The sequence below is a fragment of the Micromys minutus genome, assembly GCF_963924665.1.
Source record: "Micromys minutus genome assembly, chromosome: 13".
Lineage (NCBI taxonomy): Eukaryota > Metazoa > Chordata > Mammalia > Rodentia > Muridae > Micromys > Micromys minutus.
This window is the reverse complement of record NC_137982.1, coordinates 42,565,879-42,710,057: the sequence shown is the minus strand read 5'-3', so window position 1 is coordinate 42,710,057 and position 144,179 is coordinate 42,565,879. Positions and strand designations below refer to the sequence as shown.

General features: G+C 40.6%; 2 protein-coding genes across 3 annotated transcripts; one reads left to right on the top strand and one right to left on the bottom strand.

Annotated features, from left to right (window-relative positions):
- Positions 1–41,447: 41,447 nt before the first annotated feature.
- On the top strand, positions 41,448–120,164 carry ABCB11 (ATP binding cassette subfamily B member 11; the record flags this gene model as incomplete). 2 transcript variants are annotated; one of them, XM_080928015.1, is made up of 27 exons in its annotated part: positions 41,448–41,523; positions 42,819–42,840; positions 45,573–45,624; positions 46,558–46,796; positions 62,201–62,288; positions 63,403–63,536; positions 66,300–66,471; positions 69,527–69,651; positions 73,366–73,540; positions 77,807–77,920; positions 80,319–80,429; positions 81,649–81,774; positions 82,588–82,791; positions 85,294–85,464; positions 85,872–86,046; positions 87,986–88,055; positions 92,658–92,757; positions 97,102–97,263; positions 100,513–100,617; positions 100,709–100,870; positions 104,179–104,382; positions 105,948–106,189; positions 108,378–108,534; positions 112,972–113,169; positions 115,854–116,060; positions 117,469–117,615; positions 119,964–120,164. In XM_080928015.1, the coding sequence occupies 27 exons, from the start codon at positions 41,448–41,450 to the stop codon at positions 120,162–120,164; spliced, it is 3,939 nt and encodes a 1,312-aa protein (XP_080784141.1). The 2 variants fall into 2 exon arrangements, with proteins under 2 accessions (XP_080784141.1, XP_080784140.1); XM_080928014.1 differs by having other exon boundaries at positions 85,872–86,073.
- A 9,959-nt stretch (positions 120,165–130,123) lies between these two features.
- Positions 130,124–137,466, bottom strand: G6PC2 (glucose-6-phosphatase catalytic subunit 2; the record flags this gene model as incomplete). The annotated part of the gene is given in 7 exon segments (XM_080927187.1): positions 130,124–130,635; positions 131,256–131,371; positions 134,387–134,490; positions 136,504–136,520; positions 136,523–136,611; positions 137,132–137,226; positions 137,228–137,466. Coding segments are annotated over 7 exon segments (1,056 nt in total). The 5' UTR covers positions 137,351–137,466.
- Between the last annotated feature and the right edge of the window lie 6,713 nt (positions 137,467–144,179).

The window sequence follows — 144,179 nt, the reverse complement described above, 5'->3', positions numbered from 1 at the left end:
AGAGGAAAGAAAGGGGAAGAGGAGGGGTAGGGATGGGAGAGCACAGCTGCAAGAGGCCTAGAGAGGCAAGAGAGAGAGAAGGGGGCAGGCAACCCCTGTTATAGTGTCAGGTCACTGGGGCTATTGCCAGGTAACTGAGGGGTGGAGTTTTCAGAATCCCAACACACACGGGAGGAGAGAATTGGCTCCTGAAAGTTGTCCTCTGACCACATGTGTGTTGTGGTGTGTATGTATGTTGTGTATTTGGGAACACAAAGGCACACACACATACACACACACACACAGGAGAGAAAGAAAGAAAGAAAGAAAGAAAGAAAAGAAAAGAAAGAGAGAGAGAAAGAGAGAGGGAGAGAGGGAGAAAGGAACAAAGAGAGGGAGGGAGGAGGGGAGAAAGGAAGGAAGGGAAGGAGGGAGGAAGAAGCCCTACCTCCTTTGTTTTTCACAATTGAAAGAATGTAACCTTTAAAAATACTACTTTGTTCGGAATTCTCCCTACATCAGACTTCTAGTCATCAGAGATGACCTGTGTGTGTGTGTGTGTGTGTGTGTGTGTGTGAGTGTATCACCAAAGTGACATTGATTTTACTTCCATTTCTTCTTTTAAAAGGTTACAGTGGGGAATTTATTCACATCTAATTTTATGTAGTTGGTTTGGTTGTAGCTATGCTGGGGTGAACTTAGACAGCACATTAATGCCCAGCTCTTCCCTTCCTTCTAAATCTGTACATGCCTAAGAGTGTCCCCAACCCTTCTCTTCCCAAACACGATGAGGCCACCCTGGTCCCCAGCTGTCCTAGCTAACATCTATGGACTTCTTGTACCTGAGCTGATCTGAAAGAATCTCTGGTCCAACCGCAGAGAATCTGAAGGCCCTGTGGAGAAAAACATGTACCCCTGCCCCACACCCACAGCAGGCGTGGGGTCCCAGGAGTGAGTATGCCTGCTACTGCTCACCTAAGGTCAGCCCGAAGAGCATGTGATCCTTCTCCTTCCTGGTGGGATCAGGCTCTCTCTGTGACAGCCACTCTCTGATCCCTGACAAGCTCTAAATGGCTTTATGACTTCCAGTATGTAAGATCAGACCTTGTACTTCCTTCCTCCTCTTCCTGTTCTCTTATTTTCCTCTACAAAAGAAATCTGTCTTTTGCCCCGCCCCACTTTATAAACCAACACTACCTTTGTTTATGAGAAACCTGAGTAGCAAAGCTGGACCCAGACTGGGAACTTCATTGCTCATTTGTTTTTTCTCCTCACTCTCCCACTTGTAAGATAAAGCCAGGTTTGATCTTTTGTTCCCCTTGTAAAGCAGGACAGACAGACCAATGGAGAAGGACTGAGTCACTGCAGCGTTCAGCAAAATTTTTGAAGGATGATTTTTCATATTGGAGGAGCACGCATTCTTTCAGCAACACACAAGAGGTCCTGGCTTGAACAGTGGGGAGGGGAGGGGCAGCCATTGCTGTTTAGGGGAAAGGAGGGTTATAGCAGACATTAGACTCACCAGGAAGAGGAGAGTTTCCTGGCAACAGAGAAGCTTGGGAGAAACACGACCAGAGGCATAATTAGAGAAATGGGGATCTTAAGAGGGAAGAGGAGGGAACTCCCTCAGTGTGACCACTGCAATAGGAAAGTGTGCCCAGAAGCATCTATAACACCCACTGACCTGAAGAAGATCCTAAGAGGAGCCCATCCTATCCTGGGTGGGAAGGAATAGTTTCCTATTAGAGACCACGGGCCTTACTGAGTTCCCCTTGGTTTCTTTGTCCAATTACCGGTCTGCCCAGCTATGCTTCTCATCCAACCCGGCACGAAAATGCACAAGGTTCCCTGCTTTCCTAGAGCTCTATTTTTCTAAAGGTTTCCATACGTTAACCTTGTATGGAAACAGGACATCAGTCACAATCCTAGCCATGTGTGAGGGAAGATCATTCATTCCTGGAATACCAATGTTGTAGTCAAACCAAGAAATAGGCGACATTGTTCAGACGTCCTGTTGATGCACTGTAGATAAGGAGGGGAAGGCCTACAGTGAAGGAGAGCTGGTCTGGAAGAAGTTGATTCAAAGCAAGCCTGAGCTATACTGTGAATTCAAGGCTTGCCTGGACTATGTCATAAGCTCCCCCCCCCCCCCCCCCCGTCTCTCTCGCGCACACACACACACACATCCCTCTAAAACTGACTTCAACAACAAATGGTTATAGTATACTCATCACACAGGCTTGCTTGGCTAAATGCCACAATTGAATGTTTGGATGGTTTCTAACTGAGTGAAAGATCTCATACACAACCAGTTGTTTCTAAAGGTTGTCCCACTTGAGCATGTTGATAGGGTTGAGGTATATGTTACATTGTTGACAACTGTGCAAGCCTGGATATGCGCACTCTGGGTGGACTCTTCCCACACGGACTCTGGGTTTGGCTGTGTGGTCTGTTCTGGACAGTGAGACATTAGCACAGCCCTAGAGCTCATTAGTCTTCCCCTGGAGAATGCTATCAGCACAGTCCAGTGCTGGTGACCTGTGGCATAGTTAGTAACCAGCTCCAGTAGTAGCTTGGAGCATTGCAGAACATCCGGAGCCTAGGTACATGTCATACAACCACAGGCAACCTGTGTCACACCAGGGACAGTCCCATGGAAACTATCTCAATTTTAACCCACAGAATTGTACTGTGTCAGGGCTCAGGATACACTATCCCCCAATACAGGACATTGGCACACTGAGTGTTTTAATATGAAGGGAACTCAGGATATTACCGGTGTAAGAAGGTCTCAGTCTGATCCTCCCCTGCCTTTCCCCTCATGAAACTGACCGGAGTAAGAATTCTTTGACCTAATTTCTAGGTCTCAAGATCCTTATTCCGAAGGATGTCCAGCCCTATGTCCAAAGGTCAAGAAGAGTGTGAACAAACAATCTTACCACACAGTCCCTCAGTTCATACCTTCATATTTTCTGTCCACACGTCCATATGATAGTTCATAAAAATAGTTTCCCCAATGGGTCTTTGGGTCTTCCGTTCTGAAGGTTCCTGGGTAGTGTATTTTTCTTGAGATAATCTGTCTTTTGCTGCAAGGGTTTCAGCCAGGCACCCTGTGATGGGTGGGGAAAAGATGTCACCTTTTCTCCCACACACCAACAAATTTGACGACAGTACTGGCAGGACACCAAATATGGGCGTGGCGGTTATATAGTGAGCCAGGGAATACAAGCATGAAAAGCTAATGTGGTCACTATAGAGGTGTTCAAAATTCCAAGATGACCCATGCCATGAGCAGGGCCGGGCGAGGTGAAGGCTGTGGAGTGTGGTTTATTAACCCCTTTCTCACCACAGCCCTTTAACCTGCACTTTAAAGGCAGAGTTAGAGTTCCTTTGGCAGCAAAATCCTGTCTTACCCACAGCAAGCAACTGGTTATATTTTAAAGGGTAATATTCCCTATCTTTGTGATCTGAAATGGTTGCCATGAACTAACAGGTGTGTTCTGCTTTAATTGACACTCCCTCTCTTATACACACACACACACACACACACACACACACACACACACACACACAGAGAGAGAGAGAGAGAGAGAGAGAGAGAGAGAGAGAGAGAGAGAGAGAGAGAGAGAGAGAGATTGCCACCTGACTCAGTTTTACAGCTTTTAGCGTTTATTCCCTCCCACCCTTCCTTTACGGCTCCACTTCCTGTCACTTACGTGGACCACCCTCATCATACTCACATTGCTTTGGGGTCATTGCCCTCCCGCACTTGGAATGCACGGATAATTGACTCTTCCTGCCTATTTCATTTTATTTTTTAAATGCCAACTCAGTGCATTGTGGCATCCGTGACATCTTCTGTGAAGCCAGCTGTTAATACAGGCAATCATTTGCTTTCCTCTTGGTGCTGTGAGTGTCTGTGTTTGTGGTGTGTGTGCATGTGTGTGTGCATGTGTGTGTGTGTGTGTGTATGCATGTGTGTACATGCATGTGTGTGTGCTTCACATACATGTGGAAGCCAGAAGTTCAAGTGGTCTTGCTTAACCACTCTCCCCCTTATTTTTGAGAATGGGCCTTTCACTGAACCTGGCTGGAGTTTCTAAATTGCACTGCCCTGGCTGACCAGCAAGCCCCAGGGAGCCTCCTGTGTCCCTCCTTAGTGTTGGCTTTTTATGTGGGTACGGGTGATCAGTGAGAAAATGCAACTCTTACCTCTAGAGAGTTAAGAGATAGTTTAATCCTGAGTCAAATATCACAGTAGGAACACAGTTGTAACAGGGCAACTGGTCTCAGCTGAAGCCATCTTTGGTTTTTACCCACTGCCCTGAAAAATCAAGTGGGAAAGCACCCAACTCCTAGGTCGAAATGCCCCAGTCAGCAGCATGTTCTTGGTTCTTGTTAAATGGCTTCCTTGCTTTCCCCTGCAACAGCCAACTAGGATGTCATTTTTCCTGTGTTCCTTGTCTTTAAAAACTCTCTGTAATATGTCTTAGGAGCTGCTCTGTAAAAAGTGGTTCTCTCCAGGCAGGCTCCGAGTGGCTCATACAGACTCTCATGTCTAACTTGGGTCTTTACCCCAGAACATTGACTTAGGCTACTCCATGTTCCAGTGTGGTAACAGTTTGATGAGGTTTTTATAGTAACAGAATAAAGAAAGCTACAGACACTTTTCAACTGCGTTAGTAGAAACTTTAGGCAGGCGTGTTAAAATGGGAACATGGTGCTCTGGCTCTCAGGTGTTGCCTGACAACTCTGTCTCCTGGTTGATGGAAGCCAGTGGTCTGTTATGTTAATACAACTTAAAAAAGCTTTGCCCATGAGTCACAAGATCAGACAAAGAGGTGGGCAAGGAATGGCAATTGAGGGGGATAAGTCCAAGACAAATGATAGTCTCTGGGCCTGCAACATTACAAACTCCACAATCATTGCCGATCTAACCAGTTAATTAACCCTGAAGAAGGTTTAGCTGAAGCTTTTTTTCCACGAACTCTGGTCCATACTTCTTCCTGTTGGCCAAACACCAGCAAGTTCTGTGCACCCAAGGACCGCCCATTATTCATTAAACACCACTAACCTCCCACATTGCTGGGAGATGCTTCTGAGGATCCAGTGTGGCTGAAGTTGGGTAGGAGGCAAGTGAACACTCTTCAGAAGACAGGAATACCTGGTAAAGCCATTAAGGTACAGCTAAAATCTATTAGACTTTATGATCTGGATCAGATTTTTTTTTTTAGTATATAATCCTCTGTATTTGACATATGTTAATAGCAATATACCAAAAATGAAAATATCAAGAATATCAGCCTAATGGAATGAAGGTGACAGATGAATAAAACACAGATTTTAAACAACCAGAACACACACAGTAGAATATGACCATTGATTATATGTCTCTCCTTGTAGTTACAGCTATTTGCATCTTATGGATGATCTTATCAATAACAAATCTCTTATCTTTAAATTTTTCTCTTTTGTCTATCTTGATCTCATAGCTATAACCTCATGTGGAGCAGCTAGCTCCAAATCTTAAGATCAACTGGTATTTAATACCTTAATTTTGATGTTTTTTTTACCTGTGGTTACTGACTTGATCTACTGTATTATATTGATATTATCCAAGATTTAGTTTGAAAGCTGGTGCAGTGAACACCTTTAATCCTAATGATTGGGAGGCCGAAATAGGAGGTTCTCTGTAAAGCTGAGGCCACTCTAGTCTACACAGTGAATTAAAGTCTAGCCAGAATTATAAATAACAATCTTGTCTCAGGGGCTGGAGAGATGGCTCAGCAATTAAGAGCACTGACTGCTCTTCCAGAGGTCCTGAGTTCAATTCCCAGCAACCACATGGTTGTTCACAATCTTGTCTCAAAAAAAAAAAAAAAAAAAAAAAAAAAAAAAAAAAGTTTGGAAACCTCAATGGAGAGCCATGTTACAGAAGAAATCAGATAGTATAGTTAGCATTCCTTTAAGTTTTAAAGATTATCTTTTTAAAATCAAATAATAATACTGATAGAAACAAACAAGTGAGATCTGTTAAAAATCAGAATCTTATAGGTCTTGATGGCAGAATTAAATCTTTTTTTTAATGGTTGGAAATGGAAATGGACTCAGGAAAGAGTCACTGCAGTCTTGCCCATTTCTTTTTATTAGCAAAATACAAATATTGTTTAATGAACTGTTCTTTAATGCTGGAAGAAATGTATCATAGGGAATCTTAATACTCATTTAATCAAGAGATATCAGCACTAAAGGTATTATGAAACATCATGAATGTTGTTATTAGAGACTGATGTCTTTTGTATAATCTGGTTAGGAAGAATTAACACTAATCTTTTTGTATCTCCAGCTCCAATATATAGTATTAAAGTTAGGTTGTTTATTAAAGAAAGGGAATTATAGTGCTTACTTTTATATCTTAACATTTTAGAATTAATAGAAACATAGTAATCTAATTGATAGACCCAGTTACTATATATATAGAGAGAGATATATTTTTTCCTAATTAAAATATTTTTTGGCTCTAAGAACCTGAATTTAAAATATAGGTATCCCTTAAATGGAATTTCTTTTTGGAAAATTTAAAATAAACTTTTGTCACTTTGAAAATTAGATTTAAAAAAACTCAAATTATTCTGAATAATGAGAAAAGTGTGTGTGTGTGTGTGTGTGTGTGTGTGTGTGTGTGTTTTACAAAGACAGGAAAAGGACTTGAATCTTTTAAACATGAAAACTAAGTATAAATAAGGCTTGGGACAAATAATCACAATAAAAGCACCATTAGTGAAAGGAAATAATATTCTCATTTGTAACCATTAAAATCAAGATTGGCAGCATTTTCTCACTTAGGAATATACAGTGAGATAATAAATACAACAAGCCATTAAAGCATCTAATTATACAAGGATGTAAGAAGCAGAGGTGGTTGTCGGGCTCAGGGTCGTCAGTGAGGATGAGGATGAGGATGAGGACCTTCCAGCGGTTTGAGGTCCATGTGGGTACGTTCTCAGATGAAGCTGTCACATGACCGATGAGAGGAAAATGTATCTCCCCGAGGTTTACAATACGGCTCTCGGTCAGGAGGACCAGACACACTCTTTTTCCTTCAGTTGGAACTGAGTCTCTGATCTTTTGGCCACTTATTTGCTGAGCTCATCTGGTTTTCTTTATCCTTTAAGAAAGACTGTTGAATTCTGAATATTTAATTATCTTATTTAAAAGTCCCTTTTTTTATTTTAAAAAGCCATTTCATATACATTATTGAAAATAGAGCAATAAGTAAGAAAAAGAATTATTCTGCAGACTATGACACATTTATTTCGGCATAAACAACACATGAAAAGGTGATCATATACATATATTGTAAGGGTCCATGATTCTCTGAAAAATGACACCCAGGACTCAAATAAATGCAAGAGTGTTTTATTCTGCAGAAGTTTGGCATGCTGGGGTCTTCCAATACCAAGATAGAGCGACAACCAAGTGAGCTCACAGGCCTAATTTAAAGCACATAAAGGGATTCTGGGGTAGGTGACCTTTATCTTACTGTCTCTAGGGACATCCCATTACCAGAGCAACAGAGAAACTGTTGCTGACCCATTGCCCTTGCTTCAGGCCTGGTGGCTGGGCAGCTTCTTGTGGCAGCTGCCTGAAGCCTGGGGTTTTTCCTAGTAACTGACTTGCCCAGTTCTTGCCTAGTCTCCTGGACTGACAGTTTTGAAGCCTGTCATGGAGTCAGCCTGTCTCAATATGACACAATGACATCAAATGTCAATACACTTAAAAGAAAAGGTAGAATGTGTATGTCCCCCTCTCTGTAAAGGTGTAAAAATGACTTAGTGTAAGCCATCAAAGGGTGAAATTTGTCCTGTAAGCAGAAGAGGATATCATCTTTTTATGAGATAAGTAGCTGACCGGGAGATGTTTTTACCGTTAAAAATGTTCTCAGTTTTACTTTCTGCTTGTCTGTTTCTTTGTTTATTCTTTTCATTTGCAGTGAGGCTAAGATATATTCCTGTGCTTGCTTTTGTATTTGAAAGATAAAGGGAAGAAAGAAAAGTATGTTTTTTTGAGTCAAGGATTCTCTCGTAGCCCAGTGTCAGTCTGGAGTATAGTCCCTTCCCAGACTGGCTTGTTTTTTATCTTGGATTAGGCAACACAGGCCTGTCTCAGGGCAGCCAGTCACCTATCAGTTCGTCATCCCAGTTAATCAGGCGTCTATTTCTTCCTGTAGGTATCCCCTAGAGGTCCTTTGATCAGAGATGCTTCTTTCTGGTATAAAAGCCTAATGGCACCGATACACTCAAATATCTGTTGGTGTTGCTGTTTTAAAGAAAACCTCTCATGAAGTGAGAACACACAGCCTTCGGAGATCCATAGACTCTCCTTGTCTAAGCTATCAGCCTTGCAGAAGCCAGAGGAGACAGGTCAGGCAGCTGTATGAAGACTGAGGGTTAAGAGAAAGCGTAGAGACAGTTGTCTGTGTGTCTGGAGCGCTTCATTGCATCTCTTCCAGCTGCCTCTTTACAGGCCAGAGACTGGCTTAGGACATTTGGAGAAATCAATGTTTACGACATCCTCTGGAAAAGCCATGTGCTGTCTAGGGGATTTCTACTTTTGATGCCAATGGTACTTATGCAGAGACTTAATGGGTTTCTGGCCAGAAAAAAACATAAGCAAAGGAATCCAGGGTACCATACGAAACATACTCAGCAATGTAGACTAGGGAAGAGAACCTCACTGTAGAAACTCCAACATGGGCCTGCAGAAATATTAGCGGGAGGACAGGGTGCTGCATGTGACCACCCTTAGCAGACTGATGAGTGTTTCTAAGATTTTAGGGACTTTGACCCAGGCCTAACTGGGATTCATGGCTTTAACACGGAAAGAAGTTTTTGGACTAGTTAGAAAAATATATTTTAATGTAACCTTAAAACATGAGAGTTTTTTTTAAAGGTCTCAAGAGAAGATATAAGGCATATCCAAGTAAGAATAGAGCTTTTTAAATGGAGAACTGAGGAGTACGTTGAGTCGTTTGGACATATGCCAAGTAGGGATAGAGCTGGGCCACACGGTAGACTTAGTTTTAGTTTTTGGAGGATTCTCCAAACTGTTTTCCATAGTGGCTGGACCAGTTTGCAATCCCACCTTTCCCCCACATCCCCTCTAGCATTTGTTGGGTTGCTGGACTGATTTTTTGCTATTCTGATTGAGATCTTGAAGTTGTCTTGCTTTGCATTTCCCTAATCGCTAGGAGCGACATGTCTTTGAGTGTTTTGAGGTTTCTTTCGCTCGGTTGATTTTGTTTTGCTTTGCTTCTGCCAGTTTCCTTTTTATGAGAATTCTCTTTAGATCCAAAACCCATGTTTTGAAACCCATGGGTTTTGCTTGTTTGTAAGTTTTGTTCTTTATGTACCCTCACTATTAGTCCTTTGTCAGATGTACAGCTAGCAAAGACTCTTTCCCGTTCTGTATAACCTTCCTCTTCACTCAACCAATTGTTTCTTCAGCAGCACAGAAGTAAAAGTTTTATGAAGTCCCACTCATCAATTATTGGTCTTAATTCTTAGGCAAATGGAGTTCAAGTCAGAAAGTCATACATCTGAATCATGAAGAGTATTGCTGTTTTCTTCTAGAAGTTTCAGCTTTTCAGGGTTAGGTCTTTGGTTTATTTGTGAGGTATTAGATACAGAGTTATTTTCATCCCTCTGTGTGGGGACAGCCAGGTTCCCCAGCTCTATTTTTGAAGATACTTTCTTCTCCCCAGCTTATGTTTTTGGAATTTGTGTCAAATATTAAGTGGCTGTCACTACACGTACTCATGTTTGGGTCTTTTTGACCCAATTTTGATCCAATTGTCTGCATGACTTTTTTTTTTTTTGTGCCAATACCATGTTTATTTATAACTACAGCTCTGTAACATCTGTCCACTCATTTTGCAGAAAATTGTTTTGGCTATCTGGGGTCTTTTGCGGTTCCATGTGAATGTTAGGGCAGTGTCTTTTGTGCTTCCTCATTTCTGTGAAGAATGAGGTTGGGGGGGGTTCATTGGAATTGCATTGAATCTGTAAATGGCCTTTGGTGAGATGTTTGTTTTCATATGTTTGCCAATTTATAAGCATGGGCTGTCTTTCTAATTTCTAAATGGGTGGGACTAGGAAAGACCATACCAAGTGAGATGAACAAGGTCCAGAGAGACTAATGTTGAATCTTATCTCTCATCTGAGGTTGATAGCTCCAAGGTTTTGATGTGAGTGTATAATCTGGATAACTTCAGAAACTGAGAAAGCCAAAGGGAACCATTGTGGGGTGCAATAGAAAGGGGACTATCCAGGTACAGGTGATCTGAAAGGGGAAATGGGAAAAATAAGCTAGGGGTGGCTTTAACTAGGCAGGGAGACAGAGATAAATACAGAGAAGGAACCATGTTATTAACTACCTAAAAATTATATATATATATATATATATATATATATATATATATATATATATACACACATATATATATATACACACATATATAATTATATATATAGTACTCTCTATATAATACTTTATGTATATATAATTATATAGAGTAATATATAATTCTCTCTCTCTATATATGTGTGTGTGTGTATGTATGTATATATACATATATTACTCTCTCTATATATAAATTTTCTCACCTGAGCTGACAATGCTATCCCAAGAGCTATCCAGTATCTTACAAAAACCCCAACACCAGGCATAAAAATCCCTCTTTTGAAATGTTGGTCAATGTTGCCCAAGACACTCCTAAAACATCATGGACAATTGCTATTGCCCTCTGTTGACCCCTCGGCCCCAGGAGGTATATGCTGAAGACACTGTGCACTTTGAACACAGGACCCAGAGGATTTGAGTTGGATATGACCTGAAAGTTTCCTTCCTGATGACTGGCTTTCATGGTGCCAGAAGGTACTATTTAGGCTTCCAAAAGAGAGAAGCAATTTCTACCAATTCATGATGCTTTTGAATTGCAACAATGGCCAGAGTGTCAGGATACCCCTGAGGGTAAAATAGTGGCATATGTACATTGGCAGCAAGCAATAGCTCTCTAACTGGACTTACAGGAGGGACTCATGTTTTATACTGGAAGCCTAGACAACTACCTGGGGCAGGAGATGTCATAAATCTTGGAGGAGAACCTACAACCACCACTTTACAAAATCAGCAAAATCCTACCACATTTTAAATATTTATCCTTTGTACTGGCTGGCTTTGAGTGTCAACTTGACTCAAGCTGGAGTTATCACAGAGAAAGGAGCCTCAGTTGAAGAAATGCCTCCATGAGATCGGCTGTAAGGCATTTTCTCAACTAGTGATCAAGGGGGGAGGGCCCAGCCCATTGTGGGTGGCACCATCCCTGGGCTGGTAGACCTGGGTTCTATAAGAAAGCAGGCTGAGCAAGCCAGGGGAAGCAAGCCAGTAAATAACAACTCTCCATGGCCTCTGCATCAGCTCCTGTTTTCTGACCTGCTTGAGTTCCAGTCCTGACTTCCTCTGATGATAAACAGTGATATGGAAGTGTAAGCTGAATAAACCTTTCCTGCTCCACTTGCTTCTTGGTCATGATGTTTGTGCAGGAATAGAAACCCTGACTAAGACATCCTTATTTCTACAGATAAGTGTAGTTCTCAGCCCTCATTGAGTAAACTCTTTGCAACAGATTGAGACCATTACAGGAAACTGCAACTGATCAGAATGCAGAACTTCAGATCAAGGTCCTGACTGATCCACCTATAACACAGCCCCTGCACTTAATGCTCTGGTACCATTGCAAAAAGAGGGACTGGGAAGACTACAAGAGCCAGGAGAACTGGAAATTGGGGTGGGAGTGTGTCTCCTAGAAACACCAGAGAAGCTACACCTATGAAGTCTCACCAACATGGCTATGTAAACGTGAGCTGAACAAGGATAGCACCAATAAACATGTGGAAGGGGGAAAGGCTCACAAGTCCTCAAAGTTAGATAAAGAACTACAGGCAAACAAGGAATTCTGGGAACAGGAGACATTATCTTCCCTGGGGAAGACCACAGCAGGTCATTTCCCTATACCAAACAGGTCCTGAAATCAGACATACAAGCACCATTATCTGGACAGAGCAAAGTCTATGTACATATTTGTGAATGCACATAGTGAGTAGGTTATATTTAAATATTTATGACACACACACACACATATAATATGCTTGCACACACACATATAACACATGTGTAGTCACAACAATGAAAAGAAGAGGCCATGACTTTGAGTGAAAGCACAGTGGTATATGAGAAGGGTTTAAGGGAAAGAAGAACATGGGGAAATGTTGTAATAGTAATTCAGTCTGTAAAAACGAAGTATGGGAAGAGGAATTGGAGATTGCGATGAGATTCGATGGCATTTCTCTGTGGCAAGAAACAGCGACCAGTGGTGCGTGTCCATGAAGAGCAACTGAAGTTCCTTATTCTCTTTCTTTCTTCCTAGCCCGTACAGAGCACATGCAGAGGAAAGTGAGGTTCAGCCAACCCTGGGATTTGGGAACCGGAAATGGGGAAGAGAGAAACATGGATATTTTACAGAGACGCTCTCCACAAAGGTAGCTGAAGGGAACTTCCTAGCTTGTAGGGGAACAAGGAGCCTCCACCTGTACCAGAGCATTAGAGTTGGGTGAGAGGAGACAAAGGAAGATAGTTCAGGCATAACCTCAGATGCTGGAACTCTGGTCTGACCATAGCTGGGAATCTGGCTGGGAAGGAGAGTTACTCTCACCGGGCAGGGAGCATTCCTGTTATCGCCCAGTCTGGTCTCCAAGGCACCAGGACCCTGAAACAAGGAAGAGGGAATGAGGGGGGAGGGAAGGTGCTCTTCCCACGCTATAGAGGAGGAAGACTGGAGGGACCGCAAAGTCTTGCCAGTTCCAGGAGTTGTAGGAAAAGGCCAAGGTGGCTTTGGGAAGAAGCCAGGAGGAAGGCAGTGGTTAGCAGGGTCAGATTCTGCAGAGGAAGTCTCCTAGAGGAAGAGACTTTTTTTTTTTTTTTTTTTTTTTTTGGATCAATGCAGCTTCCATGTAGTAACAGGATTTGGAATTCAGCATGAGATTGGCAGGAAAAGATGTGATCTCATTGACTTTAATAATTAATAATGATAATCTGATATGTGCCTCTTTAAAGAGATTGTTTCCTGCCAAGTGCACTAGTAGGAAAACAAGAGGGGCTGCCAGACCACATTTTCTTGGATCACTCAAATAACCTATTTCTCTCCTTCCCAGCTTGCACAACTCAAACGTCCCAGCAGTTAGAGCGAATGCAAGTCAGACATGCTCTTCACTGTTAGGGTTCAAACCTGGGACAAAGGGCTGAGGTCCTAATTAATGTATCAGAATAGACACTGGCCACCAGGTTCTCCCTGAAGTCCCTCAGTCCCCACAGGTTGCTGGACATTCCTAGCTGGCAAATCCCTCCCCAACCCTTGACTTTCCAGTCCATGTGGCTGGGCTGCTCCTCCCTATATAACCCAACCATTTTGGTTACCCAAGCGAACCTTTTGTACCTTTATCCTGGTTCCCCTCTCTGCCCTTTCCCTTCTCTCCCTGTCCCAATCCCCACATGACCTCAGGGTCATGAGCACTCTGGACTCTCCCAGCTGTGTCTGCCACTACCTATGTTCTCAAACATGTTTATTACAAACTTTCTTCTTCACCATACCTAGGAGCAGTCATGTCCTTCCTTCCTTCCTTCCTTCCTTCCTTCCTTCCTTCCTTTCTTTCTTTCTTTCTTTCTTTCTTTCTCTTTCTCTCTTTCTTTCCATTTATCCAACCACATAAATCAAACTTATAAGGTGAGTCGCAAGGTCTTCACAATCACCTCTTCTGAATCAAATCAGCAGAAACAAATGATCCATACATGGCTTAGGAGAATCAAACCAGCGGCTTGATTTGATTAGGGAGGCCGAGTCCCGTGGGAGAGTTTTGAGTACCAGATGAATGAACATGAGGACAGAACCCTTCCAAGGTATGGTTGGGGTTTTCATTGTAAATACCAGGGAAAGCACAGCCAACAGCACTTGCAAGAGTCCAGAGCAGGGAGAGAAAGCAGTAGACTGAACTGGGACCATGAGAGGGGAGAGAGAGAGAGAGAGAGAGAGAGAGAGAGAGAGAGAGAGAGAGAGAGAGAGAGAGAGAAGAAGAAGAAGAAGAAGAAGAAGAAGAAGAAGAAGAAGAAGAAGAAGAAGAAGAAGAAGAAGGAGGAGGAGGAGGAAGAGGAGGAGGAGGAGAATGAGGAGAGGAGAGGAGTGGAGAGGAGAGGAGAGGAGAGGAGGGGAGAGGAGTGGAGAGGAGAGGAGAGGAGAGGAGAGGAGGGGAGAGGAGAGGAGAGGAGAGGAGAGAGGCAAGAGAATGAAGACAAAACTGAGAACCAGGAGAGCAGAGGGCAGAGAGCTAAGAGAGCACTTGACCAAAATGGCTTGTGTAGGAAATCAGAAGCCAGAGGAAAGGAAGCAAAGCCCAGGGGCTGGAGATAATGAGTGTAGAGACAGGGCAAGATGAATTAAGAGCCAGGATACTGACCAGGGACTTGCTGAGAGAGCCCAGAAGCCAGCATGTGATTTGGTGTGCTAATAGGCACCGCAGTTTGTCCTGCGGGTTTCTTTCGGATTCCAGCTTGTTTGTGGATGGTAAGAGGAGACTTAATTGCTTCTTGGTTGAACGTTGGGTGTTGTCTGGGTCCAATGGAGGCTGATAATCAGGTCAAAGTGAGGAAGGAAGAGAGGAGTGCAGGCCGAAGGACTGGCTGCCCAGGTTCTGAGGGACCCCCTGGGCTGGTGAAATGCAGGCTGTTTTAGAGCAGCTTGGGATGCAGGGGCTCAGGCTGATCAGAAATCCCATCAGAAGCTCTTAGGACGTGGCCAGTGTGCAGCAGTTTTCAGTCTGCCGTTGTTGGGACAGATACAGACTAGGGACAGATGATAAAGCAAAGAGTTTAAGGGAAATTCTTTATCTTGGGTGTACACTTAAAACTTCTAGGCCTATGGTCCTGGGAGACAAAGGAAGGAGAGGAGTCCCAAAACCAGGGGAAAAGGGAAGGGATAGGGTGTAGAGGGGACAGCTTAGGCAGAGTTCATTTGACCTGTGACAGATGGATCCAAGTCTCACGACTCCCTGAAGCTTACATGAACATTTTTTTAAGTTTACAAAAAGGGATGAAAGTTTTAGACATAATAACATGGGCACTGTGTGTAGTTTGTGTTGAAATGCCCATCGGACATGTCTACAACCAGATTACAGGCATGTCTGAGTCACAGCAAAGTTATGGTTTGGAGTATAAACTGTGGGAACTCTGTCCTTCGTCTAGAGGACTGAATGGTTTTGATTGGCTAGAGAAACAATGACCAGCACTTTTAAAGTCTATACTTGTAAGACAACCAAAGGAAATGTTAACATTGGAGTTTGTAATTACAACCAGAGCAATCAGACTTACCAGGGCTAGACTGATAGCTTATCAGAACTCTGCTGATGATTATTAAAACTCTGAACTTTAGATGTCTTAATATTGTTTTATGTTAAAACAAAAGTAGAGTGAGTGAAAGACATCAGAAATATTTTTCTTTTCTTTTTTTCCCCAAACATCCTAAATTTCTTTCTTAGACCCTCAAAACCTACAGAACCTTCAAACCTTTCCTTTTCATCCAATCATTTACAATACAACAGTGGTTGATTTTTGAGAGCCGACATAGCAAAGCAAGTTCCTTTAAATAAACAAAGAGTTAAAGGTTACATTGAAACTTGCTTTGTGAGTTTAGCTCTTTCCCTGTGAATTCTGTCCCCAAGGTAAACTCCTTCTGCCTTTCTCAGCCAGAGACTTAGCAACAGACTATTATTATTATTATTATTATTATTATTATTATTATTATTATTATTATTTATTATCATCATCATCATCATTATTATTACATGAAATGAACTGATCAGGCAGTGCCAGCCCAGTGGAAAAAAGCTGGGTGCCCACCAGTGCCAAACTGGTAAAGCTACAGTTAGCCATCCACACCATTAGAGATCTGAGAAGACAAGTTAGAACAGGAAGTCTAACCCAAATGACCTCTGTATCCATTAAAACCGACAAAGACTTACCCGTAACTTGGATAGTTATCCTAGGCTCCCTGGGCAATCTCAGTGGTTTTATTGGAAGCTGTTTGTCAGACTTTGGCTGCCACACAGGACAGGACAGGATTAAGTCCTCAGCTGCTTCTACAGAGAGCAGCATAAATTATGGCTGCCTGATCTAGAAAGTCTGAGAGATCTTCCTGGAGGAGGAACTTGGAAAAACTGACCTAGCAGTTTAGCCATAGTAGAGTAGCACAGTCAACCAGAGTGTCTACAGTGTGGGTAGAGACCTGGTCACAAGCAAGACCGGGACAGTACTTGACCCATGGTTAGCAATACAATACAGATGAAGTCACCTGTGTCCTATTGTCTTCTTTGGGGACCTCAGGGTTGCTGTTAGGAGCTGGCATTTCTGTCTATCAGGGTAAGCTTTTTTCATTACATCTTAAATGCTGTCTATATTCAGCAGATCTTTGAGAAGTTTGATTTGTAGCTCGGTATGGTGTGGATGAAGGGGTATGATAACAGGCCCATGATAAGGCACCTCCCACCCTGAGGTATCAGTCATATGAGGGGTCTAGAATGAAGTGTATTTGGGGGCATGGGAAGAGGGGTTGAGAAGGGAATAGGAGAGGGGAAGGCCCACTGGAAACAGGGGAGAGGGGGAGAGGACAGAGAGGGAGAAAGAAGATAGATAAAGAGAAAAGGGTAAGAAAGAAAGGGGTCAGAGAGAGCTCAAGAGGCCAAACAAGTCTTTTTATAGCAAGCCAGGCTCAGACCTAGGTTGCTAGGTAACTGTTGGGCAGAGCCTGTAAGGAATGCTTACAAGCTAATATTATCTATTAGGTATACCTGGTTTTAAACAAACTTTATTGTTCTAGTATATTTGCTTTAGTTTAACCTTGAAAACATATACAGGAAGCTAAATAAAGTTTGTCCCTATAAATGAATCAATTATATTTGTACTTGGCATATTCTACAAGCATCACTCTGAGCACATTAAAGAAAGTTATTACTTATGGCTATCCATAATGTGCATGTCTTGATTATCTTTAGCTGTTTACAATGATCGAGTAACTTTTATAAGATTAGCACTTTACAGCTTTATCCTTATTAAGCTTGAGCCTTAAAATTTTGGGTTGAAAAATTCTTTTATTGTCAAAATAAAACTTTGAACCATAAATAAAATCCCTGGGGAGACTGGAAACTTACTTTTTGATCCTTTCATTGTGTACAATTTCAGAATATTACAATTCCTTTATGTGGCTCAGCTTATGCAGATATCTAATCTTAACAAAGTTAGCAAAGACAAAGAGGTTAGACATAGGTCTTCATGTCAGTTACCACTAACCTGAGTGGACCTTAGAATTTTGTAAACCTTATTACCAAATATAACTTACTCACCAAACATATAGTATTCCTTATTTAATACCATCATACAAAAACTCATTCTAACTTAAAATATCTTGGAGACCTGCTTAGTCTAGAAGGAGACACAATGCTAAGCAGAAGACTCAGTAGGACTAAGAAGTTTTATTGTTGGATTAATTGGGTTATACCATGTAGTTATTTTAACCAGGATGATGGTGAAGTAACAAGTATGTGCCTTTTTTTTTAACCTTGATAAAGATGGCTGCCAGCCACATAGTTGTTTCCATCCTGATGAAGTTATCAGCCAGACAGAGGTGAGCTGATAGTTGCTACTTAGAAACATCTATTTTCCTAAACTAGAGTTCAATGACATATATAATATACTATAGCAAATTAAGATTACATATGTACAGATTTTTTAAAATACCAGCCTTGTGTCACAAGTTTTAAACTAACTTTTTTGTTACAGATTTTGCAGAATCTTAACCATACCCAATAAATGTAGAAATCCCGAGATAAAGTGTTTACATGATAGTTTAAAGAGTTTTTTCGTCTGTTTGTCTTAGAGAACTAAAAAGATAAACTATGTTCAAGAGTAGAAAGAGATTAGAGATAAGAGACCTTTTGAAGTGTAAGGCAGAGAAGTTTAGACATAAGAGATTTGGAGATCATTGGTTCTGAAGTGGCAGAGGTCGATATGAAAGGATTGAAAAATCCAGTGGCCACTGATTGAGCTGTACTGAGGGAGAACAAGCTTTTTGCCAGAGAGTGAGGCTCTAAGAAAACCTGAGTCCAAGCAGGAAAAGGGAAAGAATCCTATAGGATCCAGAGGGTATAAGGAAGCTAGAAGACTAGGAGGGCATAAGGAATCAGGTTGAGAACTCCTGTCCTAGGTAGAGATGACCCAGAAGGGAACAAAGAAGAGAAAGAGTAGGGAGGAAGGGAGGCATCCTTAGTTCCCCCCCAGAAGAAGGTTGGCTTAGAATCAAAGGAAGCAGAAAAGGGTAGTGTCCTGGTGATAAGAACTTCAATCCTGAGCATCCTCTAGTGGACAGAGAGACTTGCCAGAGAGAAATGTCCCAAGTCACAGAGGAAGGGCATCCTTTCCCACATTATAGGAACCCAGTAGGGCAAGTGGAATGTCTTGACACACAGATGTAGCTTTTGTAATAATAGTAGACAAAGCAGGCAGTCTCAGGGTAACACATAGTAAATGAAAAGAGACAAGTGGTTATGGCAGGTAGAGGAGAAAACAGATTAAGATGTGGACTGGAAGAAGCTTTTGGGAAAAGAGAAGGCTCAAATAGAGGAAGAAGGTGTCGTGGTTTGAATATACTTGGCCCAGGGAGTGACACTACTAGGAGGTGTGGCCTTGTTGGGATAGGTGTGGCTTTGTTGGAGTGGGTGTGGCTTTGTTGGAGTGGGTGTGGCCTTACTAGAGGAAGTGTTTCACTTTGGGTGTGGACTTTGAGACCCTCTTCCTGGCTGCCTAGGTGAGCCAGCCTTCTCCTAGCAGTCTTCAGATCAACAGAACTCTCAACTGTTTCACACTATAATAATAATGGACTTAACTTCAGAACCAGTAAGCCAGCCTCAGTTAAATGTTGTCCTTTATAAGAGTTGCCTTGGTCACGGTGTCTCTTTACAGCAAGGGAAGCCATAACTAAGACAAAGGGGTAAATGTCTTAGTAGAGAGATGCCCCATGGGGGCACAGCAGGCTCCAGGAGCCAGAGAGGACACTTACTGAGTAGGAGAGGAAAGATGGATGGTTTGAGCAGATGTAAGGAAGAGTTGGCTGAAGAGGTAGACTCGAATTTGGAGTCAAATATGGTGAGTGGCAGAGGTCAGCAGAAAGAAATGATCCATACATTTGATTCCCTAGGAGAATCAAATCAACAACTTGATCCCATTAGAGAGGCCAAGTTCTTTGGGAGGGAATTCATATATGTTCCTCCTGAGTTCTGAGCACCAGATGATTGGTTATTTCTGTGATGCCTTATTTATTTAGTATTGTTTCTTCTTGGGACTTTAAGCTTCATTTATTTATTATTGGCTCTCCTTTGAACTGTAAACTTCACAAGACCATAGCTACTTTTTTATAGTCTCTGTCTGCAATACCTATCTAAATGTCAGGCTTTTCTTTAGTGACCGATGGTCTTTGGCTAAAAAATATGTATTACAGTGAATAAATGTAAGGAAGTCAGTTTCCTAGAAGACATTTCCTAGTATGTTTATTGCAACAGGCATTTTCTGTTCTATTGTGTGGATGTGTCATGAAAGAATCTCTTCATTGGCCTGCTTTGTCCTTCTTTCCCTTCCTTGCTTTCTTGTGCCATTTTCCCAAAATCTCTATGATATAATCATGTGTGTGTGTGTGTGTGTGTGTGTGTCTCACACATGTATGTGTGTTCTGTATGACACTTTTCTTGAAGAGACATGAGAAAGTCTACTCACCCCAGATATGAAGCTAACTATAGGCCAAAGCAAGGGTGTAATCTAGTGGTACAATGAGATTTGTTGGGGTTCCTTGCAGAAGTACTCATGAAAGGTTACTTAAGGAGCAGAAATGACTCAAAGATGGCTGCATCATCTGTTGCGGGGGTTTTGGCAGCTCCACTTTTAAGCAACTCCTGGAGTCCCTGGTGCGCACCCACCCATCTTGAATCCTCAGATGAAAGACAGACAGACAGACAGACAGACAGACAGACAGACACACACACACACACACACACATTAGCTCATTTTTAAACTGTCTTACTGGCTTTGTGGCTGGGATCGTCTAAGCATTCTATTGCTAGTGTGCCCTTACCTTTATTCCTAGATCCTCACCTCTAAAACTGCCCTCACTTTAGTTGCCTGGTTACCTTCTGTGAAGCCGGTGGCCTTGCTGCCCATGGCACTTTTGGGCTGCCCTTCCATGACCACTTTCCTTTTCTTGCCTACATTTTAGAAGATCCTTCCTCCAGTATCTCCATTCTCTTGCTCCTGGCTTCCTAGCTTGTGGGAACCTGCAAGTCCCACCTCTTTCTTTCAGCCCAACCATTGGCCACTGGCATCTTTATTGATAGATCAAAAACCAATTGGGGACAAGGACCTTCCGCATCAGTAAACACAGAGTCCCGGTTAAATCAAAAACTACCTTAGCACGTAAAAGCTGGAAATAAGCGTGCTGGAATTCTGGAGTTCAATGTGTCACTTTCAGGCAGCTTGACAGGTTGGAGACTGTCAGTTCCAGGAAGCTCAGCTGGTCTCTGCCTCGTAGGTAGCTGTGTTTGTTGTGTGTATCTCACAGAAGGTTGTTGTTTTTAACTACGTTTATTTTTTTCTACTTGAGATTGGAAGGGTCTAGTGGATATGGTCAGTTTCAAGGACTTTCTGAAGCTTTTGAGTTGTTTACTTCTTGAAATTAGCAAACTTCCCTGTAGGATGGAGTGTTTTAACTTCCTTAGGCATATCTCCGTGTCTTAATGAGCTTCCCTTCAAGGTGGAAAGCTTTATCTCTGAGGGAGTCAATGTGTGAGGGATGGGAGTTTATGGATTTACCTGAACTTATCCGAAGTACCAAAATTACCGGGAGTCAGTATGAGAGGACTCGTGTAGTCCTGCAGGGACTTGATGTGCCAGGGTGGGGTGATATGGGGGAGGGGCTCCCCTCCTCAGAGAAGGGGAGGAGGAAGGAGCTGTTTTCGGGAGAAGGGACTGATATTGGGATGTAAAGTGAATAAATAAACAAATCAATGAAAATAGAGTACCAAATGTAACTTCTGAAGCTCTCTGAGAATGTAAGCATTATCACCTAACATATATGCAATAGCAAAATAAAGAGATTTCCTAGTGATCATGGCTTAAGTAACAAAGGCAATTACTTCATATGACATGGAACATGGACATGTTTGGTTCAGGGTTGGCTTAGTGGTTTAATCTTATCATCAGCTTCCGGTTGTTTCCACCCTTCCACCCTTGCCATCCTCACCACGTGATCTTTATCATCAGTGTCACCTCATAGTCACCAGGTGACTATTTTAGTCCCATAAATACAAAATAATTTCTCCTGCTAAAATTCCTGAGGGACATTGCAGGGTAAAAGGTCCAAGCCCACTTCTGAGTTTGAGAACCTGTTAAGACCCACCACTCCCTGAGCTTGGCTTGAAATCCCACCACTACCTCTCCACTGGAAATGTCCACCTTTAAAAACTCTGCCACCCAATAAATCCTATATAAAACCCACCTTCTGCCTGAGCAGAGGCAGCCACCCTCTTGTGTCTTTCCCAATAAATCTCTTGTGTGATGTTTGTTATGTGGTGTGACTGTGTGGTATTCCTTAGCTCCTGACTGCCAGAATAGCCTTCCCCTCAGAGCTGCAACACTTACAGATACCAGAAAATATCGTTTGCATTGCACAAAATTGGGTCATATGTTTGACTCAGTCCCGTCAAAAGCCGAAGAAGGGTATAATAACCATGTCTGGTTTAGCTGCTCTGGAGATTTGTCCAAGAGGAGCCAGCTTTCCCTTAATGTGTGTTTTGCCTTAAACTTATATAAACTTGAGAGATTTTTAGTAGAAAGACGTTGATAACATCAAATAGTGGCTTTCAGACAATTAAAGGAATGGTAAAGGCCTCTAAGGAGCAGTTTGGCTTTGTGGACAGGTTATGAATTTCATATACAACAAATCTGGACTTAAATCAAATTTACATGCGCTTTGCTCTCTTTGAGTCTTAGTTTTTTCATGAACTGCAAAGGTGAGTCATTAGCTTGAAGGGATTAAATAAAGTAATATGAACACAGCACTAGCTTAGAGACTAGAAGGCGGAGGTTAGGTTATAGATCCTATCACGGGGGAACATTGTTCTTTGCCACAGAAATAGAAAATACAGTTCCTTGAGGTCTGTATTTTCTGCACTGAGAAAACATTAATGCATTACGAGTTTGCTTCTGCTTGACAAATGTGCCTATTTCTATATCCACATGAAATAGTTATGAGGAACAAGGAGGGGGAAGACTAGGAGGAGAGGAGAAAGGGGGAGGGGAGGAGGGTGATTGTTTTTAGTACATTCCTTAAGTAAATTTCTGTAGTGAATTCCCCAGAGTGGAGGAAGTGGTCCTTCCATAGCCGGTCAGGAGTCTTGTGAGGCCATGTGGACTCTGATGCGGGATCAGAGAGGGTGTCTGACTGCTCTAGGTGCTCCTCATCAGTTCTTTCCGAGTAGATACGAGTTGGGTTTGGCTTCAGATCCTTTATTTTCTTCCTATCTTAGTCTGACGATTGATGCTTAAGACAGGGGCTCCAGAGTCAGCTCCTTCTTCGGTTTGGTTTGCTTTTGGTTTCAGGGTCTTGAATTGAAGCTCCTCGTGCTTCTGCTGCTTCTGGAAGGCCGGGACTATGGAGGTGAGCCACCACACCTGTTGGTGAGCCTCGGTTAATGACCTTTAGTCATTATTTCAACTACTAGTCTTCAATGATGTGGCTACAACGGTCAGTAGAAAAGGTAGATTAGTGAGTTGGGTCTTGGTAGATCACTGCTTGTTATCAGATTCTTCCCCCCCCCCCCCAAATTAACAAAAACTGAAGAGAATTGTTTCCATCACACCAGACTGTAGGCAAACCTGTGGAGTTTTGTTTTGTTTTTGTTTTTGTTTTTGTTTTTTTTTGTTTTTTTGGATTAATGACTGGTGTGCTGGTGTGGATGGACAATGCTCACCGTGAGCAGTGCCAGCCAAGGGCTAGTGGAAAACAAGCTGGGCAAACCATTAGGAAGGAAACAGTAAGCAACACCCCTCCATGGCCTCTGCCTTAGCTCCTGCCTCCAGATTCCTTCCCTGTCTGAGTTTCTGCCCTGATTTCCCACAGTGATGAATTGTGATCTGAGAATTAAAAGATAAAACACCAGCCCTCCCCATTTCTCCCATGTTGCCTGTGGCCATGGTCTTTACCAGAGCCATAGGAAGAAAACTGACACAGGAGCCCGACAAAGGCTCCAACTAGCACCCTATCTCCCACTGGCACCATAAGCACCATCAGGTCTGCTGGACCACAGGGTCCAGGTGGTCCCAAATTCTTCACAGCTGCCTGAACTTGTTGAAAAGCCTCCTCCTATTCCCAGTCCCACTCAAAGCTAGGGCTTTATTAAATTTCTTGATTTATGGCCAGAACAACACACCCAAGTGAGGAATGTACAGCCTCCAGAATCCAAACATGCCAACTGAACGTTGTACTTTTTTCTTGGTGGTGGGAGGGGCAGGTACCTCCTTCATTTTAGAAGGAGTATCTCTGCATGCCCTATTCCACTGCACTCCCCAAAATTTCACTGAAGTAGAAGGCTCTTGAATTTTGCTCACATTTATTTCCCATCCTCTGATGGGCATATGTGCTATCAATAAATCCAAAGTGTTTGTAAACAAACTGCCTGTTCGTTTAGTGTAATCAGCATGATGTCATCACTATAGTGAGCCAGTGTGATACTTGGTGGAAGAGACAGAGGATCGAGGCCCCTTCAAACTACATTAGAAAACAGAACTGGAGAGTTCATAGGTCCTGGAAGTACACTGTAAATGTATACTGCTGGCCTTTCCAACTGAAAACAATGATTTCCAGAACCTTATGGACAGGGCCTGAGAGAAAGGCATGTGCTAGGCCTACAGCCACATTTCCTGTTAATCTGCTCAAGTAAGGACACCACATCTGCTACAGCAGCTGTAACTGGAGTCATTACTTGATTAAGTTGGTGATAGTCAACTGCCTTTCTCCACAATCCACTTGTCTTCTGCACAGGCCAATTAGGGGAGTTTTAAAGGGAGATGCAGTGGGAACCCCATCTTTCAAGTCTTTGCTGTGACACTAATTTCCGAAGGAATTTAATGTTACTTTTGGTTGGAGGAAATGAAGACTAGGTAGCCGAGGACCAGGAACTTTTCAGGGTTGAGCATTAGGAATGCAGAGATGTTCAGCCTCATGGACTGAACAGCTAACCAAATATTTGGCCTCTCCATTATGGGCCAGACCTTGTTGATCTACCTGGACCATATCCTTAAGCCAGTCTAACAACCCCCTTTCTTTTATTATGTATATTTGTTCTATAAGTTCAGTTCTTCAAAGGAACCCTGACTAGTGTCCTGCCAAGCAGTCTTTCATCAGCCAAGGGTCCTAGTTTCTCAAGATGTCACTCTGGATTATTAAAGAAGGGGCTGAGGCTCTGAGCAGCTGTTTAGAATGGACTAACATAAATAACATACCAGTCTTATTTTCACTTTTGAAAGAAAAAATAGTGATTTTGTTTGTTTGTGTTTTACCAACATCTATGTGGTTAGAAAGTTTAAAGCAAGCTATATAGGGTGTTCAGGAGTCAGCTGAGTTGCTTTTCAAGGACGTGTTTGACTAATTTTGCAAAACTCTTCTATGTTGTTCAAAGTGTGAGCCACCTTGCTCTAAGCTAGGGATTAATAGACACTACCCACCCACTTGGCACAGATCTCTGTGACCTGTGCTTCCCTGTAAGCAAGCACAGGGTCATTTCCAAGGCTAATGAGTCACTTCAAGAAGGAGGTGTTCTAGCTAAAACCGAGACTGGAGAGCTGCATCCGCTAAAGCATCAGGCAGGCTAGTCCCCCTCCAAGGACAAAAGATTCCTTGTGACAGCAGTAATAACTCAACACCATGGGTACACAGACTTACTGATGACTTCTCTTACTCTGCAGCAGGCTTCTCCCGAATTCCTCATTTATTTCATTGTTCCTCTGTCTTGTAAAAGTCCTGATGTGACCTCCCATTTTCTGTGATGGTGCTCCTGGGGAAGAGAAAGAAAAACAAGACCTATGACAGTCAAGTGTTTTTTGTCTGTTGTTTGACAGGGTTTCACAGCATGGTTCAGGTTAGCCTCAAGCATCTAGTTTATAATTTATATTTATAATACATTCCCTCCCCAGTCTTCTCAGTACTGGGATCATGGGCATCTGCTACCGTGTCTGTCACCACATTTGCCAGGAGATTGGCTGATGAATCAAGTCTATATTTTTGTGCTTCTTTTCTTCATTAGAGAGGGAAATAAAAATAGAAGTTATGGCCAAGAGCTGTGTGCTACAGATGACAAGAAGCTGAAGAAGCTGGTGCATTTTGCCTACTTTTTTTTTTTATTTCACTGATTTTAATGATTAGTTTTTACTTATTTAAAAAGGTTTGAACACTTATTTTAGTGCTTTTTGCATGTAGGTATTTGCCTGCAGATATGTCTGTTCATCATGTGCATGCTCATTAATTTTTAGTAATGATTCAAAAGCTGCTGTATTCACGATGACATTTTCATTACCTCTCTGAGCTCTCCTCGGTTTTGCCACAGAGCTGGGCTTCGTTCTCCCCCATGTCACAAATGTGTATGTACGTATATAATTAAACCTAGATGTCAAATGAGAAAAACGTGACATTTTGTCTCCCCCTACTGCCCTCTCTTTTAGATTCTCCTCTTCCCCCTTTTATTTCCATGTCAGGGTGTGTGTGTGTGTGTGTGTGTGTGTGTGTGTGTGTGTGTGTTTTCACAGTCTGTCATGTTTTATTCATATGATCATACCCAGTTCTACCCATTTTTCTTCAAATGCCATAATTAAATTCTTTATGGTTGAGTAAAATATCACACACATACACACACACACCCATACCTGTATCTATCACACTGTATTTATCTATTCATCAGTTGTTGGGCATCTAGACCGGTTCCTTAGCATGACTATTATGAACAGTTCAGCAATAAGCTGGAATACTCTGGTAGGTGTCTCTGTAATATATTGATTAGATTCAAGTATATCTCAGAGTGTATGATTGGATGATGTGTTTGTTACACTTTTAGTTTCGTGCAAAACCTCCATATTGATTTCTAGAGCATTGTGGTTTCTGTTCCCGCCAGAAGTGTGTAAGGGTCCTTCCTTCTCCACACCCCAACGACATTTGCTGCTATTGGCTTTATTCGTCAGTAGATGTTCTGACCGGGGTGAGATAGAATCTCAGTACAACTTTATCTCACATTTTCTTCATAGCTAAGGATGTCATAGAGTAGCTTCTCAAATACACATTGGCTATTTTTATTTCTTCTTTGAGAGCCGTTTAATGTGTTTGCCCATCTACTGACTTGGTGATTGCTGTTTAGAGATGCTAGCAAAGATTTCCTCCCATTCTGTAGCCTGTCTCTTCCCCCAGCTGCCTGGTTCCTTTATTGTCCTGCCTTTCAATTCCAGGCAATCCCATTCATCACCTCTTAGAAAAAAAAATTTTTTTTTGCACTAAGTCCTAGACTGAATTACATACTGAAGTATCTTTTCCATCTTTTCCCATTTTCTTCTAGCTGTATCAGAGACTCAAATTACACTGAGGTCACTCATAACTGATGCACTTTAAGTTGATCTTTGTTCAGGACAAGACACAATGTTCTGCCGTCACTCTCTCAGGTGAGGACCAACCTGTGCTATGCTGTTTGTTTCCTTGACATGGTATTTTCTTTTTAATTTTTGCCAACAATTCGGTGGCTATAGTTGTGAGGATCCTCTGTTCTAGTCCGTCGGAGTGTCTGTGTTTTGTGCCAGCATCATCGTGGTCTTGTTACTATCACATATGGTGTAATTTAAAACCAAACCCCTTAACACCTCTAACATAGCTCCCTGTTCTTAGCATGACTGTGGCTATTCGAGGTCTTTTGTGCTTCCATAGGCATTTTTAAATTTTAGTTTAAAAAGTCTTCATTAATTCTTTGAATTAATTCGATGTACCTTGACCATACTCACTTGCCATTCATCCTCTTGAATTCCTCCAAGACCTATCTCATTCTCCATCCCCAGCCCCAACAAATTCATGTCTTTGTTTTTCTGAAAAGCGAAGCCTTCACATCCAATTTATGCTGCTTAAATACTCCTGTGTGTGGAGGCTAGCCCATGGAGCATGGCTGAATTACAAAAGTCAACACTAAACAAACAAACAAACAAACAAACAAACCCTAAAAAACAAAACAAAACCAACCAAACAACAACAAACACCACCACCACAACAAACTTGATTTTTCCAGAAGCCATCGACTGACCATGGCTCCTCAGTTAGGTGTATGAGCTCTGCAATCCTTTTCCCTTTGTGTGAGAGCATTGATTGGTTGACCTTGTACATGTCCTGTGCAGCTACTGTGAGCCCTGAATTTTCAGAAGATACTACTTATCTCTGGCCCTTCTAAACCTCTGGTTCTTACAATTCTTCCATGCCTACACTCACAAAGCTCTCTAAACCTTAAAGGAGATTGTCCCATTGGTAGCTAAGTACTCCACAGTATTTATCTTCTGCACTTGGACCAGTTCTGAGTTTCTGTGTTAGCCACCATACACTAAGAAACTTTTCTGACAAGTCCTGGGAGCTACTCTATTCTCTAAACAGCGTCATGTGGCTTGCTTATTTCTAAGGCTCCAAGCTCACCTTCGAGGTCTGTCACTCAGGTAGATTTTCCCATGCTCCTGACAGGGCTCAGTTCACACACACTGGAGTAACTAATGTCCTAGTTGCCGTGCCTCCCACATGAAAAGACAAGTGAGAAACAAACAGTCCCAAGAACTTTAAGCAAATTTGTCTATGTGCTTTCAAAACCTGCTGAGTTTGAATCCTCCTGCGGCAGAGCTGACGCTGCCAAGACCAAGTAAGATTTCTTAGTCTGTACAGCAGTGAACAACATAGCACTGAGCAGGCTCCAGAGGGCCATCTACCCACCCTCTTCAGGCTTGGGGTTACCAAACTCTAGATTTTCAATTCTTTTATTTTTTTCTATTAGCCACCAAGGGTGGGGTTGTTGCTCTTTGCACACTCATGACGTAACTAAGCCTTCTGCTGTCTTTACTTTTAGACATGTTGATTACCAGCCTTCACTATTTGTTTTGGTTCCTTTCCAAAGTGGCTGTCTCTTCTTACCTTGGAGTTAGAGCTGGTCTCCCTGATTATTCCTAGTTACCAGGCTCTCAAACTTTCTTAGTTGTAAGCAGTAAGTTCTCTCTCGCAGAGCACCTAGCCCATAGACCCATGTGTCATGAAGACTGACAAGAGTGACCTCCTCTCCATTCACTGGCCTATCTGACCAGAGGGGTGACTGACTCATCAAAATCTGCCAATAGACTTGACAAAACATCGTTACCAAGAAGCAAGGTGGGGAGGAAAGGGTTTATTCAGTTTACACTTCCACATTGCTGTTCATCACCAGAGGAAGTCAGGACTGGAACCCAAGCAGGTCAGGAAGCAGGAGCTGATGCAGAGGCCATGGAGGGATGTTTCTTACTGGCTTGCTTCCCCTGAGTTGCTCAGCTTCTTTTCTTATAGAACCCAAGACTACCAGCTTAGGGATGACACCACCCACCATGGGCCTTCCTATCCTTGATCACTAATTGAGAAAATGCCTTACAGCTGGATCTCAAGGAGGCATTTCATCAGGGGAGGCTCTGTGATAACTCCATTGACACAGAATACCAGCCAGTAGAGCAAGAATCGTTACCTTAGCTAAACTGAGAAGCAAGCAAGTGCTAGAACCTAATTATGAAGCCAGTTCCTTTTGCTTTTCTCTGTCATGAATGACACCCTATCACAGCACAGCCAATATGCTGTGTTAGATGATTGATGTTGAGTTTTTATAATTTATATTGATCTTTGGGGTGATAACAGGCAAAATTGTTGATGGTGCAAGACTTGCCCACAAAACCATTCCAGTTGTTCTGTGCCATGGGGCTCTCATACCATCCCAGACTGAAACTCCTTTCCTTCACTCTGAAAGCTATTCTTGGCCTGTCTTCATCTCCTTAGGTAAGCATGCACACCACTGTATTGCAACATTCAGTCTTTTTGCTGAGTAGCCATCTGCTGGTGTGGTGAGTATGCTTTAAGAACCATGGCCTTGCAAGCTCAACCTTTTTCCTGGTCCTCTATCTGGCTTGGAAGAAATGAAGATATTCTAAAGAGATGCTATGTCTCTCTCAATGTGACCATCAGACTACTGTAGTGCACGCCCCCTTCCATTGGAATTTTCCCAGGAATCTCACTCTGGGAGAAGAAAGAGATACCAGCCAGAGCAAGAACTAGTCTCGAGATTTCACAGGAGTCTAACAACCTGTGAGACCACCTTTCAGGAACAAACCTGAAGCCTAGTCAGTGGTGGGCAGGACTACACCTTGACTTATACTGCTAAGATATGCATTTGTTTGGTGTTCTGTTTAAACTTTAATCCCATTCCAGGAGCCCCAAACTGGCTGTACACTGAATTTCTGTATTCTTTTCCCCAGTGTGGAACACTGAATAAATCACCCCTTTCTGCTTTCTATTATTAACGTGGCTATTTTTATTGGCTTATAGAAGACAGCTGGTCAGTCAGTAACAATCCTACCTCCCCTTTGCAGGGAGAAATATAACAACTAAATAGTATTTTGAATCATATCACCATATTACTTTTTATAAAACAATATAACTGAAATTAATGAAGAAAAATAGTAAAAACACTTTTTTGTAAAGAAATATGTGGAGATTAATAGTAAAAAGGTATAAGGAAAGTCATGGACAGCTCTAAGCTTATTATCCCCTTTGAGCTTTTGTTAATGGGAATGCGCTGCAGCTGGTAGGCAGAACTTGAGGCTTTTGACAGATCAGACCAGAGTTCAAGGGTCATCTATGTGCACAGAGTTCTGAGCAGAAGGCAATTGCATGTTATCAATTCCCCTTGAAACTTTGGGGCTGGGTCCAGATCACCGAGGGCCTGCAACCTCGGGACATCACAAGGGTCACTTCAAACAGAGGAGAGACGATAAGAAGTTGTTTTGTCTCTTTAGGTTTTCTAAGTCACTTTTTAAAACCAAGAGCTTAAAAGAAGAAGAGTCAGCCCCCTTGCTAGGCCCTCTACTGTGAGGCCTTATTCTAAAGCAAATCACCATTTCCTACAGCGTGTTGACACCCTCAGAAGGTCCCAGTGCACTCCGGGTTTGGGTTCCTGCTTGGAGTATGTTCGACCTTTCCTCTCATGTCACTGAACTGTGTTGGATCTGGACTTTAGGCCATTGACCTATAAGCAAATAGATAGTGTTCTGGAAAAAGCCTGATTTCTGTTCAGTGTGTTATTACGATGAAAACTGAACTTGGAAAGGGGTGTACAACCCTGACTTTCCACAGTGGGGCCTCGCGCTTCTCCTGGCTTCCTCAGAGTCACATCTGTAGGTAAGTGGACTTGCATTTGCCTGTAGCATTTTAAGTCTCTGCTTTCCAGATCTGTTTTATTTGGAAATCTCAGTTTATGGAAGTTGTGTTTCAGATTTACCAAAAGCCTACCATTGTCAAACAGCCAAGCTACGGAGCTTGGGTAAGGCTCATGAAGAGGAACGGCGGATTTCTCAGTATTATGTACCGTGAGGGGGCCCTGGTGACCTTCTTACAGCAGCGCCTTTTTAAACTTGGCATTATAAAAGCATGATCCTGTTTGAACTGATAATCACAAAATCCCAAGCCTTATCGGAGACTTTGAAATGTTAGTTATTTTTTATTTTACTTGCAACCCTTCATTAGCTTCCATTGTTCTGGGGATAAAGCCCCAAATCCCAAAGGTTAAAAATCACAAGGAACTAAGGGATGGGCAGCTGCTCCAGAGATGGCCCTGTAACTCCTCAGAAGCAGTGACATTCACCATACCTTGCTCCTGGTCTGTCTCTAGGGTCTGGGCCTTCTAGGCGTTCTTCCTTCTTCCCTCCTTCCCGTCTACTTTGGGTCTCACAAATCCATGGTGAAAATGCTCATTCCTGAGCTTTCCCAAGCCAGTGATTGAGGTCATCACATCTGCCTCTTTTCATGAGTCTGTCACCTGTCTTCTGTCCACTCTGAAAGGTCCACTAGGGTAAATTTGGTTCCAAGGTTGGTGCATTAGACACTGTTTTAGTTGAAAAGGTCATTCTGAGACGTTTCTCACTGTTCCGAACTGACTCCGTGGTGTTGGGATGGGAGGACGCATCAGCGGAAGGATCTTCTGTAAAGAGCCGGGGAACACATGCAGCAGGAACATTCAGTTAGTGTCAGATATGCTCAGGGATGCGAGCGAAGACAAGGAAATAACGAGTGTGTGTAATAACTATAGTCAAATAAAAATCGTGATTCAGAGAGAGGGAGAGAGAGAGAGGGAGAGAGTGAGTGAGCGAGAAGTGTGGGCTGGTTGCTCTTATTGCAGTAGAATTCTTTATTCTAAAACCTGCTTCTGAGAGTCTGTTTCTCCTTCCTTCCTTCCTTCCTTCCTTCCTTCCTTCCTTCCTTCCTTCCTTCCATCCTTCCTTCCTTCCTCCTTTCCTCCCTTCTTCCCTTCCTCCCTTTCCATCTGCAATACCAGACTCAGTTGTTACTGTGGACCAGGCCCTTAGAGAAATTCAGCCCATTCATCTGCTCTTCTAGTTTGCTATTTCCACCAAGCCACCGAGCACCTTGGCCACCATGAGGGGCACACAAGACACTGGTGAACATTGACTTTCTGTGGGTCTAGGATCTTTGTCCTGCACCCACATGGTTCTCAGGACCTTGTGTCTGTCCCTTTTATCTGGAGTGTCTGGTAGGCCCCACATCCATTTGCTGGATGCTATCACATCCCACGTTCTCACGATCATACAGATGCTCAGCAGAGGTCTTCCAGGAGCTGATGCTAAGGCTCTCAAATAGGAAAACTGATGCTGAGGTTACCAGTTATGATCATGGGACTGACCTCCAGTGTTTGTTCTGAGGTGATAAGATTTCATCTTTTATCAAAGGGAAACGTCACCCTAGTTGAACAGAAGCATATATATTAGACAGGTTAAATATCACATGTCACGGAACAGAGAAGGGCACTGGGGTTTTTGTGGCCAAATAAGTCTTCTTGAGATGTTCCTACTTACATAGCCAAGTCAGCTAACCACTACACAGAAATCTTAATTTCCTGCTTTAAACGAATAGATTTTTCTGATGTTTCAGGAAATTGATTTTTTTTTCTTGAAAATTCTTGATCTTTTCCTGAGAGATTTGGGAGAAATAAAAATAATTCAATATATGAAAATTCGGAGGAAAAGCAAATACTATTAAATCTTGTTTTCAGCTCTGAATTCTGTGCTATTGGTTTAAAATTTTATTCCTGTAAGTTATTAAGAAATCTTGATTACAACTTTTGGCAATGGATTAAAAGAGTTTAAGTTAATTAAACATTATAAGGTATTAGCTGAAAAGGTAGGATTCAGTAGCATTATGACTGCTTCAGTTGATAAGAAAACAGAGTGAAATAAACAAACCTCTGACAGTCTCAGAGGCCTGCTAAACCAACCTGTTTGTCATTTAGAATCAGATTTCTACCACATTGCTAGGGTTTCAGAGACTAGCAGGACCACTGCCAACCTTTCCCAGAATTGTTCCTAAGTCAGCTGATGGGTGAAGACATGGTCTAATACAGATTGATTGCATTCTATACTGTAATTGTATGAGGCAAGCCATTGAACATCCAATCCTAAGATGTTTTTCCTTTCCTTTTTTTTTTTTTTAATTTGAAAAGTTTTTTTTTTTTTTTTTTTAAGAATTTTTCTAGGGATGCTTACAAACAAGACCTTATTTATTTTCTACTAATTTTCAGTTTTCAGTGCACTTTCCCCACATTTAGTGCTAAAAATTCTTCAGTTGTCTTTGTGACTTAAAGTCATTAAAATTTTCAGCCCCAGCTGATCGACCCAGAGATCATGGCAGTACCATCCGAGTCTCACAGAAATACTGTTGAATACCTTTGGCCCGGAAGACATGTGTCTTGAGAAATATGTCAAGACAAGAATAGCACGATGTCATTCAGACCAACGATGAGAAAGGAATAGAAACCATCCTCTGACAGTCAGTAGCTGGCCTTCTACCTTAGTTACAATGATGCTGTCCTAGTAGATGTAAGCAATCTCACAGCACTAACCTCAGACCTACTCTGAAAGCATGCATAGTTAAATGAAACAACATGGAACAGTAAACAAGTTTTGCTGCAAAATGGAGAGTGTCTAGAGCAAACTCTCCCTTCCTTATGCCCTTCTTCAGCTGCCCTAATGGAAGCCCCAGTCCCATAGCAGGACCCCCCCTAACACTCTCTTACTGAGACACTTCCTCTGTGACTCAATTTATTGACTTAGAGTTACACTTATGGTGGTGTTTGATGAAGGACATTGATCATCTTGTAAACATAGAGATCCAGGCTTGGACTAAAGCTTTGTCTTTGAGGAACGTTTCACTTTCATAATAAAAGAAAGATCACGGAAATGAATTATAAGGATGTCCAGAAGACACAAACTGTAGAAAACCTCACGTAAAAGGCTAGAACGAGAGAATGGATCCAGGCTTGTGTGTTGACTGCAGAGGACCCTGAAAGGCGGAGTTTGGGAGGGAAGAAAGGAGGGAGGGTGGGAGGGAGGAGATCAGGTATGGAAAGGAACCCATGTTCTCTTCCCTTGTGGACTTTACCAGTGTCAGGACACCGAGGTGAAGATGGATTAACCAGGAGGCAGAGATATGTTTTTAAAATTTGATTGGCTTGGTGGTAAACACCTATAATCCCAGCCGTCAGGGAGACAAGTTAAAGACCAACCTGGGTTTACATAGTGAATTCTAGGCCAGAGAGAGCTACCAGTAAGACCCTGTGTGAACTCTCACCGTGGCCTCCGTCCAAAAAGTAAACATGCTAATACATGTTTACTACATGATTCTAGGCTCCATCAGTTACTAGCCTGTGCTCTTGAGCATGTGGCTTAACGTCTTCATGCCTTAGAGTCAGCGTCTGGAAAATGCTGGAAGATGTAGTTTCCATCTCAGGAGACAAGGATCTATTCTATTTTTTTTTTTTTCTTGGCGCTTGTTTGTTTTGGTTTTGCTTTTCCTGGCAGGGGTTTCTCTGAACTCACACAGCTCCACCTGCCTTGGCCTTGGAAATGCTGGAATTAAAAACTAGCAGCCAACTCCCCACCTTCCACACCCACTGAGACCTGAATTTTGAGACTTTTGTTGTTGTTGTTGTTGTTGTTGTTGTTTTTAACCCTTGCCTCCAGCCACTGAGAATGTGTTCGGTCCCCTTCTTCTACCATTCAGGTTCTGGGGATCACTCTAGGATTGTCGGGCTTGGTGTCAAAGGTCTTTAGCCTCTGAGCCTTCTCGCCAGTCCCTCTTCAAGGGTTTAAAGTCAAGACAGTTATTTGTGAAGAACGCTGTTTACACTCTTTACAAAGAGCTCAGGGAATCTTGGAAAATGTGGGGGGAAGGATTGAGGAAGCCAGGGCACCATTAGAAGAAACAGAGGGCCAACTAACCTGGACCCATGGGGGCTCACAGATACTGAACCACTAACCAAAGAGCACGTTGGTCCTACGCCCTACACATGTGTAGTGAATGTGCAGCTTGATCTTCAGGTGGGCCCCTCAACAATTGGAGGAGAGCTGTTTCTGGCTCTGGACTCTGTTGCCTGCCTGTGGACCTCATTCCGTTCCCCTAGCTGGACTGCCTTGTCTGGCCTCAGTGGGAGAAAATGCTCTAACCCTGATGAAACTTGATGTGCTAGGGTAGGTTGGTACCCAGGAGTGGGGGATGAGGGAAGAGGGGTGGGATGGTGGGTCTGGGAGGAGAGGAGGGAGGGAGGGATGTAAAATGAATAAATTAGTTAATGAGAAAAAGAACACTACCGGTATATACTAAATGCCACTTCAGTTTTAATTATTTTTTTAAGTTATTAGGAAAAATAACAGAATCGGATATCCTCCAACCCACTAACCATTAGCATATGTAGTCTTTCTCATTATTTCTAATTTGATCTCCAAAGCTATTCAGAGTATATTTTTATTAGCTGTACCGAAGAGAACTCTCCCTCCGTTCTCTCAGCTCTCTGTGCTATTGGAGTTTAGTCTCTGCCTGTATTTGGGCCAGTGGTTTGGGTCCCGATCATGACCCAATTTGTTGTTGTTACATTTGTAAAACTTCATTTTTTAAAAATAACTTTATTGGTGTTCTAAAACCAGGAATGGATGTTAATTGTATCAAATACTTTTTCTGAATCTATTCAACTTTGTCTTCCCAAATAACCAGTCTGTGGTCCAAAGCAGCCTTGTTTCCCTGTACTTTGTAAGTTACTGAATTATATTTAGTGTATATCTTAGGCCTTTAAAATCAATTTTTGAGTCTGTTTTTCTTCCTTATAACATTCTCTCTCGGATGGCAAGATTAAAGTTGCCTTGTGAAATGAGCTGCGTAACTATCCTAGCTTACTATTTAACAAAACAACTGATACTGTTCACCTCAGCAGTCCATGTGCTTAAAACGAGGGCGGAGCAGACAGGTTAGAACGGCCCATGAGCAAGAAGGCGCCGCACACTCCATGCTTTTGGTGACTTCATTCTTGGTTTCTTGTAATTTTGTTTCATATAATGCACAAGTTAACTAAAACAGAAAGGTTCCTTTAAAAATCTGTAAGTCAAAAGCTAATTCATATGTAATATTGGAACCACTCAGTCTTTGAAGTTTTGGTAAAGCTTGTCTGTGCTACTAATGTAAGCCTATTTTGGGGTGGGAGAAGGCAGGGATTAGAGGGTTTTTTGGAATATTGAATAAACATTCAATTTGTTAATTAATAATTGTTAAAATAATTGTTAAAATAATTGTTAAAATCATTAATAATTATTAATTTTACATTAAAAATTTGTTCTTAACATAATGTGATAATTCACTTGTTTTCTAGAAAATTATTTTTGTCCTGCCTTTCAAACTTGTTATCCTAAGGTCACTCATAGTGTTTGATTAGGACTTAAAATTTTTCCCATCTGGTCTCCTGCCTATTTATTTGTGGTTTGTATATATTCTCTGGAGATGCTTTGTGGGATTCTGTCTGGTCTTTGGTTATCTGAAAAGAACAGATTTTTTAAAGTTGCTTTGTCCTCTCTATATTTTGTCTTTTTAAAGAAAATCTTAATTTTGAAATCCTTTTTTTCCTCTTTGTTCTGCTGAGGCTTGAACGCAGGCCTGTGCGTGCTAAGCACGGGGTGGCATCCTCAGCTCCATAATCTTTTTTTGAAAGCATCTTAAGAAGAGGGCGTTCACCCTCTAATCATGTAAAACATAAACTGCATTTGTGCTTACAGCTAGATTTTTGATGTGTTTTTAGCTTTTCTTGACCCCACAGCTTTCCTGACTTTAGTATCAAGTTTCAAGTGATCCTTAATTTGCATCCTGAGCTTGTCTCTAGCATGTGTGTGTTTTAAAGTTATGACACAACTTCACTGAATATAAATGTGTATATTTTTACAAGTGCTCAATCTTTTATTTCTTACTTGGTTGTGTCAATATCCAATATATAGTAAAAAATATATATATACGCAAATATGCTTATCAGGGGAAGGGCAGATTTTGATCAAACTATATTATGTGCAGAATTTTAAATAAAAATGAAGCTACGCTTACATAGAGAAATTTTGTTTTGTTGTTAATATCCACATTAATTTTTCAGTTGCCCCTTTAATTGTTTGAGTTTTCTACATTTATGTAATGAATTTCAATGATCTTTGGTTCCATCTATTCCCCTCCCCCACCTCCCTGCCTCTCCTACTGGAGTTCTCAATTTTCCTGTCTACTTGGTACATGTTCCTTTTCTAGGTGGCCCCTCTGAGTTGCTGGCCAAGCAGTGGTGGGAGGGGCCTTCCCAGAGCAAGAACAACGTGTCAGTGGCTAAATGACTGAAGACAATGGCATCCCATCTCTCAACAGCTGTTAACTGCTTATAGTATCTCAGGGAGGAATGAGGCCTCATGGCTCCCTCCCTTAACCATGATGAAATTTGAGGAAGGACAGCCTTGTGGGGGTCTGTTGCAGATTATGAGTGTAGCAGCTTCATCAAGCCCAGAAGATAGCTGTTGGTTTCATTTCTGGCCATTTTGTCATCCTCTGGCTCTTACAGTCTTTCTGCTCCCTCCTCTGGGATGTTCCCTGGGCTTGGAGGAGGTGACATAGCTTTCCAATTTAGGGACAAACACTAATTCTCCACACATTCTTGGACTTTTGGCCAGTTATGGGCTTCTGTGTTAAACACTGCCCAGAGGCTTCTCTGATGAAGACTGGGTGTAGCATTTATCTATGGGATAATTGGGTATTTAGAAGAGAGTTTGAAAACATGACAATTTAGTTAAATCAATAATACAAGTTCTCCACTATGGCTTAGGGCCTCATTAGCCATGGACTCTTGACTAGGTCCAAAGGACCAAGCATGCATTCTCTCCTGTGAACTAGGCCTCACATTCAACCAGAGAGAAGTTAGAGGGCCACATAATCATCTTGACAGTGTTGTACTAGAAGATACATCATGTCTCACAGATCATTACTGTAGCTTGCAGGGTCCACAGCTATGTAAGACTGTTGGTAACTTTCTCCTCCAGAAACTTACATAAGTACATTCTAGTAAGTCTGAAAACTAGGTAGTATGGAGGAAGCTGTTACCTCACTTGACCTTGATTTACCTATCTGTCTTGTGAAATAGCCAATTTTTATAAATATGTCAAATGTAACTTACCAAAACTCCTTATTATGATAGTTTATTGTTAACTTCACAGGATATAGAATTACCCATGAGGTAAACCTATCAGTGAGGAAGGAATCACCTAGATTCAGTATTCTCTGCCTGTGCTTGTGAAGAGTTCTTTGATTAGGTTAGTTGAAATGGGAAGACCCATTCTCAATGAGGGTGATACCATCTGATGGTTTTGGGTCTCAAGCTACACAAAGTGGAGAAAGCTAGCTGACCATCAGCACAGTAGTTTCTCTACTGTGGAATTTCTCCTCTTAATTTTCTGTGTGAATGTTTATAGCCAGTTGGAGGTATAAACTACATAGCATAGAGTTCATCTGAATGCAGTGTACAACACTTATGTTTTTAGTATATTGATAGATGATACAACCTTCCCTGTAATTCAATATCCCCAGTAGAACCTTGTCTTCATTACTAGCTATTCTTTCTTGGTCTCCCTTCTACAACTGCTCCAAGCTTAGACCATCACTTACTGTCTCTATGGGTTGGTCACACTGAACATTTCATATACACAAATGGATACAGGTAATAATTGGGGGTAGGGGTTGCCACTGTCTTCATTCACTGAGTATAATATGTAGGCTTATCCTTGGCAGTTTGAATCAGATGTTCATTTATACAATCCATAATTACTAAAACATTTGGGCATAGATACTTATGGGAATGAGTTTAACATACTTCATCTACACACTGAACATCTTATCTTATTGCCTTAGTTAGGATTTTCATTGCTGTGAAGAGACACCATGACCAAGACAACTCTTATAAAGGCTAACATTTAATTGGGGCTGGATTACAATCTCAGAGGGTTAGTCCATTATCACCACAGTGGGAAGCATGGCAGTGTCCAGTAGGAGCCATCTACGGGGGCCACATCTATTCAAACCACCACACATAGTTTTAATTTTTGCCTCTTTGAAATAAACAGGTCATTCTGAGACTGAATTGAGACTTAATGGACTATAACTGAGGTACTTTATTAGTTCTTATGTTCATGCTTGGTTCTTTTTCATAACCCTTTCTAGAAACTTTTCATCTGAGGCCCACTCTGTGATAGTTTGTGAATGAATCCTCCCTTGCTTCTCAGTGTCAGGATGGGGACAAAATGACTTTTTTGGCCCAGGTTAAAAGCTATTTTTTTCCTTAGCACTTTGAAGATATTCATCTGCTGCTTTCCAGTATCAGTTGTTGATAAAAATATATGTCTGTCATCACTGATTTCATGGTTTTGAGACAGGTTGTAGTTGTTCTTGATGCCCCATGCTTTCGATATAAATTGTCTATTGACTAATTTTTGTTTGTGCTGATCAACTCTTGGAATGGCTAATAGCTGTTGTTACTGTAGCAAAATACCTATCACAAACAACTTAAAAAGAGGAAGGGTTAATTTCTGTCTCATGGTTTCGGCTAACTCTATTCCTTGAGGCCCTAGGCAAAGCTGAATATCATGGTGGTGGGCGTGAGTGAAGGATGAGACTTCTTTCTCATCCTGCCATGGGTAAGAAACAAAGAAAGGACACGAAGGAGCCAGGACAAGCTCTCGGTGATTCACATAGTTCCCTCTTCCAATAGTATATTCCAATTTTGGATTAGGAAATAGATTACTCCATTTATGAAGACAAAATTCTCACTATCTAATTATTTCCTCAAAGCTCCATCACTGAACACTCCTTTGCATGGGGACCAGGTCTTCAGGGCATGCATGACATAAGCTAGAATCTAGCGTTAATTATGTCACTGCTTTTAGAAAATTGCTAGCAATGATCTAGTTACTTTATAGGTCATTTCCATCCTCTGTGATCCCTAATAGGTGAAGCTGGGGGATGCTTACAAGTTCATCTTTAACTTTTTTATATGCATAGTATGCAGATGTACTCATATATACACACAGCATGAATATATGCATCTATAATGCATATCACTGTCTCCTTATATAACCTTCATAGATCTGCATTTAATCATGAGCTCTATTCCTCGGGCAATGATTGGCACTACTTGTTCAGGAGCCTCCCAGCAGTGCCAGAGATCTGTAATACCCAGTGGCTCCACCTAGAGAGGAGCTCTTTAGTCTACTGTCTGGTGTAGGAAACTTCTGGTCCTATGGAGAGCTAAACTCTCATAGCCCCGTTCTGTATCTAGAACCTATGGTGAAATCCAAACTGGTGTGTTCTCTTCTCTTCCACTCATGGTTCATTTGATTTTGATTGTTTATTTTTATTGTCTTGAGCCTGCATGGTTTTTTAAAAACACTGCTCATCATTGTTATGCATTTGAAGCAGGAAAAACTCATAAAGAGAACTGTGATTAAAACTAACCCTAACTTCCCACTTTATTCAACACCTTTTCTGTTTCCTCCGTTCCCACTAGACTCACCTCCCCACCCCATCCCCACTCCGGGGGCTCTACTTACAAAAGACCACTGGCACTACCTGAAAGGACTTGGGTGTTCTTGTTGTGCCAACTACACTTATGAATACCACCAATTGTTTTGTTCCTTAAGTAATATAATGACGATTTGTTGAAAACAAATCAATTTATAAACAATCATTATCTATCCACCAACGAAAGAAAACCATCTTTCTTTTAATTGGATGGGCTTTTGATGAAATGTTTCCTCTTGTTGCTTCTTAGCTAGCTGCACACTTTACTGCACCTCTGTTGACGTCATCTGTGATGTCATGAGGATGGTGGCCATCTACATTACGACCCACAGACTGCACAGTACGCAGGTTCTCAATCTTTCCAGAAAGTTCTCTGGATAAACTCATTCAAAGTGACATTACCGCTGTGCTTGATGTTCTTGGTGACTTCTTGAGGGCTTTGGTGGTCAAGCAGAGGCAGAGGACACCTCCTAAATCTGAGCCTGTCTGTTCCAGATTGTCAGCATCATGCTAATCCTCAGATCCTTCCCAGTCACTGGTTGCTTTGGTAATGCCATGACCAACTTTTTTTTTTTTTCCTGGTGACAGACCTAGGGAAGCAATATTGGTGGCCAAAGCCGATGTGGCAGGTGCCCTGCTTCACATACACAATTTCTATATCCTTAGGGTCAAACTTGGGCAGCATGGTGTAGGCTGCTGGTATCTGATGAACCTGGGTTTGGAAGCCTGGAGAAAGATGTACTGTAGCTTCCTCTGAGCCAAAGGCTGAAAAGCAAGTAAACTGTTTTTGGTTGACATAACAACTAATGAAACTTTGACTCTAATCAATTCTCAGTTTCTTTCCTAATATTTAATCTCCTTCATTGAGATGTTATTCAATAAAAAGATCTGGGAGTTTTTTTGTTTGTTTGTTTGAGGCTGATTACAGAAGCCCGCTTCTTGAGCCAAGTCACTTGCTTATTTTGCTACTTTTGTTAAAGAGAAAATATGTAATAATTGTAGCAACTGTTTTATTTCATAGGGTTGTCGAGTGCAGATTGCAGACGCCATGTCTGACTCCGTAATTCTTCGTAGTGTGAAGAAATTTGGAGAAGAGAATCATGCATTCGAATCAGATGGTGCACGTAAGCAAGTTTCCTTGAACCCCATGTAAAGAAAAGTAAAGATAAAAGTGAGACAAACCCAGCATGGTTTCAAAGAGCAGAAGAAAATTGGCTACAACATGTGGAGCTAGTATTGAGCACATGCCTGACATACAACCAGAGGGCTTTCTGTAGAATTCATGTCACATCTGGAGGCTACCTCTGTGTTAAAATGCACAACATGAGCGAGCGCTAAAATCTCCCACGAGCACCTCCTTCCCAGTAGAGTAGGGTTGCTCAGCACTGATCATTGTAGTAACTTTAGCCCTGTATCATTAGTGGTCACCGTGGCAACAGTAATTGTTGATGGTTTCTGCTCCTCAAACAGGCCCTACGAACACTCTCCAGGCTAGAATGAGATGTGGTAGGAGGGGTCTTGACACATTAGACCCTGACATGTTGTAAGCACAGATTCTAAGCTGTCATTCATTCATTCATTCGCGAATTGAAGCAATTGATGCAATCACACTTCTAATCCAGTTTTCCGATTCTCAAGCCCTGTATCCACACCTAATGTCTCTTTAGTCTTTCTGCAACTGTACTAAACGTCATCAGAACCAGAAAATAGTGGCCATAGTAACAAATATTCCTTAGTGTTCTTTTTGCCCTGTGGCTTCCTTATGTCCCTGTAGACACTCACTTCCATTTCCTACTGACATTTGCTCTAAGTGTGCTGACAAAAATAACGCGAAGCTCTGTCTCATGGATTCTGACAGCGATGAAGTATTAAAGACATAATACAGGTCAATGTGTGATCTGTTAAATAGATAAATTTTGATAAATAGAAGATGTTTCTAAAGAACCAAGCAATAAATGAATTTTCACTTTAATAGATAATTTTAAATAACCATATCTTCTTCAGCGAATTTAGAAACAGTGATATCCATCAAGCAGTGGTTCACGTCTGTAAGTCTAGTCCTTGGGAAACTGAAGCAGAACAATGGCCACGAGGCGGAGGCTGCTCTGCACGATGGAGTTCTCAAACCGCTTACATTACAGAGAGACCCTGTCTCAAAAAGGGAAAGACTACCTTTTGAAATTCAGAAAATAAAAATGTTTTATGATCTGGGGGGAACATTCAAATATATAGTTACAGCAGTGGTAGGTGGGGTGGGAAGGAGGCCTGATAAAGAGATAGAAAGGGGTGGTCATTATTTTATAATATTTCATGAGAAAAAGTACTTCCTAGACATGCTTTTGGTTGACTGATGCTTATGATTGTGTTGCCTTCTGACACGATTATTAACCTCTTTATACGTTGTTTTTCATCCTGACAGATAACAATGATAAGAAATCAAGGTGAGTGACGATTTCAATAGTACAGAATCTTCACTAGAACGACTTCAAAATATTCCTATAAATATAGAGCACATGGAGTAGAGGATTTTTACTGACTGTGTAGAGAAAGTATAGGATATGTTTTCTTTCTTCCTGAGACAGGGTTTTTTTCTGTGTGACTCTGGCTGTCCTGGAACTCACTCTGTAGAGGAGGCTGGTTGCAAACTCAGAAATCTGCCTGCTTCTGCCTCCCTGGTGCTAGGATTTAAGGCATGGGCCACCACTGCCAGGCCGCTTTCTTCTTCTCTTTAAAGCCTTGTGGAGCAGCCCTTCCTGGTTATGCCTGGTTTCCTCCCGTGCATCCCAGTCCACCACAGAGCTTCTAGCCCAAACAAGCAGGAAAGAGTTAGACAATAGCATGGTTTCATGAGTTCCAAGGGGTGCTTCCAACTCCACACCCTCTGCTCCCTCCTCCCAACACCCCCTCCAACTCTCCTCATTCCCCTACTCCAGACCCCCTCCCCACACACCCTGGTGACTAATAAAACCTAAAGTTGAATTCTTTGAGCTTTCTCTTCAGCACTCAAGTTTGAGTTCACATGTAAGGAAGTGTTGAGACAGGATTAGATGGGGGCTGCATTAGAACAGAGGCACCATCTGAGTTCCTGACATGGAAGATGGATAGTGGTCAGTTAATTTCAGAAGTTTGAAGTAGGGCTGGAGAGATGACTCAGCAGCCAAGAGCACTGACTGCTCTTCCAGAGGTCCTGAGTTCAAATCCCAGCAACCACATTCATGGTAGCTCACAACCATCTGTAATGGGATCTCATGCCCTCTTCCGGTGTGTCTGAAGACAGCTATAGTGTACTTACATATAATAAATAAATGCATCTTAAAAAAAAGTTTGCTGTATTTCATGACAGAAGCCTGCACTAGGTAGATTAGCACTGTGTTAGAAGAAATCAGGTGACCCTGGTCTTCCAAGAGTCCCTTTGGGAGTACAGAAAAGAAACATCTAGTATGGCTCCCTCACTAAGAGGAAGGCATTTTATTTTTTCTTTAAAATACATAAAATATCATAATGTACTTTGCTCAACCTTAAGTCTCTCTTGCTCTCAAAAAAGAAAAAAAAAACCCTCACAAAAAGAAAAAGAAACAACCCAACAAGACCAAGAAATGTCAAAACAAAATTAAAGGAATCAAAAGCCCAGAATGAGCAAATGATCATAGAATTAATTTTGTGTCTGTCAGCCAGTCCTAGGCATGGGACCTGCTCTACAGTGTGATTGATAAGCCCAGTGACACTCTATTGGAGAAAATGGTTTGTCCCTTTGCTGGGGGGGCATCCATTGCAATAGTTCTTGGTTAAGGCCCAGAGCCTGTGTCCACTTCCTCCTCTCAGTGCTGGGATCCTGTCTGGCTTGAAGCTGTGCAGGTCTCGGGTATGCTGCCACAGTCTCTGTGAGTTCCCATCTGCATCTCTCCTGATGTGCTCCCTGGGCTCTTCCCTCCCCTCTGGCTCTTACAATCCCTCTGTATAATAAATCCCTGAGCCCTGAGGGGAGGGCTTTGATGAGTGCTCCAAAGCCAGTTGTGGGTCTGTGTTAATCCCCATATCCTGCAAGAGGAAGAAGCTTCTCTGGTGAGAGCTGTGTGATGCTCTGCTCTATGGGGGAAGCAATATGTCATTAGGAGTCACTTTAATGCCATGTTCCTTTAGCAGAATAATAGTAGCACATCCCCTCTTGGTTCATGAGGAGAGTATATTAATGGGGAGTAGAATAAACATCATGAATTTAGAAAACATATTACATGGTAGCTACTGAGAATGTAGAACCCTTTCTTTTTCTAAGAAAAAGAGCGAGTTGGAGATTAAGATGTAAGAAGGAATGTGTGTGGCAGGGCAGATGTTATTGAAATCTTAGCTGTCTTACATAGAGAAGGTCCTACCAAGGAGACTTGAGAGACTTGGAGTGTGAATCTGAAGTTGGAGTAACTGTCCACATGAGGGTCTAAGAAAGAAAATTTTGAGAGGAAGAACATTTGGCAAAGACAAATGGATGGGTGACTGTTTTCATGAGAACTAGAATATATATATATTCTATATAGATACTATATATGTTCTATATATATTCTCTGTATCTATATGTGTATATAAAGAACATATATAAATATATATATATAGTATATCTAGGACATACATAATATGTATATATATACTATAGGATAGTATGTATATAGAATATATATATATATATATATATATATATATACACACACACATACACACACAAATATTATATATTGTGTCTCCTTTTGAGTTCAGTTAATCTTGCCTATATACACATGGCCTAAGGCTAACTATTGGATTATGGGCAATCTGCTAAAAGTCTAAATACTACTGCTAAGTAGTAGATCAGAATCTTGCTCCTGAAGAAAACAGAGCCCAGCCCCGCTTTCAGCTGCTATTGATTTGCTTGTAGCTCTTCCACTACATGTGCGACCTTGTGAACCTTCCCCTTCCCTTGCTGTAATGTTGACTAATATGGTCTTATGCAGGTCTTGTCCAGGCACACACAGCTATCAAGAGTTCATGGGTGCAAAATACATTAAAACACTAGGTTTGGCCAGAATTTCCCAGACAGAGGGGGAAATTTATACTTCTTAAAGAATAATTCAGAAAAGCCCCATGGAGGGAGACTTTCTCACCAGTTTTGGAAACATGACCTTTAAGTGCCTTTTCTTCTCATCAGGTTACAAGATAAGAAGAAGGAGAAAGACACTCGAGTTGGCTTCTTTGAATTGGTAATACTCTGTGCTGATTTACTTGGTTGATTTTGCAACTGTGAATTATTCACACAGTGGAGGAAGAGCCAACTCCTTCGTCATACTGGCAGGACTTAACTCTAGTGATCAGCCATGCAGTCATGAGCTTTTCTGGGCATGCTGAATAGTGATTAGAAACTCAATGCTCAGTAAACACACTGTCCAATATCAGCGTAGCCACTTGGAATAGAATCCATGGACTCACAATTATAATTTTAATAAGGAAAACCTTCACAATAACTCCCAGAACAATAGATCATATATAGCCATTGTTATGAGAAGTCTTTAGAAATTCCATAGCTTATGTGTCTACCACAAATTTGTATAGGATAAAGGCATTTCTTCTTTCTTTTTCTTTTCCTTCCTTCCTTTTTTCTTTTTTCTTTTCTTTTCTTTTTTTTTTTTTTAGAACAGTGTTTCTCTGTGTAACTATCCCGCATCTTGCTCTGTAGACCAGGCTGGCCTCCAACTCAGAGATCTTCCTGCCTCTTCCTCCAGAGGGCTGGCATTAAAGGGGTGTGACATTACCCACCACTTAGGGTAGAACATTTCTAAGTAGAAACCTGTCCATTGTCCATGGGTTCTCAGAGCTGAATGGCAACTTCCTGCACAGTTGTTCACCCAGTATGTCTACCTGGTGATGGCATCTGTGATGGTGACTGAGGAGAACAGACTCAAAGATTTGGATGTAGTGTAAGGATCCGATGTTTTAGACAATTGGTAGATAGTACTTCTACATAATTAGTGTGAAGACGACTGCTCAGAGATGACCCCCACAAGCGCCTGGTGTTGAGTGCTATTTATCAGAATTGGAGTCAAATAGCCCTCCTGCCCAGTCCTCCCACCCCCACCCCTACCCCTTTATGCACTTTTCACATGTAGATAATCTCTGAACCTTTTTTTTTTTTCAAGTTTCGATTTTCTTCATCAAAAGACATCTGGCTGATGTTTATGGGAAGTGTGTGCGCATTGCTACATGGAATGGCTCAGCCAGGCGTTCTTATTATTTTTGGTATAATGACAGATATTTTTATCGAATATGACATTGAAAGACAAGAACTCATGGTTCCAGGAAAAGCATGTGTGAATAACACCATTGTATGGACCAACAGCTCCTTCAACCAGAACACTACAAATGGAACACTCTGTGGGTAAGCTATGTTTCTTTTTGGTATATCTTAAATTATAATTCAAAATCATCCAAAGACAACACCAAGTGAGCTGGAATGGCATTTAATACAAAAGAGCAGGAAAACAAACTTACTCATAGTGATAGAAATTCATTCACTTTGTAGTTATCTCCATCCCTCCAGTTTCAAAACAGCAACAGACATTGCTAATCAAATACCCACACCAACGATTTGCCACTTGGTTCACTGTGAGTCTGAACGTGACACTATCCATACTTACTGCCACTAAGAAGATAACTGAATTTCACTTGCATCTCCTAGACAAGAACTCCTTTCCTTTCACCCCTCCCCACTTTTTGTCCTTTGTCCTTGTCCTCTCTCCATGTGTATCATGAACATGCTACATTAGAGAAATAGAAATCAGTAGTTATAGCCAATATTTGAGCTTTCATCAAGAGTGCTGTGGCTGTGACTAGAAGGTAGTGCTGAAGAGCTAGCCAGAACAGGCTCATGATGGAATTCAGACAAGCCCAGTCACTGTGTCACTGTTGTTTCTGTGATATGCCCAACCGTCACTTGGTAATCACTCGGTCGGTAGTACATGTGGGCTGACTCACTGCTGTGGCATGGACTTTGCACCTACCTTGTGTGCTTCAGATGCACGTATCATTGGCACGTATGACCCCATATGCTCAGGTTCATGAGTCAAAGGCTGAGCATATCCTGACTAGAGAGACACCTGGGATGGTTTTCTCAAATACATTTTTAAATTTTCATATTAACCACTGAAAAATGTTGACAGGGTTAGTTTAGACCAAGTCTTTCTAAATCATTAAAATTCTTTCATGCTATCATTTACTTCGAGGATTTTTCATTGCTTTAATCAAAAAAATTTTGAGTGTTAGTTAAGTGACAAGAACCCGTAGAAGCATCAAGAAAGGACTCACTGTCCCGTGAGTCATATCCTGATCTGTGTAGAACTTCGGGCTAGTCAGCCAGGCTGTCTTCATTCATTCAATGATCATTCATAAAATATTAGTTACAGACTAGTGAGTGCTGAATGATGAAAAAGCAAAAACAACTCACTGTAATACATAGAAGTATCCTTTAAAATTAATAAGTAGGGGCTGGAGTGATTATTTAATGGGTTCAATTTTCACAAATATGAGGACCTGAGTTCAGATCCCTGGCTCCCACATAAAAATCAAGAATGACAGAACCTACACCTGTAACTCCAGAGCTGAGGGAAAAGGCCCGAAAGGGACAACAAAGTCCCCAAAGCTTGGCGGCTAGTCAGCCTGGTCGATCAGTGAGCTATAGGAGAGCAGTGAGAAACCTCATCTCAAAAATAAGGTGAAAATGTATGTGTGCATCCCTTACACACGTGCATATATTTGAACATATATACTTATACATAATGCACATAAACATTTTTTAAAAGTAAATTTAAAAATTATCAAGCCAGATTATTGGAAATACAATTGCTGGCGTCTGCAATTTGTATGTTTCTTGAAGCTTGCAAAGATATTTTCTTCTGAGAAACTCAGCAGTTCCTATAACGGGACTGACTTCAGTGAGTTCTTTAAAGGTCTTCATTTCTGTGGGAGGACAGAAATGAGAGACTTTTCTGAGAGCAGTATCACCACAGCCACTGGTAACACTGGGCCATTAAAGTCACACAGATACAAGTTAGAGAGGTGATGTTGGGAGACATTACAGCATCTTAGCCACCTGTAGACCTTTGTCAGATGAATTGAAGAATGAATCTAGCTTTGGTGTCTACATCACCTTGATAAGCAAAGAGTCCCCTGTAGCTGCTCCCACTCATTGGCTCATTCTTATGGGGCCTTACACCTGGAATTGGATAAGTGTTGTAAACTGGAGCTTTCAGAAGAACAATGGCCTCAGCTGAAATCACATGACACAAGTATTTATTTGACACGGTGATCATTTGGTAAAGTACATTAAGTAGATAAAGCATTCAAAATGGTCATTTGTCTTCCTCATTTAAAATATGAGTAAGCTGAAATGGATTAGGGCAGACCTTTCTTAGATTATCCCTTTACCAGGAACATGTTGACAAGGTAGATAATTTCATTATGCGTTGTAGCCACCGCTGGGAGTACTACTCCTTTATCTTTTGTGGGGTGAGATCACTGGGAATGTGGAGTTGGGTGGATCCCAGGATAAGGGAGAGAACATTTTCTCATGTGTCAGTGTCTAAAAAATGCCTCCTAAATTACCCAACACTTTCAAGATCCTTTCTTGGAAAAGCTTATTGTTAGGGATGATAGATGGGTTAATCTGTAAGATAATAACTTTAGAGATGTATATGTGCATGCCTTGGCAGGAGATGTTTGTGTACTTTTACTACATTGTATTTCACATGTGTCTTAAAGTGTTTGGGTGGGATGTTGAAGCTAAACTCTTAGAAATCGCTCTTAGTTCTCTAAGGCAGTTTATTTAATTTTCTGCAATTTCTAGCATATTCTTTTGGCCACATAGGCTCTGGTTCAGTTTGGAAAGCTCCACACACACCAACACACAAACACACAAACACAAGCACACACAAACACAAACACACAAAAACACACACACAAACACACAAACACAAACACAAAAACACACACACAAACACAAACAAACATACAAACATACACATAAACACACACATGAACACACACACACACACACACACACACACACACACACAAGATTATGAATATTGGGTAATACAAACCCAATAAAAATACCTTGTGGTCCTGTGAGAGCTGACCATACCACCACTGGAGAACTGTTTTCTCACCTGTTCCCCATGTGAACACACTGGGATAGAAGTCTCTAGCTGATTTCAGAAATCTGTGTCCTACCTGTTGCTCCCTAACTTCCCATCTGTTGCCTCAGCAACAGTGATTGATTTTCTGTGACTGAGAGATCAAATAAATGGAGTCATGCAACATGTGACCCTTTAAGGCATACTTTTTAATACAGTACAATGTTCTTGAGGTTCTTCTGTGTTGTAGCACTAATCAGTATTTTATTTTTATTTGTGAATACCTTGCTACGTGAATATAATATTTTATTTCCTCATATTCATCCATTGGTGAAAATTTTAAATTTTCCTGCTTTTTTTTTTTTTTTTTGCTATTGTAAATAATACTGCTTTGGATATTTGCGTATAGTTTTCTGTGTAGATGTATGACTTTGTGTAGTTCCATAGCTAAAAACAGTTTCCAGGTCATTCACATGTAATCCTGGAGGAACTGTCAGACTATTATCAAAGTGTCTGTAGAATTGTGTTGTCCCTCATGGTGTATGAGGTTATAATCTTCTACATCTTCACTGATAACTGTGTTCTAATCCCTGTAACCTATGAATATTACCTTATATGGGAAAAGAGTCTAAGCAGGTGGTATGAATAAATTAAGGCTCTAAGATGGACTTTGTGACACATGTCTATAATCTCAGCACTCGGGAGGCTGAGGTTGGAAGACTACTGTGAGTTCAAGACCACTTGATCTTCCTTAGAGTATCAGGTCAACTGGGATTCCATCTTGAACCTCCCCCTACACTACAAACACACAAACACACACACATACACATATACAAAAAAGATTCAGTATTTGCAGGTGGAAGAGATGATGCAGGAGCATGCGGGTGCACTGTAAATGCAATCATTGTTTTCAATAAAGGTAGAATGAGACCGGACCACAGGGAGGAGAGGCAGGTAGGAAAGCTGGGATCATCTAGTCCAGGCACCTTCCAGTAGCCAGAAGAGGCAAGTGAGAGTCTGCTCCAGAGCCTCTGGACACTGTGGCTTAATACAGCTTTCTCTAGACGACAAATGTAGGCCGGGCAAAGCTTTCAGACCTCTGGCCTGGAGCGGGAGTCAAATCGCCAAGTTTGTGGGACTGTTATAGAAGCGGTAGGAAACTCATACAGAGCCATCCTAGTGAGAATGAGTAGGACCTAATCCTGACACATTTCCCTAGTGGCTGATGACACTGGGGATCTTCCTATGTGCTCTTAGGCCATTTGCTTATGTTCTTTAGAAATGGTGTCTGTTAAGTTGTCCTTCACCAAACTGGATTAGGTCTTTTTATTACTGTGTTATAAGAGTGCATTTTTTTTTTTTTTTTTAAGTTCTAAGTCCTTTACCAAATGTGAGATTTCCAGGAAATTTTACCATTCTTTAGGTCATCTTTTCAGTCTGTTGATGTAGATGGTGGCTCTTTAAGCCCTAAAGCTTTAGTTTTGGTGGCCCCTACTTTATTTCTCTTCTTGTTTCATTTCTTTTGGTTTTGGCATCATATATAAGAAACTGCCCAGGGTCATTAAAATGCAAATCTGGGTGGCTGGAGAGATGGCTCATCCATTAAGAGCACAGACTGCTCTTCCCCTGAATTCAGTTCCCAGCAACCACATGGTGGCTCACAACCATCTGTAATGGAATCTGATGCCCTCTGCTGGTGTGTCTGAAGGCAGCAACAGTGTGCTCACATACATTAAATGAATAAACAAATCTTTTAAAAAAAATGCAAGCCTGTGGTTTTTGTTTTAAGACTTTTATAGTTCCATTTATATATTTATGTCTGTTGTTCACTTCAAACAAATTTTTCTCTATGATAGGAGAAAGGACTTTGATTTGATTCCTTTTTTGATATAGTTAATCACTTAATATCATTTGTTAGTAAGACTATGTCAACTTAAATATTTTTCACATTGCATCATTGCATAGTATCAGAATGTATGTCAAAATCAATTTATACTAAACACCAGGGTTTATTTCTGGGCTCTTGATTTCTTTTCCCCAGTGCCCATGTGTTCGAGGCTCTTCCCCACTTTCTCTTCTATTAGTTTGAGTGTACCTGGTTTTATGTGGAGGTCCTTGGTCCACTTGGACTTGAGCTTTGTACAGGTTGATAAGAATGGATCAATTTGCATTCTTCTACATGCTGACCTATAATTTTCATAATACACATTTTCTATGATTGTTAAACTGTTTGCTAGGTATTCCATTCTTTTTGGTGCTATTGTAGCCCAACTTATTTTCTGAATCCCTTGGTCAGATTTTCACTGCTGTTATATAGATTTACAATGTAGTACATGTGCTGATCTCGGCTTATGCAACCCAGTTGTCCTATTTATTCGTGCCAGTAGATTTCTAGTGGATCCTCTAGAACTTTCTACATAAGATCATGTCATCAGATAAATAGAAACAAGAGTATTTCATTTCTAATTAAATGTTTTCTTTTCTTAGTTTTAACTTTTTTCTGTCTGATTGCTCTGAGCCCGTCTTCCCATACAGCTTTGAACAGGAGCCGTGAGACTATGTGCCTTGTCTTTTTCTGGAAGTGTTTTCCCACTGAGAATGGTTTTTCAAGCCCCTTTTATTTTAATTGGGAGTGGGGAGGTTGTATACTGGCTGGCTTTGTGTCAACTTGACACAGGCTGGAGTTATCACAGGGAAAGGAGCCTCAGTTGAGGAAATGCCTCCATGAGATCCAGCTGTAAGGCATTTTCTCAACTAGTGATCAAGGGGGAGGGCCCAGCCCATTTCGGGTGGTGCCATCCCTGGGCTGGTAGACCTGGGTTCTATAAGAAAGCAGGCTGAGCAAGCCAGGGGAAGCAAGCCAGTAAGTGACATCCCTCCATGGCCTCTGCATCAGCTCCTGCTTCCTGACCTGCTTGAGTTCCAGTCCTGACTTCCTTTGGTGACAAACAACAATGTGGAAGTGTGAGCTGAATAAACCCTTTCCTCCCCAACTTGCTTCTTGGTCATGATATTTTGTGCAGGAATAGAAACCTTGACTAAGACAGGTTGACTTTCATTCCTGGTTTTTAATCATTAATTGGTATTGAGTTTTGCCAAAAACTTCTGTATTATGAAGATCATGTGGGGTTTGTTTTGTGCATTATAGTATTCATATGGACTATAAGACTGATTGATTTTCATATGTTAAATCACCAGGAATATATTGCACTTAGTAATGATGTATGGTCCTGTTCATATGTTTTACAAATTAATTTGCCAATGTTATATTTTCTTTTTTCTTAATAATTCCATTTGCTTACATCTTGAGTAACATTCCACTTCCCAGTTACCCCCTCCACTAACCCCTTATTCTATGATATCCCACTTCCTGATTACCCCCAACCAACCCATGCACATCTACCCTCCCCTCTCCCCTTTTCCTATATAAAAGTGCTCCCCCCACACTTTCCTACCCCATTTCTCTGGCATCGCCCCCCCTACATTGGGGCATCAAACCTCCCTGGGACCACAGGCCTCTCCTCCTGCTGCTATCAGGCAAGACCATCCTCTGCTACATATGTATCTGGGGCACTCCTTGGTTGTAGTCTAGACTCTGGGAGAACTGGGTGGTCAGGCCAGCCTATGTTGTTCTTCCAATGGGGTTGCAATCTCCCTCCTCTCCTCCAGTCCTTCTGCCAGCTCCCCCACAGGGTTCCTTGGGCACAGTCTGATAGTTTGCTCCAAGCATCTACAACTACCTACATTGGTCAGTTGCTGGCCTGACCTTCGTCAGAAACTCTGCTACACTAGGTTGCTGCCAGCAAACCCCTCTTGACTATGACAACAGTGTTGGGTTAGTTGTCTGCAGACATAATGGATCCCCAGGTGGGGCAGTCCCTGGTTTGCCCTTCCTTCAGTCTCTGTTCCATTTTTTTTTTTTTTTTTTTTTTTTTTTTTGTCCCTGTTCTTTCTTTGGACAGGAACATTTCTGGGTTAAAAATTTTGAGATGGGTAGGTGGCTCCATTCCCTGACCTGGAGCCATGCCTATCTACTGGAGATGCTCTCAACAGATTCTTATCTTCCCTTCAATGCATATTGTGGCTAAAGTCATCCCCGTTGGGTCCTGGGAGCCTTAAGTCTTCCTGGTGTCTGGGACCCACCAGTGGCTACCACCAGTTTCTCATCCTTACTCCAGCTACATATTGTTGTTCAATTTTCTAACCCTCTGTACCTGTCTCATACCTCCTCCAGTTCCTGATACTGTCACATTTATTTCCTTCTTCTCCTTTCTCCTTCCAGTCTCCCTCCACCTCCCACAATTGTCCTGTTCGCCCCTAAATACAGGAATGAGGCATCCACAACCCTGTCTTCCTTCCTTCTACCATCTTTATGGCCTATAGGTTGTATTATGGGCATTGTGAGCTTTTGGGCTAATATCTACTTATTAGCAAGTACATACATTGTGTGTTCTTTTGTGATTGGGTTACCTCACTCAGGATGATATTTTCTAGATCATTCCATTTGCCTAAAATTTTTTATAAAGTCATTTTGTAAAGTAACTTTTTAAAATCTCTGCTAGTATTTCATTGTGTAAATGTACCACATTTTCTGTGTCCATTCTTCTGTTGAGTACATCTAGGTTGTTTGTAGCTTCTGGCTATTATAAATAAAGCTGCTAAGAACATGGTGGAGCCTGTGTCCTTGTTATATGTTGGAGCAACTTTTGGGTATATGCCTAGGAATGGTATAGTTGGGTCTTCAGGTAGAACTATTTCTAATTTTCTCAGGAACCACCAGATTGACTTCCAAAGTGGCTTGTAGTCCCACCAGCAAAGGAATGTTCCTTTTCCTCCCTATCTTTGCCAGCATCTGCTGTCACCTGCGTTTTTTTTATCTTAGCAATTCTGAAAGGTGTGAGGTGGAATCTAAGGGTTGTTTTGAATTGCATTTCCCTTATGACTAGGGATGTTGAAGATTTCTTTAGGTGCTTCTCACCTATTCAAGATTCCCCAGTTGAGAATTCTCTATTTATCTCTGTACTCCACTTTTTAATAGGGTTATTTGTTTCTCTGGAATCTACCTTCTTAAGTTCTTTGTATATTTTGGATATTAACCTTCTATTGTATGTAGGATTGGTAAAGATCGTTTTCCAATCTATTAGTTGCCTTTTTGTCCTATTGACAGTGTCCTTTACCTTACAGAAGCTTTGCAATTTTATGAGGTCCCATTTGTCGATTCTTGATCTTAGAGCATAAGCCATTGGTGTTCTGATCAGAAAAATTTCCCCTGTGCCCAAGTGTTTGAGGCTCTTCCCCACTTTCTGTTAGACTCAGCATATCTGGTTTTATGTGAAGGTCCTTAATCCACTTGGACTTGAGCTTTGTACAAGGAGATAATGGATATTTGCATTCTTCTGCATGCTGACTGCCAGTTGAACCAGCACCACTTGTTGAAAATGCTGTTTTTTTCCACTGGAAGGTTTTAGCTTCTTTGTCAAAGATGAAATGGCCATAGGTGTGTGGGTTCATTTCTGGGTCTTCAATTCTATTCCATTGATCTACCTGCCTATCTCTGTATGAATACTACGTCGTCTTTTTCACTATTGTTCTATAGTATAGCTTGAGGTCAGGGATGGTGATTCCCCCAGAAGTTCTTTTATTGTCAAGAATAGTTTTCACTATTCTGTGTTTTTTATTTTTTTTCCAAATGAATGGGAGAATTGCTCTTTCTAATTCTATGAAGAATTGAGTTGGAATTTTGATGGGGATTACATTGAATCTGTCCATAGCTTTTCTTCAGGGATTTGAAGTTCTTGTCATACAGATCTTTCACTTGCTTGGCTAACATCACACCAAAGTATTTTATATTACCTGTGACTATTGTGAAGGGTGTTGTTTCCCTAATTTCTTTTTCAGCCCATTTATCCTTTGAGTATAGGAAGGCTACTGATTTTTTTAAAGGTAATTTTATATCCAGCCACTTTGCTGAAGTTGTTTATCAGCTCTCTATTAGAATTTTTGGGGCTGATTATATATACTAAGATATCATCTGCAAATAGTGATATCTTGACTCTTCTCTCCCAATTTGTATCCCTTTGATCTCTTTTTGTTGTCTAATTACTCTGACTAGAACTTTTAGTACTATATTGAATAGGAAGGGAATGAATGGGCAGCCTTGTGTTGTCCCTGATATTAATGGTATTACTCTGAGTTTCTCTTCATTTAGTTTGATGCTGGCTATTGGTTTGCTGTATATTACTTTCATTATATTTAGGTATGCACCTTGAATTGCTGATTTCTCCAATACTCTTAACATGAATGGGTGTTGTATTTTGTCAACGGCTTTTCAGCATCTAATGAGATGATCATGTGCTTTGATTTTGTTTATATAGTGGATTACATTGATGAATTTCTGTATAATGAACAATCTCAACATTCTTGGGATGAAGCCTACTTGATCATGGTGGATGACCATTTCCATCCTTGTATTCAGTTTGTGAGAATTTTATTGAGTATTTTGCGTCGATATTCATAAGAGAAATTGGCTGTAGTTCTTTTTTTGATGGGTCTTTTTGTGGTTTAGGTATCAGTGTAACTGTGGATTCATAGAAAGAATTGGGTAGTATTCCTTCTGTTTGTATTTTATGGAATAGTTTGAGGAATATTAGGTCTTCTTTGAAGGCCTGATAGAATTTTGCACTAAAATTATCTTTTTTTTTTTTTTTTTTTTTTTTGGTTGGGAGACTTTTAATGACTGTTTCTATTTCTCTAGGGGTTATGTGACTGTTTAGATGTCCTATCTGATCCTGATTTAACTTTAGTACCTGGTATCTGTCTAGAAAATCATACATTTCATCCAGGCCATTCCAGTTTTGTTTAGTTTAGACTTTTGCAGTAGTAGCTAATTTTTTTTTTAATTTCCTCAGTTTCTATTGTTATGTCTCTCTTTTCATTCCTGATTTTGTTAATTTGGATACTGTTTCTGTACTCTCTGCTCAGTCTGGCTAAGGGTTTATCTGTCTTGTTGATTTTCTCAAAGAACCAGCTCCTAGTTTTGTTGATTCTGCGTATAATTTCTGTGTAAATTTTGTTTCTACTTGGTTGATTTCAGCCATGCGTTTGATTATTTCCTGCCTTTTACTCCTCATTGGTATATTAGCTTCTTCTTGTTCTAGTGCTTTCAGATGAGTTGTTAAGCTGCTGGTGTATGGTCTCTCAATTTCTTTAAGGAAGCACTCAGTGCTATGAGTTTTCCTCTTAGCATTGCTTTCATTGTGTCCCATAAGTTTGGGTATGATATGCCTTCATTTTCATTAAATTCTAAAGAGTCTTTAATTTCTTTCCTGACCAAGTTATCATTGAGTAAATAGTTATTCAGCTTCCATGTGTATGTGGTCTTTCTGTTGTTTTTCTTGCTATTGAAGACCAGCCTTAGTCTGTGGTGGCTCAATAGATTTCATGGGATTAATTCGATATTCTTGTATTTGTTGAGGTTTGTTTTGTGTCTGAGTATTTGGTCGATTTTTGAGAAGGTGCCATGAGGTAATGAGAAAAAAGTATATTCTTTTGTTTTAGGGTTAAATGTTCTACATATATATATATATCTGTTAAAACCATTTGGTTCATAACTTCTTTTAGTTTCACCATGTCTTTGTTTAGTTTCTGTTTAGTTTCCATGATCTGTCCATTGGTAGGAGTGGGATATTAAAATCCCCTACTATTATTGTGTGAGCTTCAATGTGTGCTTTGAACTTTAGTATTTTTTTTTTTTTTTTACACAAATGTGAGTACCCTTGCATTTGGGGCATAGATGTTCAGGATTAAGAGTTCATCTTGGTGGATTTTTTCTTGATGAGTATATAGTATTCTTCCCCATCTTTTTTGATAACTTTTAGTTGAAAGTCAATTTTGTTGGAATGGCTACTCCATTTGTTTCTCGGAATCATTTGCTTGGGACAGTTCTTCACATTCTTTTACTTTGAGGCAGTGTCTGTCTTTGACTCAGAGGTGTGTACCTGTTGCTGGATCCTGCTTGCGTATCCAGTCTGTTAGCCTGTGTCTTTTTATTAGAGAATTGAGTCCATTAATGTTGAGAGATATTAAGAAACAATGATTGTTGCTTTATGTTATTGTTGTTGTTAGAGGTGGAATTATGTTTGTGTAGCTATTGTTTTGTGGTTTGTTGTGAGAAGATTAATTTCTTGCTTTTTCTTGGGTGAAGTTTCCCTCTTTGTGTTGGACTTTTCCTTCTATTATCCTCTGTAGAGCTGGATTTGTGGAAAGATATTGTTTAAAAGAAATGGTTTTTGTCTTGGAATAGCTTTTCCCCCATCTACTCTAATTATGAGTTTTGCTGGGTATAGTAGCCTGGGCTGGCATTTGTGTTCTCTTAGGGTCTATATGACATCTGCTCAGGATCTTCTAGCTTTTAGAGTCTCTGTTGAGAAGTCTGGTGTAATTCTGATAGGTCTGACCATTTTCACTTACTGCTTTTAGTATTTTTTTTTTGGTTGTTCTGTGCATTTGGTGTTTGATTCTTATGTGTTGGGAAGAATTTTTTTTTCTGGTCCCATCTGTTTGGTTTTGTTAGGCTTTTTATATGTTCATGGGCATCTCTTTCTCTAGGTTAGGGAACTTTTCTTCTATTATTTTGTTGAAGATATTTACTGGCCCTTTAAGTTGGGGAGCCTCACTCTCTTCTATATTATCCTTAGGTTTGGTCTTCTCATTTTGTCCTAGATTTCCTGAATGTTTTGGGTTAGAAGCTTTTTGCATTTTCTTTGACTGTTGTATCAATGTTATCTATGGTATCTTCTGCACCCGAGATTCTATTTTTTATCTTGTATTCTGTTGGTGATGCTTACATCTGTTGCTCCTATTCTCTTTCCTAGCTTTTTCATCTCCAGGGCTGTCTCCCTTGAGTTTTCTTTAATGATTATATTTCCATATTTAGATCCTGGATGGTTTTGTTCAATTGCTGTATTTATTTAAGGGAATTATTTATATCCTTCTCAGGGTTCTTTATCATCTCATGAAATGAGACTTGAGATCTGAATCTTGCTTTATAGGTGTTAGGTAGCCAGAACTTGCTGTAGTGGGAGAACTGAGTTCTGACAGCGTCATGTAAAATTATTTAGGTTCTTGTACTTGCCTCTCACTATCTGGTTATCTCTGGTGTTATCTGACCTCCCTGTCTCTGACTGGAGCCTGTCCTTCCTGCTATCCTGTGATCCTGTGATGTATCAGAATACCTGGGGTAGGGGTTGAGTTGCAACTCAGGTGTGGGCTGTGTGTATGTGTATGTGTGTGCATGTCTGTGTATATGTACATGTCAGTATTTGTGGACTTGTAAGAATCTCACGTGTATATATATATATATATATATATATATATATATATATATATATATATATATATATATATATATATATAATACAGTCTGGGCATACTATCCTTGCAGTCTCAATTATTCTTCTTAAATCCCTACCATCTCTTTCCCCAACTGCTCGTATGTCCTGGTCCTATTTTATGTGTTTCTGTTTGTTTGCTTGTTTGTTTTTGCTTTGGGACCCACTGAGTTTAACCGGGGCCCTTTGTATGAGCACAGGTGTGAAGGTGTGTGCTGGGGCACAGAGAACTCACTAGTTATTTCATTTGGCTTTGGACCTTTCATTAAACCCAGAGCTTACAAATTCTTTTGCAATGGCTGCACAAAGGTCCCAAAGGTTCCTTCTGCCTGTGCCTTCCCAGTGCTGGGGTTATAGGTGCATGGTACTGTGGGTGGCTTTTACGTGAATGTTGGGGATCAAAGTCAGGTCCTATGCTGACGTTCAAGAGGTTAATCAACTCAGCATTCCCCAGTCTTCTAGCTGTTGAGTTTTGTGACTGTATCCACTAGACATGTCAGCATGTACTTCCAGATTATTTTGTATTATTTTAGACCCAGGTGACCAATGCTGAGCTCCTAGAATGAATTTGAAAGTGTTTCTTTCAAGTCTATTTTTTTTAAGTATTAAAGTATTTAATTTAATTAATATTTAACTATTTGGTAAAATTCAAAAGTGAGCCAACTAGGTTTGAGTTTTACCTTGCTGAGTGTTTTTGATTGTTGACTCAGTTTCTTTACTGGACTTAGATATGTTCTGATTGCTAATACCCTTGATAAAATTTTAAATTAATTACACTAAAATTGCATGCAGAATGAGGTGTTTTGACATATGTATACATGGTGGGGTTGCTAAATTATCCTAGTTAACACATATATCATTATACATACTGTATACATGTTTTCTTTTTTTCTTAATCATTTTATTTGTTTACATTTCAAACGATAGCACCCTTACCAGTTTCCCCCTCAGAAATACCTCACCTTATACCCCTTCCCCTTTGCTCCTCCACCCACACACCCACTTCTGCCTCACTGCTCTAGCATCCGCCTACACTGGGGCATCAAGCCTCCACAGGACCAATGGCCTTCCCTCCATTAATGCCAGGTAAGGCTATACTCTGCTACATATGCAGCTGGAGCCATGGATCCCTCCATAGATATACACTTTTAAAAGATTATTTTATTTATTTTATGTATATGACTACACTGTTGCTCTGTTCAGACACACCAGAAGAGGGCATCAGATCCCATTACAGATGGTTGTGAGCCACCATGTGTTTGCTGGGAATTGAACTCAGGATCTCTGGAAGAGCAGTCAGTGCTTTTAATCTCTCAGCCATCTCTCCAGCCCCAGCAACATCCATTTGTGGTATAAATACTTAAAATCCATCCTTTAGTATTTCTCAGGCAATACAAAGACACAGTCACTAACTGTGGCTGCGCTGCACAATAGAACTTTTACATACATTCCTCTTGCTACCAAAGTCCATATCTTTTGATCAAATTCTGGTGTCTTCATTCCTAGTTCCTGGATACCACTATTTCATTCTTTCCTATGATTTCTTTTCTTTTCTTTTCCTTTCTTTCTTTCTTTGTTTCTTTCTTTGTTTTTTTCTTTGTTTCTTTCTTTGTTTCTTTGTTTCTTTGTTTCTTTCTTTCTTTCTTTCTTTCTTTCTTTCTTTTTTTCTTTCTTATTTTTAGACTTTCCTTTAAGTGAAATTGTGTGATGCCACAACCTGTGCTGGGCTTATTTCACTTCATGAAATGGCTTCTAACTGACAAGATGTCCCCTTCTTTTTAAAAGCTGAATAATATTCTACTGTGTATATGTGCTGTCTTAATTAGGGTTTTACTGCTGTAAATAGACACCATGACCAAGACAACTCTTACAAAGAACAACATTTAACTGGGGCTGGCTTACAGGTTTGGAGGTTCAGTCTATTATCATCAAGGCAGGAGCATGGCATCATCCAAGAAGGCATAGTGCAGGAGGAGCTGAGAGTTCTACATCTTCATCTGATGGCTCCTAGTGGAGGAAAGCTAGGACAAGGGTCTTAAAGCCACAGTGACACCTACTTCAACATGGCCACACCTCCTACTAGTACCACTCTCTGGCATATACAAATTGTCATGTATGCTAAATTGTCTTCATTGAGAAACTGTTGGACACTTACTCTGATTACAATAAAGGCAAGGTTCCTTTGAAATGTGTATCGAAAGACAAAAGAGCAGTCCTAAGTTCAATGAGAATAAAATAAGGTACCAAATGTCAACATCAGTTATAACGACATCAGTAGAGCCTGTGTGGTACTGATGTAGATTAGACAGTATTCAGAAATCTGTTCACAAAAGTAGCATACCTATTATTTTTAAAATAAGAAATTCAATGGAGAAAAGATAGCTTCTTATGGCATTGTGGCAACTAGAGCATTGGGAGGCAGAGAAAGAAGAGAATGCTAAGAAAGTGCACTCAAGATACCACTGACTTAAATTCTTTTTAAAACCATCATTTTTTATGGCTGTATATGCAATCACTTTATGTTCTAGGCTAGACCCTGAGATTCTACCCTTGAAATGTGAAGCGAAGCCCACAAAAGAGAAAGCGGCCCTTCCCATGAAAGAGAAGCTTTGGTTATCAGAGGAAGGCAGACCCCAGAAATTATACAGGATGGATGCATGCCCACTAAAATGAATTTATTGTCTTCTGTCTTCTTTCCTTTCCTAAATAAACAGGATCCCTGTCATTTAGGCCAGCATTATCATAAGAAAAAAACGTTCTGTTTCTCTGATTAGGAGCGTCGCTTATTTCCTGAAAGTGATTTTAGAGTATTCTTCCCTCCATTGCCCAGTTCTTCCAAGTCCCTGTGTCTTCAACTCTGGGGAAGTGAAGACTTCTTAGGATTCCCTGCAAGCATTTCTCCTTTAACTTGTCAACTAACCCTACCAAGTCAAACTTGGAGGGGTGTAGCCAGCAGAAAGCTAGGGCTAATGGGAGGGGCCATCTCCCCAGTAGCAATGTCACAGGCATGTTTTAAAATGGGATGGAGGAGGTGAAAATCTGGCTTACCTTCCCAAAGGTGTCAACAGTAAGCTCTTGATTGACAGCTCACTTCTTTCTAGAAATTGTCTTTCCAAGCAGCCCAGTTGGCTTGTTAAACCTCCCTCTGCATGTGAATATTTAATAAAAATGTATAGTAAGTTTATCTCAAAGCCCCCTAAACAATACAAACTTGGATACCCGGATCCTACTTGTGAATCTCAGCACTTTCTCCTCTTTTTAAGGTTGGTGGACATTGAAGGTGAAATGATCAAATTCTCTGGCATCTATGCAGGAATCGGCGTGGCTATACTTATCATAGGGTACTTTCAAGTGAGTAGCACCTCCGTTTTATTTACAGACATACATCCAGCTTCATAAGCACCATGAGGAAATAAATGGAAGCCTTGCATTTTAGCCTTTCAGATGTCCAAAAGCCCTAAGAACTCCGTTCTGCATGTGAAGGCTCTGAGAGAGTGGGGAAGGTTCAGACAGCTGAGTGGTCATTGTGCAGGGTGTGGTGGGGGGAGCAGAGGCAGGGGCTTGAGGGTTGGGGTTGGATGGAGGTAGGGGTGAGGAAGGGAGGGGTAGATTTTTCTGGCTAAGGAGCTGCCCGACTGACCTCCCCTATCTGCCCTGCTCTTCTCTGCAAAGTTGTTGTCTGAAAGCTGAGGCTGCGGAGCGTGGAGAGAGTCAGACATGGAGGGACAAAAGCAAACACATTTCCCTTTTCTTCCTCTTTCTTTGCTGAAGTCTAACCAAGTGTCCTTCCCATCCAAATTCTGTAATTTTTGAATCTTATTTTTTTTCTAGTCTTAGGTGATAAAAAGTTTACTAAAAAATATTACACATTTTGTCATCTTCTGTAGAAAAAAAAAGGAGATGATTTCTTTATTTCACTTATTCAGTGAGTCCAGGTAACATTTGTTGTCAAGAGAAACTGATTCATTTCTCCTATTCTGACTTCAGTTTTCATGAGACCTATTTAGAAAGAAAAGAAGGGAAATCTATCAGCAAATGAGATTCCCTGCTTGGATCGCAATTTTTGGTTTAAAAGGTCCTCAAGTCATTTCAGGAGGAAGCTGAGAAGGGTTGTTCGGATGAATGAGTACACACACCCATTTCCGAGTGCAGGCACTGGGAACCTGTTTCATTTGATGGAGACAGTACATCAAATTCAAATACAGTGGCCTGTCGACCTGTCAGAACTGGAGTTAAAGCTCCAGTTACCACCCCCACAATGTCCGCTTACCTCCCCAGTAGCAGGGGGCTCAGAGCTCATACCATAGTGTCCAAAAGAGGCTCTTTGTCCATGGCTTCCTTCTTTTCAGCTAGTCCCAACCATAGCCACGAGAAGTGTGCTTTTTCAGAAACAGGAGAGAGAAGAGATGGATCTGTTCATCCTGTTTAATGCTACTGTGCTAAACACACCTTGGTCTGTTTCCAGATAAGGTTGTGGGTAATCACTGGGGCTCGTCAGATAAGGAGAATGAGGAAAATTTACTTCCGGAGGATAATGAGAATGGAAATTGGATGGTTTGACAGCACTTCTGTGGGAGAGCTGAATTCAAGATTTTCTGAGTAAGTAGCAGGTGCAACTAGGTTATAATGTATTATTTAGATAAGAAAGAAACCCTCATTGTTATAAGTAACAATTTGGCAACATTTTCAGTTTTGATTCCATTTGCTCTGTCTCATAGATTGGCGGGTATGGCTGTCCATGGCTGCCCAGTAGGTGAAAAGGCAGAAGTGCTATGATCAGAAGTTCGAGGCCACTGTTGACTATACAGGGTGTTTGTTCAAGGCCAGCCTGGGTCACATGACAGCTTGGTTTTATAAGTAAATTAGACTTTCATAGGTACGGCATTTTCATAGATATTAGCTTATACTGCAGTTACTACAAAAGACAGGGTATTACAATTTTGTGTATAGACCATTGGTCCAAATGTTAAATGTGAATTATTACAGGAGAGGGTTTAGACACATGATGGTATTTGATATAGGGTGAAACAGAGAGATGGATGAGACAGCTTACACACACACATGGAAAACATGTGCTTAGAAGCCATTCTTTTGCTATGCCTATGGAGACACAGAAAGAACCCCTCAAATAAATTCTAACAGTGTCTTGAGAAAGTTAAAAACAAAATCAAACAAGCAAACAAAAAATAAGCAAACAACAGACTTAAAGATAGCTTAGAGTAGTTGGATCCTCCTGAACTGAACTTGAATCCCTGCAAAGGTCAGTAAGTATATTGGGAAGTATATAAGGGGGGCTTTCAGGTCACACATACCCTGCTCTCTACACACACACCTACCTCTATCTCCAAACAATGCTCCTACAATCCCAGGTATTGACTACACTTACAGATCTCTCTGTACAATGGGATAAGTTTCTCCTACCTTAACAACCACCATATTTGGACAGTTTCTACTGGAAGTCTGTATAGAAAGAACCAAGACTAGAAGAACCTGCAGTGCTTTTGAGAACCTGCTCAGTAAATCAAAACTAATGTCCTTAGGTAAACTCTAAGGAAGAAAATCAAAACTAATGTCCTTAGGTAAACTCTAAGGAAGATCTGCTGTAGTGATATTAAAATGAAGGGTTTAGCCTTTTATCGGCCCTGCAGGTCTCACTCTGCAGACGCTGCTCCAGTGTGGACTCAGTCACTCGGTTCTTAAGCCACACTTTCCACGCCATCCCCTTCCCAGGCGGTTCACTCTGCCGCCCTGCTGCGTCTGTCCCAGGTGGATATGACCACCCCGGTGTATTTTCTTTTCCTCCACCGCCCAGCACAAACATGACTCCAAAACCTGGTAGATTTTCATGCAGGTTTATATATTAAATTCTCAACCCACAAACCCTCTATACAATAAGATTACATCCAATGGACAAAGATACAAACAGCCCTTCAATATGAGATAAAATGACCTATCTAAATCTACCTATCGCCAATTAAGATACCTGAATCTAGACCTTAACATAAATCTATAAGACCTTTTATCTACCATCTTATGCTTATGAATAACTGGGCAGGCATATGATTAAAGTCAAATGCATTATAGAACGAGGCATGTCTAGTGGGAAACAATGGTGTCAAAATCTATCAATAAAAATATTCTCCAAACTATTCCCCCTTAGTAACCATCCGCCCTTTTTTTTCTTTTTTCTTTTCTAGAGCACACAAAAACCAGATCTCAGGCCATGTGACATATGTGACATGGGACCCTTGAGTACTATGTGGCCTATACAGTCTATATCCTGTGCTCACTTCAGTCTGAATAAAGCCATCTTGCTTCTTTTGCAATTTTATGTGAACTGTTATTTTTAGTTCTCTGAATCGGAGGCCAAGAACCCTTGTAGACCGTCTGCCAGTAATGTCAGAGTTCTGGGGTCTAGAGTCCAGCACTTGCTTTCCCTCCACTCTCTGTGACCACCAACAGATGCTTAACCCCACTACAATGCAATGGTTGGCCTCTGAGTGATGTCTTGAGTTTCTTCTTGCTATTAAGTACCAACCACTTCACTTCATCTAGACAAGAAAGCAAGGGAATGCTCTTGGGTTTATGAGTTTAATGCAATTATATTCAACCAATGTTCTACAATACTTTCCATTCCTTCTTTGAAGCTCTGAGTGCCTTGAATCCTGGTAGGAGGCATACAATTAGCAAGCAAAGAAGTTATCCAAAGTAGCACATATTGGTGTTGATTACACTGGGTACTATTCTAAATGCTTGCACATAATTACTGAACTCTAAGGCAGGCTCTGCTAGCATCAACTTTTTATAGATAAGAAAACTGATACCCAGAAACCTGAATAATTTCCCCAAGAAGAGCTTGCATTCAAATTCAGAGTCTGTGTTCTTAGCCACCAGTCTTTCTACTGCCTATAAATAGAATATGATAAACACAGTCAGACAGACAGACACACAGACAGACACAAAAAGAGACACACATGCCAGAGAGAGAGAGAGAGAGAGAGAGAGAGAGAGAGAGAGAGAGATATCAAACAGATACAGAGAATGATATAAAGACAGACAGGTAGGCAGACAGACAAACATATATACAAATTAATTTATTTGCTATGGGTACACAGGGAGGTGGCATAAGATTTTCCTGGGGATGATCCAGAGGTTTGAAATCCACATCAGCTTGCAAAGTTGAGTTGAGACACACCCAGCTGACGCTAAGGAGTGAGAAATCCTGGCAGGTGTGACAGGGTCCTCACTTCTCATTAAGGACTGACAGTGGAACAGAAGCAAATGAGGAGAGGGTGAACTGTGTCCACAAACTCTTGAATCGACAGAATTCAGTTGTATTGATCTACACCTCTCTCATTCTAGGGATATTAGTAAAATCAACGAAGCCATTGCTGACCAGTTGGCCCTTTTCCTCCAGCGCCTGTCTACGGCTATTTGTGGGTTCCTTTTGGGATTCTACAGAGGTTGGAAATTAACCTTGGTGATTCTTGCTGTCAGTCCACTCATTGGAATCGGGGCAGCCATCATAGGACTGGTAAGAATGTTTGTTTTTTTTTTTTTTTTTTTTTTTTTTTTTGTGTGTGTGTGTGTTTTTAACTGTGTGCTTCAGGGGAAGATGTACATTTACACCCACAAAAAGTCAAAACAAGATGCTCGGTTACCTTTCCCAAGTATAGTCAATGTGATTATCATTGTATTGATTTCTAATGTTTGATCACTCCTCAGTATTAAACAATGCTCCACAGCATATGAATTAATGATGTTTTAGAAAGGTAAATATTACTTGGTAGACAGTAATCTGCTGCACGTATTCAGGATCATCTACATTGCCAGGTACTTTTTTAGGGGGTTTCTCACTCACTGTCTCTAATTCTTACAAAGAAGGAAAGTGCTAACATCACTTAAGATTCCATAAATGGAGCCCAGAGAAGCAAAAGGAGCTGTCTAGCAGTTCAAGGGAACCTGCTGTCTATTCCCACCCACTGTCCAGCAGACTCTTTGCTCCCCATGTGCTCATGCTCAAAAAGGGCAGAGATTCAGTCAGAACGGCAATGAGCACTCCAAACAGGTTTCCGCCTTTGCAGCTGCGTCTCCAGTCCATCTGGCCAGTTTCCAGGTCAGACCTGCAGATGCAGTCAGCGTCCTGTCTGTTAGTGTGTGTCTGTTTCCTCAGCTCCTCAGGCCAGGCCCAAGTGTGGAAGAGGACTTCCGGGGTCACTGCTGTTAAAAGTCTCCCTTGGTTGGAGCAAGTATTTTTTTTTTTTATCTCTAGAATACATCTTTAAACAATCTTTCCATCACAGGTCATGGCACAAGGCTTGCTGAAGGCTTACTATAAATAGAATTCAAAGGGAACGTGGGAGCCATTCTTAGTTATCATTGAACAGCAGCTGATTATCAGCACAGTGATGGTTTCCAGAAAAATACCCATGTAGCCACGGGTCATTACACTGATTCACTTCCTGGGCGATACACGAAAGGGCCAAGAGGAACAGAAGCAAGGAGCCCCCTTCTCAAAGCTACCTGACCTGCCCAGTGTGTATCACTGAAGAGCAACACATTTACCCCTTCAGAACTTTGGTACTATTCTTCTAAACAGGGGTAACAGCCTAAATCATGTGTAACTTGGGGGCGTCGTCCATGTTCTACATTAAGTAGTGTCTGGCACAAAAATATTGTTAAGGATATATATATATAATCCACAAGACCATGCAAGCTTTAGAACTGGCTTTCCTATAGACCACTGTCCTGCCTGTCTTCAGAGAACCACAAATTCCACTGAAGACCCTGAGGAGGTCTAAAAATTTTTGTTCAGTTTCTATTTTCCTTCCTATACTCATCTTAATTCTTTCTTCAAACCTGTAATAAATTAATACACATATACTCATGGGTCACTACTATGTTTTCACACCATGGAGATGGAACAATCGTCTAACCTTGGATTGAACCAGACTTCACAGTATAGTTTCTTGTGTCGACAAAGTGCCTAAGATTCTAGCTTCTTCATTTGGAATGTTCCAGCTCTCCCTTGGGATTCGGTCTATGCTTGGAAGTCCCTGTAAAATGATACCGGCAACTTTGTTGCATGTAAATCAAAGATAGGACACACACACACACACACACACACACAGCAGGGAGGGGCAACATATGATATACACTAACAGTGGTTGTGGGTTTTGTATGGTTTTTTCACAAGTTTCTCTTTAGTATAAGAAACATAAATAATTATTAAATATTGCAAAATGTATGTTTCTCAAAATCCCAATATGATCTACTCTTTTTGTTTTGTTTTTCAAGTCAGGGTTTCTCTGTGTATCCCTGGCTGTCCTGGAATTCACTCTGTAGACCAGGCTGGCCTCCAACTCACTGAGATCCACCTGCCTCTGATCCCCAAGTGCTGGGATTAAAGGTGTGAGCCACCATCACCTGGCCCAGTGTGTCCTATTACTAAGTAATGTGACCCTCTAATAAAGGTGCTTATCACTCATAAGTCTTCAATATTCTCACCACGGTGAAAAAAAAGTTTCAGGAATTAATTAGATAAAGCTATAATTCCATCCATCAAACTTGAACATGAATCACAGTGTAGGGGAAACAGCTTTTTAATTTACGGATTTTATAAAATGTAGACTGAGTAAGTAATAAGTATATTGTTGAAGCCATTTTTATTTATTTTGCATTTATAAACTCTGTCTAATATTCTGCTAATGACAGTTTTACTAAGGGTCTAGGGGGGAAAAGCCTGTTAGAATATATACTCTTATCATCTGACATCCGAATACTGCATGTGTTCTAGATTTCTGAATTAAGTTAACTTCCTCCCTTCTTTCTTGTTGTTATTGCTTGGTTGGTTTTGCTTCTGATGGGCTCTCATCTATCTCAGACTGGCTAAGCTCCCATGTAGCTGGGTCTAGCCCTGAACTCCTTTCTCTCTTGTACCTGCTGTGATTACAGGCTTATGTCACCATGCTCAGCACTGTGATTACAGGCATACCTCACCATGCCCAGGACTTTTGACTAGGGCTCAGTCCAAACCCAGTTTTAGGAAAGTGACTTTTGAAAAATTACTAAACAGTCGTTTTTTTTTTCTTTTGTAAAAATGAAAAAATTGTAGTAAAGCCCTTATGTTTGAGTGAAAATGTTGACCTGAAGCCTTCTCCTCTGGAATTCCCTTTCAATGCTGTTTCTGTGTTCCCTGATCTTCCCCCCACCTCTTTAGCCAACCATGTGCCTACATAGGCCTCCAGTCTTTGCTTCTGATGTTTGTAGATTCTGAAATGGTTTCTTTCCAACAGCAAAGGGATATGTCATAATTTGACCTAGGGACCCCATTGGGATAGGAGCTGAAACATTACTATTATCAGATTTGAGGGTACTTAACTCCATGAGAACAATTTCATTAAGATAAACTTTAATCTCATTTTAGCGTATCCAAATCCTAGCACCCATGGGTGATCTAATCTTGGACCAGCTTCTCTTTTTGGTTACAGTGAAGCACTACGTGTTTTGTTAAACCATGCCACCTGTTTATTTTGTTAAATGAATCACTGCCTGTTAGGTAACTTTGCTTTCATTTCTTTGGATTTTAGAGTGTGGCCAAGTTCACAGAGCTTGAGTTGAAGGCTTATGCCAAAGCAGGGTGTGTTGCTGACGAAGTCCTTTCATCTATTCGGACAGTGGCTGCTTTTGGTGGTGAGAAAAAAGAGATAGAAAGGTTGGTTATTTTGAATGTCTGTTGCTTTCCTGAATTTCTTGAATCAATACAGTTTCCTGACTTTTTGAGTTTGTTTTTTTTTTTTTTTTTCATTTCATACAAAGTGGCAGATCCACTATCATTCAGAGTGACAGGAGGGAGTGTTTGTTCAAGAGGCAGATCAGCAACTGTTGGTGTTACAAAAGCTCTAAAGCAATGTTTTGGGGTCTCAGGTTCTTTTGTGGATCTTGCTCTATAGACCAAGGTGGTCTTGAGCTCACGATCTCCTGCCTCAGTCACCCAAGTGCTGGAATGAAAGGTCTTAGCTATCATGCTCAGTACAATATCCTTTTGGAGATGAGGTTTAGAAAGACAAATAGGCAAGAAACTTGTTTCAAAAGCTGATTATGTAAAAGTGTACACATTAAATACCTTAAGTCAACCTCCAGCAGCATTTTCTGCCATTAAAGACAATCTACTGCACTTAGTAAGCATGTCTACATGCTTAACAGACAACAGACAGCACAGAAATTCAATGGACAAGAAAAACTCAGCAAAAGTAAACAAATGATACCACATCACATTGAGCAGCTCCCAGGCACAACAGAAACAGGTCACAGAAAAGACATCCATCAGAAGGCAGAAGCTATATGCAAACCATGCATCCAACAAGGGATTGCTATTGGGAATATGTAAAGACCTTTTTAAATGCTCAATAGTAAGATAATGATTAATCCAACTTGAAAATGAACAATAGGGTTAAGTAGACAGTTTGCAAAAGAAGACACATAAATAGTCAAGTCTATTAAAATGGCTTCATTACGGTGTCTAGTCACCAGGAAAATACAACTAAAAACCAGCATGTTCTACTAACTCATCCTAGTAGAAATGATTGTTGGAAAAATGGCTAACAACAAGGCCAAGGAAAATAAGGAGGAACCCTTGCACACTATTGGTAGACATTTAAGTGGGTAGATCTATTATGTAAAGCAGCAAAGTAGTTTCTCAACAAATTAAAATAAGAACAATCATGTGATTCCACACTCCCACTCCTGGGGACATAACCAAAAGGAATGAAACCAGTCCGTGTAATAGGCATCTGCACAGTTGTGTCTGCTGGAGTGTTCTTCATAAGAGCTAAGAAATAGAGATGACATTAGTGTCTGTTAATTGATCAATAGAGGAGAATGTGATACAATATGATCATAAAAGGAACACAATTTCATTATTTGTAGCAGTGTACATAGCCAAGCAAGTAAGGCAGGCTTGGGGAGAGCTACACAATTGCACTTAGAGATGAGGGATCTACAAATGTTGTTGACATAGCCCTTAAGAGGAGAGTGAAGGAGACGGGGCAGCACAGAGCAGCAGGAGAGATGGGCAGGGAAAGGGTGATCAAAGGACCTGAGGTTGTGGTCAGTCGGGAGAAAGTTCTGATTCGCCAGTACACAGTACAACTATAGATAGCAATGTGCTGTGTAGTCCAAAAAGCAAAGAAGGATTTTGAAAGTTTGTGTGGGGATTTTGTTTGTTTGTTTCTTTCTTTCTTTCTTTCTTTTTTACCAGGCTGACTTTGACTTGCTATGTAGCCAAGCACCTCTGACTCCCTAGGTCTGGAATCGCTGGTTGACTCCCATACCCAGTTGATAAATGATTGAGACTGTATACCTACCTACCTGTTTGTCTGTCTGTCTGTCCATCCATCTGTCCATTCATTCATCCCGATGTAAACATTATACAATGTGTACATGCCTAAAAGCATCGCATCTTATGCCATCACTATATATGATACTTTGTTTTTATGTATTTGTAAAAGAAATAGTTTAATTTACAGTTTCGAAGACCAAAGGAGCCTGACTCATGCCTGTCACTGCAGCACAAAGGAAACAAATAAAATTAGTTGTTCATTTATTGTGCCAAGGAAAGACAGAAAGAGAAAGAAGAAAGAAAAGGAAGGAAGGACAGCATAATCCAAATGCAGTTCCACTTTTAAAAATGTTTCAAAAGTGTATTTTGTTTATTGTATGGGGAAGGAGGGAGGGTTGTGTGCTCAGAGCAGGAGTATGAAGATCAGAGGACAACTTGCAGGATTCAGATCTCCTTGTCCACTGTGTGGGTCCTGGGGGTCAAACTTGGATCCTTGGACTTGGTGCCTTTACTTGCTGGGTCACCTTAGCATTTCCATAACATTTCTTCAGTTGAACATTTTAAGTTGAACATTTAATTGAATATTTTGTGAAGCTATTCTGCTATTTAATGCACTTAATGACTTTTATAACTTTTTATTTAAGCAAATAAAATTTAACACCAGTAAATTATAATAAATCATTCTAGAGACTAATTTTTAATAAAGGTAAAAACTTAATTTGCAAAAATGATATAGTTTTCAAAAATATGATTTGATATCAGGATAGTGGTGGTGCACACCTTTAATCCCAGTACTTGGGAGACAGAGACAGGAAATCTCATGAGTTTGAGGCCAGCCTGGTTTATACAGCAAGTTCTAGGATAGGCAAGGCTACACAGAGAAACCCTATTGGGGGGGGGGGGCGAGAAAAGAAGAAAAAAGGAAAGATGAAAATGTAATAATTTTTGTAATTTAGTTAATATTTTTGAGCTTTTTGGTTGGTTGGTTGGTTTTGACACACAATCTCACTATTTGGTCTTCACTGACCTGGAATTCACCACGCAGACTAGTTTAATCTGTTGATTTGGAGATAATAGCCTTACTTTCTGGTGGAAAACATGACATATATTCCAAGGAAACCTTTTTAACACAATTTTTCATAGCTCTCAAACAAAGGCATTTGTTAAGAAATTGTTTGACTTAGGACCAAAGTTATCCCACTGTTTCTTATCCAAGCTGCAACCTTCAGTAGCTTTGTTTGGGGAGTTGACTATAATCACTGCGTGATATTCTGCATTGTGAATGCAGACACACACACACACACACACACACACACACACACACACACACACACACAGACATACACATCAGGTACACAGACACAGACATACAGACAAACACACACACACATCAGCAGGTACACAGACAGACAGACAGACAGATACACAGAGAGAGAGAGAGACACAGACATACAGACAGACACACACACATACACATCAGGCACACAGACATAGACATACAGACACACACACACATATCAGCAGGCACACAAACAGACAGACAGACAGATACACACACAGAGAGAGAGAGACACAGACATACAGACAGACACACACACATACACATCAGACACACAGACACAGACATACAGACAGACACACACATATCAGCAGGCACACAGACACAGACATACAGACAGACACACACACATCAGCAGGCACACAGACATACACACACACACACACATATCAGTAAGCACACAGACACAGACATACAGACACACACACACACACACACACACACACACACACATCAGCAGGCACACAGACACAGACATACAGACAGACAGACACACATCAGCAGGTACACAGACAGACAGACACACACACACATCAGCAGGCACACAGACAGACACACACACACACACATCAGCAGGCACACAGACACAGACATACAGACAGACATCAGCAGGCACACAGACAGACAGACAGACACACACAGAAGCATATCCATAGGCACACACACAGTCACACACTCACACCAACATTTTAAATGTTATACCTTGAGCTGCTCAGGCCAGTATTGAGCCAACCCCTTTCTGTTTACAGGTATGAGAAAAATCTTGTGTTTGCCCAGCACTGGGGAACTTGGAAAGGAATGGTGATGGGCTTCTTCACTGGGTACATGTGGTGTCTCATTTTCTTCTGTTATGCGCTGGCCTTCTGGTATGGCTCCACACTTGTCCTGGATGAAGGAGAGTACACACCAGGGACACTGATCCAGGTACTTTGCTCTTGTTTCCGATATATAGTCTTTCTTGCTAGCTTGTCGGAAAAGTCATCATAGTTGCCCCGAGGATTAATCCCTTTAATGTCTTAGACAAGAAAACATCAGTAGTTTGCTGAAGTCTATCTGCAGGGCCAACGATATTAGGACACTTTAGTGAAGAGAAATTGAACCCATGGGCTGATGGGACCAGCGATTTAATGATTTCCAATTAACTAAAGATTTTACAGCTGTACAGTAATGATCCTCCCGTGGACCTCAAAAGAAATTATACCACGAAAATGGGAAGTCACTGACCCCCCAGCTAAAGATGAACAGGTCATAAAAGTGAATTTAGTAATAGTGTAAGATATGTAACATCTTCAACCGAATAAGTGATACAAGCACATTTCACAATTCATTTGTGGGATCTTATGACCCATGGATATTATAGCTACTTTAATTTGTGGTGTTTCTCGAGTTAGTCACCCCACGAGCAAGTCCCTGGCATTTGCGATGGGCCACATCCATGCAAAGCATAGTGGACAAAAACAACACTTTTTTCATTTGCTGTGGTGCTGGAAATCATAGACGGTTTTAAAATAAAATACAATGTTGCAGCTGAAGGTTCTTGATGGAACAGGCACCAGGTGAACAATGAAAAGTACCAGGAGTTCACTATGTGAAAGTTTATCATTTACAAAGCGGTTTATTACAAACACACCTCTAGGGCAACCTGGAGAGCTTGTGCATTGTTAATAGGAATGATCATCTGTACATGTCATTCTGAGCAAGATAAGGAAGCAACAGAACGGTTCTAAGTCATCTCTGTCTTTGATGGACATCTGGCATAGCTTTAAACCTAGTTTAAAAATACTGAGTGTGATAACTCATGTTCAAATGTTATGTAGATTTTGAAAGACATTATGGAAACTGTTAATAGTATCATGACCTACCAATTACCTGTGCAACTTAGATCTATTTTGGCACATTGGAAAAGTTAAAGTATTGTAGGTTTGAGATCTGACTATGAAGTTCTTTCTCCTAATTGACCTAATTGCTTTTAAAAGTTTAGACATTAGGGCTGTCTGGATGTCTCGGTGGGCAAAGGCTTTCTGCTAAGCACAATGACCTAAGTTCTATCCCCAAGGCTCATAAGGAAAGAGGTTAACTGACTCAAGCAGGTCCTCCTCTCATCTCCACCCCTGCACCGCAGTACATAAGCAACCCCTAAAAAAGAAACAAAAAAGTTACGAAAATAATTTGGAAGCTGTATACATTTACCCATCAAAGGCGTCAGTAGCGGAAGTTAGCTTTGGCTGTTCACTTTGTAGAAATGCTTTCACTGAGCAAAATTGTTCTTTTATTCTGCACCTGGAAGAAGGAAGAAGAATTTACGAATCAAAAGTTCAGAGGAGTAATGAATTGGTAAACTGAAAGTTAAATGATCCACAGTTCCAACAGAAAGCTCTGGGTAAAAGTTCCTATGTGTCATAGCTTTGGCTGTCAACTTTAAGTAACTGGAAAAGGACCCTCAATTGAGAAGTTTCTTTTATCAGGTTAGCCTGTGGACATGTGTGTAGGACATGGTTTTATTCATGGTTTTGATTACTAATTGACATCAGAGGACACAGCCCATTGTAGGCAGAGCCATCTTTAGACAGCCGGACCTGGGCTGTAGAAGGAAGCAAGTTAAGTAAGTCACAGGGAACAAGCCAATGGAAAACAAGCAGTTCCTCTGTGGTCTCTGCTTCAGTTCTTGTCTTTAGGTTCCTGTCTCACCTTCCCTCAATAATATACTGTGACGTATAGGCCGAGTAAACCCTTTTCCTTTCCAGATTGTTTTTGGTCATGGTGTTTTTCACAACAACAAGAAATCAAACTAGAACACTTTAGTATCTGCCTTAGTTGCTTTTCTATTGCTGTGAAGAGGCAGCGTGACTGAAACAACTTATAAAAGACAGTTTATTGGAGGATTTCAGTTTCAGAGATTGAGTCCATGACTGTCCTGGTAGAAAGCATACAGAAGATAGGCACCAGAGCAGTCGCTGAGAAATTACATCTTGTTCTTCAAGCATGAGGTAGTATGAAGAAGGGCAGGGAGAGGGTAATGAGGAATGGGAGGAAGAGGGAAGGAGAGAGAGAGAGAGAGAGAGAGAGAGAGAGAGAGAGAGAGAGAGAGAGAGAGAGAGAGAGAGAATTAACTGTGAAATGAAATAGCATGGGTTTTTGAAATCTCAAAGCCCACTATCAGTGACACACCTCCTCCAACAAGACCACACCTCCTAATCCTTCCTAAACAGTTCTACCAATTGTTAGAAGCTTTCAAATATATGAGCCTATCAGGTTCATTCTCATTCAACCACCATTGCAACTAGATTCTGGTTTTATGGTTCTCTTTTTAAGTTTCCTGGGGATTCAACCATGAGACCACCCACATGTTGTAAGTAGCCAAAGAATGCTATAAACATGGCCCAACAAAATTTCTAAGATTACTTAAAATAGAGATTTTTAAGGGGGACTTCTTTGTTTTATAACATGATTGTATGGACTTTGAAGTTGGCAATATTGGTTAAACATACCTGCTATATCTTCCCTGAGGAGTTTGTCATTTCAGTGGATTTTTTAAGTACTTACCATGTATAGACATAGAATAATGTGTGTCTCTAATATTTTAATCATCAATTATTATCCTCTTATTCTCAACTTCTTGTTATAATGCTCTGCTTATACATTGCCTGAATAAATGCTTCTTTGTAACGACTCTCTTTAATGTCAATATTTAGTGTATGTGTGTGTGTGTGTGTGTGTGTGTGTGTGTGTGTGTGTAAGTGAGTGAAAGAGAGAGAGAGAGAAACAGAGACAGAGACAGACAGACACAGAGACACACAGAGAAGCAAAGAGATAGAGAGACAGAGACAGACAGAAAATGTTCTTGGTTATATTTCTACAAAGCAATTATGAAAGCTGAGTACTCTTGAGTTTCTTGAGTTGAGTTCAATGTTTTAAGTCACTAAACTAATTAGCAATCAAATTAATTTAGCACATTTTGTGGTGCACAAAATTATGGCTGCATTGGGTGCAAATGAGAAACAGTTCACATAGTTGCTGTGATTAGTGTCGCTTTTGTACAGATAAAAACTGAAGAGGAACTGAGTGAGCGGGAAACCTGGGGTTTTTATTTACATTTTAGGTTTCAATAATAAAGAATAACAGTGATAATAGAAAGTAATATTCTCTCAGTGCATATAAGGCATCAGGCACTGAGCAAGCTGCCATAATTAATATGCATTACTTCATTCTGGTGTCATATGCTACAATATGAAAGGCAGCCATGAGGTTAAGAAACGCGTGCTAGGTGGCATCAAGTATGACTTGAGCTCTGGTCTCAGTGACTTAGGCCTGTCTCCTTCCAGCTTTTTTTCCTCCAGATCTATGTCATAAGAGATACAGATCATGACTCCCTAGAAGGGTACCCCATGCATTACCTGCTCCCTAGAGTTTCTCTTCTTGCCTCCCTGTGCACAGGGATAAAGGTATTTCTGGTGAGAACATCTGGCCCAGGATGTGTGCTGTTTACTGCAATCATATTGGGCATGAGTCTGTCTTCTCTCATTCCTGGCTTCTCTAAGAAACCCCATAGAGAAAAATGCTTGAGGAAATAGCTTTTATATAAAGCCAGGCTAAGCAAAGATTTGACCCCGGTCTTTGAAATGAAGACTCCATTTCTTATCCTTTTTATTTTCCATAAATACACTTTTATTGGGACATAACCATGGTCATTTATTTACACATTTCTATGCTTGCTTATGTACCATGTGGTCTGTGTACATATGAAATCGGAACCCATATAGCCTGAACTACTTACTAGTGGGATTTTTATAGAATGTGCTTGCTGGGCTCAGATCTAGGGCATGGGAATACGTGCTTTGCTGAGGTGGGAGGTCATTGGAGAGGGTGGTCTTTACAAAGCTCAGATAAGAACTGTTGTTATCCGCCTGTTTACACCGCTCACTCAGTTATTCCATGACATAAATGAGAAAAATAAGTATTTAAAAGTATAACTATGGAGAAATGCTTTACAAAGCAAAAAAAAAAAAAAAAAAAAAAAAACAAAAACAAAAACTATATATTCCTGAAAAGCACATAAACTACTTAAATTTAAAAATATTTCCAAGAAATCTTAAGAATTAGTAAGGATAATACAAATGGTAAATGTCATTATCTACAAACTGGCAAAAATGTATGCAAACTATGAGTTGTTCCATTGATTTTTTTTTTCAGATTTTCCTCTGTGTCATAATAGCAGCTATAAACATTGGCCATGCATTATCTTCTTTGGAAATCTTCTCCACTGGGTGTTCAGCAGCTACCAGTATTTTTCAAACAATTGACAGGGTATGTAAAAGTCAAAAGAAATGGTTAACGGGGTATGTGCTTGGATGGGTCCTAATAGCTTGGAACCAACCTGTGAGTGAGGACACTTTATGTCCCTGCTGTCGTACTTATACTGGGAGATGCCCATAAAAAAAGAAACGGTTTCTTTGAGACAGGGTCTCACCACATTGTCCTGGATAGTCTGGTACTCACAACATATTCCTGTCCCTGAGATCCACTGACTTTTGGTGCGTGCATGTGCATGCGTGTGTGTGTGTGTGTGTGTGTGTGTGTGTGTGTGTGTGTGTGTGTGTGTGTGTGTATGTGTATGTGTGTGTGTGTGTGTGTGTGTGTGTCAGGATTAAAGGCCTACACTACCACACACAGCAAGAAATAAACATTTAAAGTTAACATCAGAAAGTACTAAATCCAATACAAGAGATAAAATAGGACAAACTTGTCACAGGCAAGTGGGAGGAGTTTAAATGGGGACATGGGAAGTAAGAACAAAAAAGGAATTCCTGGTTGAAAAACGTCTAGGTTGGGAAAGAGCTTGGCGAACTCAAGGAGTTAAGAAAGTCCAATGGGAATGAACAAAGTCATACAGGGCAAAGGCTGGAGGAATGGGGAAAGCCTTGTGATCATATTTACAAGACTGAATGGCCTTCTGGTAGGAAGTATTTTTAAATTTATAGGACCTTGGTAGCCCTGGGTAGATTTTGTTGGTTATGGACATACTTGACAATCCTGTGAGATACCACAGACAAAGAATAGAAGGGAGAATATAGGACTCTTGCTCATTTTTCTCTCTGAAAAAAAAATGCCATGGACCTTGCAAGAGCCACGGGCCACCTGAACTATGAATAGGTTTTGGTGTTGTTTGCTTTTTGTTTTTGATTTTGACTTTGTTTTTGTTTTTGGCTACAGTGAGATTGTTATCTACCTGAAGAAACTGTTTCATGTTGTGAGTTTCATGACCTAAAATATGTTATTTTTCTTTGAAAAAAAATTTTTGTTGTTTTTTAGTGTGTGTGTGTGTGTGTGTGTGTGTGTGTGTTTCTATCTGTCTGTCTGCCTGTCTGCTTGCCTGTGCATGTGAGAATGGGGTAAACATATTAGATCCCTGGAGTTGGGTCATGAGCCTCCTATTGTGGGAGCTGAGGACTAAATTTGGGTCCTCTGAAGAGCAAGTAACAACTGAGCCATCCCTCCAGCCCTTTGACCTTTTCTAATGCCACCTCCTTCTTAGGACTGTCACAGTCTCAGATCAAGTGTTGACTGAAAAGCTTCCATGAAAACAATTGGGAATTAAGGCATTAATATTTTGTTTTATTGTTCTTATTCAACATGTGAGAAAAAGAAACTAGACTCCAGTATATCCTCTGGTGGGGCTATGGTCATGAATTCCTGTTACTAGTGGGGACAATGGACAAAGTTGAACCTGGAGTGTCCTGAGAAGAAGAGGTAGCCCTCTTCTTTGTCTGGTTAGCCAGAATGATTGTTTTAGATCAGTCTCATTGGTAACAGCAGAATGAGGCCAGGCTATAGTTGGAAGCTGGTGACATGGGACATTTTTGTGGAAACTTAATTTTACTTGTCATTTGCATTGCCTGCCAAATGCAGAGTGGTACCAGCCCCAGCCTAGCTGAGCAGCTGTATTACCCTGGGCACAAAACACTCTGAGGTTCCTCCCTGTCTAACTAGAATATAACAACAATGTAAACGCGAAGGGTACATTACAACACTTTGTACTTTGCCTCCCATCATCTCAATAATATAATACATTGCAATAAATACTAACTGTATTATTATTGTATATTATGTGTCAATAAACAATGGTTTTATAATGTTATATAATATTAGAAATATATAAGCTTATGATAATAATGTCACAAATAATAGTAAATAAATAAAACTCTGCTATTGTATCAAGTCACATATAATAATATTATATAGTAATATAATAATAACTCAGCAGCCTCAGCTGTAGTAACTGGTATCACTCTTTTAGATATGGAATATGGAAACAAGTTATCTTTAGCACATCTCTGCAATATTTTGCCCAGTAATATTATGCTTTAAATATTTTTATTGAATTTGTTCATTTTACTTTTTTTGTGTACTTTGCCTACATGTATGTATGTGCACTACATGCATTCTGAGTGCCAGTGGAAGTGTAAAGAGAAAGAGAATATCGGAACCCCTGGCAACAAAGCTATGGATGATTACGAACTACCTGCCGTGGGGGGTTTGGGAATTGAACGGGGGTCCTAGGCAGGAGGAGCAAGTGCTCTTAACTACAGAGATAGCTCTCCAGCACACAGTAGTTTTACTTTGTGCATTGACTGATATCAAGATGGACACAACATGCATGTGGTATGCATTGTCATAAGTACAATATCTTTGCATTGCATTCCAGAAACCTGTCATTGACTGCATGTCAGGAGATGGCTACAAGCTAGACAGAATCAAGGGTGAAATTGAGTTCCACAATGTGACCTTCCACTATCCTTCTAGACCAGACGTGAAGGTGAGCAGCCTTTGGCCCAGTGTTTTCTATTCTTGAGTTATTCATTTACAGATCCACACACTGTTTTCTAAGTGCTGACTCAGTTTCCTGGAACAGAGGACAGAAACGTGTTTCTCTGGACATGTCCCTTGGTACTGTGCCAACTCAGGGACACAGTTCCCTTCTTAGTGATGATTAAAATGTGCAAATCTGTCTGGGTGGAACACCGTCTGGCACGAGGCTCAGGCTGAGTCGTGATCCTCTGTTGAAATGAGTGGCAGGTCCTGCCATTCTAGGTATGTGGTAAGATAATCAAAACAATCAAGTAACACAGCTCCCGATCACCACCTCCTTGAAAACCACAGAAGGTAGGGTGGAGTGAAGGAGGCAGTGTGACCAGTCTGAGCACCTCTGCATGCCTTAGCGGAAGCCCACCTGGTGCTGTTGCTCTCTTACATCTTGTGCTTAGTGATATCTCAGGCACACAGTGAGGGAAATACCACTTTTTAGAACATATAGAGCAATATCATTAAAGGGAACTTCACTCTGCAGGAAACTCCAATCAGCTCTCTTGAAAGAGCTGGCTTTGAAATAATGCTTGTAATTCATCCAGAACTTAGCATGTTTGGTTCCCTTTTATTAATAATATTTCCCCTATACTCACAAAACTAAATCCTAATTCCACCTGCTAACCTTTAGTATATGTCCTTCACAGAGTGTTAGACCTAGAAACACCGCACACACATTTATTAGGCAATTATGTCCAAGTAATATACCATTCAAACAGACCGGCTTCAAATTGGTTTATTTCCTGACCCTTAGTCCATAAATTATCATTACACTTGTGACTTACAGGAGCATCTTATTTCACTAATTGAGATGGACTCCTTCGATATCCTAGTACGTCAGATGTATTTTAAAGTAGATTTTGAGGCATAAACTTAAAGGTGACCCTTGCTTATTTACCAGAGTTATTACATTATCATTTTTATTGCTGGGCGTAGCTATTAGGCATCATGTTAAAAGTAAAACATCTTTTCAGACAGTCTTCTTTTGCTGTTGATGGATATACATGGGCAGTGCTATGGAGTATAAGGAAGCACACTCACAGCTCCACGCTTATGCAGGAGGCATGGACACACAACACAGAGCCTCACGAAGCATCCTATGTATGGCTTCATGCTTGGTTAGGTGCACAGTGACATTGAGAACTTTTAAAAGAATGTTCTTTCCTCCCCAGATCTTAAATAACCTCAGCATGGTCATTAAGCCAGGGGAAACGACGGCCCTGGTGGGACCCAGTGGGGCTGGGAAGAGTACAGCTCTACAGCTCATTCAAAGATTTTACGACCCCTGTGAAGGCATGGTGTGTATCTTCCAGAAACTTCTCAGCATGGAGGGGCAAGGGAATGCAAGTGGTGCTGTTGTCAAATTGATTTCTTTGAAATAATAGTATTTAACATTTTCCTATAATGCCTCTTTCTTTTCTTTTCTTTTAGTTTCTTTTTTTCCTTTCTTTCTTTCTTTCTTTCTCTCTCTCTCTCTCCTCTCTCTCTCTCTCTCTCTCTCTCTCTCTCTCTCTCTCTCTCTCTTTCTTTCTTTCTTCCTTCCTTCCTTTCCTCCCTCTGTCCCTCCCTCCCTCCCTCTGTCCCTCCCTCCCTCCCTCTCTCTTTCTCTTCCTTTTCTTTCTTTCTATTGTGTGCAGGTTGTTCACATTTATAATTTCAACTGCTTTGAGCAGCAAAGTGTTATCTGATGAACTAGATTTCAAAGCAAGATTTACTATAAAGCACACACACAAGACAGGCTATTGCTTACTTTTATTGTATCTTTTAAAGTCCCAGTATTTTTATACAAGCCAAAAGGTAATAAACATATTCAGAGTGTGGTAAACAACTGGTTATTCTCCTGAGAAATTAAAAGTGTGCCCATTCCGAGGCTAGCAGTGAGAAATTGAGTTTTACACTACTTGTGTTTCTATAACCAATTTCTTACAGCTAAACTCAAATTCAACTGCACACTGACATCCTTGTACAACAGGCACAACTTCCATGGAAATGGTTCCTATTATAGTCTTAGACTGGTTATTCTCCCCAGTGGCCACGTACCACCTAACTTTATAACTCTGAAGCTTGAAGGATGTGTGAACCAAGCTATGTGATGCTCTTCTGCTCTCTAGGTGACTCTGGATGGCCATGACATTCGCTCTCTTAACATCCGGTGGCTGAGAGATCAAATTGGGGTCGTGGAACAGGAGCCAGTTCTGTTCTCCACCACCATCGCAGAAAACATTCGTTTTGGCAGAGAAGATGCAACAATGGAAGACATAGTCCAAGCTGCCAAGGATGCTAATGCATACAACTTCATTATGGCCCTGCCACAGGTACCCTACCTACAGTCCAGGGGAGTGCAGAAGTCATCAAAGGAAGAATTAGTCCTCTTCAGTCGAGTCCTCAGTCCTTAAATTCTTAATGGCATGTCCTAGATTTGTGCGTGGAAATGTTCCATGTTTTCCCTTTCACGTAAAAATACATTGTTTATATGGTTGGCATCTACAAATGTGGAGCTCTATCTTTTAAAAGTGTCCCTTTGGTGGAGATATATAATTTCTCAGTCTACCTATTAGGCACATGTTGAGAACTTTACAATATTTGTCATGAAGCAGTGCTTGAGAAATATTTTCTTATTTGTTAATTATTTTTCAGTTACTATGACAAAATACCCGAGAATAACAAGTTATAAGGAGGAAATTTTACTCAGGCACATGGCTTCAGAGGCTGCAGTCAAAGGTCAACTGTTTCCCATGCTTGTAGCAAGCTAGGACATCATAGCAGGAGAGTATGTAGTAGAGCATAACAATTCACCTTTCAGAAGCCAGGAAGCAAAGGGGGGGGGAGGCTTGAGTCCTGATGTCTCTTTCAAGGGCATAGTCTTGTCCCCCACCCCCACTCAATGGACCAACTTCTTTTCACAAAGTTACTTTTAAAAGTTCTATTGGCTCTCAATAATGCCACGAGGTGGTAATAAATAAATAAAACTTGAGAAGAATTAACTTCAGAGAGGAAGGATTTATTCTAATAGTCTGAGGATACAGTCTAAAATGGCAGAGAGAGCATGGCAGCGTGACCTTGACGTGGCTGATCACACTTACTTGTGGACAGGAAACTGAGAAAGATGAATACTCACACTGAGTTGGCTTCTTATTTGGGTTTTCACCCCAGCTCATGGGATAGTGGTCACCCATATGGGTGGCTCTCCTCTTCACAGATTGCCATTTCGGAAGTGCCCTCAAAAGTACCCAAAAGTGTGTCTCCTAGGTGGTTTCAAATCCATCAAGTTGGCAGCATTAGCCACAGCAGAGAACGCTGAAGATCTAAATCATAACTACCACTGTCCTTCTGCTTCGGGCTCCTTATGCTTACACAGCTCAACTACTGTGCTTTTAGAAATGAATCTCGAGAATTCAAGAGTTCCTCATTATGTCTCCATTCTGTACAATCACCATGTCTACATTTGACGTGATGATCTTAAAGTCACAGGATGATTACTAGTGATCTACTTTTAATACATTGCAGGCTTTGTTCTAGTACTTCACATGTATTACCTCATTTAGCCCTCACAACCACTTTGTTAGGTAGCAACTACTGTCATGCCCATCTGCAGATGAAGAAGGATGTTCAGTAAGGTCAAATTCTGCTATGTATAAATATATAAAATATATGTATTTTATAAACATGTATAATGTATAAAAATAAAGTCACCGTAGTTCCAGTTCCAGAGACACTGACCTTGCATATATACCATTCACCCTTTGTCTTGGGGTTTTATTGCTGTGAAGAGGCACCATGACCACCATGTCCTTATAAAGGACAACATTCAATTGAGACTGGCTTTCAGTTCAGAGGGTTAGTCTATTATGTTCATAGCACGAAGCATGGTGATGTACAGACAGACATGGTTCTGGAGAGGTAGCTGCGAGTTATATATAAGGATCCAAAGGAAGATAGAAAGCCACTTGGTCTGGCTTGAGCTTCTGAAACGTCAAAGGCCCTCCTCCAGTGACACACTTCCTCCAGTAAGGCCACACCTACTCCAACAGGGCACACATCCTAATCCTTTCAAATAATGCTACATCCTATGAGTTTATGAAGGCCATTTTTATTCAAACACTACATTTTCTCAATCATAGTTTTAAATAGCTTTGTCATTGTGAGGATGTGACAGCCTAGTAGCTAATGAAAATAATGCCCCAAAAGCAAACCAACTTCCCCACCTTCTAGCTTTATGAGCTTTGAGCAGGCTAACTTAACCCTTTGTGTTCAGAATTTCCTTGTTCAACCATTAAAGCAAATAATAGTGCTTGCTTCCTGGAGTTCTATGAGGACTACACAAGACGTTATATGTAGAATTTCATCACCATGCTTCTTTTTTCTTTTTTTAATCGTTGGTGGGGAGCTTGACACTTATTGGCTGATACTGAGAAAGTCAAGAGTCTGACTTCTAATGTTCCATTGTTAAAACTTCAGTGTGGACTTAGTTCTGCGGGATACTCAGTTAGGACTTGCTGGGTCAGCAGGAGTGTAAAATCATCTTTTGTTCACAATATAAAGACAGCTTTAGTAGTATGTTTTGCTTTTGTGTCAGTAGGAGAAAAGAGATAGGACTGTAGGATGTCACTTAATCCCCTGGGATGGGTTTTCAAGACTGATGACTTTCCATCTTGGCTGACAATGTTTATTTGAGCATGATCAGATAAGGAACATTCACACGATTCAATGCATTAATTATCCCACATACAAATACTGATTAGTTAGTTCTTTTGGAAAGGGGTATTTCTTTCAATAAGAAAGGGACCATCAATTTTTGTCTTCTTCATGGTTTCTAGCAATTTGACACCCTTGTTGGAGAAGGAGGAGGCCAGATGAGTGGTGGTCAGAAGCAAAGGGTAGCCATTGCCCGAGCCCTCATACGGAATCCCAAGATCCTGCTTCTGGACATGGCCACCTCAGCACTGGACAATGAGAGTGAAGCCAGAGTACAAGGGGCATTGAATCAGGTGTGTGGAGAGTCCATTCATTTTTACAGACCTGTAAGGGAGGGCGTAATACTAGCAGGTCAGTATATTCGGTCTGAAAATTTATGAAATTTACCAACCACTTAGTGCTGAATAGAACATAGTTGTGATTTATTCACCAATGATGCAACATAAAATTAAAACTCACATGAGGTGCAACATGGTTTATCCCTGTTTTAATAAGCAATTGATTAATTACCACCATAAGGTCAATCTGTGCTGTGATTTATGGCTACAAGAAGCTGTTGAGTATTTCTGATCTATGCACAGCCTGTATGAGGGTATCCCTAGGTTCCAAACCTGACTTCCTGTGGACTCAGGGGTAGTATGAAGGCCAGCATTGCTCTGTCCTATAATCTTGTTTAAAGATACATCTTTTCTTCTTACAGATCCAACATGAGCACACAATCATCTCAGTTGCCCATCGCCTCTCAACAGTCAGAGCTGCAGATGTGATCATTGGTTTTGAGCATGGAGAAGCTGTGGAAAGAGGCACCCATGAAGAGCTGTTAGAAAGAAAAGGTGTCTACTTCATGCTTGTGACCCTGCAAAGCCACGGAGATAGTGCTCACAAAGAAACAAGCATAAAGGGCAAGTATCTCTTTCTCTTTGGCTGGAATATTAGACCAAATAATTAACATTTATGGTGCTGGTTGAATGTATATGCTTGTGAATATGCATTGCTTATTCTTGCAAAGCCCAGCAAACAAGCAGTTGATAAGGGGGAAAAAATAAAACAAAGAAGGCTAGGTTATCTCATCAAGTCACAGAGCTAACTAAACTCTACTGATTTTTAGTAGGACGGGTTGCCTGGATGTGTCAGGCATATGAAGGATTCTCATCATCATTTGCATGGATTAAACAGTGACTAAATATTTTGCACTTATTTTCAAATGGAGATAGAATCTCCAGTCCTTACTATGCCTTCTTTTTCTCAATCTGAACTTTCAGTCTTAACGGTTCTACTGAGCTAATTAATCAACCACTTTTGACTTTTTCCACCAGCTCCCATGAGGACTCATGAACAGCACTAGGCATAACTGGTGCATGTGTTTAACACATGAAATCTCAGAAAGTTTTGAAAATTTTGTTGGTTGTATTAATGGGTTTGGGTGTGCCAACTCTAGTCAGTTTTTATTAATTTTTTAAAAAACGTATTTTATTTACATTCCAGCCATTGCCACCCCCTTCCTGGTTCCCCTCCCACAGTTCCTCATCCCATTCCTCCTCCCCCTTGCCTCCATGAGGGTGCTCCTTCCCCCACTAGACCTTCCCCTTTCGGGGGGCTTCAAGTCTCTGAGGATTAATTGCATCTTCTCCCACTGAGGCCAGACCAGGCAGTCCTTTGCTATGTATGTACAGGGGGTGGGTGGGTTGGGGAACTTGGACCAGCCCTTATATGTTGCCTGGTTGGTGGCTCAGTCTCTGGGAGTTCCCTGGGGTTAGTTGAGACTGTTGGTCTTCCTATGGGGTTACCCCTCCCCTTCAGCTTCTTCAAACCTTCCCATCATTCAACCATAGGGGTCCCCAACTTCAGTCCAATTGTAGGTATCTGTGTCTGTCTCAGTCAGCTGCTGGAAGGGCCTCTCAGAGAACAGCCATGCCAGGCTCCCATCTGTAAGCACACCATAGCATCAGTAATAGTGTCAGGCCTTGGAGCTTCCCCTTGAGATGGATTCCAAGTTGGGCTGGTCACTGGACCTCCTTTTTCTCAGTCAATTCTCCAATTTCGTCCCTGCAGTTCTTTTAGACAGGAACAAATTGGGCCAGAAATTTTGACTGTGGGTTAGTAACCCTGTCCCTCCACTTGAGGCCCTGTCTATGTTTTTTGAGTTTCCTCTCCCCATTTTTGAGCACTGAGTCCTGAGAGTCTCTCATCCCAGGTCTCTGGTACTTTCTAGATACCCCCTGCCCTGAGGCTGCATATTTCCATTCATTCTCTTGGCCCTCTGAGCTTCTCTCCTAATCCAGATCCAAAAGGACATGCATGGTATGCATTCACTGATAAGTGGATATTAGCCAACCTACTATGCAACCTATAGACCACAAGAAGTATAACAAGCAGAAAGGCCTAAGGGATGATGCTTCAATCCCACCAAGAAGAGGGAAGAAAATAATCATGGGAGGCAGAGGGGATGGGAGGGGAAAGGGGAACAGGATCAGGTATTTGGGGTTGGGGGGAGGCAGGAGAGAAGCCCAGAGGCCAGGAGAATGAATGGAAATCATTGATTTTTTTTTAAAGTCATACTAAAAGAGTCTTAGGTCTATAGAAAAGAACAACCAGTAACCATTTCATACAAGACAATCTTACTGAGTATTTTGATTTTAATTTTGCTAGAATGTGTTGAACAAATTTCAGGTTTATTTTATTTTATTGCAATAAGTTAACAAGACATCTGGGTATCCAGCTCAGTAACGACTGCCTAGGCTAACAGAAAGTTACTCTATGTAAATGTGGTCATGCTTATTGTGGGTTCTAATGAATGGCTCATGTGTTAAATAGAAAAAGATGCAACCGAAGGTGGCACATTTGAGAGGACCTTTTCCCGAGGCAGCTATCGGGATAGTTTAAGGTAAGCACAAGCCATGTGATTTTGAAGTTTTTGATATTTTTAGAAGCTGTCTACGTGTGTGGTGCGGAAACCCTATGGCACACTCTAGGTCCTGTGATATAAGAGCAATTTGTTTAACTTGTCAATTTTTAACCTTGGTCTTTTCAATTTGTTGAGAAAGGGCCACACTGGTGGGCTCTCCTATTATTGAGCTTAGAATAGAGATTTTATTTTATTTGTTTTAATTTTAATGATATGTGTATGGGCATTTTGCCTGTATGTATTTTGTATGTGCCTGGTGACTACAGAGGCCAGAAGAGAGAATTGGATCCCCTGAGACTGGAGTTACAAATGGTTGTGAAACACCACATGGGTGCTGGGAATTAAAACCTGGAGAGCAGCCAAGGTTGGGCCATCTCTCTACTCCCTAGAATCTGAATTTTAAAAACTACTACATTAACTCGGTACTGTAATGTTCATACCATTGGAAGGCTGAGGTTGCAAGATTACACAATCCAGGCTAGTTTAGACTACAAGATGAGACCATATCTCAGGAGAAAACATATAAATAATTACAAACTGCCAGGCACCCACTCTTTACCCACCAAACCTCACTACTTTGAAACACTCCTATATGAAGACCATCTTTATCTGTTTAGCTCTGTTCTTTATCCTTACTGAGGGGCAATTAAATTACTAACACTTCTGCTCCTAGAGTGATGTGTTTGGACTCAGAGCATTTTTTAATTGGATGGAATTAAATAGATGTTTAGGCTTTTAAAGAAGATGTCCTCTAATGAAGTATTTACTTTCCTGGGCTTACATCTATAAATATTCACTTTGAAAACATATTTTGGAATATGCTGTTAGTGAGACTGTAAATCATCATTCACACTGGCTTAGGAATCTTACTAAAAAATTTTCCAGTGTTAAAGTTATGTATTAAAAATCTGTCCAGAAATATCTGACTGTGTTCATAAAAATATTGTTAAGACTTCTCTGCTTCAGTCAGAAAACTAGTAATAATTTACAGTTGGTGTATCTCTTTGCCATTGGCTGTATCATTTCCAAGACATTAAATGCAAGGCTATGCTCGAAGCCAAGACTTAGTATAGGACTAGCTCATTTAAGATGGCTACTCATAAGAGGAACACTCCTCCACTGTTGGTGGGGTTGCCAGCTGGTACAACCACTCTGGAAATCAGCCTGGCGGTTCCTCAGAAAACTGGACATAGTACTACCTGAGGATCCAGCTATACCACCCCTGGGCTTATACCCAAAAGATGCTCCAACATCTAACAAGGACACATGCTCCACCATATTCATAGGAGCCTTATTTATAATAGCCAGAAGCTGTAAAGAACCCAGATGTCCTTCAGTAGAGAAATGGATACAGGAAGTGTGGTACATTTATACAACGGAGTACTACTCAGCTATTAGAAACAATGAATTTATGAAAGTCCTAGGCAAATGGATGGAGCTAGAGAATATCATCCTAAGTGAGGTAACCCAGTCACAAAAGAACACACATGATATGCAGTCACTGATAATTGGATATTAGCCCTAGAAATAACTCACAGACCTTATGAAGCTCAAAAAGAAGGAAGGCCAAAATGTGGAAGCCTCAGTCCTTCTTAGGAAAAAAAAGAAAGAAAGAAAGAAAAAGGAAAAGGAAAAAGATTATGTATTCATCATATATTATTATGTAACAAATGTTGTGAGCTATAATAATATTTTGTAAATAAAAAAATTAATAAAAAAGAAAAGAAACAAAAACAAAACAAATAAATAAATATATTTATATCTTTTAAAAAGATGACTATTAATTTCCCAAAGGAAGTTAAGCTTGCTTAACATAGAACATTCTGATAACTTCATGTAGTCAAAATGAGTTAATTCATTGTTAATTTTCAAAGAAGGATTTTCCCAAAAATATTTTCCTCTATTTCAAACATAGATTTATTTTTACACTAATGTAGCTTATGTAGATTCTCAGACTTGGTTATTTTTTATTTTCAAAAATTTTTTTTCTGAAGAAAAAGGAAAAAATTAAGAAGTGTTACATCTATTGAAAAACAAAACAATAGCTTTGAATTACTTTATGTAGTATATAGAGTTATTAGTAAGCATATAGAGTAATTACTCTATATAGTAGAAGATATAGAAATTGCCAGAATTATTAGGCAAATTTTACAGACGTGTGAGACTATGTTTGATCCTGGCAGGAGTTTTAATCATGACTAAAATACATGAATCAGAACTTGAAGATGGCTAGTTTTTTAAAACACAAACAATGACTGGGAATCTCTCCAGGTTAGAATAACGTGTGTCTTGTGGTCATGTCAGCAAACAAGTAAATGTTTTATTTATTTTTAAGAACAAAATTCTGACTGTTCGAAGTAGTTTATGATGAGAAGCAAATAACAATTTTCACACAAGCGCCTCTTACTTGGCTACATTTCCCACAAGCTCTACATTTTAATGACTAGGACAAAAAAAAAAAATATCCAGAAAGACAATCTGCACTCAAAAAGTAGCTATTAACCTCCTGCAGAGAAAGATTTATAATCTTTGAATAAAGAGTTCTATTAAAAATATCTCATTGTATGGGCTGACAGGATTTCTTCCTAGGGGGTGAAATGTTAATTTGTATCTTGCTTCTTGGGCTGTAGTCTTTCTGATAGCTAAGCCTTTCTTCAACCATATATTTTAGGTTCAAAAACAAGTTAGTTGGCAACAGAAAATGATTTTCTAAATAATAATGTTGAAAGAGAGAGAGAGAACATTTATTCCCTCCCCCCAAATTTGTTGTTTTTCTTTGCAGTGAAAAATGGCACACAACTTTTGACTAAGTGAGGGTTTCTTAAGGAGAGTGTTATATAGTTTCTGGACAGGAATGTGGTGGAATTGTCCCATAGTGTTCCTGCTGGGAAGCAGAGCCCTTGCCTAGCATACTTACTGCTCGTGGTCTCGTGACAGTCTGTTCTAGAGAGGTGGAGGTCTTTGCGGAATAGAAGAGAGGGAGATTTAAGAAGCACAGTAGAAATTTGAAGGAACTTATAGATAGGTCTCCTATGTATAGAACTGGCAGTTGAGTTCTATATTAACTCAACTCAATTCAATATTGACATTCTCTTGTTTCTCATAGGTTCTTACCTTGGTGTCAATTGCTGTGAATTTGGTTAGACCTATGATTTCAAGTCTCTCTCATAACATATACCCTATGCTACTCCATAATCACTCTCATGATCTCCAGGTGACAAAACCTGTTCTTCATAATCTGGAGATGTCCCAGCACTCATTACCTAACCCAAAGAAATAACTTCCTATGTATCCTCTACATATCACAATGAGTGGGAATAAATTCAATATCTCAGGTTAGGTTCTGGACAGGGAATCAGGTATCAGGAGTGGTTTTGTGTTTGATCATAGTGAGAGGGGGGAAGAGTTGCAATGTGCAAGATTAAAGAAGGGAAGTGACTTCTGGCAAGTGCATAGTGTTGAACATGGGTGACAAAGAGAGAGGCCATTCACATAGTATGGAATGAGATTAGCGTAATGAAGTTGAAATGTGACTAGTTTCTGGGGCAGTCTGAATGGTGACAGGCACCATCTTGGCATTATTTTTATTCTAGTTTCCCCTGCATACAAATTCTAGGAGGCATGAAATCATTCTGTCTAGAGGTGGGATGACTTAGCTGCACCATCACATCTCTCCTTCCAGTAAACTACATCAAATGAAGTCTTCGAGACACAGCTTTAAGAATTCAAACTTCTGCACAGCACCCACCAGGCTTCTCTTTATACTAGCTCTGATTATGTGCATTACTCTCCTGTAGGATTTAAAGCCCTTGAGAAAGATGACTGTCATAAGCTAGTCTTTATATTCCCGCTAGTCCCTAACAAACTGCAGCTGAATGAAAAAAAGTGCATTAAACAAAAGCATATCTTTAATAAGATGATTGTTGATTCATTTCTGTGAGTAGTACATAACCTGGAGATAAGCATCTCAAGCCTACTTCTCAAGCCTACTTCGGAAGCTCCTTGACCTGGTTGTTATGTAATCTACAAAACCTGAAGGCCATCTCACAAGGGACCTGCTTTTCTTTCCATTACTTCATTTGTATACAGGGGACACCACCCTAAACGGGAGAAGGATAGGAAGAGGGAGAAAAAGAGGGAGAGGGAGAGAGACATAGAGATAAACAGAGACACAAAGAGAGACTAGAAACTATTCCCTAATCCAGAAGAAAATACAAGTGCTCAACCATCACTAGCCACAGTAGAGGCTGGCAGAACCATGTGGGCTCTGAAGACATTTGAGTCCTGGGCTGTTTTTAGAAGGTCAGTGGGAAACTGCTCGTTCCATCCTCTCCCTCCCTGGTTACACACTGAATCTGGATCCACTAGTGACAGAGCTTGGGGTCAAGAGAAACTTACCCAACCTGTTCTGACCCGAGATAAACTTCATCAAGCCTAAGTTGGAAGCTCCTTGCCCTGGCTGTCACATGACCCACCAAACATTGCTGTTGATTTGATGTGTGGTGGAAACTGGGGTACCAGTTGAGTACCTCGAAACCTGCTTGCCATCTACAGCCTGTCCTGTGTTGCTGTGTTTTCCAGAGCTTCCATCCGGCAACGCTCCAAGTCTCAGCTGTCTATTCTGACACACGAACCTTCACTGGTTGTTGCTGATCACAAATCCTCTTATGAAGACAGCAAGGTCAGACCCCCATTGCTCTGGGCTGGGGTCCGGGCATGGGAGAAACCTTTCCCCGGGGTCTTGTTTATCTTTAAGCACACATGCTTCTTAGATGTATAGTGGTGACTAAGTCAGAGCAAATAGGGGTACAACAGGACCTGATAAAAGCTATAGTTTACACCCCTCCCCAACAAAAAAACACAGAATCTTTTAATTACTTTGAAGAACATATATCGCATTAAACTGAATTGTTAAGGGATACCTGCCAATGTTTAAGCGAACAATTATAATAAACACAGGGAATATGTTTCTTAAACATGCATAGAAAATTATTTGTTTGTATGGAGGTAGTTTTAAATAATACAGGAAATCATTTTTTTCCTCACACTTTAAAAATTTCTCTTAATTGATGGAGTCATTTGATAAGACTAGACCTTATACAAATTGCCACAAATTTTAAATTGAGAAGGTACACTATTCTGCTGTTTGGGACATTATCTTTCTTATAAGGGAACATGTATCAAACTACAAATATTTCCCAGGATGAATGTGTTCACTTTTGATTCCCCTACACGGTGTTCATTGGAACTCCTTCATAGAGATTCCAAACTCTGAAGTTTGGAATCCATGTTCTCTTCTCTTACTAAATTTTAGGCTCCTTGGACTTTCTGGCCCTTCATTATCTGTTTTGCGTCACCACAGCTGCTTTGCCCAGTGCCTGTATTAAGCAGGACAATCAAAAGGTGTTTGTTTGCTTGTTTTCACTGGAATAAAAAATGGAGTTCCTGTGATTAAAATGAAGCCTGCATTCTTCCATGTGTCAAATCAAATAAGCCAAAGAATAATTACACATACATCTATTATGCATGATGTAATCTCAAAATGCCTTTAACAAAATCCCAACTTTCAAATCCATTAAGACATCATTACAAACACTGGCTCACAAAGGAGAAATGAGGGACAAATTCTTGAATGATATCCTTTAAGACCTTGTAAAAGATGGGTCATTAAGACTCTCTACTGTCTTGTTCTATTAACATTGAACAGAGGTCTCAATGTTGAATAAATTTGTTTCAATAAATACCTGAGAGCCCTCTTTCTCAGGATGAATCAGAATGAGGGACGAGGGCATGTAAGGATAATTCCTTCCTGCATCTTACCATCAAGGTGCATCTCCTCTTCGGGGGCTAGACTTAATGGTTTCACTTCTGTTCATGGCACTAGGAAGAAAACAATTGAAATCATTAGCCGTTGCCCAGTGCAGCTTTTAAAAGATGCCATTTTGTGTTTTCTCTAGTAAAGGAGATAAAAATGAAAAATGGGAAAAATGGTGTCGAGAAGCTGATCTGTAAACCAAGCTCCAAAAAGAAATAATCTGCTGTTTCCCCAGTATTTTGTGTGTGTGTGTGTGTTTACAGTAACTGTATCAGAGTCCTTTTGAGTGGAAGAAAAGAACTAAAGGAAAACAATATAATATAATTTGGCTAATGAGATTTCCATTTCTTGCTTTTTTCTTTTTTCTTTTTTTCTTTTTTTGTTTAAATCCTAAATACCACAGTGTGGCTTGGTTTTAGTTTTTCAAGGTCTCCTAACAATTAAATCTACAAGGTTAAGCTAAATTCCTGCTCTCTCTCAGTCTGATGTTATCTTCTGTGGACTGGGAAATGCTCTATGGTGTTCCTAAAGCGGCTACTTCCACAGAGCAATTACCTCCACCTTGTGGTCTCTCGGAGTATTTGCAAAATATTTGGAAGGGCATCAGCTAATGATAGATTCAGCTGGTTCCTCTTCTCCAAGCTGTCTGTAACTTTAGCTCCCATAAGTGGGGTCAGATGGTAAATATCCTATCAGGTTAACTTTGGTATTAAGGGACATCTACCGAGTAGAAACTTCAGTCTCTAATATTTATGAATTTCTTTCTTTCTTTCTTTCTTCCTTCCTTCCTTCTTTCCTTTCTTTCTTCCTTCCTTCCTTCCTTCCTTCCCTCCTTCCTAAAATAAAACAAAACAAAAATTCCTAAAATAAAATAAAATTTATTTTAGGGGTATATTGTCACTGTCTTCAGACACATCAGGAGATGGCTTCAGATGCCATTACAGATGGTTGTGAGTGAGTCACCACAATGGGAATTGAACTCAGGACCTCTGGAAGAGTACTCAGTGCTCTTAACCACTGGGCCATCTCTCCAACCCCCATGAGTCTTTTTTTTTTTTTTTAGTAGACCTAAAAAACAAAGATAGAATATATACAAACCAAGTCAGGTTGCGATATATTACAGTCTTGTAGCTTCACAGCTGACTTGTGGATTAATTCCTATCTTAGAGACAGCACAGAGACAGGACTCATAAAAATGCCTATCAGTGTTGGCTCATCTGGAAAAGCTTTGTTTTTTCCATATCTATTATCTTATCATTAAATCCCAGAGTAGGAGACTCCTGTTGTTAGAACACAGAAACCAGTATAAGAAAGTGTAGAAAAAAGGAGATAAAATTCTAGTAGGAAGTTTGATCTTCCTCCAGCCCACACAAACAAACAAACAAACAAACAAAAATTAGGAAAATCCTGTCAAGCACAGAACCCTCTATATTAGTAGATAAGAGGCCACTGTATTTTCTGGAATGACTTTAGTTATACACATATACATGTATTATTACATATATAATATATATTTTTTATTTTTCTGCTGTTCATTTAAATATAACAAATAAAATTTAATAAAATAATCCATTGTCTGGGGACAGGCTTTCTATACCATTCACGTTGTTTTGGGACAGTAAACTTTCTTCAAGATCAATTGTTTTCTTTTTTAGTGGCTGATGACAAAATTCTTCAAGTTGCAAAAATATTTCATATTTCCCTTAAATGTCTCATTGCTTAAGGTTAGAGATACTTTGCTATACAAAACAAACAAACAAACAAAAAAACAAGAAAGGTTCCATCTTGTTAGGCTATGAATAGTTACCTACAACGTAACAGGGTCATTAGGGGACACGTAGAATTCAGAGAATGCTAGCCTGACATTTATGAGTCTGTGAGCAACCAGATCTGGACTATCAAGACCTACGAAGGGCAATTTTGCCATATTGAAAGCCATCTAGATGGTCCAACACAGTTCTGAGGATGTGGGCAGAATGCACCCGAGTCAGAGATAAATACTGAGCTATTCAGAGGGGTGACAGTACCCACTCAGAGGGTGACAGTACCTACAGCTTGGCATCTTTGCACTGGTTCTCCAGCTCAATTCCCAGTTCCCATAGGGAAATGCAAAGAGGGTCAAACACCACCTTGAAATAAATTGTGTTATGGGAGCGGACTCATGGACAAGATCACTGTGAATTAAACATGTCTCAGCTACACTGGCCTGTCCCAGAGCTTCCAACAATTATTAGCTTAGAGAATCTTGCTTGATATGTATATAAAATATACCTTGAAACTTCCCCAAGTTCTCCATTGTAATAAGTAAATACACTTAGCAATGTTTTTGTTTTGTTTTGTTTTGTTTTTTGTTTTTTAGAAAAACACTTTTCAGTCTGGGTCATTTATTTCTCTTTGTACATTAGGCCATGAAGTCATAGGGAATGGGCTCCAGCAGCTCAGGTTCCTTTCCCTAGTCCTCACAAAGTGCGCTTCTCTGGACGGCGCAGGCTGGCGCTTCAGCTGAACCCAGGTGCCCTTCTCTATGGCTTCTTTTTATCCTCTGATCGATCTCCCTCACCAGCTTCAGGAGGCTGCCTCTGCTCTTTGAGTGCTTGATGTGCTCAGTCCGCACATTGATCCTCTTAGTCCTTCACTTGCTTGTTTACAATGATGCCCATGGCATGCTGGGTGACACTGTAGACTCTTCCGGTTTTGCCGTGGGAACACTTCCGGGGCAATCCTCTCTGAACAGTGCCCATTTCCTTCATGTCTACAATATCACCTTCTTGTAGATTCGCATGTATGTAGCCAAAAGAACAACTCCATGTTTCCTGAAAGGCCTAGAGAACATAGACCGAGTGCCTCTCATTTTTCCCTTTGGGCTCGTCATTTTGGGCGAGTTAACTGGAAGATGGCTGCCGTGGCTGAAAGAGCAATGTTGTTTTTAAAAATCAGCTATATTCAAAAATTACAACATAATTCTTACTGCTTGAGAGTTCGTCTATGTGCTATTAAGAACACTATCTACTCATCATTTAGGGAACAGCCCTGCCCCAGCGAGGCAGGGCAAAGTCCCAAGAAATACCAGTAACAAGTCACCACATGTCAGGTGTCTCTGAAGTCACCCATAACCCGTGTGCCACCATTAGCACCAGCCTGTGATTCTTACCCTATGAGGACCAAAGGAAATAGATACTTTTGGGTAACATAATCCTTTCTTTCCCTAAGGATGACGACATGCTTGTGGAAGAAGTTGAACCTGCCCCAGTTAGGAGGATTCTAAAATTAAACATTCCAGAATGGCCCTACATACTGACAGGAGCTTTGGGTGCAGCCATTAATGGGGCCATCACACCCATCTACACCCTTTTATTCAGCCAGCTCCTTGGGGTAAGCAAACAACTGGACTAACTGTATTCTGTCCGTACATTCTCATTGTTTTTAAACCATTGGCTAGTACTGTATCCAATCAAATACCTCTTCTTTAAACACACTTGGTGGGTTTTTGTTTGTTTGTTTGTTTGTTTGTTGCTAATTCTCCTGTCCACCCCAATACTCCACTCCCAGCTCTAAAACAATTCATAGAGTCTCCACCATACAGAAAATGAGAAGGCGATGTCAAACATACCTTATTTGGGACTGGCAAGGGCTTACAGTCATTACACTATGGAAAACAAACAAACAAACAAACAAATAAATAAATAAATAAATAAAAATAAGGCTGCAGACTGAGGTTGCCAGAGGGCTGATATTGTGTATGAAAAGCATTGGTTAAGTAACAATACAGAGGATTTTCAGGCAATTTTAAATCTTGCTGGACCACTGGGGTGCAAAGCTTGACTTAAGGAGCTCTTGATAGTACCGGTGGGCAAATGTCTGCTCTGCAACTGACCAAATTCAGAGGACATGGGTGGGACTGGGGAGAAAATAAAGTAACAATACAGCTGAGAGAAGGAAGAAGCTCATCTTCATTTTTTCACTTCCTCGGAGTTTTGCTCTTTTCCATCTGACAATTGCTATGGTGACAGGGGAGGTGGGCGCTATTGCCATTTTATAAAGGAGGAAAAGAAAGGTAAGAGAACTCAGTAAAGGGAGCAAGTGGTGGAATTGGGATTTACACCACTTGTGATGTAGAGACAGGCTCTGTTTTTACCTTATTACAACACATTTAATAATTAAAAGCACTGTTGTATTTTCGCAGAGCTCTCTTACACAATCACACACACACACACACACACACACACACACACACACACTCATACTCAAACACACAGTGAGTTCAACAAAAAAAAGGACAGCCATACCTGTAAGGGCATTGTCAAATTTCTCAAGGGCTTGCCAGCACACCATATTGCCAGAGTTATACTTTGGAAAACTCACATTTTGGCTTCTTTCTCTAAATCCCTTTCTTCTCACCTCCCTGGTAAAACTTAGGACCACAGAAAGTAAGCTTCCCCCAAGGTTGGGACTTGTATGGAAAGACCTGACTAGTCCAGCAGCAGAATCGTCCGGGTAGAAATGTCTCTAGCCATTTTTTAAACACATTGCTTTCAGGAAGTCAGGCAATTGGAAACATAGCTCTAATTAACTGAGTCTCTGATTACATGGTGACACAACCTTTTATGCTGAAATATTTTAAAATACTTAATGTATATTTCTTTATTTCCTAGTAGGTACAGCATCAAAATAGAAACACATGTTCTTTTATTTATCCAACAAGCATTTGCGAATGGCCTCCTTTAGATATCATGCTAGGGACTTGATATCACTGCATCACAGTTATGGTATGGTCCCTGTGAGGTTTCCAGGAAGTGAGGAAGATGCTCATTAGGCAGAAAGATAATAGGGAGCACCCACTATCAAACAAATATGTATTCATGGCTTGCTTACTCGCCATCCTTCTGGTATTAGTCTGGGATAGAGGACAAGATCAGGCCTCTATTGACCTGATGGTGAAGAACGGGAGATGGTTCTGTTTCCCTTTTTCAATACATCTAGTTCCAGAATCAAGTATTATTATTCACTGAGCAATGCAGGCCCTGAAACCTGTATTTCCTGTTTTTATGGAGAGACAAGACACATGGAAAAAAGAGAAACAGATTGTTTAGTTTCACAGAGAAGCTTTATGAATGCAATAATACATGTATTGTTTTTGAGATTTATTTGGCACATAGTAGGTATTCAGCAAATATGTGTTGAATAAATGGTTTTCTTTAAGCAACTCAACGCTGGCATTGTTCTTGCTATTCAAATTATTTCTGAACCATTAGACTGGAGTCAATAAAGGGCTTACATGGAAACATGCAGGTCTGACTTCAACCCCCATGAGAAACTGCACACACATGCAATCCAGCTGTGGGGAGACCAGACAATCCTCTTTAGGGCTCACTGGCCAAATGGCTAATTCTGGGTCTGTGAGAGAATCTGAAGAGCAAAAGGGAGGTGGGGAGGGACACATGCACACAAGCACACAAGAGCATACACACACAGGCACACACACACAAGCACACACACACAAACACACACATACAAGCACACACAAGCACACACACAAGCATACACACAAGTACACACACACAAGCACACACACAAGCACACACACAAGCACACACAAGCACACACACACAAGTACACACACAAGCACACACACAAGCACACACAAGCACACACACACAAGCACACACACAAGCACACACACAAGCACACACAAGCACACACACACAAGCACACACACAATCATACACACACACAAGCATACACACACAAGCACACACACACAAGCACACACACAAGCACACACACACAAGCACACACACACAAGCACACACACACAAGCACACACACAATCATACACACACACAAGCATATACACACAAGCACACACCCACAATCACACCCACACAAGCACACACACACAAACACACACAAACACACACAAACACACACACACAGGCTGGTGTTCTCAAGTTCTCTTTCTGTTCCTCTTCCTCATTTCTTCCCTTTCTTCCTTCTTCTTTCTTCCTTCTTCCTTTGCCTCCTTACTTCCTGAAGGATAGCTGTGATCTGGCCATACTTTCTTTCTTTTTCATCTATGTATGTCAGAGGAAAAGCAAACACCACTGTTTAAATCAAACCATCTTGGCCATAGAGTGGTGTGTTTGTGTGTGTGTGTGTGTGTGTGTGTGTGTGTGTGTGTGTGTGTGTGAGTGTAATTGTTGCCATTGGCTAAAGTCTTCCAGAAACTCTGCCACATAACCAATTAAAAATATATCATAATGCTTATCAGTAGCTTTGGTTTGAAAATTAGTGTGCTTTAAAATGAAGACATTTAAAAAATGATTTTGAACAGACAGTGTTGGTTTTACAGCAAAAATTATGAGGAAGTTCCAGGTTTCCTCGGTGCTCCTTGTCTCCCTCCATCAGCAGCATCCTTGGCTGCAGTTGCCCATTCAATACAGCTGATGCTCTGCACCTGCCCATGATGACCCTCATCTTTATACTGATGTTAGGCTTCACAGTTACTGTGATTCCACGGGATTGAACTAATGTGAAAATTTGTTTAATTGGATGTATTAAAGTGTATTTATTTTGTTATAGTTTATACTAACAAGCTTCTTCCCTACTTATTATCTTCTAAAGACGTTTTCACTCCTCGATAAAGAAAAACAAAGGTCAGAGATTTACAACATGTGTCTATTCTTTGTCATCTTGGGCTGTGTATCCATTTTCACACAGTTTCTGCAGGTAAATTTTATTTTCACCATGTGATTTGCTTATCTGTACCACCCATTTTTCGTGTGAAAATCTTACCAAAGACTCTTTCTTTATATTTTAGGGTTATACTTTTGCCAGATCTGGAGAGCTCCTCACAAAGAGGCTGCGTAAATTTGGTTTCCAGGCAATGTTAGGACAAGATATCGGCTGGTTCGATGACCTCAGAAATAATCCTGGAGTGCTGACAACTAGGCTTGCTACAGATGCTTCCCAAGTTCAAGGGGTAAGCCTTGGGAGGGTCCTCTTCCATTTGGGATGCTGTAACAAAACGCCTTAGATGAAGCAATTTACAAACAACACAGACACGTTTTTTCTCACAGTTCTGTAGGTTTGGATGTTTAAGATCAAGACAGGGGTAGGTTATGTTTGGTAAGAGTATGACTCAAAGATAGTACCTTCAGATTCTATCTTCCTGTGGCAGAAGGTTAGAGGGGCTGCTGCCACCTTCTTTTATCCCGGTTTTATTAATCCCACTTGGGAAGACAGCATTTTATGATCTAATCATACCCAAAGACTCTAACAATACTTCTCCAGTGGGGAATTAGACTTTGATCTGAATTTTAAAGAGACACATTTAGTCATAGAATGTATGGGTGGGGAGCAGGGGTATATTACACAGATGTTCATACTGTAGAACACTCTGAAAGTTACCCATAGTTCCTCCAGAATGAGAACTTGTGAGGTTGGGATAACCCACAGCCTTGTAAGGGACACAACAGTGTCCCTTAGGCATGCCTAGAATCAGTGTTAAGACATAAATTAATCTGCTAGAATTGGGGTTTCATACTCTGAGTCTAGCAACTGAGATGTTTTCTCAGATGTTTCTAAGACCCAGGAGGTTAGATTTCACCAGCCTCACCCATGGCTGGAAAAAGTGGGAGAAAAAGGGATGTGGAAGCATCTTCACCTGAGCATCGAGAATTATGTTGTGTGTTGTGAGCAATCACGCAATCTTTGAAAGACACTCCCCCCCCCAACTTGGGAAATAGGAAAAAGAAAAGATGGTTAGCGTTTACACATTCTCTCTCTCCCACTCTCCCTCTCTCTCTTCCTCTTCCTCTCCCTCTCATGTTCCCTCTATCCCTCTCTCCCCTTCTCCCCTTCTCTCCTTCTTCTCTCCCCCCACAGCCTGCCTCTCTCTAATACTTCAAAGAGCTACATTTCTGACCCAGGGAGACAAAGCTGTGGTTTCTAAATCCACAAACTGTAACCTTGTGCAAGAGATTTAACACAGCCGTGTATGATCGGTCTGGACCTTTCTAAAGCCTTCGATTGGGATTAAAGTGATGAGAGCCAAATCTACCTCCCAACTCTCTACTCACTTTCTAAGTGAAAAGGAAACAAGCGTGACCCGTGAAGCTTGGAAGGAAAAGCTCCCTCTAACAGAAGTGCTGTTCTCTGTGTAGTATGCCCCAACCCCTAGCCAGCTCAAACAGAACACAAAAGCATTACATGTTTCACTGAACCTGGGACTATCTTAAAGGAAGCTCCCTAAAACACACCCCTTTTGATTCTCTGATTTTTTTTATAGGTAACCATGTCTTCCATACACTTAGAAGTATTGTATATGGGGCATTTCTGCTTTTCTTTATCCCCCCAAAAAATTCTGATGGAAGCATCTTTTCATCATTATATATTCTTCTACAGGGGCATTTTAAAAATAATGCAATACATACTCTTAATGTACTATCACATGTTGTTATTTTGAACATGAATAGTATAAATTAATGGGATTCTCATGCATATACCATACATTGATCATGTCCCTCCACCTCTCATCTACTATAACCTACAACCCTCAACAATTTCCCCATTCCTTTGCAATGCAAATTGTGTGTGCCTGTGTGTATACACACACATGCCTTTTTTAGCTTCCATATATGAGAAAGAATATGAAAGTACATTTAATTTCTATCTTATTTCACTTAGAAGGATGTTTTAACTTCATCTGTTTTGCTGCACCTGACAGGATTTTATTCTTTATGTGTGAATTATATTTCATTTCATAAATATATTGTATTTTCTTTGTTTGTTCATCTACTGATAGGTATGTAATCTAATCCCATACTTTTACCATTGTGGCTAGTTTTACCATAAACATAGATGTACAGATTTAGATATGTACCCAAGAATGGGATGGCGGGATCCTCTGAAGAGTATCACTTTTAATTATTTGAGGAAATTCTAGTTCTTTTCCATCTTAGCTATTTGCATAATCGTTGTTTTACATAATAGATTCTTCTCTCATCCTCCTTCTTGTTCCTCTTCCTCCTCTTCCTCTTTTTTTGTTTGTTTGGTTTTTGGGGGTTTTGTTTGTTTGTTTTTAAGACAGAGTCTCACTCTGTAGCTAAGGAATTTTATTGATTTTGTTTTATTGAATATGTTTTTATACTTTTAACCTTTATTTACCTATGTCAATCAATGATGTAGAGACTTAGTGTGTCTTAGTTAGGGTTTTACTGCTGTGAACAGACACCATGACCAAGACAACTTTGATAAGGATATTTAATTGGAGCTGGTTCACAGGTTCAGAGGTTCAGTCCATTATCATTAAGGCAGGAGCATGGCAGCATCCAGGTAGGTATGGTGCAGGAGGAGCTGAGAGTTATACATCTTCATCTGAAGGCTCCTAGCAGAATATTAGCTTCCAGGCAACTAGGATGAGGATTTTTAAGTCCCTGCTCACAGTTACACACCTACTCCAAAAGGCCACACCTACTTCAACAAAGCAACCCCTTCATATAATGCCAATCTCTAGGCTAAGCATATTCAAACCATGACATTGTGCCCCAAAGATTTTGTAAAGTCTCTTCATTTTCTATTTTTGTTTGAATATGATACTTTAAGAGAACCCTTACTCAATTTGTAATATTCTTTCTTCTACTTGGTGTAGTTTGCTAGCAAATTTCCAACTATATTTTTATATAACTTATTGTCTCTTCATCTTCAGAATTTTTGATGATCATTTTTCAAAATTATTATTCACAACAGTCAAAAGGACTCAACAGCCCACTGGTAGATAAATAGATGAACAAAATGTTGTCTATATGTACAACCTAAAGTTTATACCCTCAATAGAAATGAAATTGTAATATGCTCTGCAATGTAGACAGGTCCTGAAAAATGCTTAGCAAAATAACCCAGACACATAAGCTTAAGTATTATATAACCCCACTTTTATGAGGTAGCTAAAACGGCAAATTCATACAGACAGAGAATAGGATAGATACTGCCAGTTGCTCAAGGGAGAAAGGTGAGATCATCATGTGATGGGTAAAGAGTTTCAGAGATGGAGAAGATGAGAGAGACTGAGCATAAATGTGTTGGCCACACACCATTGTGAGTACCTGATGCAGTTGTTTTTGTTTTTCATGTCTCTGAGTTACAAACTTAGGAATGGCTAAAAACCTAAATATTGTCATGACTATTTTATCACAGTAAAAAAGAATCTTTGAGCATAAAATAGCTTGTCACATACTAGTGTGGTAAAGAGAGAGTGTCTGAGATGGGCTGCTTTCTTTTGATTTGCAGGCTACGGGCTCTCAAGTTGGGATGATGGTCAATTCTTTCACTAACATCATTGTGGCCCTGCTCATTGCCTTCCTCTTTAGCTGGAAGCTCAGTCTGGTTATAACAATCTTCTTCCCCTTCTTGGCTTTATCTGGAGCTGTACAGACCAAAATGCTGACAGGATTCGCTTCTCAAGACAAACAAGCTCTCGAGAAGGCTGGTCAGGTAATCTTATAGACCTAATTTTCCTTCTTAAGGCTAGGTGGTGGTCAAGTAAACTGTTTAAAATGAGAAGGACAAAGAGACCTTTGTCTCTACCCAGAAGCTCGGACGATAAAGTTTTGATGTATAAGCTTGATCAGGCAAGTAAGAAGTGTGCTAAACATAGACTTTTATATGCTTGATTTCTTCTTGGCTATTCATTCTACATTTTCTACTAGAGGAGTTGCTGCTACTGCTGCTGCCGCCGTTTTCTTAGCTAAATGGTTACCCCAAGTCTTGCTATCCACACAGAAAACCTATACTTTCAAACTTTGACACTTTAGCATTTGCTAAGCAAATGGCAAATGTCTTTCTCAAGTACAACCATAAGCTCCAGTGTAGAACTCAAATGCATTCAGGATTTAGGTGTGCATTTTTTAAAAAGTCTATTGTAAGTAATATCTGAATCCAAGGAATGAGTGAGGGGATGATGACACATTTGTCAACTGGGAGAAAACCACACCTGCCGGGCATGGTGGCACAACCTGCAACCATCTCAGAACTCCGGGGACAGGAGTGGCTGGCGACAGGTTGAGCAGAGGCCAAAGATCAGAAGTTCGAGATGATTCTATGCTACATAGTGAGTTAGAGTCCAGCCTGGTCACTTAAGATGCTGTCTCAAGCAATAAAAATACACAGAGAGGGAGGGATGGGGGAAAGGAAGAAAGGGAGGGAGGGAGGGAGGGAGGGAGGGAGAGTGAAAAGGAGGGCCTGGGGATCAATCAATCATATATAACATGAATTCTTTTTGGTTTTGCTTTTTGATACTAGAGACTAAATACAGAGTTTACTGAGCCTATATTATATTATTGTAAGCACTTTAAAACTAAGCTATACCCAAATACTTTTCTTTTCTTTTCTTTTAAATATTGAGAATGTGAGAGTTGCCTTGAATTCAGACTGAAGGCCAAGCAGATCTTGAACATAGGATCCCAAGAATAGGCATTCCGAGCTTCATAAATTCACTCATGAATGTGTTCAATCACTTTTCAGATAGAGGATGTGATGCTGTCCAAGTAGTCACAGCCTTTCTGGTGCCAGTGTAGAAAATAGCATCTTTAATGATGGAGTACCCCAATTCATTAACAGCGGGCCTTAAAACTGCATTTAAACAGATGCTAATGTAAAATAAAGATGAACTTTATGTCTTTTTAGAGGAGATGGTTTACTGGGTGGCAACTTCTTGGAAAATAGTCTCTAGTGCTTCAAAAATTATAAGTAGGTGTTTTGCTCATGAAGACATTCAAAGACGGCATTTTAGACATTTCAAATGAATTAGCAGAACAATTTTTAAAGCTTGTTCAGAACAAGCATGGGAGGACCTTGTTTCACATTGTCTCTTCCCTCAGCAAGTGGAGGTAATGAAGCCATGCTAGAATTAAGAAGAGATGGAGTATAAGTGGCAGATGGCCCTGTGCTTTGTTTGGCTGTTCCCAGACACTTCTCTGTGCTCTTTTCTGCCAGCCATGGCAATGTCATGAAAAGAGATATTCCTACCTTTTGTCTCCTCAGACTCTTTCCTTTTTCAGATCACCAGCGAGGCCCTTAGCAACATCCGCACAGTCGCTGGAATTGGAGTGGAGGGAAGATTTATTAAAGCCTTTGAGGCTGAGCTGGAAGCGTCCTACAAGACTGCCATTAGAAAGGCAAATATCTACGGATTCTGCTTTGCCTTTTCCCAGGCGATAACATTTCTTGCAAATTCTGCCGCCTATAGATTTGGGGGTCACTTAATAGCCTATGAAGGTCTGAGCTTCAGCAACATTTTCAGGTGAGGAATCTCCAAGTGGTCATATGGTATGAGATTCAGGGGGAGGGGTTATTGCTCAGTTCTGTCACTTTGATTTTTTGCTACCCAGTAAAGTGTTCCCCTCTTAAGGCAGCTGGGCTTATTCTTTTTCAAGGTTCTATAGGGTGTGAAATAGTTCTTCTGGACTTGGCTGTCTCACAGACTCCTGTGTGTATGTCTCTCTCCAGTGGCCTCAGTATCAAGAGAGCTCATTTTCTTCATGAATGATCTTAGAGTTTCAAATGCAACAGAAGAAGCATATCCTACATTGCATGTTCGAGTCTCTCTGTATTTCATTTATGGGGGTCTCTTTGACAAAAGACACACAACTAAGCCTAGGTTTAGGGATTTGAGAACTGAAATCTACATTTGGACTGGAAGAGTAAAAAGAAAAGATGATTATAAGCAGATGAATCATGAGTTAAACTGTTACAATTATATTTACACATTAAAGCTCAGACCCTCAAGGTCTTGAACAAGATGGACCCGAGGACTATTGTATTTTAACCCTATTCCTTGCTTACAAAACCAACCGATTTCTAGCCATTTTCTCTGATTAGAGACATGATGGGCCAAGTTTTTCAAGGTGGGGCCTGCTTACTCCTAAGCAGGAAAGGGCCTAAGTAAGAGTGCATATGAGGATGGTAGCAGGTGGTAGTGAAGGCAGAGAAAATCTTAAATTTAGAGGGTATGGAAACATGATCCTCTCCCCTGATATTTTTCTTCCAGCACTTTCCTGTTAGTCCATCGTCTTAGTTTGGATTTCCATTGATGTGAAGAGACATCATGACCAAGGCAACCCTTATAAGGACAACATTTAATTGAGGCTGACTTTCAGATTCAGAGGTTGAGTCCATTGTCCAAGGCAGGAATCTGACATCTTTCAGGCAGGCACAGTGTGGAAGAAGCTGAGTGTTCTACATCTTCATCTGAAGACCACTAGGAGAAGACTGAGTTCCAGGCAGCTAGGAGGAGGGTGTTAAAGCCCATGCTCACAATGACACACTTCTTCCAACAAGGCCACATCTACTCTAACAGGCCACACCTTCTAATACTGCCACTCCCTTGACCAAACATATTCAAACCACCCCACCCACTACACCCATAACTACTAGAAAATTCTAAATTTTCTAAACACTTACATAATGGGGTGGAGAGGGTAATTAGGAGGGAGTACACCTTTGTGAAGGCAAATGGGGCGGGGAGATGGGAGAAGGGTGGGGGAAAGGGATAACATCTGAAAAGTAAATACAGAGTATCTAATAAAAAAACTATGAAAAAAAGCTATAAGAAGAGGGACTAGCAACTGTTGGGTTCTTTTTGCCCATTTACATAAGGTATGTAACAAATTATTTGCCAGAATGGGAGAATCAAGAGCCTGTAGGAAATTCCAGTTTCTCCCCTAAGAACTAGAAAGTTATCTCCCATCATTTCTCACCTTACCCCCAACATTTCAGTCTCTTAAACCTTATCCTGGGACCCTGGGGAATGTAAATTTCTAATTCCAATCTTGAAATAATCACTGATTACAAGTTGAGCAGTAACATATATCCTTGCACATTCCCTATCTATCATCCCATCCCATGAAGATGTGAACTATGCCAGCTGGGAAAGGCAGCACTGATGGGCAGCCTTATGGGCTGCCATGCACATTCAAGGACCAGGCATTAGCAAGGTTGTCTCTCACCACGGATTTATCCATTTGTTCATTCATTCCTTACGTCCATGTTGATATAGATAGTAGCTGGGGGCAAACAAAGGATACAGGTTATTTCATCTTCCTTCTCCTGCCCGAAGGATGGCTTCTATTCATGCTCAGAGTAGAATAGGTGCTTCCATTTCTCAGCGTTATCTTTTACATGCTTATCAACATGTTGCAGTGGGAAGAAAGCCAAACCAATCTGGTCATTTTTTAAAAAATTCTTTCCAAAGATACTCCCCCTTCAAAACAAACATAATTTTATCTAGGGTTTGGAGGTCTGAACTCTAGCCTGTTCTACCCCTCAACCCTCTTACAGAAAGCACAATTTGAAAACTACTAGCCTCTCTACAACTGCAGACATGACGGAAGAGACTTACCCAGGCTGTTTGGGCTTACCATTTACAACTGTTGCCTCTTAGGCCTGCCCATATCCCACCTCCCACTACCTGGGTGTCTGTCTGCTTGCAGGGTGACCTCTTCAGTTGCAATGAGCGCAACGGCTGTTGGAAGAACGTTTTCTTACACCCCGAGCTATGCCAAAGCTAAAATATCAGCTGCACGCCTTTTTCAACTGTTAGACCGAAAACCCCCAATTAATGTGTATAGTGGAGCAGGTGAAAAATGGGTAAGTACTGGGTTGTGTGTGTGTGTGTGTGTGTGTGTGTGTGTGTGCGCGCGCATGTGTGTGCATTTTATACAAAAGAGCCATCGAAGCTAGATTATTCCAGTTTACAGTCTAAAGTTGAGCAGCCTGGCTCACAATATATACTCACAATAGACAATAGATTTATAAATGTAAAGGAAGCAAATAACTTTACAAGTGTTCTATTGTCATTTGAGTAGGAAAACAACATGTGACAGTTCACTTTCCATTAGTACAACTCAAGGATGCTCAATATATACAGAAGTTTCCTGGGCCTGCTGGTATGCAGGCCCCTGTCATCCCTGAAGTCAGGGGGCCAAGGGAGGAAAATTGTAAGCTTGGGGCCAACCTGATGTTTATAACAATTTGGAGGCTGTGAGTACACAATCTGATAGCTACATCATTCAGTCTGCTTTTAGAACCCCAGGACTACAGTGTCGACTAGTGGGTGGTATCCTAACAGAAAGGCATTGTGGGGGAAGGACCACAGTGAAACAGAAAGCTACAGTGTGGAGAGGAACAGTCTCTTTTCATGAGCACCCTTTTGTTTTAGTGTGAGGATTGCATATATGAGCATGACTGCCCTTCCTTTGTACACACCCTCTCCAACTCCATTCATGTTTCCTTAGCCACTCTCTCAGGAATTCATGGTCTCTTCTCCTGTACTAGTCACACACACACACACACACACACACCACCCACTAAATTCAGTTAGTCCTTATTTACATGTGTTTAAGGCTGACCCCTTAGGATTAGGGTCTTGTTTCTATGAGAAAAGGAGCAGGGGTTGCTGGTTTTTCCTTTCTTAGTACCTGATAGGGGTGAGGCCTCCTGAAATTCTCTTCTATTCAAGTTGGTATGTTATCTGGTATGGTCTTTGCACATCTTGCACAGGCAACTGTGTTGCTATGGGCACGTGGAAACAACATTCCTGTACTATCCATAACAGATCACCGCAAAGCAGCCATCCTGGTCCTCAGACTCTTATTATCTTTGCAGCTTCTCTTTGAAGATGTTTCCTGAGCCTTAGATGAAGGGGTTATGTTAGAGATGTCTCCTTTGGGCTGGACACTTCAGTCACTTCTTTTCTGCATTTTGGCTAGTTGTGGACTTTGCTAATAGTCTCTGTCTGCTGGAAAAAAGATAAAATGATTTGTTTTGATGAATTGTGAAAGCTGCACTTATCTATGGATATAAAGATGAGTATTTAGAAAACTAAACTACTTTAGAAACATGGTAATACTGGGTCTTTCTTCTAAGGCAGATGGGCTCCCAAGCCATGGAGATTCTCTTTGCTAGGTTTACAATACCAGGTATGAATTCCTTCTAGTTGAGCATACTTCAGGTCCAGTGTAGACAGCTGTTGATTTCCCCTGAGTCACAAGTTCACAGCTGGCTAGGACTGTAGATAATGTCACCCTAGAATAGGGTCTTCGAATAGCATGAGAGCCCTTGGAGAGGTTTCCAGCTCAGTACTAGCTTTATTTCTCCATGTCTTGCAACAGAAGGATATGGTATCTTCAGCAGTAGAGTTTTGTCTTCACGTTCTGGCAGCTAACCAAGAGCAGTGGTAATAAACTATATTGTCTTGGGGGGGGTAGGAACCCCCTGGATAACAACTCATAGGTAAATATCTCAAGCTTAGTTCTGGAGTTGCTGTTAGATAGATGTCTATGGCTTTTGAAGGGAACATTTTCCTATTGTATGGGGTGACTGCATTAGAACCACATGCAGGTACACACAAATACACACACATACACACTCATGCGCACACATTATGTATCTTAAAGTCTGATATAAAATGTTTTCCTAGCATCTGTGGTTATTGCCATATAATTACCTCCTTTTAAGAACTATCCAGGCCTCCCAAAATGATATGAATTCATTCTGAGAGGAATGACAGCAATAATCAGATCAGGTCACTATTTACCAAGCCTCTTACCTCTGAAATGTACTATACCACTTCTTAACATCACCGCACCAGGGTCTGCATTGTGAGACACACCCCATATAAATCATAGCCTTAGCAAATGCTGAGTTTTCTGTAACCTAAAACACAGAACACATAGTTCCAGAATCAATGAAGATACATGTCTTTCCAGACCTATCTGGTCATGCTTTCTGTTGCTATTTTGGCATGAAATATAAAGGCTAGGTCTTTTTGTCCACCAATACTGAGCTGATTCATCTTCATCTAGGTTAACTTCATGTGAATTACCAAAATTTAATATTCAATAAAATACACTTTCTATTCATTTATTTAATCTTCAAGGGGTTTTAAATCTTCCCGGCAGTTAAGAGCACTGATTGCTCTTCCAGAGGTTGTGAGTTCAATTCCCAGCAACCACATGGTGGCTCATAACCATGTGGTTGAGCCATTACATAACCATGTAATGAGATCTGATGCCCTCTTCTGGTGTGTCTGAAGAGAGTGACTGTGTACTCATATACATAAAATAATAAATAAATCTTAAAAAAAAACTCCCTATGTTCAAGAGAGCGAAACACCAGTAAAGCTAAGCTAAATTATGAAAGTTTTGATCAAGTGCCCTATTTCTTCTTCCACTTGATAAAATTACTCTCTGTAAATTTTTGCCCATTTTTAGTGTTCATAGTTCAAATGGTAATTCAAATTGATTTTTTTACATTATCCTATAAAGCAATAGAATTTGTCATGGCATTTACACACGTGTGCATCATTATCCTTTATGATCATTTGTGCCCCTCTGTCACTTCCTCCTTCAGCTCTCTAGGCTCCCAGAATGCCCTAAGCTGTTGCCTTCCTTTACCTAACAAGTTCCCCTTCTGCTTTCTGATCATGGGTATAATGACCCTCTCCCCATACCCTACCTTACGAACTCTTCCTTCTTTTGCAGTTTTATGAGCTACACAGGTACATATAAGTATACACACATATTTTATTTTTATGTGTATATGTCTGTATCTGTGTATCTGTGTATGAGTGTGTGCACATGAATACAGTGCCTACAGAAGCCAGATGAGGGCATTGGGTTTCTTGGAGCTAGAGTTACAGGCAGTTATCTCCCTACAATGAGTGCTGGGAATAGAATTCAGGTCTTCTGGAAGAATGGTGCGTGCTCTCATCCTCTTAGCCATCGCCCTGGCTCCCACAAATGTAGGTTTTTTTCATATAAGGAAAAGGTATAGTGTTTATCTTCCTGAATCTTACTTATTTTGCTCTGTGCAGTAATTTATAGTTCCCTCCATTTTTCTGAGAATGTCATGACTTCATTTTTAAGGACTACATAAAATTCCATTATGTATATATTCTTTATGAAGTTACTTATGGATATCTATGCTGACATGAGAAACCCAAGAGCTGAAAAATAGAACTATATGACATTAAAAAGCTTCTGCTCAAAAGGAAGCACTCCCAGAGGGTGGCAACTATAGAGTGGGCAGAGAAATTTTCCCAAGTAGACATCAGATAAAAGAATAGTAGTTAGGATCCAAAAAGAACTGTAAAAATCAAACTACCCATAAAGGCCATGTTCCTCAACAGTCTCCAAAAGAAGAAATAAAAATGGCAAAACACACTTGAAAAATACATTTGACATCCCTAGCTACAAGAGAAATGCAAACTGAAGATGCTTTGAAAGACCATATCACCCCAGTCAGAAGATAAATGACAACATACGCTAATGGTTGTGGGAAGAGAGGATCCCTGATTCTGCCTATGAGAATATAAGCAGTGCAGCCACTGTGGAAATCAGCATAGAGTTTCCTTTTCAAAAAATGAAAAGAGGCCTCTCACATGATTCAGCAATACCATCCTTTGGTGTCTGCATAGCTGAAGTCAACATCCTGCAAGAGAGCCTTTCACAGCCAGGTTTCCTGTTGTCCTAGTCACAGCAGCTAGGAAACGGAAACTTGCCCACCAGATAGTTTGAAATGCACCGAAATATTCATCTTTGTGGCACAGACTCCAAGCAACTTTGTTTTAAACTCGTTGTTTTAAAGAACAATAACATTCAGAGAATAGCTGGTTTCCACGACGCATTGATTGTTGCTATTCTCTTCCTTTTTTTGTTTAATATAAAGAAATAAGCGATAAGGAAAGGCCCTTGGTTCAGAATGGGAATTTTAAAAAAAGAAGTCAAATGTCTTTAATTTCTTTGTCTATCTTATTGTAACACCAGCTAGCACAGGAAAGAAAATGTCATTTTGTGGTGCTATTCATTGTTCTGAGACAGAATCTCCCTATGTAGCCCAGGCTGGCCTGCAGTGAACTCACTATCTTCCTGCCTCAACTTCCTCAGTGCTGGGATTACTGGTGTGAGCCACATGCCTGACTGAGCTGTTGTTTCCATAATTAATATTTTCATAGCACTGTATTTGATTAGGTACACTTTCCATGCCCTAGGCTCCAGTATGTAATTCCCGTCTTCTCATTCACAGGACAACTTCCAAGGGAAGATTGATTTTATTGACTGTAAATTTAGGTATCCTTCTCGACCTGATACCCAAGTTCTGAATGGTCTCTCAGTATCTGTTGATCCTGGGCAGACACTGGCATTTGTTGGGAGCAGTGGATGCGGTAAAAGCACCAGCATTCAGCTGTTGGAACGGTTCTATGATCCCGATCAGGGAACAGTGGTAAGTAGGGGAAGGCTTGAGAGAACGTTATCTTTTATATAAGACCTGCCCCTAAGTGGTCTCCAAGGCTGCAGCTTGCCAGACTAAAATGTTTGTGTTGGACATTTCCCCCCATGGCTCTTTGCATTTCCATCACCTGCTGGTTGACCTCATTCTACCCCACAGCTTCTAACAGCATGTTCTTCCCAGTTTCAGATGGCCTGCTGACCAGTTAAGGAAAGAAAATGGGGCACACTGCAAAGCCGGAGATGAGCATATTTGACAGACAGTCAGTTACCCGTAAATGTGGCAGAAAGTGCAGACTAGTCAGAAAACTAATGGCTGGGGATGGAAAAGGTGGAGTGACAGGGGACACAGTGAGAAGGAAGCGAGACAAGGGAGCAGGAATAAACAGCTTGTCACAATTCTGGTCCAAGAAGCTTACACTTAACTAATAGATCAACTCAACTTGTCCAAGTCTTGGCAGGGATAGTTGACACACTGCTGAGTGACTTCATTGCTTACTCTTATAAGTCCTTCTTTTTCTCTTTTCCTGCTTTATTTTTTTCCCTTTATTTCTGGGTAATATATTCGCCAGACTGTATAATCAAATAATAAAGATTTTAAATAAAAAAATAACATCCCTCTGGATTTCTCTACTCAAAGACAGCTCTCCTAACTGCGTCATATTTTGAGCTCTCCAGGTCAGTCACTGTTTCTGTGTCCCCAAATCTCAGTCTGTCCTCCCGCTTTGATTAGACTTCCTGCCAATGTGTTTTTAAGAAGTGAAAAACTAGCCGCGGGGGCTCTTCTTTTACCTGTTTTCCTCCACAACACCTTTCGCAAGACTCCTTCTGATCTGCCTGAGAGTGTAGATTTCACTGCAGCAGGGACGGGTGACAGTTTGAAGAGAAATGCTGAGAGAAAAGCGAGGCTCTCTTGCATAGAGCAAAGAAGCAGGTAGATCTCGGCAGAATCCAGGAGGCACGGACTTGAGGAGTAGGGATTGATTACCTGTGGTCCATTACCATCACTGTGACTGACTGTAAACACGAAGATTGTAATGTACTTGACAGGACTCGGTGATGGATAAACCTAGGCAATGCATTGCCCTAGAGATCTGACTTGCACAAATGAAAGGTCTCGGGTTCCCAAAATGTAGGCTTTGTCACGTCTGTTGTCTAGGGAGATTGTAACTTGTGGCAAGGCCAGTCCACCACACGTGATCTCTCCAGCATCAGCATGTCTATAAAGTGTGTTTCTCTGAGTGCACACACCAAATGCTCTGGTGACAAGAAGAGAGCAATCATTTTATGGTGTCTTGCATTTAAGGACACAGTACACTTTGTGAGCTCCTTGTAAAATGTATCTGTGAGCACTGTATATAGGAAAATACTGATCGAATCAATTTTTTAAAAATCCTCTTTGCTTCTCGACAAGCTACCAAACACAGGTATAGTATATTTGACAATTAATTTAGTATCTATGATGTGTACTGTACTGTCTATGGGAGGTGCTTCCGGAGCTTGGCACATATTTTGTTTTTTTTAAAACTATTCTTTTATTTATTTTGTATATAAGTACACTGTTGCTATCCACAGACACACCAGAAGATCACATTACAGATGGCATCAGATCCCATTACAGATGGTTGTGAGCTACCATGTGGTTGCTGGGAATTGAACTCAGGACCTTTGTAAGAGCAGTCAGAGCTCTTAACTATTTAGCCATCTCTCCAGCCCCATATTTTGTTATCTAGATGGTTATAATTTAGCACATATATAACAACTAGAAAAATCTCAGTTTCTGAGTAACTATCAAGTTGTGTTTTGCAGAAATGGGTATATGGGAAATACCTCAGACTGAGTATAAACTCTGCCTCCCCACCCCTGCCCCAAAATAATGTTTGCTTGATTCGCTACTTAGAAATTATCTAAAAATATATCCTGATCGCATTATGTAAAAATCTTTTTTCTGAAATCATATAGTCAATTACTTTCCAGTTAATAAGTTAGATTTACTATACATTTGTGATCAACTCTTCAGAATCTTAAGTGAACCAATTTAAATGGTCCTTATTTTGTGACTGAGCTTCCCTGGCTTCTGGACTGTGAGTACCCAGAAAACAGACACTGTGTTCTCATCATACAGTGGCAGACACTGTATGGTGCCTCTTGGCTGATGGTTCCATCCGTGATTGTGACTAAGTGGCCAAATACATTTTCCCCTGGACTTATTATCTCAGCTGTCCAGAGAATAATATCAATAAAACCAAGGACACAGGTTTGACCCTCACGTCACCCAGTCACACCTGTCTGTCACTGTTCCTGATCCCAATCTGCTTTCTTCTCCCTCTTCATTGGATGGCTCCCAAAGCCTCAGAATACAAATTGTCTGCATAACTGTACAGATGAGGCTATGGTCGGCTACAAGGAGATTTTTTTCTTAACTAAATACTGTCCAGAGATTCTTTCTCATTTATATAAAATCTGTGGAGCTAGAGTTTGGGGGAAAAACATCAAAACAAGTAATCAATGTCAACTTTAATGGTGTGCCTGTCAGAAACAAGTTCCGCAGGCGATTTGATTGATTTCCCCAGGGTTCTTGAGGACGTCTCCTCTTAAGCACCTAACTCCACAGCTAGACCTTCCGTCACTGCTAGAGTGCTAAAATGCTGTGCCCTCCGTTGTCATCTCTATTGGCAGATGATAGACGGTCGTGACAGCAAGAAAGTCAATGTTCAGTTCCTCCGTTCCAACATCGGGATTGTCTCCCAGGAGCCAGTGCTGTTTGACTGTAGCATAATGGAGAACATCAAGTATGGGGACAACAGCAAAGAGATCTCCGTGGAGAGAGCCATAGCTGCCGCAAAGCAGGCCCAGTTGCATGACTTCGTCATGTCGCTCCCAGACGTAAGCACCATGGCTGTTGTTTTCTTTCCAGAAACGCAGGGCTGGGGAGGGGTGGGATACCCAAAAATATCAGGACTGTAGTTCAGGCAGAGGTTCAGAGACAAGACAATTTATCTCCCAGCACCTTGTATTGCTTTGGTCCTTTAAGTAAAACAAATGCCTTCCATCACCATATTTTACAAAGTACTAGATTGTCAAATACAAAACGGATGCTGTGGAATTTGCTATATATAAAACAATACTTATAGAGCATTGATGTAGCCTGGTGGAAAGAAATCCGGAGTTTTAACATGGGTTTGAATGCAAGCTTTCACATCTAGTACCTTAGCATGTAGTTTTGGGATACCTACTTATCCAATTTGATATCGTCTGCTCCATCTGCAAAATGCAAAGAAACCCCAAAACTTTAATATGAGGGCACAGAGGTCAAAGGTCACTGGTAGATCTCTTTAGCATGCATGAAACCCTGGGTTCAGAAAACAAACAGCCACACAAAGGAAGCGGCTGCTGCAACTGACGTCCATCCTTTCCTCTTGGCATGTGGGCACTGAGTATAAGCCACATCTGCTTGATGACTTTTACTTTTCCAGAGCCAAGTCTAAAGTTGGCAGGCTCTGCTATGCATTTTTTTTCTCATTTACTGAGACTCTCCCTTGGTGGCTGTTTAATGACAAGAAAAATTAAAATGTGACCTCTCAGCTATAGGCTGTAGCCTTTTCCACCCCATTTTTTAAAGTGCCCCTTGGAAACCCCCTTTCTCTGTAGACCATTAGCTCTGTAGACTCTGGAAAGAAAGGAAGGAAGGAAGGAAGGAAGGAAGGAAGGAAGGAAGGAAGGAAGGAAGAAAGAAAGAGAAAGAAAAAGCCCACAACAAATATGTGTGCTGGGTACTAACACTGCCTTTCACAGGTGACTTTGTAGATCAAAGACATTTAACACGTTGTTGATGTTCAGAAGACTAGTAAGCAACAGAGTATGACTTCAAACCAAGGCTTGTGTCCCTTGAATGTTCTTTCAAGGAAGGAGCCAACCAGAAAGGTTTGGAAGGCATCTCTTCCTCTGGGATTTGCCTATCTTGCAAAAGAGTTTTGGGTAAAAGTGTAGAAATCAGAGAATCTCAACCCAAGGAAGATCACCTATGTGGGAATCTTAGTTGGATACAGGAAGAGATCAAAAATATAACTCTTAAAGAAATGCAGAGATGGGAATAACTTCCCTCATATCCCAGCACAAACTTCATATATTGAATATTTCTAGCTAGATTTTTTTTACTGGATACAATTACTGTTTTTGAGTTCAAAACAAATAAGAAAAAACTTAAATTCATAGAAGAGTCCCTGATGTGGGCTCCAAATAGCACTTGAGCGATGGTTGCCTCTAGTTCTCAAACTTGCTATGCTTTTTCTAGAAATATGAAACCAACGTTGGGACCCAGGGTTCTCAACTCTCTCGTGGGGAGAAACAACGCATTGCTATCGCTCGGGCCATTGTACGAGATCCTAAAATCTTACTCCTGGATGAAGCTACATCTGCCCTAGACACAGAAAGTGAAAAGGTCTGTGCTAATTTTCTTTTCTTTTTGTTCTTACTAATTTTATTCATTTATATTTCAAATGATATCCCCCTTCCCAGTTTCCCCTCCACAACTTCCCCCATCCCATCCCCTCTCCCCCCTCCTCTTTGCCTCTATGAGGGTGCTTCTCCACCCACTCACCCACTCCTGTCTCACCGTTCTAGCATCCCCTATGCTAGGGCATCAAACCTCCAAACCAAGGGCCTCCCCTCCCATAGGTGTCTGATAAAGCCATCCTCTGCTACATTTGTATCTGGAGTCATGGCTCCCTCCATGTTTACTCTTTGGTTGATGCATTAGTCCCTGGGAGCTCTAGTTGGTCCGGTTAGTTAATATTGTTCTTCCTATAGGGTTGCAATCCCCTCCAACTCCTTCATTCCATCTCCTAGCTCTTCCCTTGAGGTTCCTGGAGAGTCCAGGGGTTGGCTGTGAGTATCTGCATCTGTATTAGTCAGGTGTTGACAGAACCTTTCAGGGAACAGCCATACCAAGCTTCTGTCAGCAAGCACTTTTTGGCATCAGCAATATTGTCTGAGTTTGGTGGCTGTATATGGGCTGGATCCCCAGGTGGATGGTCTCAGGATGGCCTTTGTCTCCACATTTCTTCTGAGAATATTTTTGTTCCCTCTTCTAAGAAAGATTGAAACAACCACACTTTGTTCTTCCTTCTTCTTGAGCTTCATATCGTCTGTGAATTGTGTCGTGGGTATTCTGAGCTTTGGGGCTAATATCCACTTAGCTGTGAGTGCATATAATGTGTGTTCTTTTGTGACTGGGTTACCTCACTCAGGATGAAATTTTCTAGTTCCATCCATTTGCCTAAGAATTTCATGAACTCATTGTTTTTAATAGCTGAGTAGTACTCCATTGTGTAAGTATACCACATTTTCTGTATCCCTTCCTCTGTTGAAGGATATCTGGGTTCTTTTCAACTTCTGGCTATTATAAATAAGATGCTATGAACATGGTGGAGAATGTGTCCTTGTTACATGTTGGAGCATCTCTAGGGTATATGCCCGGGAGTGGTATAGCTGGGTCTTCAGGTACTAAGTACAATGTCCAATTTTCTGAGAAATCACCAGACTGATTTCTAGAGTGGATATCCAAGAAGAAGGAAGACAAAAATGTGGATACTTCAGTCCTTCTTAGTAAGAGGAACAAATTACTCATGGGAGGAAATACAAGGACAAAGAATAGAGCAGAGACTGAAGAAAAGGCCATCCAGAGACGGACCCACCTAGGGATCCATTCCATATGTAGCCTCCAAACCCAGTCACTATTTCTGAAGCCAAGAAGTGCTTGCTGGCAAGAGCCTGAAATGGATGTCCCCTGAAAGGCTCTTCTAGAGCCTTACTGATACAGATGAGGATGCTTGCAGCTAACCATCAAACTGAACATGGGGACCCCAATGAAGGAGTTAGAGACAGGATTGAAGGAGCAGAAAGGGTCTGCAACTCCATAGGAAGAACAACAATATCAACCAACCAAACCCCCTAGAGTTCCCAGGGACTAAACCACCAATCAACGAGTACACATGGGGGAACCCATGGCTCCAGCTGCATATATAGCAGAGGATGGCTTTGTCTGCCATCAATAGGAGGAGAAGCCCTTAGTCCTGTGAAGGCCTGTTTCCCCAGTATATGGGAATGCCAGGGTGTTGAGGTGAGAGTGGGTGGGTGGGAGGGGGAACATCATAGAAGCAGGGAGAGGAGGGAGGGGGGATGAGAAGGAAAAATGGTGATAACATTTGAATCATAAATACATAAAATAGCCAGTAAAGAAGATTCTTTAGGTTAAATGACACTTTTTCAAAAGCAAGTAATTAGTTTTCTTAATCCAAGACAGTTTAGGGCACCTGTTCTATGGTTTTCAAGTTTTATGACAGAGTAAGCAGGCTGTACACAAGACCTAAAAGGAGGCAGAAGCCATGTGGCGTTTCCACAGTAGAACATGTAGTTGGGACACAATCCATGCAATTCGAATTTATGATCTGTGCCTTTAAGAACGAGAATCCACTCTGGGAAGAAGAGCTCAAGCGCCCTTGGTGAGGAGGAGCATCAGAAATGACTGACCGTCCCTGCTTTGTTCCTTGCTGGTATCTTAGTGAGCAAGACCGCCCAGTGTTGGGAAACTACACAGTGACATAATATTCAGTTCAGTCTTGCTTCACCGAACTTTCTCAGCCCCCGGGCTGCAGCTTATATAAAGCACAGAGGCACTGTGTGAGCAGCCGCTGCAGAGTTGTTGCTCAGGTGGTATTTGCAATGGCCGCTCACAGTGGTGGGCTGGGAACAGCCCTGTGTCGGTACTGACTTTCCATCTTCCCACAGACGGTGCAGCTTGCTCTAGACAAAGCCAGAGAGGGCCGGACCTGCATCGTCATTGCTCATCGTTTGTCTACCATCCAGAACTCAGACATCATCGCTGTCATGTCACAAGGAGTGGTGGTTGAAAAGGGGACACATGAGAAACTGATGGCCCAGAAGGGAGCCTACTACAAGCTGGTCATCACGGGAGCCCCCGTCAGTTGACCTGACTGGAGACTTCACACACAGATAGTGATGTGCCACGCGCAGGAAGGCTGGGGGTTGTTCTAGCTACACAGAGAATTAATGCTTCACGGACAGAGGTATCCACTGGGAACCAAACTAATTTTGAGTGGCTCCCAGTAATCATTTCAGTTTGAGAACCCAGAGTCAGTATGAGTCAAAGTCAATCGCTGCTTATCTGACACCCAGTGTTGCTCTGGGTAGGAACTGGTCACTGTCTCCATCAAGGACTTGGTGAGAGAGCGTGGAGTCCTTTAGGACTGAGGGTTATCTTTTGCATTTGGGGAAGCTCCTTGTACACCGAGCCTGCTCTGTAATCTGCACTCGCCTGTTTGAGCCAGATCAAGGTCAAGAACTACCGACCTAAGGCTGCTGGTATTTCTTAATTAATTCTTTTTGTTTGTTTACTATATCAAAGCAGATTTATTTACCCCTAAACCTGTGAGTAGGGTGAGGAGCACATTCCCATTCTGGAACCTCCCTGGCTCAGGGAGGCCAAAGGTGATATAAGGAGAAGAGGTTGCCAGTCAGGGGTATTGATTTAGACTGAAGGCTCCGGGTATCGGTGTCACGATCCACTACAGTGGATCTGCCAGTGTGGAGCAGGGATTCTTTACCAGGACTGCCCCCATGTGACCTTATGTCCCTTACTCCTAGGAAATCCCATGCATAGGATGGAAATGCATCTGAATCTTAAGTTGTTATACAAAAATGTAGTAAAACATCATATAAAACATTTATGTTTGTCATTTTCTTCAGAACACCACTAAGTACAGAAGGCTCAGTGTCTTGGTGTCACAGTACATTACAATATACAGCAGTATGAGAGACGGTCTGATGCTCAGGAGATATCAAGAAAAATTTCCCAGCCACACACCATCCTACCATGAAGCTCAACAACATATACCCATTCGGTCTCTCTATGAAAATGAACACACATGCACACACATTCACACACACGTACACACACATCTATACACACACACATACACACACACACACATATATAAGTACACAATGCATACACATGCATGCACACACTAAATATGCACTAAAAATATGCACACTAAATATGCCTCTAATTATGGAAAAGAAGAGGGACAAAGACGTTCCAGAACAAATGACTGCTCAGAAGTAAATAAGGCCTGTAGTAAACGCATGCTCACCTTCAACTCTTGAATCAGGAAGGATGCAATTCACTTGCTTGGGCTTGCATCTCAGAGGGCAAGGAGAGGCTGTTTGCTGGGAGGTTGCCTGTTTCTTAGAAAGACATTTGTGGAGTATTCAAGAGGAGAGGATCAAGGCTGTCTTTTAATAAAGTAATTCTAAGTATTCGATGATATGGAAAGGACAGAGTGAATGAGTTCTCGTTGTGGTGTTTATCACAGCACTAGAAGAAACCTAATGATACATCTTCATGTCCCATATAGTAGAAGAAAGCCACAAAAGACTCTCACAAGTTGTTCTCTGACCTCCATACCCAGGCCATGGTACATACATGTGTGCACAAAGATGATCTTGTTTACGTATGCACACACATGAACGTATATACACACGAAATACATATAATTGAAAAAAACCTTTTTTAAAATAAAAAATATTCAGAACATTTTCACAGGGTTGGCTGTTGATCTAATTTCATACATTCACCTAAGGGTTTGGTTGATTATATATGCACATATTGCATTCTTATGAATGCAAATCTCTCGGTAATCAGGCCACAGGAAGATGTCAGCAGAGATTTTAAAAAGAACTGTGAATCTCATTGCTGTTTCCAAGCACATGTGGAGATCAATTTGCATATACACAGGCACTGCTGCAAAATAGGCATTTTATTTCTGCTTTTGTCTGAATTTTGAGAGCAAGTGAATAATCTCACCTGCCTGAGATGGCAAGTGAAAGAAACTTCAATAAACAACTAAACCCAATTTCAATTTCTTTCAAACTGTGCTCAATTAAATGCCCAATTAATTTAAATGGATAGACTGTAAATAAAATAATGCACACGATTATCATCTAATTAGCACTGGCCAGCATTAAAATGTGCTCATTAGTGAGTTGTGTGGTATCCTAAGGCGCATAATTAGTAATCAGGTTGTACGTGATTGGCATGGGTAGCTGCTGGAATGTAGCTACTCAACTGAATGAATCAGAGTTAGGACAAAATGTGCCTTATAAAAGCAAAGGGGAATACACAGGGTGCTGGCAAATTGAGAGTTTTCTCCTTTCTATAATTCAAGTGCAAGTCCTGTTCTCAAACACAAAGAGATAAATCTAAAAGCAACAGAACATTCCTTGTTATATATGAAGGCATCATTGAAGGCACTGGTGATTGGTTACACTGTTTTTCTTTGTTTTTCTCAATCACAAAGACTAGGATGTCTTTACCTTTTCAGAATCTCTTGCAGCTAGAGAAGGTCAGGTAATTCTGTCAGGTTTATAAAACATAGGCATTAGGCACTGTGTGGGTTTTTCCTTCCTAAATAAAATTTAGTCTAGGCAGGGAAAACAGCTGTCTTACTTCTTACTTGGATACAAGCAAGCATCCTTGGATAAAAGCTATGGTACACTTCCATAGCAGAACAAGAAGACTGAGCCTGATTTTTGTATATCTCCCAGCTAGTTCATCAGCCTTGGCTACTTATCTCAACCTCTTTGCTAAAGAAGAAAAAGGCATTTCACTTGTATAATAAGGTCTTGGAATAGTTTATTGTTGTTGTTAAGTATGAGTAAACTTAGATTTAAAACAAATTTTTATTAAGAATATTAAAGAATAAGTATGCTAAAAACTAATGATTTTATCATAAAATGACCTTGCAATAGGACCTTTATATCAAGAGGTATTCTAAAATGATTTTTGCTTTTGTTTGTGGTTTTAGAGACAGGTTTTAGTTATACAACTAAGTCTAGCCAGAAACTGTTTCCATTATCTCAGACTGCCTAGAACTCATGATCCTCTTGCCTTAACCTCTGAGTGCTGGATTATTGGTGTGAGCTATCATGCCTGGTTTTTAGAGAGACCTCAAAGTTACTAATTTAAAGGAAGAACTAATTCATCTGTTTGCAAATTACTACTATGGCAAAGATGGTGGAAGTCCCTGCTTGAAATAAAGGACGTTGCTAATTAGGTACTTCACATGCTATGCTGGAACTATGACTATAATGTTCTCTAGCCCTCACTAAGAATATTGGACTTATACTGGGAACATCTGGATTCCATCTAAAGTATGTGATGGAGAGGATAGAATCGAAAGGCTAGCCTACAAAGATGGGCAATCATGTCACCAATCAACTTATACCCAGATATGGTCTCAATTTAGTTCTCTCAAGTTCACAAGCTCGCGGTATCCCCAGGATTTATTGGCCAGTAGCCAATGGGACCCTCCCCAGGGCATAGGGCATGCCTTTATCCCTATACCTCTAGCATCCAAAGGCATTTGATTAATGTCAAGTAGATGGTTGATGAGTTAGAAAAGAAAAGCCCAATTAGCCACTGAAGTGATCGTTGGGCAGTTTTTGAAACTGGCTTCTATTATTTCTTTATTTGGTCATCCTTGAATATCTTGGCATCATGCAATTAACTGGTAGAGTTGTGATACATTTGAGAAACACATTTCAACATTATGAAAAACAAAATTATGACTTTGTTTTATTAATTTTTGAGGTATAATTATATCACTTCTCTCCTCTCTTTCCTTCATCCAAACCCTCCCATATATCTCCTCAACTGTCTTTCAAATTCATGGACTCTTTTTTCATTAATTGTTGTTATATATATATATATATATATATATATATATATATATATATATATATATATATATATATATATATCCCTAAATACATAAATTCACATTGCCTAGTCTATATATTGTTTCTTGTATGTATATGTTCAAGGCTGAACAATTGATATTGGATAATTGTGGTTGAGAGATGTATAGTCTATAAACTTATGAAAACACTAATTCAAACACAGCCACCTTCCTCACCAGCAAACATCTCCAACCCCACTTCCCCTCTTCTTGCTCAGCCCAGTATTTTCCGTATCTGCTAAGTGTTCCTTCCAGCAAGAATTTCCATCTTCAGGAGTACAAGAAGAGTGGATTTAGGGGTTTAATTATAAGAACAATCAGTGAGCATGAATATGGATAGTCTCATGTTAATAATTTTGCCTCATTACATCAGTTGAATTATTTCACATTTTCATGTATTTCCTCTTATAGCCATAAAATTTGAATTTTAATTGGTATAGACTGTTTTAAAGGCCAAAATATTTTATAGATCCAAAATTGTTTAACAAAGGAACAAATTTCCAAATCGGATTACAGTCCTTTTTAGAATTCACAGCTTTGTTCATCTCATTAAGTAAAATGAAAACAGTATCTATGATTTAATACATTTGCTACAGCCATTCATATCCTTTCTTCTTCCTTCTTCTAGAAAAATGAACAACCATTCCTCTGTAAGTCTTCCACTAAGACGGTGCTTCACAAGAGCAAAGAGGAATTTGAGGAAGTGTTGCAGTTTGAAGCTAAAATACCCCCCCATAAGCTCATTTTGTAGATTTTGGGGTGGGGTATATGTGGGGCTATAGAAATCGCAGAAGATAGGCTCTAGCTGGAGAAAGTGGGTAATGGGGGTGGGTTTGGGTAAGCGTGAAGGTTATAACCAGGAGGTTCTCTTTACTATCACCTCGATGTTTCTTGATTCACAAGATACGCATGCAAGCAGCTGCCATCCAACTTCTCCATGCTTTCCCCACTGAGATGTACTGTATGCCCTCAAACCACGAAGGAAAACAAGTTTTTTCTCCCTAAAGTTGGCTCTTGTTGGGCTTGGGTGGCAGCGATGGGAAGTGCCTCATATGGAGAACCAGAGAATATCATGTGTGATTGAATGTGAACCTGAGTCACAGCTGGAATGAACTTTCCAGTCTTAGTGTAGGTTACATGCTTTAGGAAACTATTATTCTGCTTAACAGATGAAGCATCAAATCGCCCTCCAAATCCATGTCTCGCTATCCACAGATTAACGTGCTTCTCAGACTCCATCAGAGAAGTTTCTTTGTGCAGAAACTGGTTCGAGTTTGGAGAACAACCGGCTGTGGACTTCTCAGCCACAAATGGGACATCTACAGCAAGCTACCCCTCCCGCAAAGCCCAGGAACCATTGAGGAAGAAGAGGTTGATAGACTCTAAAGGGCCAGATGTTAAGAAGGATTTGGGACCAAAGTTGTTTTCTGGACATGGCAGGGCGGCTGCATTCATGAAGTCACAACTGGTGGTTGCCTGTACATGATCAGGCCAGTCTAGCATGGGGAGAATGAGATGTGGTTCATGGGCCCCACCCACAACTGAGAGTCTATGGACAGTTCATTTCCTGTAAGTGAAAACAAGTCATTTTTTTCTTTATGGTTGTGACCCATTGAGCAGGCTCTGGTGGATGGCCCCACAACCAGGAGTAGAAGGGGAGCAGAAATTGGACTTGCTCAATGGTTGTCGTAATTTGTTTTCTGCCACCATATTAACCTACTGACCAAAAACAACTTGGGGTTGGGGGCGGATTTATGTGGCTTACAGGTTACCATTCACTCTTGAGGAGGCCAGGCAGAAGGTCAAGGCAGGTGGGGGTAGATCTGGAAGAGCTTAGAGAGAGAAGTGACTAAGATCAGTGTGGTGGTTTGAATGAGAATGGCCTCCATGGGCTCAATTTTGAATACTTGGTCCAAAGTTGGGATTGTTTGGGAAGGGCTAGGTATGGCCTTGATGGAGGTATATTATTTACTGGGGGGTCAGCTTTGAAGTGTTCGAAGCCAATGGCATTCCCAGCTAGTGTTCCTTCTCTCCCCCATCTCTGTCTCTGTCTTGTCCCCCACCCTCTGCCACGACTGTGGTTGGATGGGGTTTGTTAGCTACTGCTCCAGTACTACTGCCTGCTTTCATGCTTCCCCATAGGAGGGCCACAAATTCTCAGCCTCTGGAACTATGAGCCCCCAAATAAAAATGGTTTCTTCAAGTTGCCTTGGTCATAGTGTCTCTTCACATCAAGAGAAAAATAACTAAGACAGATTGACAAACCTAATCCAGCTGGACCCCAGATGCCATATGTAACCATCTCCCCGCCCCGTCCTGGTGGCCTCTCTGAGAAAGCAGCACAGTGTTTGAATAGAAGACAAATTCTCTTCAGGGATCACATGACGAAATGTTTGAGAGAAAAGAAAAATCCTAACAAGTTAAGATTTTATAACAGAACAAAATTAATTGATTTCACACTAACCTTTATAACCACCGTCTTTGAGTTTTCTCCCTACTTTAGAGTGATCTCCTCTCTGCTGCCTAAAGAAATGAGTCGTGGTTTCTTCTAAATCATTACTGTGATCTCCATCAAAGGACAGCAAAGAGAGTAATTAGTATTCTTCACAAACCAGCCTCACATTTGAAATAAACTGCATTTGTCTTTTGCAGAGCCCAAAATGAAGCATTTATTTTTAGAATTTTCTCAAAAGTTGTTGCTTGCTTCTAGATCTTTCTACCATTCATATTCCTTTAATGGAAATAGAATGAGAATGTTAAAATATTAACAAAGTAGCATAACCTGACCTTCATGGGGAATCATCAGGTGATACATTAAAGATAAGGGAAAGATTAAGATTGGCTCTTTAGTTCCTCAGAAACATTAGATTCAGGTGTTCACCCAACAAAGCTATTTATGATTTACAAAGAGACAAAGTCCATCAGTGAGGGCAAAGTCTTCAGGGCACCTAGATACTTGGAAAGCTTTTGTAACTAGTTTCTGAATGATCACAGAAGTGCTGGTATCAGACATTCATATGTGTTAAACTAGGAAAAGCAGGAAAACATGTTGTCCTGAACACAGCCATGAACTGTGGGTAAAACACTAAGTTTTATCGCTGTTAGAGTCCCAAGACATGATGCAGGAAGGATTAACCCAGCCTCCTCAGTTTGAAGGAGGAAAGTTCAGGGAGACTAGGGTGGCCAGAGCTCACAGGATGGAGTCAGAGAGAAGGGATCTGCACTGATGGAGGTATCTTTTGATAATGCTGCAGAACCCAATGATAACCTGCTACAGACTCTCTGCCTCACCTTCAGAAGTTTGGGATAGGAGACAATATAAATTTTGTTTTGCTTTATTTTTAAGAAAAAAAAAAACTACTGTGAGGTTGTACTTGTAAAACCCAGTTCAGTATCCATTGGGCACTTATTTAAATTAACTAAAAATAAGTATCATTTTATAACACTCTTCTTTGGTTGTATTAGCTGCCTTTTAAGAGCTTACTAGTCAATACAGAACAAATGCCTTTATCACTCTAAAGGGTTTAGTTAAAAACTGCCAGGGAAAGTAGTTTGAATATATTTAATGAATTAAAAATTTTAAAAACACCTAAGAGTTTTTCATATGTGGATGTGTCCATCTGGTCTCAAATGTTATGTTAAAAATTCGGATCTGTAATATTTAGAGCAATGCTCTTGGATTTCAAGAATGTCACAACATATTAAAGCTCTCTGTAGTAGAGACAAGCACACAAAGGGGCCACCAACTTAACCTTCTAAGGGAGAAGTTCAACCAATAGGCTGCCCAAAGAAACAGGCTCGGCCATCTTCCTGCTAGCGAGTTTCAGCAATAATAAATCCCCTTGCATTTCTTTTCAAATGCATGTTTGATTGGGACAACTTACCAAGCCACTTGTCTAGATTTTATCATCCTGACAGCTCATGATGTTGGCATTTTCTCTGTTGAATATGCAGATGTGTAGACGCTTTGACTAGATGGAAATCGTAAGTCAAATGAGCTCATTCTGCTTATTTCTTGTGAATAAATTGAAAGCCGAAGTCTTTTCCATCATGATTAAAATCAGGCATTTTCTCCAAGGCCATACAGGGCTGTTTCTCTTGCTGCCTAAGCAATTTCAATCACAAAAGCAAATTGCCTCCATATGGATTCCTCTAGGAGACTTCAACTAGAACGAAAGAAAAATCTCCTCACCAGGGACTCTGAGGCATCATGGTAGACAGAGGTAGAGTTGTTGGAGATTAATTATTGAAAATAAGCCATGCCTCCTCCCATTTCCCCTCTGAGGATCACATGTCATCTACAGACAGCTGTGTGGAGTAGCTGAAGAAAGCTCCTCTATGGGAACCTACAGGGAATGTGTGCTGGAGCTGGGTACAGCAACAGAATCCCCTGGCTGTGGATGACACAGCCCCCTCAGGCCCGGCCGGGGTAAAAGCAGGCTCAGAACGCCCTGGGAAAGAGGAGTCAAGATGGACATTATTGACTCTATAGGAAACGTTGGAAAAGGCTCAGAAGGAAGCAGGCCTCTTACATTTGCAGATGGGACTGGGTAGACAGAACACAACGCGATGAGGACTACGGTGGCCATATGAGGACAAAGGCAAAGAGCACTGGAAAGAAAGTTCTATTTCTTTTGCTCCAGTGCTCCAATCAACATGGGATAGATTTATTCTGAAGTAAAAGCTTTTTTTTTTAACCCTGTTTTGTTTGTTTTGATTAGGAATCCATTGCCTGTTCAAAAAGAGAGCTCTAGTTAAAGTGTCTTGTAAAAGCGACAGTTAATTTTCTATAATTACACTTAGGAAGCTGACAATAATTAGCTGTTAGAAATGTTATTTTTCAGGACTACTATCAAATAGCCTTCCCTTCAGCTGGTATGTTTTCATACATATTGATGACCTCTTTAATAGATCATCACCTAAAGTAACTAACTCATCAATAATATTCTTGAGAAGAGTTACATTCAGCACTGCAGTAGACCACAGGCTGTCAACATGTAGCAACATTAGACTCACGATCTTTGAAACTGCTCTTAAAGACATAGTTATCAAATGAGTCAAGAATTTTAACAGGGGAGAAAAAAAAACTCACTGAGAAGTTGGTGTATAGCCCATGAATAGTAATTTTCTGAAGTAAAGCACAAAGATTAGTCCAACAAAGCAATCCACAAGTATTTAATGGTTTTTCCTGAGGTAGAAGAATTTGATTATTCTCATTTTTGAAAGACTTGACTCCTAAAAGTAAAACATGGGGATGCCCCAGCGAAGAGATGAGGCTTTTCTGGTTACTAGAAATCCAGTAAGTTGTTTTCAGCAGAGTTTATTGAAACATACACAGCAATTGCTGGCCTGGAAAAGACATTGTATTCTGGGCCTAAGTCAAATAGAATGTGCATTTCAATGCTATTTCTGAAAAAAAAAAAAAAAAAAAAAAAAAACAGGTGTCTTATATGATAACCATAGACTTGACTTTGCTCTGATTTTTAAACTCCTTTAAAAAAAAAAGAAAGCAAGCATTGTTATATAGAAAGCATTTTCACAGAGATCTGTATGTATCTGAAGCCTTGGGTTTCAACTCTGGTTCCAAGCCAGCATTGTTACAATCAACTTACTGGATTTGAACAAACCTCTATTTCCTTATCTGATACATGAGACTTTTGAAAGACTTGACTCCTAAACGTAAAACATGGGGATGTTCCAGTGGATATGGGCTTTGACTGTGGACTCTTCTAAGAGGCCCAAAAAGGGAGCCAGGAATAGCCAGGCTGAAAATTGAGAGAAGCACTGAGGGTTCTGTTGAATGCTAAATACTATGATTAGAAGGAGTCTTTCTGCTTCCTGGAATGGTCAGTATCCATCCCCTGCCAACTGTCTTTACATGGGCTGTACCAACTCTATGTTGCTCCATTAAATATCAGGTTTGTCAAGAAAATATGGATAGGAGTATTTCTGGTTAAATACTGTTATTTTTAAATGCCACTTGAAAAGCAGGCTAAACTTATGTCTGTGGGTAGAGCAGGACCTTTGACCATCATGTTGGGACTTGGAGATGCTCCCAGTCTCTCTACTCTGGTTCTATTGGGGGAATGCAGGAAGTAGGTGATCCTGGGACCACAGGGCACTGCAGCTCTATTTAATCTTCTTCTCACTGGGTCTCATTAACTTGTGTACACAATAGGGAATTAGAGCCACCACAGTCAGTGGGATGGATGCACTTTTACAGAAAGACAGCAGGTAAAATAAAGGTTCCTTGTGAGTTGGGATCTTAATGAAGTGATAAAGTTGCATTGTGGTCAGTGAGGTCAGAGCACAGAGCAAGCGGAAGCTCAGCTTGGAGCCATTTTCCCCCTGGCAGCTCAGAAGGAACATTTCTGAGTTGATGGCGAAGCCCAAGCTAAAGAGGACCCCGAGGTTTCTCACAAGTCCAGCAGAAGGCGTGCTGTCAGTGTGGATCCAGTCTGGGTTGGCACACCACTTTTTGGCGGTGGGCACAGACCACAGCAGGTCAATACCAAGCAGTCTGAGAAGCAGGTAAAAGCCGAGTGCAAACAGGAAGAGGAAGACGTTGGTCTTCAGGTACACACTCAAGCTGGCCATGTGGATTCCTGGAGTGTGTTCAAAGGCCTCAGCTACTAGCATCCCTAGGGACTGGAAAGAGATACAGACATGAGCTTGTGACCCTGAGACATTCAGGCATCTCTCCCCCTCTACACTTGGGAGGGCGTTAGACACCCAGGTTCTAACAATTTTCTAAAGTGTTTTCAGAAAGAAACATTTTTCTTTCAACTACCTACACTGGCCAAGAAGGACCAGTCAAAAGTCAGAAGCACTGGGTGACAACTCATTTTGCAGGCAGAGCACAAAGCAATACAAAGCTGCCACCAGGTGAGGTTAAGCCATGCAATAAGACAGCTCAAACCTGTGAGTTTCAGAATCCTCATGAGGTTTCCCCCAGAAGAAGACAGAGGCACAGTGCCTGACATGATGGAAGAACCACTTCTCTTCAGTTACACAGCAGGAAAGCCTGTCACACCACACAGTTCTCCACTTACACCACCAAGAGAGACTGTGTCAGCGTGTGCACAGGGGCTCACGAGACAGGTCTAAAATCACCGAAGCCCCCATGGGAGCACGTGTGTTAGTGGCTTGATTCAGCTACCTCAGAAACCAGAAAACTGTTGAGCAGAAGAATCTGCTGCTAATGCTGCAAACAAAGCAAAAAAATGAATTCATACCACAGAACATAAAAGGTCAGATTTACCACCAATCACTTCGAGAATGACCTGATGGCAGAAATGTGTGGCTATGAACACTCTGGAGATGCAGACGCTGATTTGAATCAACCAGAAAACACTCCAGAGAAAGGACCAGGTCAATCTGTGATGGAAGAATGGATACAAGAGCGAATAGCAAGGAATTCATAACACCTATAAGATTAGGTGGGTGAAACCTGATCTTCCTCCCTATAGTTGTCTTCCAGGTGTGACATAACACAACTCTAGACTCTTCTTGACCAGGCTTCCATAGGAGTCACAGGATTCAATAGGCTTCATGTGGGACTTCACATTCCAAAATGCTAGCTTCTAAGATATTAATAGTGTAAAAGAAAGGTGTTTAGTCAAAATCCCAGCATAAGGCAGAGGGAGGTGAGTATGAAGTCCTGTTCCAACAGAGTAGCTATTGGCATTTGATAGCCTCTGGGAAGGGGAGAGTTCGTGTTTATTGTTGTTTTTGTCTTGTATTTTTGTATTTTTTTAAGAGTGAGATAACTGGTAAGTCAGCCATGTCTGCTGTCTGGCTCCATACCCAAGAATAGTTGAGTAACACAGTTGCTCTTGATGAGTTTAAGAAAGACACAAACAGGGCTGGAGAGATGGCTCAGCAGTTAAGGGCACTGTCTGCTCTTTCAAAGGTCCTGAGTTCAATTCCCAGCAACCACATGGTGGTTCACAACCATCTGTGATGAGATCTGGTGCCCTCTTCTGGTGTGTCTGAAGACAGCTACAGGGTACTGTACTCGCATAAAATAAATATTTAAAAAAAGAAAGACAGAGATAAAAAGAGACAGAGAGACAGAGACAATGAGAAAGAGACAGAGATAGAGTCAGAGAGATAGAAAATGATAGTGAAACAGAGACAGATACAGAGACAGAAACAGAAGACATACCCAAAACTGGGTTAGTAAGGAAGTTGTGGTGGATCTGGGAGAAGCTGGGGGAGATGAGATTAGTATGAATATACATCGCATGAAATTTGCAAAGAATTATTATAAATATTATTTTAAAAGGGAAGGTTATCAGAATAACCTTGAAATAAGGAAAGAGGAACACAAGAAATTTGAGTGTGGGGGAATTAGTAGTTTCATAATAATCAAGAACAAACCATACAGATTTTGTTTTTGTTCTCTATCATTTGTGCTTATTCTCCGCCCTCCACTTTCAGCTTCTCTTTGTTGGAAGACAACATAGGAGAGGCAAAGCCTCCATTTAGGTGAAAAGCTCATGAGCATTCCACTGAGCCCATGACCTCATGGTCTGTGATCTCACAGACTCTCGGTGGCTGTAATCATTTTATGAGATACAGGAAATATGGAGCGAGAAAACATGCTGTATACATTTAATTAGAAACAGAAATGTACAAAAACATGCAAAATATCAAAATCCAAACAGTTTTTTTTTTAAAAAAACAGCTGCATTTAGTGGCATAAATCCTCAAGTCATTTATTGTTGACCACTAGACTAAAATTTAGTTCTAGCAAGACCAAAGGTTAAAAAGATGAGTCTGTCAAACAAGAAATGGGCAAATGGAAGAAGTATTAACAAGGGTTTGCATACATCAAGGTAAAGTATAGGCACCCATTTATTTTTCAGTTTATGTGGATGAGTGTTTGCCTGCATGTATATATAAACACTGTGTGTGTGTGTGTGTGTGTGTGTGTGTGTGTGTGTGTGTGTGTGTGATGTGTGTATATGGTGTGTGTGTGTGTGTGTGTGTGTATGTGGTGTGTGTGTATGTGGTATGTGTGTGTGTATGTGGTGTGTGGTGTGTGTGTGTGTGTGTGTGTGTGTGTGTGTGTGTGTGTGTGGTGTGTGGTATGTGTGTGGTGTATGTGTGGTGTGTGGTGTGTGGTGTGTGGTGTGTGTGTGTGTGTGTGTGTGTGGTGTGTGGCATCTTTGATGGCCAAAAGAAGGTGTCAGATCCCCTAGAACTGATTCTGTGAATGGTGAACCATCATGTAGGTTCTGGGACCCTTCCCAGAACCCTTGGTTCCTTGCAAGCTTCAGCAAGTTCATTTAACCACTGAGCCATCTCTTTGGGCCCCCATTCCCTAAATGTTTACAAATGAAGAAAATATTGCCATTATAAACATCAAAAAGGAATAGAAATATGTTTTAGAGTAAAATTGTTTAAGCTTGTTAATAGGAGGGAGAATGGCCCACTCAGACCTATTTCTTACACTACTCAAGACTACTCTTAAGAATGTGTTTTCAATTCTTTATTTTGAAAGAAATTTTACATACTGGTATGGTTGTGTGCCATATTTAAGAGAAAGGATTGATGAATTTCTTTCTATAACTAAATTTTGTCAGATTGTCAACAATATAACATTTGAGGATTCTTGATACTCAATACAGTTTTATTTTTCTTTTAAAATTGCTCAGATTTTAAGATTTTTATAAAATTTTTGCACATTTCTGCTTCTAATCAAAACTGTATACTTTATGACAAAGTGGTGCTTGGGATGACTTTAATTACTAAGAATTAAAAAAAAAAAAGAACAGAAGAAAAAATCCCAGTTTATCTTTAAGGTCTACATGCTTCTACACATTAAGACATCTGTTAGCAGTAGGTCTAGCATTCAGATTTAATTTTGCCTCTAGAATGTTTTAATTAAAAAGACTGCATAAACTTTAACAGCCAGAATATATTTTACTGATCTTAAAAGCATTGGGTGTTCAAAGTAGAAAGCATAATTTTACTAAATAAATCGGTGCATTTAAGAGCTACGGTGATCTTTAAAATTTTAAGTTAATCTTAAGGCAAGAGAATGTACTTGCAAAAATGTTTCCTCAGGCAACTCTAGATGACTTGTTTATGAGGTACCAAAATAATAGTTAAATTTTGGAATCCCAAAGGCGTACTTAGCAAGTCATTAATCAGATAAACATTTCTAACTCAGTTATGAAGTGGTAATAGCTGTGAGCTAATTAGAACATTATCTTAAAACAGAATATTCATTTTCTACCCATTCTGCTACATGGGCTATGAAAGAATAGAGTAGTCACATTCCATTGAAAACCTGAAAATGTATTCAAATGAATGTTTACAAACGACCTCACACTTTCAACACGGTCTTGCCAGTGCTTCAGCAGTTGGAGCAAGCTGACCTACGCAGTGAAACAGGACTCATCCATCCGGCCGACAGAGTAGCTCAAGGCAGCTGTTACCATGACATACCAGACACGTGATGAACCCATTGTGTGGTCAGATGGACTTCCTGTAATGAGCATCATTTGTTCAAAAGGTGATTAATGACAGAATCACAGATGAGGCACTAGGATTGTGGTTTTGTCATGAAAATTACAAATAAACAAACAAATCTGCAGGTTATAGGTGCTGCATAGAAGTAGATAAAAATAAGGAAAATGGAGTCAATTTGAGACTCAAGTTCACCAATTCAAAATCAGGTAAAAACAGACCAAAAACTGCTATAAATATCTTTGTTTTCCTCTTGGTCCCCAGAGTGGCCCACTATTGACTATTTGTAATATGGATAATAATGGTTAGAGTTGAAATGTGACTTCTCCAAACAATTCCATTGTGATATAATGGGGCCACGAGACATTCTGATTATCATGAACTTACAACGTATATAATCAGCCATAACTTTATATAATTCTACCTTTCTTTAATGAAAATGCTTTCTATATGAAACAAATACCCCCCACCCCATCCCCCAATTTGTGCACGCGTGTGCACCCACACACATACACACACACAAACACCACCCTTCTCCAGAGTTTCAAGCTGATTGAATTCTGCAAATCAATATATTCAGTATGATTTAAGAATGTGGGCAGTTGCACCCAAATCTAACACAACCGTATTCATTCTTCATATGTTGTTTTCAATTGACAAGAAAATTAAAGTACTTATCCTGGATCTTGAATCAATGTATTGTCCTTAAGCTGACAGGCTGTCATTGTTCTCCCTGAGGTTTACTGATTGACTTAGAAACAACTGCTGTGTGCATGCAGAAACCAGAATGAGCATATTTTGGCCAAACAATGACAATCCAATCTACAAAGACACTAAGGGGGTATGAATCTTGACAAAACCAACCTTCTCTCAGGCTCTCTAGTGCCAGAACAGATGCCTTTTCTACACTGCTAACTTTATACTTAGATGTTCCACATAACTTTCACCTAGTAGAAAGTCACTCAGGTTAAATACCAGAAATCTTGGAAAATAAAGGACCAGTCCATTGTTAAACATTAAATTCACCGTAGGAATTCTTTCCCTCCTACCCCATACCCTGTGAAAAACATCTCACAAGATGGAATAGATGCTCAGAAGTTTTAGGATTAAGCAAAGGACCATTTCAGCTACCTCCCAGGTTATCCATGGATCCATCCACCTACTTACTTATCTCATATAAATATAAAATACATTTAATCCTTGGCTAATAGGACATACAGTCTGAGCAGCCAGATATTTAAACAACTAACTGTGGTATTATAAATGCTGTGAAAAATTTATGTATACCTTTATGGAAGCAAAGAAAGGCTCATTAGGAGCACATACATTTAAGGTTTGTTTCAAAGGACTAATAGTATGAATTTTACAGCTATGATGTAGCACAAGACAACTCTTTCACATTAGCTAAAGCAATATATATATATATATATATATATATATATATATATATATATATATATATATATATATATATATATCATTGTCCCATACTCTCCTAAAGTTGACTTCTACAATATAGATGTTATACTTAATCACAGGGTCTTGTAAGTTAAAAGAGAAAGAGAGAGAGCCCAGGAAGCCCTCCTAATGTATACAATCAAGAGTAAAAAGGAAAAAGATGTTAGCAGTGGTGTCCTGGCAGCAGGAATCCAAAGATATCTACACCTTTCTTATAAGACATCTGTCTCTTCCTTATTTGCAAGATTTTCAGTAGCCATAAAGTTGCTGAGCAGCAGAAAAATCAATGTTTCTAGAATCTTAATGTAGTTCTTTGGGGATTTTTCTAGCTTATTGGTTTTGTTTTTTTAATTTGTTTTTATACCATTATATCTCTCCAAAACAATAAATATCCAAGTATAAAGTGATTTGGGAAGTATTCTTTCCACCTAATTTTTCACAAATATCAATATAGAATTTGGTAATTCATTAAATTTCTTTCCTTCCTCATTAGCAATTTTAAGCATCCTTACCCATGACATTTTCCTTGAGATCCTAGATATCATATGATTATAGGATGCTAATCATGTATAAGGACTCTCTTCAGTAAAGTAGGAAACTGGTCAAGACATGAACTTGAGTGATTTGGGTAAATCTCAGTTTCTTGGATCCACCAGTAAGGACGATGGCCAAACAATATCCTGTGAATAAATGAATATAAGTTTCATATGTACTTAAATACAACGGTTAGCTACGTGGAGACTTGCAATTCTTGTAATAAACACCTCAAGTAAAGGGTCAAGGTGGGAAACTCATAATTAAAACACCCTTAAATAACTTGAGTTCTGGTCTCTCATCATGAGAGAGCATGGTGGTATCTGGGGTTTGGGATCACTTGTTTTTCATAACCACAGAACTCCTGTGAGTGCTTTGAGTACTTAGACGGGATCTATCAAAACAGAACTTAGATCATCAGTCTCATTACTGTACTGATAACTTCTTGGTTAATCATAGCATATGTGTTATATGTGCAATAACTTATAATCCAAAGTATATATTTCTATGCTTTTTGTAAGTTATATTTATGAATCTGGTGTTTCAAGGTATCCAGCTTGTTTGGAAGATATTCTATGTCAAAGGACATGCACCTAAGACTTGATCATTAAGCTAAAATTATAAATTTAAGAATACATTTTAGGAAAGATAAAACAGAAGTCTTACCATTTAAATATAAGATTGAACCAGTCCCCTATGACTGCTACCCATTTCATCTTGGTTCCAACCGTCTGATTCAACTGAAACCAAAGTGGGAAGTAAAATAGAAAAGATATTTCGGGGGTCTCCAACATTGGACATGAAATTTAGAAAACCGTAGTAAGCCCTGTAGTCTTTCTGCAGATGCTGAATAATGAGCACTCCACTTCTATGAAGGAAATCCATCTTGATGCTGTTCGAAGCATGAAGCAGGTGGAGCTGCAGGGCTCTGAGTCCGGCAGTCTTTGTATGGTCCCCTTGTGATGTGTTGAGCCATTACTGTGACATGTGATGCTGACCATCTGTGGAGCAAGCATGATGGTTCCCCAGCCCAGAAAAGTTTGTATGCTTATGACTTTAATTGGTGGAAAAGAGGTGCAGTTCATGCTGATCTGGGGCAATTTGGAGGGACCTTGGAGAGAAGCCCAGTGGATTTCTTCTGCATCCTCCCTTTGTACGAACAGCTAGATCATGTTTGCTTGCAATTTTTCCCATAGTTCATTTCCCTCAAGGGCAGACATTAGCAATCTCTATGCTTGGCTAGCAGACTACACAAATAATTATTCTATGTCAAATAAACCTCAAAGCCATGCATTTTAATTTCAGTGAGACTGTGTTTCTGGCTGTTCTATTGGGTCTTTCGGGAAGACAATAGAGTGATTTTTTTTATTTGAAATTTTTATATCATTTGACAGATTAATTTCTGATCATAGGTTTTAAAAAACAAATGACTGGATAGATCTTCACTACCAAAGAATGACAGGATATATATGGAACAAAGAAGGGGATACAGGGAGTACATGAACTCAGGGTGCAAATGTGTTGTTTACGTTTTTTGATAGTGAGGGAAAAAAAAAACAGACTTCCTTGATGTACTTGGATAAGAGATGTTAGAACAGAACTATTTCTATTATTATTGTTGGTTTCTATTATATATGTATATATGATATGTATGTATGTATGCATATATATGTATGTATGTATTGTGTGTGTGTGTGTGTGTGTGTGTGAGAGAGAGAGAGAGAGAGAGAGAGAGAGAGAGAGAGAGAGATTATGGGTGCACAGATATTTGTAGAGGTCAGAGGACAACTTTCAGGAGTCAGTTCTCCCTCCAGTGAGCGAAACTAGGTTATCAAGTTTGTGGAGCAAGCACTTTTTTCACAGAGACCCATCTTCCTGGCTCTATCTTGTTTTGAACTGACAAAAGAATACAGTTGACAAGTTTGGAAAATCGCACTTGTGATGAAGGCAGAAATCAACTACAGAGGGATTCCCACCAATCAGGAATCTCCAACCACTTTATTTGTTGATAAGTATCCATAAGAAGTAAATGAGAATCGCTCAAACAAACACATAGATGGGGTGAAGAGGGTGTAGCCTGGAGACATAGGGCCACAGTCAGTGTGAGAAGCTGCTTAGTTGCAGAGCTGGCGAGGAATCAACTAAACCCCTCCACATGCTGAAGGTTCAGCTACGATGTGCTTCTCATCCCTCCATTCGGACACTTCTCTTTGCCAACCACAGTCTCCTTTACTAGAAACTGTCTTCACTGGCTACAGTGTCACTATAAAGCTCTCCTGGAGTTGTCCCATGATTCTATAGCAGTGGTTCTCAACGTAATAATCAACTTGTGGTGATGCCCAATGATAAAATTACTTAGTTGCTACTTCAAAACTTAAGTTTGCCACTGTCATGAATCTGCATGTAAATATCTGATATATGACTCCCCTCAGACCGTGGTTGAGACTCACAGGTTACGCACCACTGTTACGCATCAGTGTTATGAACAGTTCTTCCTAATGGTGCCTTGCTGACCTCTGTTGCTTCCCCAGGAACAAATGGATCAACTGGTAATTAAAACGTTTCCGGGCACTTCACAGTGAGCATAGGTCTTTTGATAAGGAGAAACTGTGAGAAAATTTCCATGTACATAAGATATAGATTTAGTAGAATTGTTATTAACTGGCAATTAGACACCTAAGGCTACCTTGGGCAATGACCTTGTCTCATTGTCTCAGATCTACTGAATTCTTGGTGGTGGGATCTGGGCACTGGTCATATAAAAAATATTCCGAGCGATTCCAATGTAGAATCCACGCTTAGGATGACTGAGCTCAAACTAGGCACAAGTGGCATCTGCCTTGACCAACTGAAGTCTACTCTTTAGGCTTTTTGTTTTACATATTCAGGTTCTCTAATTTCCATAATTTCTTTAATGAGCCAAGAGGAAGGACATGACTTCCTTTTATTCTTTTTCTAAGAAGCGTTTGAGCTACATAATTCATGATATTCATTTTCTTCGGAAGTGTCTTGTCTTTAAATCAGGTGTAAATGCTCTCGAATACATTTTGTCTTACAATTAAAAATGAAAGTTCATGCTCGTTCAACATTTGGGGTCTATGGACCGTGATGGCATTGGCTGCACAGTAGCTCTTCATCTTGGGGAGCTCATTTAGACACACTCTGTGTCTCCGAGGGCCCCGGTTTTGTAGACTACAGCATAATTAACCGAAGCAAAAAGGATCTCGAAGTCCTTTTCCCCTTAATAAAATCTGCTAAATTGTCTTATTGCATTCTCATTTGCTAAGTCTTTTCATGTCTTGGCTCAGTGCACTTTCTCATCACTCTGGGACATCCTTTCTAGGGCATCATATTCCTTTGATAAGGCTACCAGGAGACTATCAGACTGGGTGGCTAAAATAGCATACATTTATTTTCTCTTAATCACAGGAAGTAGAAGCCTATGATAAGGATGTCGACATAGTTCTAGTTTCCTCTGTGGCCCCTCCTTGGCCTGTGATTGTCTGCCACTTTCTCCATGTGTCTTTACCTAGTGTCCCCTCTGACCCTGTCCCCATCCTAGTCTTGTTCCTTTTTTCCTTTCCTGTCTTTGTATTTTTCTTATTTTCTCCCCTCTGTCTTACTTCTTTTTCACACGAATTGTGGCTTGTCTGTCGATCGCTGTTAGTGTTATTTGAGACAGAGTCTCCCGTGATCTAGGTTGACCTTCAGTCTCCAATTCTGGGATTACAGGTTTGCCGCACCACATCTGGCATTTGCTGGGTCTTCAAATCACTCGTTATCTTTACACACTCCAGCCAAGGAGCAAAGGCATCTCTAAGATCAGCCACCACAAACACAAATTGTTCATCATTGTATTTAGAAATCAAGCCAAGACAACAGCTCAACTGCTATGAACACTAGCTGGCAGGCCTGGCAACCCGAATTCAAGCTCAGGAACCCACATGGCAGGAGAGATGTGACTCCTCTCACTGTGATGTGTATACCATATACACACATACAAACGCAAAACTCTCCTACACAAAGCAAAGAGTATATGAAAGTCCATAGCCAAGGACCATTCCCTTATGCATCAGTTCGTTCTCGCTGTACATAGATCTCTGACTCCTCTAAGCTTCCAACCACCAGAGTTTAGCTATGCCAGAAAAGCATTTGTGTGTGTGTATGTGGGGGGGCGGGGTCTTTCTTAGCCAAATCTTTTTAGTCACTAGGCAACCCTTCATCTGCAATTTATTTAGAGCTCACCGAACTTCCCCAAATAGTATGTAAAATGTTTGTCTCTGTGCACTTTTCTTTTAAGATTATCGATGGAACCTCTGACTCAAGCAAATTGAGTACCAAATGGGCATCCTCTGGACTGTTATGTGCTACTCCCAGGACCCCTGCTTTCCCGTTTCCTTGGAGACAGCTTCAGTACTCCATTCTCCCAGCATGACTGGCCGGTGGTAATGACTTTCTTACTCTTAATGACTGTGTGGGTGTGTTTTCTTCACTAATGTAGCCAGTCTCAAAACTCTGTACTGTTGCCCTGTTTAGATGTTAGTCCTAGGAATTGATTACTTTCAGTTCTCTCCAGAATGTTCTCACTCTGGTTTATTTAAACTTTCCTTGGGTTTTAAGTAAATCCTGCTAGTTTTAGAATGCAACATGGAAGCCATAGGGCGGAATTCTTTCAGTATGTTTTGCCACAGCAAATATTTAAAAAGCATGAGGTATAGTCTTACTGTATAATGAACTATTGGTTTCTGAATTATAGTGCCTGCTACAATTCAACACCATTTGGACATGCTTAGCTTTCCCTAATACTTCTCATACTTTGGCAGCAAACAAAAATAGACCTTTAATGTCTTCATGGCCATTATCTTTCTAACAAACTTATGTGCCTTTTTCTAAAATAAATCATATTTGAGAACTCTCCAGTGTCACCTTGCAGTATAAGTGGATTTATCCCAGACTCTAGAGTTTTAGAAAATAATTACCTTACCTCCATTTTGGCTCACATCCCAGGAACACTGTAATGACGAGTTATAAATGATCTCGCCACAGCTTTCAGGGACCCCATCCATTAGTCGGTTCATTATGAGCTCTTCCCTGGAAGTGATCCTGGCCTATGCATTCCTAAGCTGGTGCTTGGACCACAGGTTTCTCACTAGGAGAGTTAACCATGGACGAGTGCTAGTCATTTCTTTTTTTTCTTGGTGGAGTTTGGTGTTTTGTCGCTGAATTTATGTTCCAGACTGCCGAGGGAGCACTTACTCTGTGTAACACAGGAGTCTCCAAGTTTGGTTTGCATCCTGCTCATCTGGAGGCCATGCTAAGATGAAGGTCCCAGGAACTTGTTTCCAGTCTTAGATTTAGTTGGAATCCAGGAGGGCCTTCAAATGTGCATCTTATGGGTAATAAGCCTTAGTTTTGGGAAGCACCAATAGATGGTTTTGATTTTTACCTGTCCTGGGTAGGACAGAAGTAGATAATATGGTCAGAGTCGCAGTGTAGTAGAGGATGTGATGTATTTGCATAATTAACAGTGCTGAGCCCTGAGGCTTGAACAGAGAGAGGAAATGGAACAGAACAAGGGCAAATAAGAGCATTAAGTCTTTGGCATGGGGCTTAGTAAGTTCTGTGGAAGAAACAGCTCTGTGGCTGGGATTCCATATGTAAATACTTATAAATGGATATGCAGTAAGGACAGGGCAAAGACATTTCAGAAATTTGCGTTAATTAGTGCATTGCATTTTTAAACTACCAGATTTCTTCTTTTCTCTCCCTCCTCTCCTTCACTGAGACCAATTTCATATTATATAGCTCAGATTAGCCTGGACCTCACTAAGTTGAGGACCAGCCTCAAATTCAGGATGGTCCTTCTTCCTCAGCTTCCTGAATACTGGAGTTAAAGACAAGAACCATCCTGTCTAGCCTCAGATGACCACTTTTTACACTGATGAGACAATTAAAAACTTTCCCCGAGGATGATCAGTACTGGCGATGGAAGCCATGACCTCACACATGTCAGGCACATGACCTCTGAATTCCACTCTGAGTTAAGGCAATTCTCTTCCTCCTCTTCCAGGACACAGGATTGTGCCACAGCATCAAACTCACAGCAATTCTGCCTCGGTCTTCCTCATACTGGCAGCCCACTATGCCTGACCAGCAATCTACTTCTTAGGGAAAGCTGAGGAGTGGCTGCCAGCGCCCAGGATGGACACAGTTGTAAGGTATTATTAGCGGTGGTGGCCCAATAGTTAGTATGGTATTGGTGCTACTGTGCTTAAAAGAAGTTAAGGTTATAAATGGCATGATATACGTGGCTTACCACAATTTCCAAAGACAACGTTTTTTTTCTTTGGGCACGGAACGTTTTTCTGAGTATTAAGAAAGGCTCTGTCTTTTCTCCCTCTAATGCTCTGATAGTGATCATCGTTCTTCTAAATTCTTTTTTCATGTTTTACAACTCTGTTGGATTTCTGAGTGAAATCATTTTCAATACACAATTCGATGGTGTTTAGTAAATCTATAGAGTTGTAATCAATCACATAACCTAAATTTGGAGCATATCTGTCACCTAGCAGAGGACACCTATGAGTCCCTAGACAGTAAGTAGCTGCTGTCCCTGGTCCCCCACAATGACCCACTGTCTTCTGTGCAGATCTTCATTTTCTGATAATGCCCTATAATTACAATCATGTGATATATGTTCCTTTCCATCTACCTTACTTCGTGCAGTGTATTGCTTTTTAGGAAGTCTTGCCCAACACCCAAGAATAAAGTTTGCTATATGAGCTTTTCATTCAATTTCCAGTGCCCTGAAATGACTTAGTATTTTTATAACCGTCAAGGTTTCTTTTGTACGGGAGAATTTTCTCTCTCTCTCTCTCTCTCTCTCTCTCTCTCTCTATATATATATATATATATATATATATATATATATATGTGTGTGTGTGTGTGTGTGTGTGTGTGTGTGTGATTTACTTATTGATTTTATGTACACTGTAGCTGTCTTCAGACACACCAGAAGAGGGCATCAGGTCCTATTACAGATGGTTGTGAGCCACCATGTGGTTGCTGGGAATTGAACTCAGGACCTCTAGAAGAGCAGTTCAGTGCTCTAACCACTGAGCCATCTCTCCAGCCCACTGGGAGAATTCTTAATGACTTCATCAAATTATCATGCTGCAGGGCTCAGAAAATTCTTCCTTTTTTAACACAGAAGATGAGCCTAGTGAAATTGTGTGTGTGTGTGTGTGTGTGTGTGTGTGTGTGTGTGTGTGTGTGTTGAGACAGGGTCTCACTAGGTAATAGTGGCTAACCTGGAACTCATTATGTAGACCAGGCTGGACTTTGACTCACAAAGATCCTCTTGCCTCTGCCTCCTAAGTGCTAGATTATAGGCATGTGACATGATGCCTGGCAGCAATAAGTTCATTCACCTTCATGACTGTACTTGTCTTCCTCTGGAGAACCCGACTAATCCACTGAGCAAGGCTTCTTCAGACTGCTCCATAGAAACACCTCCAAACTGGAAGATGTCATATGTTTTTCCTCATCACCTCAAGAACCCCAACCTGGGTCACAGAGCATATATGTTTCAGAGAAGGCAGTGCTCAGTTCAACACATAACAGAGTCACAAGAAATGAAATTGTTGAAATTAATGGCCTATAAATATAGCTATAAAGATGATGATAGTGTTTGTAGGTAAGACAGAAGAGACTC